Source organism: Homo sapiens, chromosome 1 (assembly GCF_000001405.40).
Source record: "Homo sapiens chromosome 1, GRCh38.p14 Primary Assembly".
In the NCBI taxonomy this organism is placed as follows: Eukaryota; Metazoa; Chordata; class Mammalia; order Primates; family Hominidae; genus Homo; species Homo sapiens.
The window spans coordinates 63,345,785-63,489,963 of NC_000001.11; the positions used below are offsets into that span (position 1 = coordinate 63,345,785).

At 38.2% G+C, this 144,179-nt stretch overlaps 2 protein-coding genes, 1 long non-coding RNA gene and 1 pseudogene across 17 annotated transcripts in view, besides 4 other annotated features; 2 read left to right on the plus strand and 2 right to left on the minus strand.

The window, feature by feature from the left end:
* On the minus strand, nt 13,727-15,397 carry LOC441887 (DnaJ heat shock protein family (Hsp40) member C7 pseudogene; annotated as a pseudogene).
* Nucleotides 21,303-21,442: an enhancer, noted in NCBI's record as "active region_1124". NCBI's record gives its function as "activates an Ori minimal core promoter by ATAC-STARR-seq in GM12878 lymphoblastoid cells {active_cell/tissue: GM12878}" and the evidence as "EXISTENCE:reporter gene assay evidence [ECO:0000049][PMID:35858748]".
* Nucleotides 21,643-22,122: a silencer, noted in NCBI's record as "silent region_950". NCBI's record gives its function as "represses an Ori minimal core promoter by ATAC-STARR-seq in GM12878 lymphoblastoid cells {active_cell/tissue: GM12878}" and the evidence as "EXISTENCE:reporter gene assay evidence [ECO:0000049][PMID:35858748]".
* ALG6 (ALG6 alpha-1,3-glucosyltransferase) lies at nt 21,843-92,769 on the plus strand. Its single transcript, NM_013339.4, has 15 exons — nt 21,843-21,903; nt 24,987-25,275; nt 50,729-50,813; nt 56,470-56,559; nt 58,669-58,757; nt 60,533-60,615; nt 61,278-61,342; nt 65,362-65,547; nt 66,142-66,277; nt 68,277-68,362; nt 70,089-70,173; nt 73,586-73,656; nt 82,949-83,017; nt 83,144-83,342; nt 91,039-92,769. The coding sequence occupies exons 2-15, from the start codon at nt 25,194-25,196 to the stop codon at nt 91,234-91,236; spliced, it is 1,524 nt and encodes a 507-aa protein (NP_037471.2). The 5' UTR covers nt 21,843-21,903; nt 24,987-25,193; the 3' UTR covers nt 91,237-92,769.
* Nucleotides 22,303-22,412: an enhancer, noted in NCBI's record as "active region_1125". NCBI's record gives its function as "activates an Ori minimal core promoter by ATAC-STARR-seq in GM12878 lymphoblastoid cells {active_cell/tissue: GM12878}" and the evidence as "EXISTENCE:reporter gene assay evidence [ECO:0000049][PMID:35858748]".
* The window catches only part of ITGB3BP (integrin subunit beta 3 binding protein), an 88,418-nt gene continuing 39,224 nt past the window's right edge, over nt 94,986-144,179 (minus strand). For 4 of the 15 annotated variants that reach the window (XM_024446042.2, XM_024446041.2, XM_017000853.3 and 1 more), the window contains 5 exons: nt 132,980-133,049; nt 109,106-109,184; nt 108,596-108,689; nt 108,134-108,190; nt 103,674-106,280 (listed from right to left, as the gene is read on the minus strand). In XM_024446042.2, the coding sequence (XP_024301810.1) occupies nt 106,204-106,280; nt 108,134-108,190; nt 108,596-108,689; nt 109,106-109,184; nt 132,980-133,049 (377 nt within the window). In that variant the 3' untranslated portion in view covers nt 103,674-106,203. Of the gene's footprint in view, nt 95,320-101,015; nt 101,073-101,780; nt 101,831-103,673; nt 106,281-108,133; nt 108,191-108,595; nt 108,690-109,105; nt 109,185-112,092; nt 112,590-132,979; nt 133,050-144,179 lie in introns of those variants that run through there. The other 11 variants (NM_001347148.2, NM_014288.5, NM_001206739.2 and 8 more) reach the window with 6 other exon arrangements.
* Nucleotides 128,272-129,189: an enhancer, noted in NCBI's record as "NANOG-H3K27ac-H3K4me1 hESC enhancer chr1:63939727-63940644 (GRCh37/hg19 assembly coordinates)". NCBI's record gives its function as "activates a minimal SCP1, AML or CMV promoter by ChIP-STARR-seq in primed H9 embryonic stem cells {active_cell/tissue: H9 hESC(primed)}" and the evidence as "EXISTENCE:reporter gene assay evidence [ECO:0000049][PMID:30033119]".
* LOC102724319 (uncharacterized) overlaps nt 142,169-144,179 on the plus strand; it is a 29,842-nt gene continuing 27,831 nt past the window's right edge. Inside the window, exon 1 of the long non-coding RNA XR_426701.4 lies at nt 142,169-142,493. This is a non-coding gene — a long non-coding RNA (uncharacterized LOC102724319). The remainder of the gene's footprint in view (nt 142,494-144,179) is intronic.

Here is a 144,179-nt window from a genome sequence, read left to right on the forward strand (position 1 = left end):
GCTGGTCTTGAACTCCTGGGCTCAAGTGATCTCCTGCCTTGGCCTTCCAAAGCACTGGGATTCCAGGTGTGAGCACCAAGCCTGGCCTGCCCAGTATCTATTTGTGCATTTTCTAGTCATAAGGCCTCCATTTTCCTTTGTAAAACTTCTCCTTTCTCCTCCTCAGTTGTTGTGATTCTGGGGGCTGACTCCACAGAGCCACTCTAGGAGGTGATATGCGGCCCACACCTGGCCCAATTGAGGCCAGTGAGAGGCCAAATGTTTTTCTGGATCTAATGTGAAAGGGACATTGTCTTTCCATCAAGGTTGCCAAGTTGGTAAAAGGTAAGCCTGAAGCTCCTGGTGGCCATCTCGTCCATGTGGGAGGAATCTGCCCAGGAGTAAAGCCAAGAGAAAAGAAAAGCAGACTTGAGGGAAGGAAGGAAATGGATTCCTAATGATTTCCTTTAGCATCTGAATTCAGCCAAAAATAAGACAGTCTCTGTCCACAAGGAGCTTACAGTTAGGTAAAGACGATGTGATCAGGAGGGTCAGGCTGCCATGGAAACACTAACACAGGCTACATAGCCAGAACTTTGGTGAGTGTAGGTAGGCTTCTGGGCAGGCAGGGAGAGACATCTACAAAGAGATGGAAATGATTAATACGAGTTAGCCAGAAATGGGGCAGCATGTGAGAAAGGGGAGAAAGGAAAACAATGCAGAGATGAAAAACAACAAAACAATGGCTGAAAAGCAAAATAGTATGGTGCTTTCAGGGAATTCAATATGACAAAAGCATACACAACATTTTCCCAAATATGATCTCATTTAATCCGACAATTTGAAATCTTGCACAATAAAAACAATGACCAGTTAGAATGTGTTCAGGTGCAAGTTAATGAAAACCTGTTTACTAGTGACTTATACAATGAAGACATTTAATTACTTAGAGGTAGGCAATCCAGAGCTGGTACTTTGATTCTGTAATGTCATTAAGAATCTGGGGGCTGGGGTTGGTGACTCACATCTGTAATTCCAGCACTTTGGGAGGCTAAGGCGGGTGGATCACCTGAGGTGAGGAGTTCGAGACAGCCTGGCCAACATAGTGAAACCCTGTCTCTACTAAAAATACAAAAATTAGCTGGGCGTGGTGGTGCAGGCCTGTAATCCCAGCTACTTGGGAGGCTGAGGCAGGAGCATTGTTTGAACTCGGGAGGCGGAGGTTGCAGTGAGCTGAGATCATGCCACTGCACTCCAGCCTGGGTGATAGAGTATGACTCTGTCTTAAAATATATATATATATATATATATATATATATGTACATATCATATATGGGGGCTGGGTGCAGTGGCTCACACCTATAATTCCAGCACTTTGGGAGGCTGAGGAGGGAAGATTGCTCGAGTCCAAGAGTTTAAGACCAGCCTGGGCAACATAGTGAAAACCCATCTCTATCCCCCAAAAAGCCAAACGAAACAAATTAGCTTGGTAGGGTGGTGTGTGCCTGTGGTGCCAACTACTCAGGAGGCTGAGACAAGAGGATCATTTGAGCCTAGGAGGGGAGACCGCAGTTAGCCGTGATTGTGCCACTGCATTCCAGCCTAGGTGGTAGAGTGAGACCCTGTCTCAAAAAAAGAAAAAAGAATCTGAGCTCTTCCTATCTTTTTGTTTCACCATTTTTGGCTTTTGGATGCTTATTATGCATTATACATATTACTCGTGGTATATAGAATAATGGCCCCCAAAAATACCCACATTCTAATACCCAGAATCTATTAATATATTACCTTACATGCCAGAAGGGACTTTGTAGATTTGATTGAGTTAAGGATATTGAGGGCTGGGAGCATGGTAGCTCACGTCTGTAATCCTAGCACTTTGGGGAGGCTGAGACAGGTAGATCGCTTGTGCCCAGGAGTTGGAGACCAGCCTGGGCAATATGGCGAAATCCCATCTCTAATTAAAAATAAATAAATAGGCTAGGTGCAGTGGCTCACACCTGTAATCCCAGCATTTTGGGAGGCCGAGGCGGGTGGATCATAAGGTCAGGAGTTCAAGACCATCCTGACTAACACGGTGAAACCCTGTATCTACTAAAAATACAAAAATTAGCTAGGTGTGGTGGTGCGCACCCATAATACCAGCTACTCAGGAGGCTGAGGCAGGAGAATCACATGAACCCGGGAGGCAGAGGTTGCAGTGAGCCAAGGCACCACTGCACTCCAGCCTGGGCAACAGAGCGAGACACCGTCTCAAAAAAAAAAAAAAAATTAGCTGTGTGTGGTGGTGCATGCCTGTAATCCCAGCTACTTGGGAGGCTGAGGCAGGAGAATTTTCTGAACCTGGGAGGCAGACGTTGCTGTGAGCCAAGATCGTGCCATTGTACTCCAGCCTGGGCAACAAGAGTGAAACTCCATCTCAAAAATAAATAAATAAATTTAATTAATTAATTTTTTTTTTAAAGAAGCAGAGGTTATAGAAAGAGAAAGATTTGAAGATACTGTGGTGCTAGCTTTGAAGATGAAGGAAGGAGCCATGAGCCAAGGAATGCAGACAGCTTTTAGAAGGTGGAAAAGTTCCGACCTCCAGAATTAAAATATAATATATTGGTGTTTTAAGCCATTAAGTTTGTGGTAATTTGGCAATAGGAAATGAATTTCTCACCAATGGTTGCAAGACAACTGTCACAGCTCCAGGTATTATTTTCATAGCCACTACAGGAAGAAGGGTTAGGAGTTTAAAAGGCAGATCCACCCCACATTCATTCCTTTTGTCAAGAAAGCAAAAGCATTCACAGGCATCCTGCCAGCTGACTTTCCCTACAAATCATTGAGAACTTGGACAGAATGGCCACCTCTAGCTGCAAGGGAGGGTAGGAAAGTATCTCACTTTCCAGTCTGATTTGTTTTGTAGATGGGTCAGTCCCTTATTAATGAAAGCATAAGCAGGTTGTGCTGAGGTGCAGAACATCGGAGCATGTGACTGCGGGTGCCCTTCATCTGGGAGGAAGGGCTGTGGGAAAGTCTTGGTCCTATGTGCTAAGTGTCATTTGCCCTCGGCAGGCCAAGGCAGAGTGATTGAGTGCCTCAGAAACCGGGCTTTTCATAAGTGGCGGTTTTGGTATTTTTGGAAAGTAAGAATGAATATCCTTTTCTAAGGAGACCATCTGAGAGAGACTTTGGTTAGGGAGGGCTGATGTGCGCCTCCAACCAGAGTCAAACGGTCTCGTGCTCTCTCTGAGGTGATTCCTCCCTTCAGACACTTGTGGAGAGAGTGAAGCCTGCTCCAAAATGATAAGGAGTGAAAGCTGAGAAATTATAACCAGAGGAAGGCTCTAGAGAACACAAAAGAGGGCCAGAACTGGAGTGGAGAGGGAAGACAGAAGTAAAACCATGTCTACTATTAAGGACACAATGCAGAGAAAGCTAGGCATTATTTTTATCAGCATTAACCTGATTGGTAGCTCTCTTGTTAGGGGGCAAGCTCCCATCAGTGAAAGGCAGTGATAAGTTTGGTGATCATAGTCAGAAAGCTTGGGTAGACTCTTTGGCATAGGATAGACATCCAGGCAAAGGATCTGACAATTGCAGCTTTTGACAAAATATCAGAATCTTGCTGTGGTGAACCAGGAGGAATGCACAGCACTGGGGATAGCAAAGAGTGACTTTGTCAGGGAAACAAAAGCTAAACAAAAAATGTAAGTTGCCTTGTGGATAGGGATCACCCTCATTGATACTGTCCAGACCATAGGACTGCCCTGTTGCCCTGTTAGTTCTGGTTGTTGGAGAGAAGTTTGTTTGTTGGGGCAGTTTCTAGAGATCTTTGTGGAGGAGCACCATCCTTGAACCCCATCCCCACCTCCCATGGATTTACTTACATACATGCATAGATATATATGTGCAAAGATGATCACTGCATCAATGTTTGGAAATTTTAAAAAAGCAGAAACAACCTAAATTCCCATTTGAAAGCCTTGGTTAAATAAATTATGCTATATCCAAATAACAGAATACTCTGAGGCCATTTATGTTTATATGACTGATGTGGAGTAAGTTCCATATTAAGGGACTTTAGCAAGATGCAGAGCAGTGTATAGAACTCAAATGGAACAGCTTCCATTGTGGGGGCTGTTGTCTCTGGAGGTGAGGACCAAGGTTTGGGGGAGGAAGGAAGACATATTTTTGCTTGTTTTGAATTTTGGTTCTTTTTGAGACAGTGAGACAGTCTCCCTCTGTTTCCCATGCTGGAGTGCAATGGTGAGATCTTGGCTTACTGCAACCTCTGCCTCCCAAGCTCAAATGATTCTCGTGCTTCAGCCTCCTGAGTAGCCAGGACTACAGGTGTGTGCCACCACGCTGGCTAACTTTTGTATTTTTAGTAGAGGTGGGGTTTTGCCATGTTGGTCAGGCTAGTCTTGAAATCCTGGCCTCAAGTGATCCACTTGTCCCAGCCTCCCAAAGTACTGGGATTACAGGCTTGAGCCACCATGCCCAGCCTGAAAACAATTTTTAACCAGATATATTGTGCCAGTTATTTATTGCTTTATAACAAATCATCTCAAAACTTACTGGCTAAACTAATATTGTATTTGGTTACAATTCTAAGGGTCAGAAATTAGAGCTGAACTCAGCTGGTCATTTCTCGTGTGCGTGCCTGGAGTCACTAATGTGGCTGTAGTCATCTGGTAACTAGATATGAGCTGAATGGCTTACGATGACCTCACTTAAATGTCTAGCTGTTGATGCTGGCTGTCACCTGAGACATCTGTCTCCTACAGGTTAACCTGGGCTTCTTTGTACGATGCCAGTGTTCAAAGAGAGCAAGAGCAGACGCTGCAAGGTTTCCTGAGGCCTAGACTCCAGAGGAGCTCATACAACACTTCTGCCACATTCTATTAGTCAAAGAAAGTCACAAGGCCAGCCCTGATTCAAGGATTGGCAAAATAAACTGCACTTCTTACTGGAAGGAGCTGCAAAGAATTTGTGGCCACTTTTAATCCACCACTGGCACATGTTGCTTTTTCCAATAAAAGGCTCCACTTAATTAAAAAAAAAAAAAAGCTGGGCATGGTGGCTCATGCCTACATCCCAGCACTTTTGGAGGCTAAGGTAGGTGGATCGCTTGAGCCCAAGAGTTCAAGACCAGCCTGGGCAACATGGTGAAACCCCACCTCTGCAAAAAATACAAAATTAGCTGGGTGTGGTGGTGCGTGCCTGTTGTCCCAGCTACTCCAGAGGCTGAGATAGGAGGATCAACTTAGCCCAGGATGATCAAGGCTGCTACTGTATGTACTCCAGCGTGGGTGACAGAGGGAGATGCACACACACACACACACACACACACACACACACACACACACACACACACAATGAATGCTATTTGTAATACATTCACAGGATCACAGGATTTTAAGAATTGGGTAGAACCTTTGAGATTATTGAGTATGAAACCTCCAAAGTTTATAAGTAAGGAAACTGAGGCCCAGAAAGCTGAAGTGTTTTGGAGAAAGTAACACAGTCAGTAGCAGCATCAGGAAGAAAACCAGGTCTTCTGACTTCTAGTCTCGTACTTTTAATTCCACAGTAGAGTTTTCTTTTTCAAACAAAGCTTGTTAGTGATCTTTGATTAAGAAAACTTGACAGCAGTTTTGTAGTCCTACTGTTCTAGTTAATAACTTAAGATTCTATTAACTTCAAAGATTCTTTTTATTACTATTATACTTTAAGTTCTGGGATACATGTGCAGAACATGCAGGTTTGTCATATAGGTATGCATGTGCCATGGTGGTTTGCTGCACCTGTCAACCTGTCATCTATATTAGGTATTTCTCCTAATGCTATCCCTCCCCTTGCCCCCTACCCCCCAACAGGTGTGTGATGTTCCCCTCCCTGTGTCCATGTGTTCTCATTGTTCAACTCCCACTTATGAGTGAGAACTAACTTCAAAGATTCTATCTCAAACAAAGGAAAGAAACTAAAGAAATAGTCCAAGCAATTCTGAGAAAAGCAAAACAGAAATCTATCTTATCTAGTCTCAGTGCTGGTTTTTCTTTTTTTAGGAAATCTAGTCTTAGTGTATCTGTGGAATGAATAATTTACTGAATCATAAATACATTGATCAAAATTGCTTTACAAAATTGTTTAAATGAGTCTAGGTTATTTTTCCTTTTGGCATATTTTTAAATCCAAAATGTACTGTCAAGTATATTTAAGTAATCCTTATTGCTCCCACTGAGAACTTAGGACTTCTCTAACAGCTCTGCTTAGTCTTTAATTAATATAATCTTGATTATTAACTGTTGAATTAATGAACTTAAAGTAATTCAACAACTGTTTATTGTGAACCCACTGATTCAAAATACTGTGCTGAAAACTGTAAAGAATATAGGAAAGAAAACATGAACGCTCCTCTTAAGAAGCTTAAAGTCTAGTTGCAGGCAAACATGTATAGACCTAATTACAACACAAAGAGGAATGAATTAGATTCCATAAGGGAGGTATTAGCAAAGCGGAATGAGGGTATAAAAGAAAGATTATAGTAATGCCAACTGGGCAGGGTGGGAAAGGCTATACCGTTATTTGTGGCAGAAAGGAGGAATGAAAAGACTTTCTATAGTTAGTGTGGTCTGTAGGATTTCCTCACAGAAAGTTAAAGTTGGGGAACTTATACAGCTTAAATACTTAGGATGCATGTCTGGGCTGTTGGAGCCCTCAGAACAGGTAGTCTCCTGATACCCATCCAAGAGGAGCTATCTTTTTGTTCATAAAATTCTGAATTGAAGAATCTATTTAATTACTACTATGTATGAGTATCTGGATTAGATGGAGCCTACCAAACAATTAAAATCAAAGTTTTGGCATGCCAAGTAGGCAAAAACAGGCAAGGAGTCCTTTGAACAGAATTCTCTTTTAATGAGACTTGCTTCTTTTTGGGTTTGCTGACAAAGTAGGATAGATACGTACTTTCATAAAAGAGAGGAATATACAGGAAAATCATTTCTTAATTTATATACATATATTTATTCATTTTTTTCTCACATTCATTCACTGACACTTTCTTTTGTGTTCAAAAACCACCTTAAAAGAAGGCAAAATGGCTAGGCAGAAGTTCCTCTAAAAAAACAAAACAAAACGAAACAAACAAAAAAAACCCTAAAATTTGCCTGAATGTCAGTAAGAATGAATGGTAAAATACCTGTTCTGTTCAGTTTGGAATATAGGTCCATAAACTACTTCTCTCATAGCCTTGAAACCCTGAGAACAAGTTGAGTCAATGTGAGGATGGAGTTTTAATCAGCTATTCTTGCTTTCTTGATTTAAATAAGACTCTTATTTTATGAGTGCCTGTGTTATTTTTCAACATCCGGTCACTTATGATATGCAGGTGTTAATGGAGCAAAGGATGTATATCATTGGATAAATATGAACACTATATTTTTCTTGCGGGACAATACATATTCTTAGGACTGTTACTGAATTACATTTTACTAGTCCTAAAATATTTAGAGTTATGTATTTAAAAGATACAGAGCATAGGTATTAGATCCACACAAAGTATTTTAGTCAGTGAATGTTCAATGTAGCAGGTAGAGATGAACTTAGCATGTCTCGTAGACTGAACTGGGAACAGACTCTTCAGCCATAAAATGCACTTAACAGTCTATTTAATAGTGGTAAGGTCCTTGAAAATGCAATATCCATGCTAATCTTGCCTTTTTCTAAATCACAGATGAAAAATAGGTCAGTTAGGTAGAGCCTTCTCTTTCTATTTAAAGGGTGACATTTAATCTATTTAAACAACTACCAAAACTTTATTAATTCAATGTAAGAAAAGTATGCTGAGAAAGTAGAGAACTTTATTAAGAACACAAGGTTTTCCAAAATTTGATTTGGATGTCTTAGATCTCAGGACTCAATAAAAATCTCTACGTGGGGGTTTCGATCAAATCAGTAGCAGCAAGTAAGGACCAGAAAAGAGCAATCCAGAATGTAATTAAATCTCACACTGTGAAACAGCTTAAAGGAACTATTTTACAAAAGGTAAGAGGCAAAAATTAGAAGAGGAGCCTCCAGAGAAAGGTTTTCTGCTTCCCTGATGCCTCTGGGGAAAATTCATTTGGGAAGTGAAGTATACACAACCAGAAAGCTTCCAGCAGAGAACAAACCAAGGAGTCAAATTAGTGTTTAATGTAACTAGATACCAGCTTTGATGCATTTCATTTAAACCACAACGTTCTGTAGAATTCTTTGGAGAAGAAAATGCAGAGTATCTGATGAATTGTAATTACGTTTCACTGGGGTCTATTTTGGAGAATGTTCACACTTTTCCAGCCCCTCTCATTTCTTTGAATAGGATTTAATACTTTCTGGCCCCGCCCTTCCAATCAGCCCAAACGTTTACCTAGGGTAATGCAGTAGTTCCATCTTTCCCAAGAATAGTTATAAAGAACAAGCGCTCCAGTATTTGAAAAGTAAACACCACAATATTCCACAACAGCTTTGGATAGGGGCTTTGAAAAAAATTTTTTTTTAATTTTTAAATTTCTTCTCTTAGTATACTTTCTGTTTTTAAATTTTTAAAAATTTTTTTGTTTCTAATTTAATAGAGATGAGATCTCACTATATTGCCCAGGCTGGTCTCCATCTCCTGGGCTCAAGCAATCCTCCCACCTCAGCCTCGCAAAGTGTTGGGATTACAGGTGTGAGCCACTGTGTCCAGCCATCATACACTTTCCTGGGTTGTAGATTTGGATGCTATAGTTGAAGGGAGAAGATGCTTTCCTCCTCTTAGCTGTCTTCTCTGGATCCTAAAGAAATCCTGGACGAGAAAGGGCACTTAGAGGTTATTTCTTTTGCTTAACTGACTACTGTAGATTCAATAACAGTTTAGTTCTGTTCAATTCAGCTATTATTCCAGAAAACTAACTCCATCAATTATAGAAAATAACTTTTTATAGAGTTTTTACAAACCTGTCTTCACTACATATCCAGGAAGGATTATTTTCCTTTACACCATCAAAGCACCCAGGTTCTTTTCTTCATTTTATGAGAATCATTCCGGTGATATGTAGTAGCTACTATTATTGGGCACATGTGGTATCTCATTTAGATTTAAATCCATGTTTCCAGAGGCAGAGTGCTGTCTTGACAATATCTGCCGTCTCCTTTCTCATTAAAACCAAACCCCAAACCTACTATCAAACAAAACGGTGATACAAAAATCACATCCTACATATTTTGTGTCCTGCCCCTCTCCTCAGCATTCATTTTTAGTTTGGCAATCTTTTATAACTTTGGTGAACAAAAGCAAAAACTCAAGAAAGAAGAAAAGACTTTATTTTGTGTTTTACCCTGTTTCACTGGCATAGACTTTGATCCCTTTCTATAAATAAAAATCTATTTCAAAATCAGACTTTAAATCTTGATGTATTTACTGTAAATTTTACAAGTTGGAACCTCCTACTATCTTGATTTATATGATTTTAAAATGGAGTTCTTACCATTTCCCTTGGGAAGAATTTTTGGTTTGAATAGTTCTTACTGGCAGGTTGCTTCCTTTATGTTTAGCCCAAATTTTCATTTTCAAAGACCATTTTAGATAAGCACCATGATAGCTCTAAGCCAATGGATCTGTGTGCCACATAATAGAGTGTGACAATCCACTCAGTTGTGAAAGACACTGAAGATAAAGCAATAAAGCAGCATTTGTGTTATCACATTGGCTTTACAAATCTACTTAAGCACTGACCCAACAGTGTTATTCATTATTGGGAATTATGGATGTTTATAATTGTCCAAAAATACATTGGGCTAAGTTATACCATATATTATAGATTTAAATTTAAATTCAAGATCCCGGGCTGAGAGAGATGCAGATTTGTAACACTCCTTGGAGGTTTGGGGGTCCGTGAACCAATGAATACATTATATTGTCACATTAAAGAACTCTTTTTATCCATAAAGATGTAACTTTTTTTTATGATCCATATAAACAAAATTATTCTTATATGTATGATTATATACATATATATGGTTGAAACATCTGTATGTATGTATATATATGAGAATAATTCCAGCTGGCATCTGAAATTGACAGTAAAAATAACAATGATTATATTCTTCTGAACTGTGTATAAATTACTGGTGTAAGCTCCTTAAGGGCAGGCTATTTAGTCAATAAATATTTGTTGAATGAATGAGTATGTTCACAAGTAATTATAAATTTAACTTGATTTGCATCACTTAAACAATAGAAATCAAAATTACTCTATTCACAGTAGAAAACAATTCATTTTTAGGCATGGTGTGGTGGCTCACGCCCGTAATCCCAGGACTTTAGGAGGCTGAGATGGGTGAATCACTTGAGCTCAGGTGTTTTGAGACAAGCCTGGCCAATAGAGAAATCCCATCTTTAATAAAAATAAAAAAATAAACTGGGTGTGGTGGTGGGCACCTGTAATCCCAGCTACTTGGGAGGCTGAGGCAGGATAATTGCTTGAACCTGGGAGGTGGAGGTTGCAGTGAGCTGAGATCATACCACTACACTCTAGCCAGGGCGACAGAGCCAGAATCTGTCTCAAAAAAGGAACGAAGGAAAGGAAAGAAGGAAGGAAGGAAGGAAAGGAAGGAAGGAAGGAAGGAAAGGAAGGAAGGAAGGAAGGAAGGAAGGAAGGAAGGAAGGAAGGAAGGAAGGAAGGGCATATTTCTTAGCTCTTTCCACAGAAAGGACTAAAACCAAAAAGCAACCCAATAGCAATGAGCATCCTCAGCACATAGAATGTGGTCTTGAAATACCATTTCCTGCTAAAAGGAACCAGGGTTCTTGAAGAAATAGCTAATTACAGGTTTGGAAAATAAACATACAAAAATAAACGTGGAGCATCTTGTTATACCAGATAGCAAGGAAACTATGATCCAAGTAAAGACTGCTATGTCATGTCAGAAGGACTCAGGAGCCAACTTAAAGAGACTCCCACTAGCCATGGGACACACTGAGCACCAGTAAGCACAGTAACGACACTGGATCGAAACACATCGAACGTGAATTGTCTGTCACATTCTCCATGAGTTCATGATACTTTTTAAAAAAATTGTCACCAATGGGGAAGCTAATAAACCAGCTCATTATTTTGAAACCTCTTCCCCTCCCCTTCCCTCTCCCTTTCTTTCACACACACACACACACACACACACACACACACACACACACACACGATCACCCTTGTTTCAAACCACAGAACAGACTTATAGATGAAAGGAATCTCTTTTGGAGCTTCGGAAACCAACCTTATATTTGGAGGAACCAAATTGGAATCAACTTAAAACTGAATTGGTTTTTTTCTTGAGACGAAGTCTCGCTCTGTCTCTGAGGCTGGAGTGCAGTGGTGGGGTGATCTTGGCTCGCTGACATCTCTGCTTCCCAGGTTCAAGCGATTCTCATACCTCAGCCTCCCAAGTAGCTGGGATTATAGGTGCACGCCACCACACCCGGCTATTTTTTTTTATTTTTAATAGAGATGGGGTTTCACCATGTTGGCCAGGCTGATCTCTAACTCCTGGCCTCAAGTGATCCGCCTACCTCGGCCTCCCAAAGGGCTGAGATTCCAGGCGTCAGCTACTGTGCCCGGCCTACTTTTAATTTCCTTTCTTCCTCTCTCCCTCCTTCATTCCCTCCCTCCCTTCTTTCTTTTTTCCTTTCTTCCTTCCAGTAATTCTATAAAATAAACCCTGAATGTATATCAATATTTAACTTCTAGGCTGGGCGCGGTGGCTCAAGCCTGTAATCCCAGCACTTTAGGAGGCCAAGGCGGGCAGATGGCTTGAGGTCAGGAGTTTGAGACCAGCCTGGCCAACGTGGTGAAACCCCATTTTCTACTGAAAATACAAAAAAATTAGCCGGGGGTAGTGGTGTGTGCCTGTAGTCCCAGCTACTCGGGAGGCTGAGGCGGGAGAATCGCTTTGAACCTGGGAGGCAGAGGCTGCAGTGAGCTGAGATATTCCACTGCACTCCAGCCTGGGTGACAGAGCAAGATTCTGTCTCAAAAAAAAGAAAAAAAGAAAAACAAAGAAATATTTAACCTTATCTTTCATGTTTAACTCATTTTTCCCATGCCAAGAATCATGGTCTCTAAACACCAGCCATGATGGAATTTGAATAGCATATATATCTTCATTTTCTTTATCCCACTTTACACATATAGTAGTCTCAGAATAACAATTCCAACCCTAATACCCACAATACGATTACTAACAATTATTTAATTATTTTAACAGATTTTTTTTTCCCTTAAGGTATATCAAACTAGGAATTAACCATCAAATTACTGTGTTTTTTCCTTTTCGTTTCTTTGAGACAGGATCTTACTGTGTCGTCTAGGCTGGAGTGCAGTTGCACAATCATGGCTCACCTCATCCTCAACCTCCTGGGCTTCATGTGATCCTCCCACCTCAGCCTCCCAAGTAGCTGGGACCACAGGTGTGTGCCACCACACCCAGATAATTTTTTAAATTTTTTTGTAGAGATGGGATCTCCCTATGTTGTCCAGGCTGGTCTTGAACTGCTGGGCTCAAGTGATCCTCGTGCCTGTGCCTCCCAAAGTGCTGGGATAGCAGGCATGAGCCACTGCACCTAGGCCCTACTGTGTTTTTTCTGTTTATTCTTCTTCTTTTTTTTTAATGGAGTCTCGTTATGTTGCCCAGGCTGGCCTCAAACTCCTGGGCTGAAGTGATCCTTCTGCCTCACAGCCTCCCAAGTAACTGGGATTACAGCTGGGCCATTATGCTGGCTAAATTATATGTTTTAAAGTCACTTGGAACAGTCTCTTTGTGTAGCAGAGCCATCAGCTGGATATATAGTTAAGTTATTTTATTTCACTTTATTTTTGAATTTTAGGAATTTATTTTTTCCATTTTAATTTTGCTTTATCATTAATTTAATCAGCAAATTTCATATTCTGACTTCCTTTAAATAGCCCTAAAAATGAATAAAAGTTAGCTAAGATCTATGTTCAGATACTTATCTGCTGTATCTCTTAGGGAAATTGTGCAGTGTCTCACACCAGCATTTCCAAAAGTGTGTTTCATGGACCATTCTTCAGGGCGAGAAGTGGGAGGTGGGGTGGGTGTGAAGATAGGAGTCTATAGTCACATGAGTCTAAAAATCCTATATTCTCTTGGAGAATCATGATGTACATAACATATAAAAGGCTTTGAAAGCCAGGTGCAGTGGCATGTGCTTATACTCCTAGCTTCTTGGGAGGCTGAGGCAGGAGGATTACCTTAAGCCAGGATTTTGAGGGTAGCCTGGCAACATAGTGAGACCCTGCCTTAAAAAACAGGCACCAAGAAGATCTGAAGTAAGGAAGCTTTCTTCCTTAGATTTGTGTAACCTAGTGTTTTAAAATTTATTTGTCTGGGCCGGGTGTGATGGCTCACGCCTGTAATCCCAGCACTTTGGGAGGCCAAGGCAAGCGGATCACCTGAGGTCAGGAGTTCGAGACCAGCCTGGCCAACATGGTGAAACCTCATCTCTACTAAAAATAGAAAAATTAGCTAGGTATGGTGGTGGGCGCCTGTAATCCCAGCTACTGAGGAGGCTAAGGCAAGAGTATTGCTTGAACCCAGGAGGCGGAGGTTGCAGTAAGCTGAGATTGCGCCACTACACTGCAGCCTGGATGATAGAGTGAAACTCTGTCTCAAAAAATAAATAAATAAAATTTATTTGTCTGTATGAAGAGACTGTCCTCACACCTTTTTTTCTCTTCTTTTTTTTTTCTGTTTTAATAAAGTTAAAGAGTAAAATAAAAATTCACAAGCTGCTTCCTTGTCCATCTGCCTACCTCCATCCCCTAATTGCAGTCTTTGACACTGGTTCGTTATCCGTCACCCCATTCACACAGACACTGGATGTCCAACTGAGAAAACAGAACTGCAGTAAGTACACGGAGACATGATGTGAATTGCATCCACATTCAAGATTAAACTGAGTGACTCTGCATTTTCTGGGTTCTAGGTGGTTGCCCTTCATTAGGCAAATAGAAAAAAATTCCCTGGACCAGACGCTTCAAAGCTGAAGCCCCAAGACCACTGAAGAATGCCTTGAAGATACTATTTGCATCAAAATCACCCATATTCATGCCCTCCTTGTCCAGGTCCTGTCCACTGTCCTAGCGAGTCTTTTTCTTGGGATCAGAGAAGATGGTAAAGGCCTCTCCAATTTCCTTGAACTTCCCCTCCTCCTTCTGAACCTCAGCACTGCCTCCACTGTGCCAATCTGGATGGTGCATCAAGGCCCATTTGTGATAAGCTTTCTTGGTCTCGTCCTCAGAGGCATTATTGTCCACTCCCAGAATCTTGTAGTAATCTTTCTTCTTACTCTTCTTCAGTTTCAGCTGTGCATTTTTTAGGAGCTGTTTGTGTTCTTTTGTTTTCTCTGTCTGATACACTTTTTCATAATTGTGCACTGCTTCTTCATACTGTTTGGTGTTCATGTAACACTGAGCTCTTCTCAAGCAGGCTTTTAAATAGGTGTCATTGAGCTTCACTGTATTTGTGCAGTCTTGTATTGCATTATCTAGTTTCCTAAGCTTAGAATTAACCATAACCCAATTATAGTAGAGTTTAGCTTAGTTTTTATATTGTTGGGGTTTATCCCCAGGGGTCATGTGTACAGTTCGTATGCTAGCTTGTAATTTCCTTCCTTAAATGCTTTATTTCTGTCTTCTTTCTTTGCTTTGAGTGCTTTGGGATTTCTGCAAGCAACGCAGGCCCTCTCATGGAGCCATCCTAAGAGCCTATACAAAAACTGAAATGACTTGTCAATACAATCTTCATAATAAAGGCAAAGACCTTATACATACAGAGGATCTGCATTGGTGGACTCCATTTGTAAAATGTCACTGGCCACAGATTGTGCTTCTGGATAATGACCCAGCATTACTAAATATTCTGCTTTGAGGATTTTGAAGCAATGGCAGGCAGGGGCAAGTGCTCGGGCACAGTCCATGCAGAGAACAACCTTCCTAATATCATGCTTCTCAAAATCTGTTTTTGCTAACTTCTCATATTCCATTATTGAATTGGCATTCTTGAACTCCTGTTATTCCTGAGCATTTTTATGATCCAGTTCTAGGGCTCTCTGGAAACTAACATGTGGCCATGGCATTCTCTAGAGAGAGGGGGCACTTGCCCCCTCCTAGATGTCCCTGAACAAAACTGTCATCCAATCTCAATGACTGGTGTGCATCTCCAAGAGCTTCCTGGAACCTTCCAAGCATAATCGATGTGGCTGCTTGATTACTGTAGTAGCTAGCATTTTTAGGACATATGCCTATGGCTTTTGTATAATAATTATAAGCTTCATTGTAGTATTTCTTGGCATAATATACATTTCCTTGTTCCTTGAAAGACTCTCCTTCCCATGGTGTACAGTTAGACTTCTAGCTTCCCTAGAAGTGAAGTTCTGATGGGCAGCCACCAAGTCTAACTTGTCTGGTTTCTATTAGCACATGGCTCTGCATCTGGCATAGACAGAGCAGATGCTCAGAAAACATTTGACGAATAAATGATATTGAGTAAAGGAAGTGTTACTTACTATGGTAGCCTTTAGAGAGAGATTTTGTTGGCCTGGCGTGATAGCTCATGCCTATAATCCTAGCACTTTGGGAGGCTGAGGTGGGCAGATCACCTGAGGTCAGGAGTTTGAGACCAACCTGGCCAACATGGTGAAACCCCATCTCTACTAAAAAGACAAAAATTAGCCAAGTGTGGTGGCACATGACTGTAATCCCAGCTACTCGGGAGGCTGAGGCAGGAGAATTGCTTGAACATGGGAGATGGAGGTTGCAGTAAGTCGAGATCGTGCCCCTGCGCTCCAGCCTAGGCAACAGAATGAGATTCTGTCTCAAAAAAAAAAAAAAAAAAAGAAAGAGAGAGAGAACATTTGGGCATCAGAGACACCAGAACAGCAGTCTGCAACTAGGGAGCCTAGAACCTTCCTGTTTTTTGTGTGTGACAATAGTTATTATCTCACTGAATGAGAGTTCTGTAGAACATGCTTTGGGGAAATGTCACTCTCAAGTTTTCTTATATGTCAGAAGGGGATAATAACACCTGTTCTACCATTGTCTCAGAGTTACTGTGAAGATCAAGTGAGCTGGATATGAAAGACTTTGGCTAATGCCTATACTGAAACATGACAATGTAAGTTTAACTCTAACATTCTGCTACTCAGGTGAACTTATGCCCTACATGGGGCAAGAGTATAATGAGACTTAGAGGTTACAGAATAATGGAAAATGAGTCATTTTGACCCATAAAAGGGTCAATTAAGGAACAGGTACTGATAAGAAAATAGATTCTATTTAAAAGAATAGTTATGATCAGGTGAATGGCTTTCAGTTAAAATCAGAGAAGATCTGAAACTTATATAGAAAAGGGCTTGTTTTCTTACTGAGTGGAAGTGATCTAGGAAAGGGACTAGAAACTATTATAAAAGTATGATTTGTGTGAGGAAGTTTGCCTAGCTGATTAAATATTGACAGTACCTTCAATAAAGTATATAATAGTTTGTTAAGGTTGCTGTAACAAAATAGCACAGGCTGCGTGGCTTAAACAACAGAAATTTATTTTCTCAGAGTTCTGGAGGCTTGAAGTCAGAGATCAAAGTGTCTGCAGGGTTGATTTCTTTTGAAGCCTCTCTCCTTGTCTTGCAGATGGCCCTATTCTCCTGTCTTCACATGGTCTTTCTTCTGTGCGCATGCATATCTGTGTTCAAATTTCCATTCTTGCAAGGATCCAGGCATGTTGGGCTAGGGCCCATCCTAATGTCCTCACTTAATATTAATTACCTCTTTAAAATCCCTATTTCCAAATATAGTCACATTCTAAGGCACTGGGGATTAGGACTTCAACATATGAATTTTGAGGGCTACAATTCAGGCCAAAACAAGTTATATGCAATTTGTACCATGAGATTATCTTTACTCTACATACATGAAATGGCCACCAGAGGTTGCTCCTTTTGCAAAAGACATGGCAGAAAGACAAGTAAGTAAGGGGATTTGAACTCTGATTTTTTGGCTGGTGAGAAATAAAATTGTTAGTTGGGCTCTTGCCCATTTCTAGTTTCATCCCAACTTTTCTGTAGTGGATTACAGATGGCCGGAAATTCTTTCCTACCTTCCCACTGAGAGGCAGAATCTATTTCCACTCTCCTTGTATCATGGCTAGGTTGCTGTGTGACTTGTAAGGCTGGGGTGTAAGAGATCTGCAACTTTTGCCTTTGCCGCTTGGAATGCTCTCTCTGGGAAGTGAGCTGCCGTGTAAAAAGTTTGCGAAACTTTCTGAAGAGAGAAGCCCTGTGGAGAGAGGGCTGAAGCTGTTCACGGATGTTTCAGCCTGAGCTGATCTCCCAGCTGAATGCAGCCTCATGAGTGACCTCAGACAATCCCAGTGGAACAGATGAACCACCTACCTGAACCCTGCCTAGATTCTTGATCCATAGAAACATGAGCAAATAAAATCATTGCTATATAAGCCGCTAAATTTTGGAGTAATTTGTTACACAGCAGTAGATAATTGAAGCCATCACCTATTAGTCAAACTGACTTTAGAGATTAATAGTATTCATTTCATATTCTTTCCCATCTGCCTTTAAAATGCACCAACTTTTTTTTTCTTTTTTTTTCCCAATGGAGTCTCGCTCTGTCGCCCAGGCTGGAGTGCAGTGGTGCGATCTCGGCTCACTGCAAGCTCCGCCTCCCGGGTTCACACCATTCTCCTGCCTCAGCCTCTCGAGTAGCTGAGACTACAGGCACCCACCACCACGCCCGGCTAATTTTTTTTGTATTTTTAGAAGCGATGGGGTTTCACCGTATCTCCTGACCTTGTGATGTGCCTGCCTCGGCCTCCCAAAGTGCTGGGATTGCAGCCGTGAGCCAGCGGGCCTGGGCAACAACAACTTTTTTTTTTTTTTTTGAGACGGAGTCTTGCTGTGTTGCCCAGGCTGGAGTGCAGTGGCGCGATCTCGGTTCACTGCAAGCTCCTCCTCCCGGGTTCACGCCATTCTCCTGCCTCAGCCTCCCGAGTAGTTGGGACTACAGGCGCCCACCACCATGCCCGGCTAATTTTTTTTTTGTATTTTTAGTACAGACGGGGTTTCACTGTGTTAACCGGGATGGTCTCGATCTCCTGACCTCGTGATCCACCCGCCTTGGCCTCCCAAAGTGCTGGGATTACAGACGTGAGCCATTGCGCCCAGCCAACAACTTTTAAGATGGATTATACATTAGTGTAATTTGATTTCAGATAATTTTTTTTTATTTTTTTGAGACAGGGTTGTGCTCTGTCACTCAGGCTAGAGTGCATTGGTGCAATCATGGTTCACTGCAGCCTCAACCTCCCTGGGCTCAAGTGATCCTCCCATCTCAACCTCCTGAGTAGCTGGGACTACATAAGCACACCACCACACCTGGCTAATTTTTATATACTTTTTGTAGAGACAGGGTTTCGCCATGTTGCTCAGTCTGGTCTTCAACTCCTGGGCTCAAAGGATCTGCCTGCCTCAGCCTCCCAAAGTGCTGGGATTACAGCTGTGAGATACTGTGTCTGGTCGTGGTTTCAGAGAAAATTTTCAGATAAGAACAGTAGGCTTCTGGTGGGGATGCAAATATATATATGTATGGGCTGCTATATGGTAGGAGGAAGAAGACACTTCAAAGAAAGGCTATGAAAAAGTGAGCACATGTTAAAGACAAATGATAATAGCTATTATTTATTGATTGCATACTATATGCCAGGCAGTATATTCAAGTTTTATATGCATGATTTCATTTTACTCTCATTAAAATTCAAAGAAGATGACATTATTATTAATTCTTTTTTTTTTGTAGGTGAAGTAATTATGCCAGAGACATTAGGAGACTTTACCAAGTTCACACAGCTAGAAAGTAGAAGAACTAAGATTTAAATCCAAACCTGTTTGTTTTCAGAGTCAGAGACTAGTTCTTAATCACCTTTCTACACTGCCTCTAAACTTGATCTGCTTTACAATTTTGCTATGGCTTATCCTTTTTGCTTATAGTAAATGCTATCATTCAAAATGCATTTTCTGAACATCTGTTATGTAAAGGCACTGGATATTCACATGTGAAAGATGATACCTATTGAAGGTAAAGAGCAGGAGAAGGTATATAGATGGCAGTGGTGAGACAATTCAGCTATGAGTTAGTGACTGTGATGTCTCTTCCGCTATTTATTCATGAACATTTTGAGCATTAACTTTTTGTTAAATACTGGGTCAGAAGCTGTTGGGTTGAGAAACAGGAAGGAGAGATTGATACCAACTTCCATCACTTTAAGATGTATACTTTTTACATATTAATATTTCTGAAATTATATGTTTTACAGTAATTACTAGCTTAAATGGTAGCATTGTTTTCTTCCTCAGTGGTACATAAAATAATGGTGCTTTTTACAAGTGGTGGAACTTTAGATTCAATAAAGTATGATTTTTGGTCTGCCAAACATGGTTCTTGTTCACCAGATGCTTAATATTTATGATCCTGCAATGTAATGGATTTCTCCCTACATTTGTAACCATGTAACATCCTTCACCAATGTGCCTTTCTCCTTTTGGCCTGAGATAATGCATTTATTCAAGTATGGTTGTTTATTTTCTCTCTATACTGTCTCCATCATTATTCAGCAAATGAAACACTTTCATCTCTCTATCTTCACCCCAATTTCTTTCCTGGGCTCTGATTCATAACTGACACCTGAGTATTACAACTTTCTTGTCTTTATGTTACCGTGAACTCAATACAATGAACCATCTTTCCCTCCAAGCCAGATTATTCTCCAGGCTTCCCAAGATCTATCAGTTCTTGGGAACTGTAATGCACACTTGAAACCTTGGGAGCCATCCTTGATTCTTCCCTCTCCTTTGTTTCACTTGTACATATCTAGTATGCTATTAAGACCTGTACACGAGGCCAGGTGCAGCAGCTCACGCCTGTAATCCCAGCACTTTGGGAGGCCGAGGCAGGCAGATCACCTGAGGTCAGGAGTTCGAGACTAGCCTGACCAACACAGAGAAACCCTATGTCTACTAAACATACAAAATTAGCCAGGTGTGGTGGTGCATGCCTGTAATCCCAGCTACTCGGGAGGCTGAGGCAGGAGAATTGCTTGAACCCGGGAGGTGGAGGTTGTGGTGAGCCGAGATCGTGCCATTGCTCCCCAGCCTGGGCAACAAGAGAACAAGAGCGAAACTGCGTCTCAGAAAAAAAAAAAAAAGACCTGTACATGTTTCTTCTTGCATTGATCTCTCCCTTTGCAGTTCCACTATTGCCATCTCAGTCCAAGCCCTTGTCTAATCATGCGTGGACTGCTATAGTCTCCCTCTGATTCATCTGATCCATTTTCACCACTTTAAGTTTTCTCTAACACTGTAACTGTACTGTATACTTGACTCCCTGCTAAAAGTCATTTAATAGCCCCTTACTGATCACTGGATACATTCCAGACACCATAGCCTGGTATTCAAGGCTCTCTACAATTACCAGTCCTTTCCAGCTTCATCACCCACCACCTAAACTAGAGGAAATGTTCTACACTTTTCAGCTGCCACAATATTTGGCTTGAACCATTTCCTTTGTCTAGATTCTTACTCTCATTCTCTGGGCTTATCCAGCCAGGCTTTCCTTCAAAGCTCAGCTGACTCCTCCAGGAAAAGCATTTCCTGATGGTTTGCAGTTTACAGTGAACCCTCTTCTCCTAACTCCTACAGTGCTTAGTGCATATGTAAGTAATGTAACATTTAGTATGTGTTTCCTTCTATAGCTTTTTATCCTTTTATGCATAAAAATGTCTTTCCAATGAGAATTAAATGCCTTGAGGGCAGGGACCTGCCATATTTCTCCATATTCCCAGTGCTGATGGTCTTTTAGATATAATCATATTTTAGACCTGGAAGTTCACCTAGCCCTACTGATTTCTTTCACAGTTGAAGAAACTGAGGCCCAGAGAGAAGTTATTCAGACTCAGTAGAAAGCCATAGTCCTAGCCAAATATTTGCTAACACTTACAAATTATAGGGGTTGGCTTACGTAGAATGGCAAGATTCAGAAGTGGGGAATGAGGGCACTCTCTGAACAAAGGAAGGCAAGTAAAAATCATCACAGCCGTCCATGCGTGATTGGACAGAAGCCTAGACTGAGATGGAAATAGTGGAACTGGAAAGGAAGGGATCAATGCAAAAGGAAAAGTGTGCAGGTCTTACTAACTTACTAGATAGGTATTTTTGGCAAGTTTGGGACCAGGTGATTCAAGCTGCCCGCTGGGGCACGTGTAGTGGCTACTCGAGGGCAGGGCTGTCCTTTTGCACAACGCACAGGCTCTCGCAAATGGTTGGATGTTCAATGTTTCTTACTTTAGGGGGCTGCCCAGTCTTCTTCTTCGCAGGCATGTGGCTAGAAGAAAGTGAAGCAGGTTGGCTTTCTGGCTCCTCGAGGGCACAGGCCCAGAGGTGGTGAGGACCGGCCAAGGCTCTCTGCTCAGTGCAGCAAGCCAGGGCCCGCCCCTGACAGGAATCCGTTGGCTAAGCAGCCGCTCCGGCCTTGGCCACGATCCCAGGAAAGAAGAGCAAGGGGCTTTCCACCTGCCCCTAGCCTAACCCGGGGCTGGGGACCTCTCGGGTTCCATCGGCTCTTGCCCCGCCTCCTAAGCCGGCCGCCTCCTGTCCAGGCCAGGTTGCCCGCCCCTCCCCTCACGCTCGACGGGCTCGCTCCCGCACCGGGCGCGCGGGTGGTGCGCGGGCACACGGAGGCGGAAGGCCGGAGGGGCAGTCCGCCGCGGGGGCGAGCGCGCATGCGCCTTCCTGGGACCCACGGCAGGCGCGAATCCCAGCGGCCGGCGGGCGGCGGGGTAAGAGCATGGGATCCCGGAGGTTCCGGACCCCAGGCCAGTGTGGGGAGGTGCCGGGGGCTCGGACGCGCCACGAGCCGGCGCAGAGCTGGCGACCCGTCTCCCAGCTCCGCTCCACTCCCAGGGACGCGACGCGAGGCCTCCCCAGCCCTTCCTGCAGGGTCGCTTGTGGGTCGGGTGAGGGGACGCGGTGATAGTGGTGGCACTTGCAGGCTGGGGCGGTCCTGGCACCCTTGTCCTTGCGGTTCTGAGGGCCTGGCCCTCAAGAGGAGGGGCGGAGAAACGCGAGAAGGGATCCCTTTCGCCCCATATACACGCCCGGGATAGCTGCACTCCCCGGTGTTGTGTCCACTGCGGTGGAAGGACCTTTCAGACTAAAAGGAGCAAAGTCGGTTCTGGGATGGGGACGGCGGGCTTGGCATTTGTCGAGATGCACCGTCAGGGCAAAGGAGGACGAAAAGCGCATCTACTGCCTGCCTAGCAACTTCGTGGCCAGTGGATGGGTTAGAAAATTACTGTTTTCTGATTTACAGGTGGAAAAAGTCGCAAATAACCCTTTTTCTGGTTTAAGCAGAAGAGAGTCGTTAAAAGCCTCGCATAATATCTTTAACCACACAGGGCTCAGTAAAATTAGGGTACCTCCCCGCTTCGTACACACAGACGCACACAGCTCCATTCAGCAAATACTTCTTGGGTACCTGCCTTCTGCTAACACTGTTCTACAAGTGGGGAACAGAGAGCAACGACTAAGACAGGAGGATCCCTGCTCACAGGGAGCCTTTAGTCAACACATCCAAGTAATTTCCTTTTACACTTTTTTTTTTTTTAATTGAGACAGAGTCTTGCTCTGTCGCCCAGGCTGGAGTGCAGTGGCACGATCTTGGCTCACTGCAACCTCTGCCTCCCGGGTTCGAGCGATTTTCCTGCCTCAGCCTCACGAGTAGCTGGGATTACAGGAACGCACCACCACGCCCAGCTAATTTTTGTATTTTTAGTAGAGATGGGGTTTCACCATGTTGACCAGGCTGGTCTCGAACTCCTGACCTCAGGTGATCCACCTGCCTCGGCCTCCCAAAGTGCTGGGATTACAGGGGTGAACCACTGCGCCCAGCCCCTTTTATGCTTTTTAAATTGGAATATACCATATAGAAAAATACTGTACGCAAATTATAAGTTGTAACTTGTTAATTTATCCTAAAGTCAACACATTTCCTAACCACTACTCAAATCAAGAAGGAAGATTCACAGCATTTCAGAACACCTCTCTGGGCACCCCTCCCAACCACCATCCCTTCTTTCCTCCCCAAAGGTAACCTCTTTCCTGATTTTTAACACCATAGATTAGTTTTGCCTATTTATGAACCTTTCATGGAACCATATGATATGTATTCTTTGGTGTCCAGCATTTATACTGAAAATTATGTGTGTGAGATTGCACCATGTCATGTGAAAATACAAATCCTGTTAGTGAAAAGAATTAGGAAGCAAATTGAAGGTAATGATACAAACAGTAAGGGGAGGAAGCTTTAGTAGGATAGTCAGGGATGATCTTTCTGAGGGGATGATTTGAGATTTGGCATCAATGACAAAAGATTAGCCATTCCAATCAGTTCTGGAGTTATCCCGTGATGTTTTTATTTTAAATAAGAAAATAATTAGGGCCGGGTGCAGTGGCTCACGCCTGTAATCCCAGCACTTTGGGAGACCAAGGAGGGTGGATCACCTGAGGTCAGGAGTTCAAGATCAGCCTGGCCAATCTGGTGAAACCCCGTCTCTACTAACAATACAAAAATTAGCCAGGCGTGGTGGTGGGTGCCTGTAATCCCAACTACCTGGGAGGCTGAGGGAAGACAATCGCTTGAACCCAGGAGGCAGAGGTTGCGGTGAGCCGATATTGTGCCATTGTACTCCAGCCTGGGCAACAAGAGCAAAGCTCCATCTCAAAAAAAAAGAAAAAAAAACAAATAAAATAAAATAATTTTAGATCATTAGGTGGAATGTACCAATTTTGCCCTAAATTTTTTAGTTGATTTATTATATTTTCTGAATATATTTAAAGTGTATCCTGTGGTTAAAATGGTCCAACATTTTTCAAAGAGAAGAGGAAAATGTCAATTTTGTCGATTTGCTTTTTATTTTTTTTTGTTTGAGATGGAGTTTCGCTCTTGTTGCCCAGGCTGGAGTGCAATGGTGCGATCTCGGCTCACTGCAACCTTCACCTCCTGGGTTGAAGCGATTCTCCTGCCTCAGCCTTCCAAATAGCTGGGATCACAGGCGAGCGCCACCATACCTGGCTAATTTTGTATTTTTAGTAGAGATGGGGTTTCACCATGTTGGTCAGGCTGGTCTTGAACTCCTGACCTCAGGTGATCTGCCCACCTCGGCTTCCCAAAGTGCTGGGATTACAGGCGTGAGCCACCGCAACCGGCATCAATTTGCTTCTTACTTTAAAACCCCAACCTAAGGAAAACTGTAAAAAAAAAAAAAAAGTAAGTGGTTAATTGAGTTTTACTGCTTTTGTATTTTTTTCTCACGATTTGGGATTATTCTTAATGATTCTTAAAAAGGCTCATTTCTCTAAGATGGAAAGTTGGTGTGGTTAATGCAAGTATATTTTGGAAGAAAAGTAAAAACCAAACTAGATAAATTGTTTATTGGAAGACTTTCCCAAACTAAATACAAAGACAAGATTCCTCTTTCTCGCTGTACCAAAGATAAATCATGCCTTTGTCTACGGTTGTGGTTTTATATTTACCTGTAGGTGAATGTGTTCTAAATAGAATTGACTGTGTCATTATCTACATATGTGTTGTTTTTCTTTTCTCAGAAATATTCCCTTGTGAGAGTAAATCTTTACTATATCTTTAGATGTATTGAGTCCCATTTAATAGGGAGATCCACCTTTTGATGTATATTCCCAACTAAAGGACTAGGGAATAAGGAACTTAAAATACCACGTTTCCTTCACATTCCTTCCCACTACCCCTCCCCTCGAATTCTCTATCCTTCTACTTGGTTTACTGGGTTCATTGTTGTAGGTACTGTACTCAGCTGAATCTTGATATCTTTTTTTTTCCCCTTAGGATACTTCTACATAGACATAATCAAGTTTTGACTATTTGGAAACCAAGCATCATTAAAATTCTCTCAAACTCCTAATTGCGAAGAATCGATAACATTTCAAGAAGTGATAACATTTCTCTGAACAAGAAAAGAAGTGATTGACCACGTTTTAAAAGTACTCTGGCACTGGTGCTGTGTTTTCTTCCCCTCCCTAAATTTGAAGAACTATGGAGAAATGGTACTTGATGACAGTAGTGGTTTTAATAGGACTAACAGTACGATGGACAGTGTCTCTTAATTCTTATTCAGGTAATACATTTTTACTGGTTAAAAAAAAAACGAAATTTTCCTTTGAATAGGTGTTTGTTTGGGGAAAAGTTTACCATTTTCTGACCAGTACAGAGAAGAATTTCAGGCCTTTTTGATATGGTTGAGAAAATACATTTAAATGTCCAGTTCTAATAGAAAGAATATGGATAACAGCTAAATAGAAGCATGCGCTTTGTGATGTGAGAAAGCAAAAATGTGTTCTAACAGGTAAGATGACAAATTGAGAAATGATTCTGTATTAAACATTGAAGAGGAAAATGAGCTAGCACTTCAAGGGAGGGGTGGAGTCTGTTTAGGGTAGAGAAGCATATTACTGGATTAAAGGGAAGCGATCAGTGAACAAGAATAAAATTGGGAATGAGAGAGGGGGAATTGATGGAGTGTGGTCCTGGTGTGTTGGATTGGCTTAAATGTAACTCTGCAGGTACCTATTTAGCACGTCTCATGTTCCCGGCACTGTGCTAGCTTCTAAAAATACAAGATGAATAGCCAATACTCAGAGGGCCCACATTTTATTTTATTTTATTTTATTTTATTTTTTTGATACGGAGCCTCGCTGTGTCGCCCAGGCTGGAGTTCAGTGGCGCAATCTTGGCTCACTGTGACCTCTGCCTCCCGGGTTCAAGCAATTCTTCTACCTCAACCTTCCGAGTAGCTGGGATTACAGATGCACGCGACCATGCCCAGCTAATTTTTGCATTTTTAGTAGAGACGGGGTTTCACCATGCTGGCCAGGCTGGTGTCGAACTCCTGACCTCGTGATCCACTTGCCTCGGCCTCCCAAAGTGCTGGGATTACAGGCGTGAGCCACCGCACCCAGCTAGAGGGCCCACATTTTAATAGTTAAATGGTCACAACAGAGGGTGATAATTATAATGTAGGAGTATGTGTGAGGTACAGAGTTAATAGAGAGGTAAATGATCAAGATGCATTAGAGAAAACTTCAGGAAAGATGTTTGCATTCAAGATTTGAAGGATGAGTCAGAATTTTCTAGGCAAATGAAGTGGAGAAGGTATTATAGAGTGCAGGAACTTGTGCAACAGACATGGTGTCACAGAGCATGGTTATTATAAGTATTGTATTTGAGTTGCATGAAACATAGGAACAAAAAGGATGAGGAGAGAGTGACCAGAGAATAGGTTATACAATTAGCTGGGCAAATTATTTCGTTGTAGAAAAATAACTTATGTTAGTGAAAAAGGGTCATAGGAAAAAGAGATAGGTAAAGAGAAAAATGAGACAATAATATTAATAGTTGTAAGAGCTATGATATATACACAGACACATATATATACACAGACACACATTTACTCTCTACTTACACATTTACTATATACGAAGATACATATATGGAAATTTATATATATGTGTGTCTATATAGTAAATGTGTATATACACAGACACACACATATATAGGTATTTTATGCATACCTATATATGTGTGTGTCTGTATATAGTAAATGTATATATACACAGACATATATATGGATATACACAGACACACATATATATAAATATCTGTATATATGTGTGTATATAGCAAATGTGTATGTAGAGAATAAATGTGTATGTGTCTGTGTATATCGTAGCTTTTTTTTGAGAAAAAAAAGCTCTGTCACCCAGGCTGGAGTGCAGTGGCGCAATCTTGGCTCACTGTAATCTCCGCCTCCCAGTTTCAAGCTATTCTCCTGCCTCAGCCTCCTAAGTAGCTGGGATTACAGGTGCATGCCATCATGCCCAGCTAATTTTTGTATTTTTAGTAGAGACGAGGTTTCACCATGTTGGTCAGGCTGGTCTTGAACTCCTGACCTCGTGATCTGCCTGCCTCGGCCTCCTGAAGTGCTGGGATTACAGGCATGAGCCACCGTGCCTGGCCTGTAGCTCTTACATATAGATGTATACACACACACATACATATATGTTTTGTAAGACTTTTTTTTTTGGAGACAGGGTTTCACTTTCATCGTCCAGGCTAAAGTGCAGTGGCACAATGTTGGCTCATGGCAGCCTCCGCCTCCTTGGTGCAGTGATTCTGCTGCCTCAGCCTACCAAGTAGCTGGAAATACAGGCGTGCACCACGACGCCTGGCTAATTTTTGTATTTTTTGTAGACACAGGGTCTCACCATGTTGCCCAGGCTGGTCTTGAACTCCTGAGCTCAAGTGATCTGCCTGCCCCAGCCTCCCAAAGTGCTGGGATTACAGGTGTGAGCCACTATGTCCAGTCAATATTTTAACCAGACTATAGTTTCTCTTTTCTCTTAAAACATTTTTTTTTGGGGGGAGGCTAAGGTGGGTGGATTGCCTGAGCTCAGGAGTTCAAGACCAGCCTGAGCAACATGGCAAAACCCCGTCTCTATTAAAAATACAAAAATTAGCCGGGCGCACACCTGTAATCCCAGCTGCTGGGGAGGCTGAGGCACGAGAATTGCTTAAGCCCAGGAGATGGAGGTTGCAGTGAGCCAAGATCATCCCATTACACTTTAGCCTGGGCGACAGAGCAAGACTCTGCCTCAAAAAAAAACAAAACAACACACTTTTTTGGGCTATTTTTATTTTTCAATTTAATTTAATTTACATTTTTTTTTTTTTTTTTTTTGAGACAGGGTCTCCCCCTGTTGCCCAGGCTGGAGTGCAGTGGCATGATCTTGGCTCACTGCAGCCTTGACCTCTTGGGACCACAGGCATGTGGCTAATTGTCTGGCTAATTGTTTTGATTTTTAGTAAAGATGAGGTCTCACTGTGTTGCCTAGGCTGGTCTTGAACTCCTGGGCTCGAGCAATACTCCTGCCTCAGCCTCCCAAAGTACTGGGATTATAGGTGTGAGCCACTGCGCCCAATTTTTTCAAATACTCTGGCTTAATATAGTTTCTCTTTATTCAGCATGAATTTAAAGGATTTATAGAAAGAACTTGTAAGAACTACTATATTTTGAGTATGAGTATTTTCTTTAGTATTTACCACAACCACTGAAGACAGGTAATATCTTCGATTTACAAATGGAAAATGAGACAACCAATAAATGACAACTGGGATTCAAATATAGTTGTATTTAATTCCACAATCAGTGCTCTTATGACTGTGCTCTGTGGCTTCTGAATGAGTTCGAGGAATATGGAGGAAGTAAAATCACTTAAATGTAGCAGTTGACTTGGGCTCAAATCTTAGCTCTTTCACCTGTTAGTTGCCTGATCTTGGGGAATTTATTTAATCTCCTTGAGCCTCTTCTATCAAGTGGGGTATTAATACATACTTTAAGAGGGTTCTTGGCCGGGCCGTGGCTCACGCCTGTAATCCCAGCACTTTGGGAGGCCGAAGTGGGCCGATCACATGAGGTCAGGAGTTCGAGACCAGCGTGGCCAACACAGTGAAACCCCGTCTCTACTAAAAATACAAAAATTAGCCGGGTGTGGTGGCGGGTGCCTGTAGTCCCAGCTATTCCGGAGGATGAGGCACGAGAATTGCTTGAACCTGGAAGGCAGAGGTTGCAGTGAGCCGAGATCACGCCACTGCACCCCACCCTGGGTGACAGAGCAAGACTCTGTCTCCAAAAAAAAAAAAGGATTCTTGTGAGGATTGAGATAATATGTATAAATTATGTTTTCTTTTTTAATAGTGCAGGGCTATAACTAGCACATTTATAGTTCATAACTCATCTCATTTGATCCTCACATCAGATCATTTAGCCCTAAAATGTCTGCTATGCAGGAAAAATAGGTCTTGCTGGTGATTAAGTCTTTAGGCCTGGTCTTTAGGGTGACCAAGAATAATAAATGGTATCTTCCTTAGAGAAGTTTACAGTCTAGTGGATAAGGTGGACATGTAAATACATACTACATAAAAATGTAGGCTGAGCACAGTGGCTCATGCTTGTAATTCTAGCGCTTTGGGAGGCTGAGGCAGGGGGATCACTTGAGGTCAGGAGTTCCAGACCAGCCTAGCCAACATGGTGAAACCCCCTTTACAAAAAGAAAAATTAGGCATGATGGCACATGCCTGTAGTCCTAGCTACTCGGGCCTCTGAGGTGGGTGGATTGCTTGAACCCGGGAGGCGGAGGTTGCAGTGAGCCAGAGATGGTGCCACTGCACTTCAGCCTGGGTGACAGAGGGAGACTCCATTAAAAAAAAAATGTAGTGTGATATAGGCAAATACTTTGTTTCTTTTCTTTTTCTTTTTTCTCCCTAGACTGAGTCTTGCTCTGTTGCCCAGGCTGGAGGGCAATGGTGCAATCTCGGCTCACTACAATATCCGTTTCCTGGGTTCAAGCAATTCTCCTGCCTCAGCTTCCCGAGTAGCTGGGATTTACAGGCATGTGCCACCACCCCCGGCATTTTTTTTTTTTTTTTTTTTTTTTTTTCCAGTAGAGACAGGATTTCCCCATGTTTGCCAGCCTGGTCTCAAACTCCTGACCTTAGGTGATCCGCCCTCCTTGGCCTCCCAAAGTGCTGGGATTACAGGCGTGAGCCACCACGCCTGGCCCATTTCTTTTACTTCCTTAAAATGCCTTTGTCAGGTTTGATATCAAGGTTAAGCTAGCCTCATAAAATGAATTAGGGAGTATTCTCTCTTTTTGTAAAATCTGGAATAGTATGTAAGCTTGGAATTGTTTGTTCCTTAGATACTTGGTAGAACTTGATAGTAAAGGTATTTGGGCCTGGAATTTTCTTTGTAAGGAAAATGTTTAGTGATTTAATTTGTTTATTGGTTATAGGACCATTTAGGCTCTCTCTTTTTTCTCGAATTATTTTTGTAATTTATATTTTTCTAGAAATGTTTCCATTTCACCTAAGTTTTAAAATGTATTGACATAAAATTATTCATAATGTTTTCTTACCTTTTACATTTTCTGCTGTATCAATGATTATAGTTCCTTTTTTATTTCTTATATAGTTAGTGGTGTTTCATTTTTTAAAACAATCAGTCTTATTAGGGGTTTATTAATTTTATTAGTACAGTCATGCATTGTTTAATGATGGGGATTCATTCTGAGAAATGCGTCAATTGGCAGTTTAGTCATTGTTCAACCATTGTAGAGTGACTTACACCAACTCAGATTGTACAGCCTACTACACCTAGGCTGTACATTATAGCCTATTGCTCCTAGGCTACAAACCTATACAACATGTTACTGTACTGAATACTGTAGGCAGTTGTAGCACATGGTAAGTATTTGTGTATTTAAACATATCTAAACATAGATAAGGTGCAGTTAAAATACAGTATGATTATCTTATGGGACCATCATTGTTTATACAGTTCGTTGTTGACTGAGATGTCATTATTGTGGTACATAGCCGTATTTTTCAAATAACTAATCTGAGCTTTGCCCATTCTCTCAGTGATATCCTTGGGGTTGTTCTTTTTTAAATTTACTAAATTGGATGCTTTAGCTCTTAAGTTTCAGTCTCTGTAACACTATCATTTAAGCTATACATTTTCTTTAGAGTACCATCCCACAAGTAATATTTTCTAATTTCTAATGTGACATCTACTTTGACCCATGAGTTATTTAGAATTATGTTTAAAATTTTTTAAATATTTAGGCTTTAAAAATTACCTTTTTGATATTTTAAATTTAAGTAGATGGTAGAAAGAGAATCTTTCTGTGTACTACTAATTCTTTGAAAAGCATTGAAACTTGACCTAGTATGTAATCAGCTTTTGTAAATGTTCTGTGTGTGCTTGAAAAGAATGTGTAATCTCTAGTTTAATATTCTGCATATATTCAATAACCCAATATTATTGTTTTGATACAATCGTTTTTTATATTCTTACTGATATTTTACCAATTGATCTACCAGTTATTAAGAGAGCTGTAGTTTCTCTTTGTAGTTTTGTCAACTTGTATGTATATATTTTGTATCTATATTACTAGGTGATTTAGAATTGTTTTTCTTTTTTTTTTGAGATGGAATCTCACTCTGTTGCCCAGGCTGGACGGCACAATCTCAGCTTACTGCAACCTCTGCCTCCCGGGTTCAAGGGATTCTCCTGCCTCAGCCTCCCTAGTGGCTGGGATTACAGGCGTGCGCTGCCACACCCAGCTAATTTTTGCATTTTTAGTAGAGACGGGGTTTCACCATGTTGGCCAGGCTGGTCTTGAACTCCTGATCTCAGGTGATCCACCACCTCGGCCTCCCAAAGTGGTGGTATTAACAGGTAGAATTTTTTTGTGTGTGACCTGAATTTCATATCACTGTTGCTTCCCTGTTTGTTTACAGTAATGCTTTTTTGTTAAAGTTTGTTTCCTCTAAAATTAATATAGCCATAATAGTTTTCTTTAGTTTGATTTTTGCTTGTTATATCTTTTTCTGTCCTTTTATTCTTTACTGTATGTTTAGATATGTCTAAGCAATTTCCTTCCGCAATTGCTGTTTCCCTTCTCTATTGGTTTGAAAGCTATATTTTTATTTTCTTCTTTCAGGACTTATCTGGAAATTTTCAGTTGCATATTTAACTTAACAAAGCCTAAAGTTAATATTTATATCCTCTTGAACAATGCAAAGACTTTAGAATGTTTTAATTCTGGTTACAGATCCTCACTTCCCAAGTTAAAATGTTACTGTCTAGGATTTTGTTTCTTCCATGATTTTTAATCCTATAAATTAGGCATTAATGACTTGTTTTGTACAGTTAATATTGGTTTATTATTTATTATTTATTTATTTTTAGAGATGGGATCTCACTCTATTGCCCAAGCTCAAGTACAGTGGCATGACCATAGTTCATTGCAGCCTTGACTTCCTGGGCTCAGAGGATCCTCCTGCTCCAGCCTCCCCAGTAGCTGGAACTACAGGTGCTTGCCACCACACCCAGCTAAATATATGTTTTTTTATTTTTAGTAGACATAAGGTCCTGCTGTGTTGCCCAAGCTGGGCTCAAACTCCTGGGCTCAAGGGGGATCCTCCCACCTTGGCCTCCCGAAGTGCTGGGATGACAGGTTGTGAGCCACTGTGCCCTGCATATTTATTTAGTTTTACCCTTGTGTTTAGCATTTTCTGTTCACCCTTCTTACATATTGTATCTTTCTTTGAGATCATTTTTTTCTTCCTGAAGTACACCTTTGGGAGTTTTTTTTGGTGAGAGTCTGTTGGTGGCAAACCCAGTTTTTGTCTGAAAATGCCTTTATTTGGCTTTCAGTCTTAAAGTTTTGCTGGGTATGGAATTGTTTTGATGGTTGTTTTCTCTTAGTATTTTGAAAATACCATTGTCTTTTAATTTGTGTTGATGTTTGGACATCAGCTGTCATTTTAACTGTTATTCTTTTGTAGGTAATTTGCCTTTCCTTTCTTGCTGCAGTTTCACTATGATATATCTTAGTGAATATTAAAACATTTGTCATCCTAGGATTTTCTGTGATTTCTGTCTCTAAGGAATGGTATTTTCTGTCTGTTCTAGAAACTTTTCAGCTACTGTGTCTTCTTATTTTTCTTCCTTTTAGAACTCTGATTAGATATATGTTGGATCTTTGGTTAGGAATTCCACAGATAGTATAGGCCATTCACTATGTGCCAAGGGCTGGTGATGCTGCAGAGAATAAAATAGACAATAATCTCTTCCCCTCATTGACTTTATAGTTCTCAGTTATCTCTTCAAATATTGTATCTTCCTCATTTTTATTCTTGTACAACTCTTGTTAGATGTATGTTGGGTCTTTTCATTCTGTCTTCTGTGTTTCATAATCTCTTGTATTTTCCATCTCGGGGTTTCTTCACAGTGCTTCCTTTATAATCATCAAATTTGGTTTCCTGTTCATTAGTTTTTAGCTGTGCTTAATTTGTTTGTTTTTTTTTTTTAACTCCCCATTGAATGTTAAGGTTTCAGTTATTATATTTTTTATTTCCAGAAGTTCTCTTTGGTTCCTTTTTAGATCTTGATCATTTCTGATAGTCTCTTGTTCCTTCAGCATACTTTCAAGGTCTTCTTTTGTATTGTTAAGCAGTTGAACCATGCTTATTTTATGTTTCTTATCTAAAAATTCTCGTATCTGCATTCTGATTTCATAGTTTTTTGTTTCTCCTGACCCTTGCTCATGGTATTTTGTTTCTTCATGAGCTTAGTGATTTTTAATAAAATAGTGAGTTTATGTAATTTGGAACTTTTATCTGTGGGAATTCTTTGAGGCTTGAGTTTCCTGTGCATTTTTCCACATAGGGTTTATGTTGCTTCCTGGTAGGCACCTGGGGCACTATTAACAAAAATCAAACTAAATTAGCAACTTAAAGTTTCTTTGGGTCATGTACTTGGTGTGAATTCAGGCCCCAACCTGGGCAAATGCAGGCATATGGTTAGGAGTTTTCATAGGACTCTTTTTCGTTTTTCCTGTACTACCAGGAGCCAAGGCCGAGATGAGTACTATCTTCACTATCTCCCTAAAGGCATTGTATTTTAAATTGTAGTAGAGGGTTCTCTGACCTTGAATTCCTACCTGTTCAGGTCCCAGGCTTTGCCTCCTTACTGACTGCACAGGGCTCCTGGTAGCCAGGCTATTGACCACCAGAGATCATTGGATACCCTCAAGGCAAATGCTTACTTCTCTGAATCTACACTTTGCTGTTGTTTCTGGGGCCTCTAAGGAATTCTTTCATGTTACTGCTAGTTCAGCCATATATTAAAATTATATATTTATAAAAGTAGGATACGTAATACTATATTATTAATTATATAAAAACAAATATAAATCATACATTATATATAAAACATATATAAAACATTATATTATATACATTATTTATTCAATGTTAACTAGGATTTTTACTGGAGATGTTTTTGGACCCTTTGTCTGGCATATTGCTGGAAACCGAAGTGCCATCTATATTTTTAAAAGCTCCATAAGTTATTCTAGTGTTTACAGAGGGTTAATAGACATGATGGTTGAAGCCAGGGGTTGAGGGGCAAAAGCAACAGGTTTAAGAGTTGCTTTTGCCCCTCAACAAAAGCAACTTTTGTGCAAGAAGAAAACAGATTTAACCACTAATCATCTCCAGAGAGAAGGGAGAATGATTAAAGGAGACTGAGAAGAAACTGTGTAGTAGGCTTAGCATCTGGAGAGTTTGTTTTTCTAGAAGCCAAGAAACCAGACAACTTTACAAAATGAGGACCGGCCAACAGTGTCAAGCTATAGACATGTCAAAAAGGATGAAAATTTAAAATAGACAAGGGATCTATAGGAGACCATGTGAACCTCCTGGTTGCCAGACTGTAATGAACTGAGGACTGAATGGTAGTTATCAAATGGACATAGCAACTTTCAGGACGTTTGTTCGTGAACGGAAGAAAGGAAGTAGTTTGGTGGCTGAAGTGGGGGAAGAAGGGCTGAGGAAAGGTCCAATTAGAAGTTGTTACATAAAATATGTAACTTATAATATTACTTTTAGTCCATAATTGGTCCATTGGAAAGTCATCCCCTTTTCTGAATTTGGTACTAATTCATGGTGATTATTTAGTTTGCAATCTTTTTTCCAGTTTTCCTTTTGTCTCCTAATTGTGACACATATATTATTTTCTCGTTTATTTTAAGGTGAAGTTGAAAAGAACTAAAATCAGAGTATAGGATAAAATACTACAAATTTTTAAATGATACTATTTCAGTATTGCTGGTATATATAATCAAATGCTTAATGGGAATTCAGGAGGGGACAATTCATCCAATACTTCTCTATTCCTGTGACTTACATATATTACTTAACCTGACATTTCTTTCATGAACTGAATTTACTCAATTACTTTTCTCATCTGGAAAAGAAAACAGGACTCCAGCTACTTATTTTAAACCCTGCTCTTAAATTGTCCCTAGGAAAATCAACAGAATCAGATTCCTTTTGGGTTACTATATAAGAAAAATATTGTTATTGCACATTAGTAGATTATTTGAAGGCATCTTGTAGATGGCTATGATATATTTTTGTCATTTTTCAGATAAGGAAAGTAAATATGCTAAACATTAAGAAAAATGGTGGCTGGGCCCAGTGGCTCACACCTGTAATCCCAGCACTTTGAGAGGCCGAGGCAGGTGGATTGCTTGAGCCCAAAAGTTTGAGTCCAGCCTGGGCAATACGGGGAAACCTTGTCTTTATAAAAAATACAAAAATTGGCCAGGCGCGGTGGCTCACGCCTGTAATCCCAGCACTTTGGGAGGCCGAGGCAGGCGGATCATGAGGTCAGGAGATCAAGACCATCCTGGCTAACACGGTGAAACCCCGTCTCTACTAAAAATACAAAAAATTAGCTGTGCGTGGTGGCGGGCGCCTGTAGTCCCAGCTACTAGGGAGGCTGAGGCAGGAGAATGGCATGAACCCAGGAGGCGGAGCTTGCAGTGAGCTGAGATCTCACCACTGCACTCCAGCCTGGGCGACAGAGCGAGACCGTCTCAAAAGACAAAAACAAATACAAAAACAAAAACAAAACCCCAAAATTAGGTGGGCATGGTGGCGCATGCCTGTAGTCCCAGCTACTGATAGTGGGGGCTGAGGGGGGATCCCTTGAGCCCAGAAGGTCAAGGCCGCAGTGAGCCGTGATCACACCACTGGACTCCAGCCTGGGTGACAGAACAAGACCCTGTTTAAAAGAAAAGAAAAGAAGGAAGGGAGGGGAGGGGAGGGGAGGGGAGAGGATTCCATTATAGAACTCAACTCCATCATAAAGAATATAACATTTTTAGCATTCACGTGTGAGGGACTTAATGTGTCATTGGAGGTTGGGAGAATTAATGAATAACATCTGTGATTCTGCTGAGATATTGTTCCTTCTGTTGATTAAAATACTATTTTTGGTATCCTAATTTGTATTGTTTTGTTTTTAAGAAGTGAGTTTTCACTATGTTGCCCAAGCTGCAGTAGAGTGACTATTTACAGGATGTGATCATCAGGCACTGTAACCTTGGGCTCCTGGCCTCAAGTGGTCCTCCCACCTAGCCTCCCAATAGAAATGCATCATTTTTATGTATTGTAAAATATCTCAGCTTGTACCACTGCTCCCAGCTCATAATTTCTTTTTTTGTTGTTTTTTAAAAGTTTTTTTGCTTTTAATTTGTATGGGTACATAGTAGATGTACATATTCATGGGTCACATGAGATTTTTTTTTTAAAAATTTTATTTATATTTTTATTATTTTAAATTTTTATTTTATTATTATTTTTTGAAATGGAGTCTTGCTGTGTCGCCCAGAGTGGAGTGCAGTGGTGCCATCTCGACTTACTGCAACCTCTGCCTCCCCGGTTCAAGCAATTCTTCTGTCTCAGCCTCCCAGGTAGCTGGGACTACAAGCATGAGCCACCACGCCCAGCTAATTTTTTGTATTTTTAGTATAGATGGGGTTTTACCATGTTGACCAGACTGGTCTCGAACTCCTGACTTCAAGTGATCTGCCCGCCTCAGCGCCCAGCTGATTATTTATTATTTATTATTTTTTTGAGACAAGAGCCTCGCTCTGTCACCCAGGCTGGAGTGCAGTGGTACGGCCTTGGCTCATTGCAACTCTGCCTCCCGAGTTCAAGCAGTTCTCCTGCCTCAGCCTCCTGAGTAGCTAGGATTATAGGCACGTGCCACCATGCCTGGCTAAGTTTTTTTTTGTTTGTTTTTTTTTGTTTTTTTTTTTTTGTTTTTTTTTTTTTTGAGACGGAGTCTGGCTCTGTCGCCCAGGCTGGAGTGCAGTAGCGCGATCTCGGCTCACTGCAAGCTCTGCCTCCCGGGTTCATGCCATTCTCCTGCCTCAGCCTCCCGAGTAGCTGGGACTACAGGTGCCTGCCACCACACCCAGCTCATTTTTTTGTATTTTTATTAGAGACAGGGTTTCACCATGTTAGCCAGGATGGTCTCGAGCTCCTGACCTCATGATCCGCCCGTCTCGGCCTCCCAAAGTGCTGGGATTACAGGCGTGAGCCACCGCACCTGGCCTAAGTTTTTGTATTTTTAGCAGAGTCGGGGTTTTACCATGTTGGCCAGGCTGGTCTCAAACTCCTGACCTCAGGAGATCCACCTGCCTTGGCCTCCCAAAGTGCAGGGATTACAGGCGTGAGCCACCATGCCCAGCCTATTTTTATTTTTTTGAGATAGAGTCTCGCTCCATTGCCCTGTGCTCCAGCACAGGCTGGAGTGCAGTTGTGAAATCTTAGCTCACTGTAGCCTCTGTCTCTGGGTTCAAGTGATTCTCCTGCCTCAGCCTCCCAAGTAGCTGGGATTACAGGTGCTCACCACCATGCCTAGCTAATTTTTTTTGTATTTTTAGTAGAGATGGGGTTTCATCATGTTGTCCAGGCTGGTCTTGAACTCCTGGCGATCTGCCCACCTTGGCCTCCCAAAGTGCTAGGATTACAGGCATGAGGTACCGTGCCTGGCCATTATTTTATTTTTTAGATACAGTATCTCACTATGTCACCCAGGCTGGAGTACAGTGGTGCCATCATGGTTCACTGCAGCCTTGATCCCCTGGGCTCAAGTGATCCTCCTACCTCAGCCTTACAGGTAGCCAGGACTATAGGCACATACCACTGCACCTGGCTAACATGAAATGTTTTGATACAAGCATACAATGTGTAATAATCACATTAGGGTAAATGAGGTATTCATTACCTCAAGCATTTATTCTTTGTATTATAAACATTCCATTTATACTTTCAGTTATTTAAAAATGGTAAAATAAATTATTGTTGACTGCAGTCACCCTGTTGAGCTATCAAATACTAGATCTTATTCATTCCGTGTAATTATATTTTTGAATCCATTAATCTTCCCTACCCCACCCACTCTTCTCAGCCTCTGGTAACCATAATTCTGTTCTTCATCTCCAAGAGTTCAATTGTTTCAATTTTTAGCTCCCACTAATGAGTGAGAATATTGAAAGTTTGTCTTTCTGTGCCTGGCTTGTTTCACTTAACATCATGACCTCCAGTTCCAGCTATGTTGTTGCAAGTGACAGGATCTCATTCTTTTTTATGGCTGAATCCATTGCATATACATTTTATTTATTCATTCGTCTGCTGATGGACACTTAGGTTGCTTGCGAATCTTGGCTATTGTGAACGGTGCTGCAATAAACATAAGAGTGGAGCTATCTTTTCAATATATGGATTTCCTTTATTGCCTGTCGTTTGGATAAAAGCCATTTTACCTGGGTGAGATGATGTCTCATTGTAGTTTTGATTTGCATTTCTCTGATCATCAGTGATGTTGAGCACTTTTTCATATTCCTGTTTGCCATTTGTATGTCTTCTTTTGAAAAATGTGTATTCAGATCTTTTGCCCATTTTTTAATTGGGTTATTTAATTTTTTTTCCTATTGAGTTGCTTGAATTCCTTATATATTCTGGTTGTTAATCCCTTGTCAGATGGGTAGTTTGCGCATATTTTCTCCCATTCTGTGGGTTCTGTCTTTGTTGATTGCTTCCTTTGCTGTGCAGAAGCTTTTAAACTTCATGGATCCCATTTGCCCGTTTTTGCTTTGGTTGCTTGTGCTTGTAGAGTATTACTCAAGAAATTTTTGCCCAGACCAATGTCCTAGAGAGTTTCCCCAGTGTTTTCTTGGAGCAGTTTCATAGTGTGAGGTCGTATATTTAAGTCTTTAATCCATTTTGATTTGATTTTTGTATCTGATGAGAGATAGGGGTTTAGTTTCATTTTCTGCATATAGATATCCAATTTTCCCCCAAAGAGACTCTCTTTTCCCCAGTGTATGTTCTTGGCACCTTTGTCAAAAATGAGTTCACTGTAGATGTGTGTATTTGTTTCTGGGTTCTCTATTCTGTTCCATGGTCTAGGTATCTGTTTTTATGCCAGTACCATGCTGTTTTGGTTACTGTAGCTCTGTAGTAAAATTGAAGTCAGTGTAATGTAATTCCTCCAGTTTTGTTCTTTTTGCTTAGGATAGTTTTGACTATTTGGGGTCTTTTGTGGTTCCATATAAATTTTAGGATTATTTTTTCTATTTCTGTGAGGAATATCATTGGTAGTTTGATGGAGATTGCATTGAATCTGTAGATTGCTTTGGGTAGAATGGACATTTAATGATATTGATTCTTCCAATCCATGAACATGGAATATTTTCCCATTTTTTTGAATTTCTTTCATCAGTGTTCTATAGTTTTTTATTAAGATCTTTTACTTCTTCTTTTTTTTTTTTTTTTTTTTTTTTTTTTTTTTTGAGACAGAGTCTCGCTCTGTCACCCAGGCTGGAGTGCAATGGCATGATCTTGGCTCACGGCAACCTCTACCTCCCAGGTTAAAGCAATTCTCCTGCCTCAGTCTCCTGAGTAGCTGGGATTATAGGCGCATGCCACCATGCCCGACAAATTTTTGTATTATTTTTATTTTTTTTTAGTAGAAACGGGGTTTCACCATGTTGGCCAGGCTGGTCTTGAACTCCTGACCTTGTGATCTGCCCATCTCAGCCTCCCAAAGTGCTGGCATTACAGGCGTGAGCCACCACGCCCGGCCTTGAGCCACTGTGCTTGGCCTGATCTTTTATTCTTTAGTTAATTCCTAGGTATTTAATTTTATTTGTGGCTATTGTAAATGAGATTTTTCAAATTTCTTTTTCAAATTGTTCACCATTGGCATACAGAAGTACTAGTGATTTTTGTATGTTGATTTTTTATGCTGTGACTTTACTGAGTTTGTTTTACAGTTCTAATAGTTTTTTTATGGTGTTTTAAGGTTTTTCCAAATATAAAATTATATCATCTGCAAACAAGGATAATTTGACTTCTTCCTTTCCAGTTTGGGTGACCTTTATTTCTTTCTCTTGTCTGATTGCGCTAGCTAAGACTAACAGCACTATGTTGAATAACAGTTGTGAAAGTGGGCATTCTTTTGTTCCAAATCTTAGAGGAAAGGCTTTCAGTTTTTCCCCATTCAGTATGATACTAGCTGTGGGTCTGTCATGTATGGCTTTTATTGTGTTGAGGTATGTTTTTTCTAAACTCAATTTTTTGAGGGTTTGTGTCAGGAAGGGGTGTGGAATTGTATCAGATACTTTTTCAGCATCAACCAAAATGGTCATATGGTTTCTGTCCTTCATTGTGTTGATTTGATGTACCACATTGATTGATTTGCATATGTTGAGCCATTCTTGCATCCGTGGGATTTATCTGTAGGGTTATGGTGAATGATCTTTTTAATGCACTGTTGATTACAGTTTGCTAGTATTTTGTTGTGGATTTTTGCATCAATGTTCATCAGGGATATTGGCTTGTAGTTTTTTTTTCTTTTTTTAATATGTCTTTCTCTGGTGTTGTTATTAGGAGTACTGGGCTCGTAGAATGAGTTTGGAAGTATTCTCTCTATTTTTTGGAATAGTTTGAATAGGACTGATATTAGGATTTTTCTTTAAATGTTTAGTGAAATTCAACAGTGATGCCATCAGGTTCTAGGCTTTTCTTTGCTGGGAGACTTTTAATTACTGCTTTGATGTCATTGCTTGTTATTGATCTGTTCAGGTTTTGGATTTCTTCCTGGTTCAGTCTTGGTAGGTTGTACGTGTCTAGGAATTTATCAGTTTCTTCTAGGCTGTCCAGTTTTTTGGCATATAATTGCTCATAGTAGTCTCTGGTGATCCTTTGAATTTCTGCAGTATTGGTTGTAATGTCTCCTCTTTAATCTCTGATTTTATTTATTTAAGTCTTCTTTCTTTTTTTCCTAGTCTGGCTAAAAGTGTCTCAATTTTGTTTATCTTTTCGAAAACCAACTTTTTGTTTTGTTGATCTTTCAACTTCGTTTATTTCTGCTCTGATCTTTACTATTTCTTCTACTAATTTTCTGTTTATTTTGCTGTAGCTTTTCTAGTTCTTTAAGATGTATCATTAGGTTGTTTATTTGAAGTTTTTCTACTTTTTTGACATAGGCACTTATTGCTATAAACTTTCCTCTTAGTACTACTTTCATGTATCCCATAGGTTTTGGTATGTTGTGTTTCCATTTTCATTTGTTTGAAGAAATTTTTAAATTTTCTTCTTAATTTCTTCGTTGGCACACTGGGCATTCAGGATCATATTGATTAATTTCCATGTGTTTGCACTGTTTCCAAAATTCCTCTTGTTATTGATTTCTAGTTTTATTCCATTGTGGTTAGAAAGGATACCTGATATGATATCAGTGTTTTGAATTTTTTAAGACTTGTTTGTGGTCTATCGTATGGTCTATCTGTGTGCCAAGGAGAAGAATGTGTATATTCTCTAGCCATTGGATGAAATGTTGTATAAATATCTGATAGGTCCACTTAGTTTACACTGCAGATTAAGTCTGATGTTTCTTTGTTGATTTTCTGTCTGGATGATTTGTCCAGTGCTGAAATTGACATCTCTAGCTATTACCCTATTGGAGACACTCTCTTTAGCTCTAATAATATTTGTTTTATATATCTAGGTGCTCCAGTGCTGGATGCATATATATTTACCATTGTTATATCTCTTGCTGAATTGACCCGTTTGTCATTATATAATGACCTTCTTTGTCTTTCTCTTTTTTTTTTTTTTTTTTTTTTTTTTTGAGACAGAGTCTTGCTCTGTTGCCCAGGCTGGAGTGCAGTGGTGTGATCTCGGCTCACTGCAACCTCCTGCCTCCAGAGTTCAAGTGATTCTCCTGCCTCAGCCTCCCAAGTAGTGGGACTACAGGTGTGCACCACCACGCCCAGCTAATTTTTGTATTTTTAGAAAAGACGAGGTTTTGCCGTGTTGGCCAGGCTGGTCTTGAACTCCTGACCTCAGGCAATCCGCCTGCCTCAGCCTGCCAAAGTACTGGGATTAGAGGTGTGAGCCACCGTGCCCAGCTTCTTTGTCTCTTTTTATAGCTTTTGTCTTGAAATCTGTTTTGTCTGATGTAAGTATGGCTACTCCTGCTCTTTTTGGTTTCCATTTGCATGGAATATCTTTTTCCATCCTTTTATTTTCAGTCTATGTGTGTCTTTATAAATGAAGTATGTTTCTTGTAGGCAACAGACTGTTCAAGCGATTCTCTTGCCTCAGCCTGTGGAGTAGCTGTGATTACAGGTGCACGCCACCATGCCCGGCTATTTTTTTTGTATTTTTAGTAGAGACGAGTTTTCACCATGTTGGCCACGCTGGTCTCAAACTTCTGACCTCAAGTGATCTGCCCACCTTGGCCTCCCAAAGTGCTGGGATTACAGGCATGAGCCACCGCGCCTGGCCTAAGTGAGGTGATCTTGGCTCACTGGAACCTCCGCCTTCCAGACTCAGGTTGTCCTTTCACCTCAGCCTCCCAAGTAGCTGAGACTACAGGCACATGCCACCATGCCCAGCTAATTTTTTGTATTTTTGTAGAGATGGGGGTTTGGCCATGTTCCCCAGGCTGGCAAATAACATCTTATAACTCATTATTTTAAGCTAATGATTACTTAATACTGATTGTAAAAACTAACAAATAAGCAAAGAGAAAATTAACAAAAACTCTACACTTTATTCCCCTGCTTTTTAACTTTTTATTGTTTCTATTTATATTTTATTCTGTGTCTTGAAAAGTTATGGTTATTATTTTTGATAGGTTCATCTTTTAGTCTTTCTACTCAAGATATGGGTAGTTTACAAACCTTAATGACAGTGTTAAAATACTTTGTGTACTTACTATTACCAGTGAGTTTTGTACCTTCAGATGATTTCTTATTGCTTATTAATGCCCTTTTCTTTCTGGTTGAAGAACTCCCTTTAGCATTTCTTGCAGGATAGGTCTAGTGTTGATGAAATCCCTCAGCGTTTTTGTCTGGGAAAATCTTTATATCTCCTTCATGTTTGACAGGTATTTTTGCTGGATATACTATTCTAGGATAAAAGCTTTTTTTTTCCTTCAGTACTTTAAATATGTTGTGCCATTCTCTTCTGGCCTGTGTGGCTTTCTACTGAGAAGTCTGCTGCCAGATGTATTGGAACTCCTTTGTATGCTGTTTCTTTCTTCTTGCTGCTTTTAGGATTCTTTCTTTATCCTTAACCTTTGGGAGTTTGACTGTTAAAAAGTCTTGAGGTAGTCTTATTTGCATTAAATCTGCTTGGTGTTCTATAACCTTCTTGTACTTGAATATTGGTATCTTTCTCTAGGTTTGGAATGTTCTCAGTTATTATCCCTTTGAATAAACTTTCTACCCTGATCTCTCTCTCTCTCTCTATTACCTCTTTAAGGCCAGAAGCTCTTAGATTTGTCCATTTGAGGCTATCTTATAGATCTTCTAGGCATGCTTCTTTTGTCATTCTTATTTTTCTTTAGTTTCCACTGACTGTGTATTTTCAAATAGCCTGCCTTTGAGCTTACTAATTCTTTCTTTTGCTTGATCAATTCTGCTGTTGAGAGACTCTGATGCATTCCACAGTATGTCAATTGAATTTTTTAGCACCAGAATTTCTGCTTGATTTTAACAAATTATTTCCATCTCTGTTAAGGATAGAATTCTAAATTCCTTCTCTGTTATATCTTGAATTTTTTGAGTTTCTTCAAAACAGTTATTTTGAATGCTCTGTTTGAAAGGTCACATACCTCTATCACTCTGAGATTGGTTGCTGGTGCCTTATTAAGTTCCTTTGGTGAGGTCCTGTTTTTCTGGATGGTCTTAATGCTTGTGGATATTCATCTGGATATTGATAAGTTAGGTATTTATTGTAGTCTTCACAGTCTGGGCTTATTTATACCCATCCTTCTTGGGAAGGCTTTCCAAGTATTCAAAGGGAGTTGAGTGTTGTCATCCATGGTCGCTGCAGCCATATTTGCATTAGGGGGCAACCCAAGCCCAGTTACACTGTGACTCTTGCAGGCTCATAGAGGTACCACTTTGATGGTCTTGGGTAACAAATCTGAGAGAATTCTTTGGATTACCAGACAAAGACTCTTGTTCTTTTCCCTTACTTTCCCCCAAAGAAATGGAGTCTGTCTCTCCATGTTGAGCTGATGGGAGCTGGAGGAGGGGTGACAAAAGTACCCGTGTGGCCATCACATTGGGACTGTGCTACATCAGACCTGAAGCTAGCACAGCACTGGGTCTTACCCAAGGCCTGCGGCAGTCACTGCCTGATTCCTGCCGATGTTCACTCAAGGCCCAAGGGTTCTTCATCAGCAGGTATTGAATCCAGCCAGGCTTATGCCCTTTCCTTAGGGTGGCAGCTTCCCCAGTCCACAGCCTATGTTGGGTCAGAAATGCTGTCTGGGAGCCAAGGCCTGGAGTTAGGAACCTTAATCAGGAGCCAGGCCTGGAATCCGGGACTCCAGGAGTCTGCCTGGTGCTGTGCTCCACTGTGGCCTGAAGCTAGGGCCTGGAATGTGGGCCTCAGGACTCTGCCTGGTACCTTATTTTGCTGTGGCAGAGCTGGTATTTAAGTTGCAAGACAAAGTCCTCTTTTACTCTCCAGTCTCCTTTCCTTAAGCAGAAGGCATCCTTAAGCCATACTGCCTGGGGTTGAGGGAGGGGTGATGCAAGCACTCCCTTGGCTGCCTTAGCTGGTGTCTTACTAGGTCATGTGCACCCCCAGTCCACTGCGTCTGAGTCCAACACAGCACCAGGACTTGCCTAGGAAGTCCTTGTGGTCTAAACTGCCTTTCAAATTTATTTAAGACCCCAGAGTGCTTTAGCCTACAGTGGTGTGCCTATCTGGAACTCAGGTTCCTACTGCTGGGATGGACCATTCCCTTCTGGCTAGGACTAGCCTAAATGCTCCCTCCATAGGTACCAGCTGAATTCTGCCCTGTGTTGCTTTCTGCTGTGACAAGCAAGACTGAGTTCCAGTGCAGAGTCCCATAGTCACTGCACTCTCCCTCCCCAAACACACAGATTCTCTCTTCATGCCATGCAGCTGCTGCTGGGGAATGGAGAAGTGATGTTGACAATTCAATACTGTCTTTCTTACCCTCTTCAGTGCCTCTTTCCTTGATATGATATTAAAACCAGGTACTGTGATTGCTCAACTGATTTTGATTCTTATGAAGGTACTTTCTTGTGGGGATAGCTGTTGAATTTGGTGTTCCTGCCAGGGGGACAGTTGCTGGAGGGTTCTATTTGGCCATCCTGCTCTGCCTCCTCTGTCATAGTTTGTTTTTTAATATGCTTATTTTAGTTTGCTTTTGGTTTATCTTGTTTTAAGATTGTAATTAAGAAGCACTTACAGGAGAGGAAAAATACATTTTCCTTCTGTCCTTCTAGGTTCTCTAATGTGCCCGTGTAACAAAAGACAGATTAACAAGACAAAAACATAACGCATTTATTGAATATAAGTTTGAAACCTTCAGAAGGAAATGAAGACCCGAAGAAACAGTTAAACCTGAGTGTTTTTATACTAACTTTGATGAAGAGGGGAGAGTTGTAGAAAATGTGATAGGACAATAGAGTATGAGTCAAGAGTAGTAAACGGGAAACTTGGCAAAACCTGTTCATTTTGGTTCCTCTGGGTATCCTTTTACCTTTGGAGATAAAGATGCTTCTTTTCTCTGGGTATAGGGAGGGCACCTCTCACATGAGGATTTTATGATCTGCTTCAGGGGATGGTCAGTTCTTCCTGCACCTGCCCTTCCTCAGATTCCTTTAGCTTAAAATATTCAATATGCCAAGGTGCCAGATTTTGAAGTTGAATGTTCAGAACTCCATCACACTCAAGTGTGGAAACTCAGGTTAGCTTGCTTAGTATTAATGCATTATTCCTCCTTTGGAAATGTATGTATTATTTAGGAAAATGGCTTATGTATATTATTGTAATTTGATTTTTTCTGAAATGTCTATCCCTTACGCTTTTAGAGATGCTTATATACATTAATTTTCAGAGACCTAAAAATATTGAATAAATACTGTTTGTTGCTTTTAAACAATCCATGGGGAGTAGAAAAATTTTGATTTTAGTATTGATTGTTTACCGTTTCTTGTAGAGATTCACAGTTCCTCTATACTTGATCCAAAGTGTTACCAGTGTCTTTAAGGCAAATGGCAACACTTGAGCTGGGGAAAGTTATTTTATTTTAATAACTTTTTTTTTCCCCAAAGCTGCATTGGCTGTTTGATGAGAAAGTTGTAGAGAATCAGTTTTTGTAGCACATCATTACTAAAGTATGACTGTGTTCCATTTAACTGCTTAGTTTCTTTCTACTTACCCATTGCTATGGAAAATATAAAAGGATGATTTTTTTTTTTTTTCTTCAGACAAGTCTTGCTCTGTCACCCAGGCTGGAGTGCAATGGCATGATCTCGGCTCACTGCAACCTCTGCCTCCCAGGTTCAGTTGATTCTTCTGCCTCAGCCTCCCAAGTAGCTGGGATTACAGGCATGTGCCACCACACCCAATTAATTTTTGTATTTTTAGTAGAGACGGGGTTTCACCATGTTGGTCAGGCTGGTCTTGAACTCCTGAACTCAGGTGATCTGCCCACCTTGGCCTCCCAAAGTGCTGTGATTACAGACATAAGCCACCACACCCTGCCAAAAGGAAGATTTTATTATGGAAAATTTTAGCCAAATTCTCTTCTCTAAAATGTTTAAAATTTTAATTTAAAGGCAGTTAGTAGGTATTGTTAACAACAAAACTACTTGTTTTTAAAATTCAAACATAATTATGAATAGTTCAACAATTAATAAAATGAACATTTAAGTAGTGCTTAAGCCCATTTTTCTGAGAATGAGACAGAATTGAAGCTGAGTAAATATACATTAGTGTGTTTTCTTTATGTAATTCTGAATCTTATGTAAATGAATTTGTAGAATTAAGCACTGTGGAAGGAATCGTTTTTTGCCCTTCCCAAGTGAAGCTCCCATAGGTACAGTTGGGTTGTCCTTCTGGGTTGCTTTAAGGGCACTTTAGCTGTTTTAAAAACTTAAGTACTAATTTCATACTCAGTGTCAGCTGAATTTATTGAAGTAGGTCAGACTCTGGATAGGAACTTGTTTCCCAACCCTAAAGAGAGTCATTATCCATTCTTCTATTTGTTAGAGAATGGTAATAAATTCTTCCACATTGACCACAAGTCTAGAGCAATTTCAGAAAATCTAGATAGTTGGATTTCTTCAGGTATAGGAAATTACTTAAGATTCTCTCTGACTTTTATTATCCCAGTGGACCAAAAACAAAAACAAAACAAATAAAAAGGAAAGTCAACTCCTTTCCACCCCCAAAGAAGCCATATTCAATGGTTGTATTCTTTAAAATAGAAACTTATATCCCTCCCTGCCCCCAATCCCGCCACCCAGCCAAAGAATACACATGCAAAAATGCAATTAATTCTTTGGGGAATTCTTTTCTTAAAAAAATTTTTATTATTGTAGGTTATTCTTCCTCTCCAGTTTAATTAAGCAAACTTTTAATGTACTATATGCCTAGCAATGTTTTCTCTGGACACTGGAAAATCAGTTTCTCTGCCTATGGGATATAAAATTCTTATCTGGTTAGCAGTTAAGAAATAGTATAGTCATATGATAAAACATGGGAACTGAAAGTATAAGTATTGTGAGAAGTCAGTAGTTAGTGATCAATATGTTTTTAATTTATGAAGGAAGGCTTCATGGAAGATTTAGGATTTCAGATGATGCTTGAAGGTTGGATATGAGTTGATAGAAATAGATGTATAGAATATGGAATAAGAAGCATGAACAGAAACTTTGAATTTCAAAGTGCCAGATAGTAACTTAAAAATGTTTTTGGGTGAGAACTCATATATGGCACTGTGTTAAAGCAACCTCGGCAAAATTAATTGGTCTGCCATCACAAATTAATGTTGCAGATCAGTAAGTGAAAAATCAGGGACTCACAAACTCAAGTCTTTTGAACTTAAACGTCCTTGCTGTATTAACATTCACTGATAACCTATGAGGGTGGCATTAAGAATCTACTAGGTGCTATTACATTCTGAGAATAGAAAACTTATTAAGTTTCTTTCTGAGAGATAGAGAGACAGAGACCCACACACATGCGTGTATACTATGGTTAATTTCTTGTGCAAATCACTCAATGTATATATGCTATAGAAAAGTTAATCTGGGTTTCCCATGATTGTCTCATAGTGGGAATATCTTCTTAGAGATTATAGCGTTTAAAGAATATTGGTATAATTCAACAATTAAATACAAACACTTCATGTAATGTTGTAAAACTGGAGAAAATCTGGATTAGATTTCAGTGAGCAATAATATGTCATTCTTCAATATGGCACACCTTCCTAATGGGTTAATTAGTATATTTGACTCTATGTGATTTTTACCTTACATGCCAGTTTAAAAAGCTGTGATTATACTGTACCTCTTTGGGCCTTCTCACAATTTTGTAGTCAACTGTTAGTTAAATAGTGAGTGGGTGTTTACTCTTTACTAAATGGAGATAGCTTTACATCTTTTTTTTTTCTTTCTTTCTTTTCTTTTGAGACGGAGTCTCACTCTGTCGCCCAGGCTGGAGTGCAGTGGCGCAATCTCAGCTCACTGTAACCTCTGCCTCTCGGGTTCAAGTGCCTCAGCCTCCCAAGTAGCTGGGACTGCAGATGCCCACCACCACCCTGGCTAATTTTTTGTATTTTTAGTAGAGATGGGGTTTCACCATGTTGGCCAGATGGTCTCGATCTCTTGACCTCGTGATCCACCCACCTCGGCCTCCCAAAGTGCTGGGATTACAGGCGTGAGCCACCACGCCCGGCCACCTTTATGTCATTTTAAATGATTTAAGAATAAAAGCTACTTAACCAACTTATGAGGCATTACAGAATAGGAGCTAAGAGCATGGATTATGGAGCCAGTCTGCCTGGATTCAAATCCAGACTTTGCTGCTTATTACGTGAATGGCCATTGCCTTTGTTTTCCCAGCTATAAAGTGGGTATAATGATAATACCTATTTCTTTTCTTTTTTTTTTTTTTGGATGGAGTCTCACTCTGTCGCCCAGGCTGGAGGGCAGTGGTGTGATCTTGGCTCACTGCAACCTCCGCCTCCTGGGTTCAAGCGATTCTCCTGCCTCAGCCTCCTGAGTAGCTGGGATTACAGGCACGCACCACCATGCCCGGCTAATTTTTGTATTTTTAGTAGAGACAGGGTTTCACCATGTTGGTCAGGCTGGTCTTGAACTCCTGACCTCGTGATCTGCTCACCTCGGCCTCCCAAAGTGCTGGGATTACAGGTGTGAGCCTCCGCGCCTGGCCAGATAATACCTATTTCATAGGTTCATTGTATTTGGTATATAGTAAGCACTATCAAGTGTTAGTTATTACAAATCCATTATCCCTTATTTGCAATTTTGAAATTAAAGTAATCAAACCGTAAAGCAATAGTTTTTATACAACTTATTTGACAGCAAAGCCTGATCTAATTAATGTCTTTTTAACATATAGTCTGTTTTTGACCCTATACTTGACCTTAAGTTATTTATAGTTTGTAAAAGTCCTTTGTAATGGCTGGGCATGGTGGCTGACGCCTATAATCCCAGCACTTTGGGAGGTCGAGGCAGGCAGATCACTTGATGCCAGGAGTGTGAGACCAGCCTGGCCAACATGGTGAAACCGGTCTCTAATAAAAATACAAAAATTAGGCAGTTATGGTGGCACACGCCTATAATCCCAGCTACTCGGGAGGCTGAATCATGAGAACCGCTTGAACCCCAGAGGTGGAGGTTGCAGTAAGCTGAGATTGTGCCACTGCACTCCAGCCTGGGTGACAGAGCATGACTCTGTCTCAAAAAAAAGTCCTTTATAAAATGCAGATACTCGTGTTACTATTTTATGGTACATATTGGGCAGTATAGTTGACAGCCTTATGAAGTAAAAATAAACCTGGATATAATTATTATTGAGTACAGTCAGCCCTCTGTATCCATGGATTCTATATCTGTGGATTCAGCCAACCATGGATTGAAAATATTCGGGAAATAAAAAAGGATGATTGTGCCTGTACTGAACATGTAGATTTTTTTCCCTTGCATTATCCCCTAAACAATACAGTATAACAACTATTTATGTAGCATTTTACATTGTTAGGTATTATAAGTAATCTAAAGATGATTTAAAGTATACAAGAGAATGAGCAGAGGTTATATGCAAATACTATGGCATTTTATATAAGGGATGAGCATCCATGAAGTTTGATTTCTGTGGTAGTGGGGGGTCCTAGAATGAATCCCCCACAGATACTGAGGGATGATTGTAATGTTAATAATAGTGTCTATTTATTGAATGTTTACCATGTGCCAGGCACTATGCTGGGTATTTTATATCCATTATCTTATTTATTCCAGTAGTCTGCAGTAGGGAAGTTGTATTGATCCTGTTTTTAATGTGCTCAAGTTTAGGGAGATTAAGTAATTTGCCCAGCGTCACTCCAGCAGTGTGCCAGCAGTGCTAGATTCAGATTTTATCTCTCTGACTTTCTCGGTAACTCCTGTGTTCTTTCTGTAACCTACACTGCCTCTCTAATTTAGACAATTTTCATAAGGAAATAAAAATCACTGATATGCTAAAGTACATTGTTGTTTTGCTCTTTTTACCTTTGATCTTAGGTGCTGGTAAACCGCCTATGTTTGGTGATTATGAAGCTCAGAGACACTGGCAAGAAATAACTTTTAATTTACCGGTCAAACAATGGTATGATAATTTTAACTTGTTTTTCTTGTTTATCATAGTTAATACAGATTGTTTGAAAATATTAAAGGGACAACACGCTATTTTCTTCATCTTGAACATCCTCATCTCTTGCATGCTGGTGCCACATATGTATTGCCTTGCATTTTGTAGGCCTGTCTTTGAAATTTGATAGTCCTGAAAGTTAATTCATATACTTAGTTAGGTGGGCTATGATGCTGAACTAGAACGTTGATGATAAAACTCTGAATGTCTATATGTCCTCTGTACATAAACTATGGAAGCACCATCATAGGCTAAAAACATTTCTTCCCTGTTCCCTCATCCACTGTTTCTCTCACTAAAGATCACTATGATTGTAACTATAGATAAAAATAAAAGAGAGCTTTGGCAGTAGCTGATGGCTGAATTTGCAGATCTGAAAAGGGGACCAAAGGGAGAAGCCTACAATGATAGGACTTGTTTTCAACTCTGGAAATTTCGCATGTGTCCTTTTGATTCACCTTTGAATACCGTGCATCTAGTATAGGGCATGGCACATTGTAGACCCTCAATAAAAATCTGTGGAAGGAATGAGTATTTAGGTGTTCACTTTTTCTTTTTTTTTTTGAGATGGAGTCTCACTCTGTCGCCCAGGCTGGAGTGCAGTGGCGTGATCTCAGCTCACTGCAACCTCTGCTGCCTGGGTTCAAGCGATTCTCCTGCCTCAGCCTCCCAAGTATCTGGGATTGCAGGTGCCTGTCACCATGCCCGGCTAATTTTTGTAGTTTTTAGTAGAGACAGGGTTTCACCATCTTGGCCAGGCTGGTTTTGAACTCCTAACCTCGTGATCCACCCACCTTGACCTCCCAAAGTGCTGGGATTACAGGCTTGAGCCACCATGTGCGGCCTAGGTGTTCGTTTTCGTATGGTCTCATTTCCATAGCTTTCTCTTTGTATTATGAAGGAGGAGGTCAGCTCTACCCTTCATTGTTATATGATACAGTATATATTGAACCGTCTGTTTCTGAAAACTCAGAGAACTTCATAGACATTTTTGTTAATTATTATTGCTCTCTATCATAATTGAGCAGTGGTGATTAACCTTAATTTTGTATACAAATCTACCTGAAGTATAAAATAGCAGTAGCTTAGTGGTAAAGAGTGTAGGTGCTAGAGTCAGACTGTCTGAGTTCAGATCCCAGCTCTACTATTTATTAGCTGTGTGACCTTTGGCAAATCATTTAACTTTCTCAACCACAGTTTTATTACTTATAGAATGAAAATAGTAGACTACATATTTCACTGGGTTATTGTGAGGACTGAATAAAATGATACATGTAAAGCACTTAGGCCAGTCCCTAGCATGTAACGAACTCTCAATAAATGTTAGCTCTGGTTATAGCATCATAGAAATTCATGCCTGTGTCATTTTTATTGAACATATCCTGATAACTGTTGATGACATTATTTATTGACTTACTAGATGGTTGGTAGGTTATTCTCTTAGAGACTGGCTATATAAACTGTTCATATTATATTGTTGACTGCTTTGGCTACTGCTTTTATATAGCTCTTTATCAGAGAGTTTTATGCAAGAACTTCATATTGAGTTTTCTATTGATAGGTTGCCTGTTCCCTAGTCAGAGTTTGGAGTGTTTCAAATGGAAGAGGAACTCGAAACACTTTAAATGTCTCTTAGTAGGGGAATGATTAAATAAAGTCTATTTCTTATGTGCTCATTTTTTCTAGGTAGATTCCTAGAAGTGGAAGCTCTAAAGTAACACCAGGATATCTCATTCTACGTACCCTGACCAACATTTAGTAATACCGGACTTTTAAAATTGGCACTTCCTTGAGTAATTGTGACCTGAGCATCTTCTAATGTATTTATTGATAATTATATTTCTTTTTTTTGAGACGGAGTCTCGCTCTGTTGTCCAGGCTGGAGTGCAGTGGCTCGATCTCGGCTCACTGCAAGCTCCGCCTCCCAGGTTCACGCCATTCTCCTGCCTTAGCTTCCCGAGTAGCTGGGACTACAGGCGCCCACCACCACGCCTGGCTAATTTTTTTTTGTATTTTTAGTAGAGACAGGGTTTCACCATGTTAGCCAGGATGGTCTTGATCTCCTGACCTCGTGATCCGCCCATCTCGGCCTCCCAAAGTGCTGGGATTACAGGCTTGAGCCACCGTGCCTGGCCGATAATTAGATTTCTTTTCAAAATTGCTTGTTCATTTCTTTCCCCCGTGTTTGTAGTGGATAATCATTTTTGTAATGATTTGTATGATTTTTAAATAGTTATACTAATTTTCTATGCTGTGTAATGAATGACCTCAAATGCTAATTGCTAAAACACACATTTATTATCACAGTTTCTTTAGATCAGGAGTTTGGGCACAGCTTAGCTAGGTATTCTGCTCAGAGTTTCGGGAAGGCTATATTTCAGGTGTCAGCTGGGCTGCAGACTTATCAGAGGCTCAAATGGAGAAGGATCCATTTCCAAGTTCCCTCAGGCTGTTGGCAGAATTAGTTTCCTTGCATCTGCAAGAGTGAGGGCTTCAGTTTCTTGTTGGGAGCCACTCTTGGCTCCTAGAGCTCACATGCCATTTGTTGCTATGTGGCTTCTCCAACATGGCCATGCACTAAAATATGCCAGCTTGCTTCTTTAAAGTCAGTGAGAGGCAGTCTGTCTAGTATATCTGCTAGCAAGACAGAATATTACATGTACGTGAAACAGAAGCACAAGAGTGATATCCTATCACATTTACCATATTGTATTAGTTAGATGCAAATCACAGGACTTGCCTACGCTCAAGGGGAGGGGATTGTATGCACGCAGGAGTCTGAACAGCAGGAGATGGTGTTCTCAGTGGTGACCTTAAAGTCTGTCTACCACGACAGTATAGCAGTACTGTACACTTTAATCATTTTCCTCATGTGTGTGTATGCGTGTATAAAATAAACGTCTTCTTTCTGTTTGTTCTTGTCTTGTTCTGTAATTGGTGTCTGTTGTCTTATAAAACTTTCTACATTTTGATGTATGTAAGTTATTTCAACTATTCTTGCAACTTTTCTGTAACTTTGAAACTGTTTCAGGCTAAAAATTTTTTTCTTTAAACAAAAATACCAAATATGACTCTGTGGGTTGTCTGTTAGAGAAAACTACATCTTAAAGTTAATGGTAACACTCTTGAATGTAATTTTATAATTCGTGTGGCAGCCATTTTTTTTTTACTTACTAAACATCTACTGAGATTACATGGGAATTCAGTGGAAAAATACATTTCAATGTATAAATAGTATTTAGACAACTTTTTGGGTATTGATATATCTAAAGTAAGGCCGGGCGCAGTGGCTTACGCCTGTAATCCCAGCACTTTGGGAGACCAAGGCGGGCAGATCACGAGGTCAGGAGTTCGAGACCAGCCTGACCAACATGGAGAAACCCCATCTCTACTAAAAATATGAAATTAGCTGGGCGTGGTGGTGCATGCCTGTAATCCCAGCTACTCAGGAGGCTGAGGCAGGAGAATCGCTTGAACCTGGGAGGCGGAGGTTGCAGTGAACCAAGATCGCAACATTGCACTCCAGCCTGGGCAACAAGAGCAAAACTCTGTCTCAAAAAAAAAAAAATATATATATATATACGTATATATATATATATATATACGTATATATATGTATATATATATACGTATATATATATACGTATATATATATACGTATATATATGTATATATATATACGTATATATATATATACGTATATATATATGTATATATATATGTATATATATGTATATATATATAAAATATAAAGCAGGAGTATCAACTAATTGCTTTATTCCTACTGATATATTTTGATGCTTTACTTGAAACACTTCTAAGCTATCTTCTCTTATGCCTCTTTGTTCTGCTTTATGAATTTCCATAAGAATGGGGAGCACTGTTATAAATCCTATATTTTTTTCCTCCTAATCCAACCAATGACTTTATTTTTAGTATATATCATTGCATGCTTGCAGCTTACTGTCAATGCCTCTTTTACTCATCTCCAGTGGATCTCAAGGTTAAACTAAATGAAAAAATAGGTTTTGTCTATTTTCAGAAGCTGAAAACCAAATCAAGTTGTATTGGACAAAATGTGATTCTTGAATTACTTGATGGTTTTCCATTGCTGTATCCATCTTAGTTGTTTTGTGGCTAGTAGCCAATTGGAACTACTATTGAGCACTTTGTGTCAGTCACTGACCTCACAGCTTTACTTGTTTAACTCAATGCTTCAACAGCTCTGAGGCTGATAAAATAAAACTTTATGCTATATAGTAACATGAATTTGGAAATGATATAATTGGTGCCTGTCTTCAGGTATCTCTGTCTAGAAAAGTGGGTCCTTTGGTCTCCATTATTTGCCTGGCCCGGTTTCCCAGATTCAAGCTGCCAAAAGGGGCTCCAACTAACCCAGAGATTCTTAGACTCGCTGCTTCTTGGCTTCAAGTCCCAGCCAGACATGGAACCCAAGATTGTTCACATGGATGTTTCTGGAGGGACAATGGCCACCAGCTGGTACCATACTGTAGTACTCTATGCCCAGATGTCTTGGCTGTCTACCATGCCTTGATAATTTTAATCCCCATCTCTTCCATACAAACCTATGTTTTATGTAACTGACACTAAGAATAGACCTTCCGAAGATGATTAATAGGTTATTTGATGGGATCATGTTGAATGCTAATTTAAAGAAATATTTTTAATTCAAAAAGTAAGAGATTGTGATAGTGAGGAATTGTGACCCATTTGAAATAAGTTAGGCCGGGCATGGTGGCTCACCCCTGTAATCGCAGCACTTTGGGAGGCCGAGGAGGGTGGATCACTTGAGGTCAGGAGTTCAAGACCAGCCTGGCCAACATGGTGAAACCCCGTCTCTACTAAAAATACAAAAATTAGCTGGGCCTGGTGGTGGGTGCCTGTAATCCAAGCTACTCAGGAGGCTGAGGCAGGAGAATCGCTTAAAAAAAAAAAAAACCCAGGAGGCGGAAGTTGCAGTGAGCCGAGATTGCGCCACTGCACTCCAGTCTAGGTGACGGAGCAAGATTCCGTCTCAAAAAGAAATAAGCTTATGAACAATGGTTATTTATGGGTTATATAGTTTGGCTTGCACTGTTGTATTCTTATGATTGAGAAAATAAATGGAATAGAAGAAGAAGCTGCCTAGTTGTAAAGGACATGATTAAGAAATTATTTTAACTTAACTTTTAGTTCTCGAGTCATGATAGTTGTATATATTTCCTTCACATTCTGGCTAACCAGAGGAGCCTATCAATTTGTGGACATTAGACCTACTTTTCTTCCTAAAATTCAGAGAGCCTTGCACGTAACGAGGCTCTCGTTACATGTTGGTTGAATTGGTTACAAACAATCCTATTCTTTTTGTTGCATATTTTTTGTTGTATGAGTGTTAGTCATTGATGAAGTCTACTAATAGTAGGATGACAGTAAATCCCAGTTTGCCTAGGAGAGTCCTGGTTTGTGTCTATTGACATGGCTTAATTATTAATAGCTTAATAATTAGTAAATTACATTATTAAGCTTAGATAAGTGAGGTGCAATGTTAAATTATAAGTCTACTTCTTGAATATTGATTAACGGAATGGTGCTTTCTTCTTTTTTTCTTTTTCAGGTATTTTAACAGCAGTGATAACAATTTACAGTATTGGGGATTGGATTACCCACCTCTTACAGCTTATCATAGTCTCCTATGTGCATATGTGTAAGTTTTTCTTTCTTAATGTAACTCTAAATTTTTATGCCCTTGGCAGATTTAGTAAGAAGCAGTGTGATGGGGCTTTCTTGACTAGAGGAGAGATTGCTTGTAGCTGCTATTGTATTTTTTTTTTTTTTTTTTTTTTTTGAGATGAAGTCTCACTCCATCGCCCAGGCTGGAGTGCAGTGGTACAATCTCGGCTTACTGCAACCTCCACCTTCCAGGCTCAAGTGATTCTCTTGCCTCAGCCTCCTGAGTAGCTGGGAGTACAGGTGCCCGCCACCATGCCTGGCTAATGTTTGTATTTTTAGTAGAGACGGGGTTTCACCATGTTGGCCAAGCTGGTCTCAAACTCCTGACCTTAAGTGATCTGCCCACCTCAGCCTCCCAAAGTGCTGGGATTACAGGCATGAGCCACCTCACCCAGCCACTGCTATTGTATTGTGTATTACAAATGGGTTTTAAGAAATAACTATTGGCTGGGAGTGGTGGCTCACGCCTGTAATCCCAGCACTGTGGGAGGCCGAGGCGGGCGGATCACGAGGTCAGGAGATTTAGACCATCCTGGCTAACATGGTGAAACCCCATCTCTACTAAAAATACAAAAATTAGTCAGGCGTGGTGGCACATGCCTGTAGTCCCAGCTACTTGGGAGGCTGAGGCAGGAGAATCGCTTGAACCCAGGAGGTGGAGGTTGCAGTGAGCCGAGATCACGCCACTGCATTCCATCCTGGGCAACAGAGTGAGACTCCATCTCAAAAAAAAAAAAAAAAAAAAAAAAAAGAACTATCAAAGTTTGAACATTTCTATAATTTTTTTGGAGGACATCTAGCAAGAAATGTGAAAAACCTAGTTTTGTTTTGAAGTAGAGATGTTATCCATATGTGTAGACTACTAAGAAATATATCTAATATGTGTTGTGTATAAGAAAGTTTTTTTTCTGGAACAGCTCAAAGTAAATGAAAAATATAGATCCAGATGGTTACCAACTAATCTGTCAAGTTAGAAACTAGAATAATTGTAGTGTTTCATTTGTGATTGAAGATCAAAATGGGAATTCCTCCTCCTTTTAAAGAAATTGAATAGTTATAGAAGATAAGGAACTTCTGTTTTGGTAAAGACCCAGTTCTACTCTGTAGTGGTATTCCATCTTAGATTTGAAGTATGTCAGCAAAAATTTGAGGAACCTCTTCACAATATCTCGTGAACTCATCTTGTTTAATTTCTACTTACAGCCCTGTGTCACTTCACGATGGGGATACATTCTGAGAAATGTGTGGTTAGGTGATTTCATCATTATGCAAACATCATAGAGGGTACTTTAGTAGGCAAAATGGTATAGCCTACTATATCTAGGCGTATAGCATAGCCTATTGTTCCTAGGCTACAAACCTGTACAGCATGTCACTGTACTGAATACTGTAGGCAGTTGTAACACAATGGTATTTGTATATTTAAACATATCAACACATAGCTAGCGTAAAAATATGGTAGTACAATCTTATGGGATCATTGTCCTACATATGGTCCATTGTTGACTGAAATGTCGTTATGCGGTGTCGTTATGAGTGTATTTAATATTTGCAAAAATAAGCTTCATGGATTGAAAATAAACTCCCAAACATCATCATTATAGTATTCAGGGTAATTGTAATATGGTTGAAAATTTCATTTAACAATTGTGTTTAGTTTTATGCAGTGATTTATGATTATTATAGCTGTTTATTGTAGCCAATTGTTATGATAACTAAAATATTATAAATTGTAAAGATGATCCTCTGGTCAACACTAGCATATTGCTTTTTATAAAGTATGTGTTTGGTAAATGAAATGTGACATGCCAGATTGTTTTTACACTGGAAGAACTGTGAAGATAGGGCTTGTAGTTATACCTTACATAGTTTTGTTGGAAGGTAAGCAATGTAGATGCTGTTTTATAGCTTAAGTCAGTTTCACATGATTAAATAAAAAGAGTAAAACTTAAGCATTGACTCTGTTGCTTTATAAGAGAAATGGCCAATTCTCAAAATATTAATACATTCATATATCCTTCAATATCTTTATTGCTAAAAGGGATGAGGAATGAAGTATCTGTATATATGCTTTGATTTGCAGGGCAAAGTTTATAAATCCAGACTGGATTGCTCTCCATACATCACGTGGATATGAGAGTCAGGCACATAAGCTCTTCATGCGTACAACAGGTAAAAGAGCAATGGGTAGTGAATATAAAATTTGATTTTTTAAAAATTTTGGACAAACTGGTAAAGGTACTATTATTGTTCTTACTGACTTTAAAATTGTGCAATTACACAAACACATATATTTACAAATATACATATTTGTATACATGATCCAAGACCAAATGTATATGTAAGCTAAAACTTGAAAGAGTAGAAAGGAATAATTCTGGGTGCTTTACATTTTTTATCTGACTTAATTCTTTGAACACCTAAATGAGATAAATACTATTATTCTTATTTTAAGCTGAGGAAACTGAGGCATAGTTAAATGAAGCAAGATAGCTATAAATTGAATCTTTAGTTTTTTAGGGTGCTGCTTTAATATCCTAATTCTAAATTTCTTTCATTTTTTCTTAAAGCAAACCTTGCAGTTATCATCTTATACATTGTATTGTTGTGCAGTTTCTAAATTAAATAATCCACACAACAAATGTTTATTGAGCATGTGTGTGTGCTGTTGTAGGAGCTTGAAAGTAATAAGCTTAGATTTCTTTAAGAGCTTTACATGACTTATGCTTTAATGCTTTAAAAGCCCAGTCCTTTTCCTTAATTAGTCTAAATGTAGTCAGAGTTTGTTCTCCTTACAATTCATCCAGTCATGGAATCTTAGGCCCAAGAGATAACCTGTTTTTCCTGTCTTTCCCTCTCCCACACCACTGCCCTTCCCTCTCCAATGCTTTAATCCTTTCTGAACCACATACACACCATGTGATTATTTGGCTTCTGAACCAATATCCATACTTGCAGGGAACTCACAACCTTTAGAGACAGTCTATTCTGTTTTCAGAGAGCTCCAGTCATTAAAAATTACTTTCTAAATTGAACTTCCACCAGTCATTACAGATTATGTTTTCTAGGGTTACAGAGAACAAGTCTGATCCCTTGTATCCCTAACATCCTACAGGAATTTGAAGTCACCTCTTCTCTAAGTTAAAGATTCCTATATACTTCAGCTATTCCTTAGATGAGCAATTTGTTGAATGTGATTATGGTTTTGAGGACTCTCGCCACTCTTTTGGGTGTGTTCCAGTTTGTCAGTGTCATCTTTAATGTGGCATCTGGAGCTGAACATATTGATAGATTTCAGTTGATAGATTGATAGTTTACTGTCACCTTTTTCTTGACACTAAGTGAGATATAAGAAAAAAATAAGCTCTTTAGACAGCTATGTTATACATTTGAAGAACTTATGTATTTATTTTTCTTTGTTCTAAAGGACTGCATGTTCAAAATTATGAATTGCTTTTCTTTTTTTAGGATTTTTTTTTCAGTTTTCTCCTCACCTGGGTTTCTCAAGCTCTTTATATGCATTAATTAGCAAAAGTTTATATTTTTTCAATAAAGACCAACATTTAAAAAAGATTTTCTTACACATCACTACATTTCAGTTATTCTTTATACTAGAAAATTCAGAGTATATAGATTGAGGAAAAAAATATTTCCTTGCTTTGAATATTTTTAAGTCCAAGTTAGAGCAAAGAGAGAATGTTAGATACATCTGATTGATTAAATGTGTGAATTTGTTAGAGAAAATTAAGAGACTCCTTTGCAATACAGCAATTGAAATTAGTCACAGGTGAAGGGATTGAAAAGTGCTGACTGTGTAAAGGACTTGTCCATAGTAGGGCAAGAACCTTGTGTTAATGAATTCTCAATGTTGGAGGAAGGGAGGCAGTTAATGGGTAGCTGTAAATCCTGATGGACTCATGTTTAAAGTTATTTACTTGTGTTTTCAGTTTTAATTGCTGATCTGCTGATTTACATACCTGCAGTGGTTTTGTACTGTTGTTGCTTAAAAGAAATCTCAACTAAGAAAAAGGTAGGTTTTCAAGCAGCCTGACAGTTCGTCTCTGAAATGTATTCTTTATTAGTCTAACTATTAAGTATAGACCTTAGAGAAGCCATGCTTTTGGAAAGAGAGTAATTAGGAATATTGTATCTTCTATCAATTTTCACTTCAAAAGCATCAACTTATCTTACAGTAATTAATTATTTTAGTGTACTACTAAGATACACTGAATCTTGGAAGTTATGTACTGTTGAACTACATGCCTTGCTGAATTTGTTACTTTACTGGTAAAGCTGAATTTTGAGCTGGCTTGTGAGATTGACCAAACTGAAAGGCATTTTGAAAAGTTGTTGTATATTCTTAATTCATAGTTATCAAATATTATTTTTGGTCATTTTAGATAGGTTAACATTAGATTGACTTCTCCAGTTTGTGTATCTGAAAGTACTTCCTCTGACAAAACCTTTTAGTGGTTTTGTTTTTCCTTTTTATGGAAGTGTCCAATGTCACCTTCATGAAAACTTCATTGTCTAAAGAGTTGTATTATAAAAATTGAATATTTTATGAAAAGAAAGTGTGACACCTCTGGAAAAGGGGAACATTTGCTAATGTGTTAGATAAAAACCACACTTTTACCCTGCTTGATTTGTGTAACAGATTACTTTCTTATCTCACAATATTTGTCTTTACAGATTGCTAATGCATTATGCATCTTGCTGTATCCAGGCCTTATTCTTATAGACTATGGACATTTTCAGTATCCTTTACTAATGCAGAAATGAAGTCAGTTGCATATTGTGAAATCTAGACTCAATGTGTACATTGCTGTCATCTAGTAATGTCTTATTTGATAGAGTGCTTGCTTATATAAACTATTTCACAATAATATAAAAGAATCTCTTCACTAAGCTTTTATTTGAAAGGTAAAGTACAGATTTATTAAAAGTAGAATTGCTTTTTCATGTTGTTTGATTGGGAACAAAATGTTGGTAAATGATTAGCTCTTTCTGGGGTGTTGGAAAAAGAGTGCCAAGTATGGTTATACTCTAGTAATTCTAAAGTGTAACATGTCTTCTATCCTTTGTAAATGTTATCTGACGTGAAAAAAGGAGAATGATCTTACAGTTTTATGAGTTTAAAAATTTTTTTTCTATCAGATAGTAGTAGCTAGAAGCTTCAGGAAACTAAAACTGATAATCAAAATATGGCTTTTATATGTGTATTTTTTTGATGCCTAAAATAAGGAACATTCAAACAAAGCTTAGATGAGAATAAATTGATAAAAATCTGTATATATCTATCTAATTTGTCTTATAATATATTGAATGTTATTACCTGTCTCCATCTCTCTTAAAGGAAAAAAAGACGACATTACACAGCAACATGATTATTTAATTAATAGCTTTTCCTTTTGATGCCAGTCTTGTTTTAGTTATAATAACACTAATAGGTATATCTGTCAAAGGACTTACAAATAAAAGATATTCAAGTCTGTAGTTGTTTTTATCATATATTTTATATTCTGTCCACTTTACTAATTTAGTTTTTTAAAAATTTTGACATTGTTTATGGGATCATGGCTATCAGATACTCTGATAATATCAAGAACAGTGATAGAAAAGGAAAAAATGTTATCTACCAGAGTTTTAAAACTATATTTACTTTGAAATGTGACACTCATGCAGAAAACTATGCAAAATATAAATGTACAGCTCAGTGAGTTGGCAAACTACCACTCATGTCAAGAAATAGAACATTACTAGTATCCAAAAACTACCCTTGTACACCTCCCCATCCTTCTCCCTCCTCCTTTCCCAATGGTACCCCTGAACTAACTACTAATCCTATAGTTTTCCCCTTTTTTGAATTTTATATGAAAGGGACAGCATAGTAAGTATTCTTTTGTGTTTGATGTTTTGGGCTGAACATTTTGTTTATGAGATGTATTCATGTAGTTGTGTGTAGCTGCAGTTTGTTAAAAAACTATGAAAGTGAATTCAGTGTTCACTTTCATTGCTTTACGATATTCCATTGCATGAATACATGTAATTCTATCACTGAGAGAGTAATTTGGGTTGTTTCCCAGTTTGGGCCATGACGAATAATGCTGCCATGAACATCTTATAAATATCTCCTTGTACATATATAAACATTCTTCTTATAAGTGGAATTGTTGAGTTATAGAGTGTGCACATGTCGATTTTTAGATAATCCCAAGTTGTTTTTAGCAGCATGTACCAATTAAGACTCTCATAACAATGGTGTAAGAGTTCCAGATGCTCTACATCTTGACCAACTGTCAATGGTTTTCGATTTAGCCATTCTGGAAAATTTGTAGTAGTATGTCCCCTGTGATTTGAGTTAAACTCTGAAGGCTTTCAGGCATATGTTATCTTGTAAGGATACATTTTTTTCTTTTGAGACGGAGTTTCGGAGTTTCGCTCTTGTCCGCCATGCTGGAATGCAATGGCGTGATTTTGGCTCGCTGCAACCTCTGCCTCCTGGGTTCAAACGATACTCCTGCCTCAGCCTCCTAAGTAGCTGGGATTATAGGCATGTGCCACCACACCCTGTTAATTTTTGTATTTTTAGTAGAGACAGGGTTTCACTGTGTTGGCCAGACTGGTCTCAAACTCCTGACCTCAAGTGATCCACCCACCTTGGCCTCCCAGAGTGCTGGGATTATAGGTGTGAGCCACTGTGCCTAGCTCTAAGGACACATTTTTTAACCATTATGTACTTTTCTCATTTGCAAAATGTGGATAATAGAAACCCTGACTTTGTAAGCTTAGTTTGATAATTAAATGAATTAATATTTGTAAAGCACTTAAGACAGTTCCTGGGAGACACTAAGCATTATATAGGCATTTGTTGCTATTATTACCATTTTTATAATTTATTTTTGTGGTTCTGAAATTTTACAGTGATTTGTTTAGACATAGGTGTTTTTCACAATTGTTTTGGATATCCAAACCGTATATGGGTCCATACGTTTTGAAGACTCATGTTCTTCTGTTCTGCTAAATTCTGTTATATTATTTCTTTGATGATTTTCTCACTTTTTTCTTTCTTGAGCCTATTAGTCAGATGTTTGATCTTTTGCATCCCTTTCTCTTTTGTTTTATGGGTTGGGTTATCTTGAGTTTATCCCCAACACTTCTATCGAATTTCATTTGTATTGTTAGGTATATTTTTAATTTCTAATTAGAATTTACTACTTTTTGTTTTTTTGGTAAAGTTCACTACTGTTCCCTGAGTGATTTTAATTCTTTCATGGTCATTTAGTTTCCCTTTCATTTCGATTCTTTTTCTGTCATAGGTTTTCTATAAATGTTTATTTTATCCTAGTGTATCTATTTTTATTTAAGAATAAGGCAAGAACACCTGCATATGACTTCTATATATCATTGGTCCACTCTAGGATAAGTGGGGAGCAAGCTGGCCACCACGCATTGAGATGCTTAAATGTCAGAATGTGGAGGGGTTTGCATTATAGTGCTAACCTCTACACTGGATAGTTTAGTTCATTTCTTCAGAAAAATATGCCCTCTTTTGTTGCCTTGGGGTAAATGTTTGGCTGCCAGATAATCTTTGCATGGGAGTGGGGTAAGATTTGACTTCTACCTCTAGGGATTTTCAGTTAATCTCTTGTTTTCTTCTGCACATACTACTCAAAGACTGTAACCTACTTGGTGTTTCCAAAGTTCTCTAGGGTCTTGCAGGGTGGATTGGCTTTTTGCTACCCTGAGTCTCCTCTATGTATATACTCTAAGCTGTGGCTTCCTTCATCCTATTTTATTTGTTATCACTTCTGTCTTCCAGAAATATGTTGAAATCTTTATCTATTATAACAGATCCTCCCATTCTCTTTATGGCTGTGAATTTATACTTTTTGTTTGTTTGTTTTTGTTTTCTTGCTCTCTTGCCCAAGCTGGAGTGCAGTGGCATGATCATAGCTCACTGCAGCCTCAACTTCCTGGGCTCAAGCAGTCCTCCTGCCTCAGCTTCTTGGGTAACTAGGACTCCAGGCTTGCACCACCACACTCGGCTAATTTAAAAATTTTTTTGTAGAGATGGGGTTTTGCCATGTTGCTGAGGCTGGTCTCAAACTCCTGGCTCAAGCAATCTTCCTGCCTTGGCCTTCCAAAGTGTTGGGTTTACAGGTGTGAGCCACGACTTCTGGCCTGAATTTATACTATTAAATTCCTTTTCCTATTATTTTAAGAGTCTCTCGGGAAGGAGAGGAGGTAAACATTAGTGCCTAGCTCACCATTTTGAACTGAAAATCTAATTGTGATATTGTTTTAATTAACAATGTTGTTAGTTTCTAATTAAGTACATATATTACTTTATACTATTAATATATATAATAGAGGAAGTGTAGCGATCTCAGTAAATTTTTTTTTAACTTGCTGTTGGAACATTGTTTTATTCTCTAGATTTTGGTATGTTATAATAATATTGTGAAGTAATCTAACAGAAACAAAGCTATGTTTTAAATCTTTAGAGCTCTTTTAAACCAAAACAAATCAGTTGCTGCTTAGCAGTAGATTTAATGTATTTGATGCTGTTATACATAATTTCATGTTTGTTTATCACTTCAGTACTTTGAATTTCTATTGGGAAATAGCTTTCATTGTATATGTTATTTTAAAATCACATAAGAGATATGCTATGAGCTTGCATTTCCTAGAGCATATCTCTTGTGTGATTTGCTTTTTAAAAGCTCTATCTTTTTAAAAGATTATTGAGATAATTTCCTTGACACAGGAACATATATAATTCTGTGAGTCTTGGCTTTGCTTTGTGGGGTGTTCTTGGAATATCTTGTGACTGCGACCTCCTAGGGTCACTGGCATTTTGCTTAGCTATAAATTATAAACAGATGGAACTTTACCACGCCTTGCCATTTTTTTGCTTTTTACTTGGCAAGTGTTTTAAAAAAGGCCTCAAAGGAAAGGGGTGAGTGACTTTTAAACACTAGAATCCAAAAATTTACTTCAGATAATTTTTTTGGCATACTTACTTGCAGTAAGATGATCTTTCACTTTGCCTTTTGGTGATTTCTTATAAATATTTTGGCTGTAGGGTATGTGGGAAGAGAGAGATTAAGTCATGTTCTGTATTTTATTTTTAATTTTCCTAACTAGAGAAATATTTCAATTCATGTATATTTACTGGTAGTGTGGATTGGGTAGTTAGAACTTTGCTGTAGGATTTTATCACTTTAGAGCTTACTACATTATATACTTATTAGAAATACATCCCCATTTGATATTTTTCTTCATGAATGCACTCTCTTATTCCTATAGGAATGGCATCTAACATAAATGTTAATTACGATGGTGATAACAGTCCTTTTGTTGAAGTGCACGTCTTAGCTGTTGTGAATTTTTTACCTCTGATTTGAGCACACTCCCATCTTAAGCCTATATTGGTAACATAGATTTGGCATTACTATACATGTGCATGTATTATGTTCAGTGAGACTCAGGTTGATTTTGCAGAATTACTGACCTTTCCCTATCTTACTGCCTACCTTTGTTTTTGTTTTAGGTTTGTGTTGCTAGTTAAGCTAGCTTGTATTGTTGTGGCTTCCTTCGTTCTCTGCTGGCTGCCATTCTTTACAGAAAGGGAACAAACCCTGCAGGTTCTAAGAAGACTCTTCCCGGTTGATCGTGGATTATTTGAGGCATGTTTAAACACTTTCCTCTCCTTTCTGTTACTGTACCTTACCTGTGACCTTTAGGGGTTTCATGTAGAAGGTACAAGGAATAGGAACTTCAGCTACTTTCCTCCTGTAATCATTCCTTGCCAGTTATTGCTTGATTGATTAATTGATTGGTTGAGACAGGATCTTGCTGTTGCCCAGGCTGGAGGGCAGTGGCTATTCGCAGGGGTAATCATGGTGCACTACAGCCTTGAACTCCTGGGCTCAAGTGATTCTCCTGCCTTTGCCTCCCAAGTAGCTGGGACAACAGGGTGTGTGCACCTTGCTAGTTATTTAATCCATTATATAACCCCTAGCTCAGGTGGCATTTTTTAGTATGTTCCATCAATAGGTAATATTCATGCCATCATCAGATCCATAATTGAATTATATGTTTTTGTAATGAAATAGGGTTTGTAATGAAAGACAGCATGAGAAGTTTCAGCTACAATTTTAACAGCTGTGTAATTTTTTGGTGTATATTCTGTTTTTAGTCTTAGGAAATTATTTGTAAAACTAATAATCATGTTGCTTCAGGAAGATCTCATAATTTCTTATGAGATATATAACCTTCATCCATAGTAATTTTTAATGAGAATCTTTCATTTCATTTCATTTAATGCTAGTTTAATCACTCTTGTTAAACTTTTATTATGTGAATAATTTGATCATTTAGATTTGGTAATTAAATTAAACCATTTTTCTGAAACAAAAAGGCCTTTTAATAAAGTTAGACAGAAACAACATATTTATAGATAATTTGCTAGCATTTCTTTTAAAAATAATTTTAAAAGCATATTTTCCTAAGTTTTGAATATATAAATTTCTATAGAATATCTTTCAGTAGACTTATAGGAAGATGGAACCAGCATTTTGAAAGCGACTAAGATGGGAGTTTGGTGTTGTGAAGGAACAGAAATGTGTGACTGTATGTCAACAGGATGATGGTAGTGATGATCTAAATAATCACTATTGTTATAACCACCACTTAGCAGGTGCCAGACACTTCCATGTAATTTTATTTGATCTTTACAGTAGCTTTGTGGTAGCTATTGTCTCCACTTTACAGATTAGAAAACTGAGGTCAAAGATTCCTATAACTAGTATGTAGCAGAACTGTGACTTGAACTTGGAAAATTGTTTTCCTAACCTCTTCTTTATATAAACTCTAACACTTACATAAAGAAAAGTTTAACTCTCTATGTAAGCTGCCTAATTATTTGCCTTACCTTCCATTTCAGAAATGGCATTTATCATGATAATTATAAAAATGAGTATCAGACATGTTTGATGGTGTTGCCAGTCTCTTCCATTCACTTCTTGCCTTCAAAATCTGAAAAGCATTTTCTTTGATCCAGCAGAGGAAAGTGGGATGATATAGTTGTCAGTGATAGTTACTTTTTTGATGTTAAGTCTGCACAGCTGTAAGTCAAGCAGCTGTGTAGAGAACGGATTTCACCACCAGGAGAGCTGTAGTTACAAACTTAATTTTGAAAGTGATCCTAGCACAACTGCTAATGTCTTTAGACTTTGATTTATTAGCAATTAGCTCTTGTCATTGCTAGTAGCTAGCAGGTTACTCTGTTACTCTAAGTAAATTCAGTTGTGTGATAAAAATGGGTCAAATGTAATATGTATTCTATAAATTGTAGAAAAAACATTTCTTAGAAAAATTTCCAAAGATGAAGGACTTTAGTATTCAGGGATAGTGCACTGCTCTTTGAAAACTATTAAGTATTTGGGAATGTCTGGATTATGGTGGGCCAATGCTTTTGATCAACTGCCCTGCACAAAAATGAAAAATGCTTGAGACAGTGTATGCGTATATGTTTATTCCTGGAGGATTTAATCTATTTAGTTATAATTGTGACTAAAAGTTTCACATCTCAAAAAGTTTATTAGAGATTATGGGCTGTACTTCATGGGTTTTAATATTTCTTTCAATTATACCAGAATGTAAAGCTAACAAATCTCTTTTAAGGATAAAGTAGCCAATATTTGGTGCAGCTTCAATGTCTTTCTGAAGATTAAGGATATTTTGCCACGTCACATCCAATTAATAATGAGGTAAGAGAAACAAAGTTTGTATGTAGTATTTTATAAGTTACTCTTTAAAAGCATTATGGTATTATTTCATTTATTTGGCATCATTAGGGAATGAGGTGTTTTTCTTTTCTTTTTTTTTTTTTTGAGACAGAGTCTGGCTCTGTCACCCAGGTTGGAGTGCAGTGGCTTGAGCTCGGCTCACTGCAGTCTCTGTCTCCTGGGTTCAAGTGATTCTCCTGCCTCAGCCTCTGGAGTAGCTGGGATTACAGGCGCCCGCCACATGGCCAGCTAATTTTTGTATTTTAGTAAAGATGAGGTTTCACCATTTTGGCCAGGCTGGTCTCGAACTCCTGACCTCAGGTGATCCACCCACCTCGGCCTCCCAAAGTGCTGGGATTACAGGCATGAGCCACTGCACCCAGCCGAGGTGTTTTTCTTTAGAGGATTTTCCACATAAAAGACCTATTGCTCTGTACAATAAAACTCTTCAACTTGAATTATTTTATGTGAAAATTTCTGAATTGTTACCTTGTTCTCTCCTTGAACAGAGAGTACATTAAATACGATTAATATTATGTTGAAGAGTCATGATATTCAGTGTGTATCAGTCAGGATCAATCCAAGAAGTAGGAGTAGGAGATCACTGTGTACTGTGTGTGTGTGAATTCGTGACAAGGAATTGGCTTATACAGTTGTAGGGCCTAGCTAAGCAAAACAGAAGTCACAAGGCAGGCAGTCAGGAGGGAATATCTAGGGGGGAAGGAAGAGCAATTCAGACCCAGATGCTGTTAGGGAAGGCCTCAGCCGTCTTTTAAAGGGCTTTTATTTGATTAAGTTAGGCGCCTCAGGACAAGATCCCTTTTGATTAATTTAAAATCAGCTGAGTAGGGGTTTCACATCTGCAAAATTCTTTCACAGCAGATTAGTGTTCAAATAACTGGGAGATGAGATGGGTGTGGCCTCTCTGTCTTCCAAATCTTATGAGAATTTCCCTTGTAGCCCACCCTAACAAAGGCATACAGGAAGGGAATTCTAGGGACATTAGTTCAGCCTAGCCAAGTTGATGAGTCAAAATCTACAACTGGGAAAAATCAGTTATTGTATTAGGTTATATACTTGTTTTCAGGGCTTTCAGGGGCTATTTCCCATAGTACTAAATGGTTCCAGGCCACTTTGCTTGTTGAGTCTGTCTGCTTTTTCTAGTTCTTTTTCCTCCCACCCATTAGCCATCATTAGGAGAAGCTCTAGTAGCTTCCTGCTCCCTTTCCACCTTGTTCTTTATGATTTACCATGGGCTTGAAAATCAGATAATCAATGTTTGTGAAATGAGGGCTAGAGAGACTCTTTTGTGAGTAAAGTTTATGAATGTTTGTGTTACAGATATAGCATTATCTCTTATACTTCATTATGTTTTCTTATTTTGAGTGTTTGATAATTGACCTTCAACTATGTATCTTTGTATATTTTCTATACATGATATTAAATACTAAAATAACAGAAGCAATATTTAGTTTTATCATGTTTGGTCTATATTATGTAATCGTGTATAAAAGTATATATATATATCAATGTGTAGATTTTGTTTAAATGTTATTTCATCTTTAAATTTAATAAATAAAAATATAGTTTGAAATAAACTTAAGTTGATAAATAATATGATCCTTATATTTAAAAAATATTTCCTTATTTAAGCTAGATTTATACCTCTACAAAGAAGACAAATATTTGATTTGTATTAATTTTTTAGCTTTTGTTCTACGTTTTTGAGCCTGCTTCCTGCATGCATAAAATTAATACTTCAGCCCTCTTCCAAAGGATTCAAATTTACACTGGTAAGTTTTTCATTACTTTAGATACTTAATTCTTGCCACAACTGATCTTTTAAAAATTATTTTCATGGTCTGCACAGGATTTATTGGGTTGGGAAACAAGACATTCATTTATTTGGCAGACATTTATTGGATGTTTCCCATACTTAGCTTCTGTGTTAGACACTAAGCTAAGCAATCAATACTCTTTCAGTTAATTCAACTATTTAATTTGTTTCGTATTAGTTAATGAGGGACTACAAAGTAGAAAACAGTGGCAATGAACTTAAGTAGCTTAAATAGTTATGCTATAAAACAGATGGTATTAAGTTCTATCAGGTACAAATGAAGTCCTATGATGGTGTGGGAAAGGGAGATATTATCTCGGGGGGAGATTTTAGAATGCTGTTTAGGGCAAGTGGGATTTGAGCCCAAATTTGAAAGTGGGGCAAGGTTAGAACAGCAGGTTATATAGCAGAAGAGAAGTTCAAAACAGAAGGAAGAAGTTGAAGGTCCAGAGGTGGGAAAGGACACAGGATATTCTGGGAATAGCTATTAAACAATATAACTTGTGTGAGTTTTGTGTGTATGTGTTGAGAGTAGGAGAGGATATAGTGAAAGATAAGGGTAAAAATTGACCAAATTATTGAAGACCTTGAAAATCTTGGTTGAAAAGGTTTGGAGTTTGATTTGTGTGCAAGAGAAACTAAAAAATATTTTTGAGAAGGAGAGGGGGCAGATCTCTGTTTTAGGAGGATGACTTGTGTCAGTTTGAAGATGGACTAGGTGCATTTTCTACAGTTTAGGGTTTTTCTGAGTAGCTTTACAAAGTCTTCTTGGTTGTGTTTCTATGGCATTTAAAATTTTGTTCCTGTGTGCCATGGTCTATAAAATGACATTTAAAAAATAACCTTTTAAACTATCAAGAACATTTAGTTTCTGAAAACAGTAAGTCCTACTGGACTTATGTGAGGCAACATTTAGAAATTAGGGTTCCAAGTCTGGGACTGCCATGTAAGTACGTTGGATAAAAACAAGCCAGAAAAGAACATAACAGCGAAATACTTCAAAAGTGCATCTCATTACCACAATGCAAAAAGGATAGCTTTATGTTCCTCTTTTCTTTTTCATTATCTTTTTATTGATGATTTGTGTTGTTTGATTCTGTGAATGAACTCTGAGCATACCAAGTCATCTGTTGTTAATATTCTATTGGATAGTTAGAACAGAATGGATATGGTGTAATGCTCTGATGTCTTCACTAGGCTTAACCTGAAATATCTTCCAAGCTTGTGATAGATTGTTGTTTTTCTAGGAAGTAGAATGCTAAATAAATGTACAGTTCAAAGATAATAGAATAGAATTTCAGAGTTTGGGTAACTTTAGCAGTGTTAGAGATGATTACTTTTAGGATTATAAGCCAGAAAAAACATTTTCTTTTTCTTAGTTTTGTAATTTTTTTCAGTTTGGTATGTTTTAAAAGAAGCCATTGTGTTAAAACTTTTTAAATGTAAGATTTTTGTTATTTTGTTTTTGTTAATCATGCTTTGAATTCTTATTGTATACTTCTGAGAGTTTTAAGAACATTTCCCATTATAATTGTTTTAAAAGTATTTTCCTTTCAATCATGTTTGCCTGAATTATATCTCAATATAAATCTATAATTGAGGTAACTGATAGCATGAATACTGGTGCATGTATAGCAGCAAAAGGATTTATATTTAATTTTTCAGGTATTGAGTGCCTTCTCATATGCCAGGTCCTCCTCTAGGTACTGGCATGTAAAGGAATGACAGATGACATCCCTGCTCTCTTACTTGGGGCCTTCCATGCTAGTGGCAGGAGAGGGACAATAAACAAGATAAATCCATTAACAAGAAAGCATCTGGGAGTAATGAGTGCTATGAAGAAAGTAGTGTTGGCCGGGCACGGTGGCTCACACCTGTAATCCCAGCACTTTGGGAGGCCGAGGCAGGTGGATCACCTGAGGTTGGGAGTTCAAGACCAGCCTGACCAACATGGAGAAACCCTGTCTCTACTAAAAATACAAAATTTGCCAGGCGTCGTGGTTCATGCCTGTAATCCTAGCTACTGGGAGGCTGAGGCAGGAGAATCGCTTGAACCTGGGAGGCGGAGGTTGCGGCGAGTGGAGATTGCGCCACTGCACTCCAGCCTGGGCAACAAGAGTGAAACTCCATCTCAAAAAAAAAAAAAAGTAGTGTTATGTGAAAAGAGAGCTGATGGAATGAGGTTAGGGGACACTTAGATTGAGTAAAGGAAACCTTTCTAGAGAAGGTTTCTATAGTTTAGGGTTTTTCTGAGTAGCTTTATTATTAAATATTAAATTTAATAATTTAATATTTAATAAATTATTAAATTATTAAATAATAATATTTATAAATATTAAATATTAAAATAGTATTTGAGCCAAGAAGTGAATGACCAACCAGAAGGAGCCAATCACAAGAAGATCTGGGCCCTGACTTGATAGAATCATATTTTTCCTTAAGGCAGGAACACATTTGGCAAAAGGAGATGAATGAAGTGGCTGCTGTAAAATGAGTGAGGGAGATACAAGAGATGAGTTGGAAGGGAAGGCAGGAACCAGATCTTGTAGGCATTGGGATTTTTTTCTAAGTATAATAGGAAGCTATTGGAGGATTTTAAACAGGAAAATTACATGATCTGATATGGTAGCTGTTTGGAGAATGGACTATCAGGAGGCAGGAGTGTTACCAATTAGGAGATTATTGCACTACTACAAAGATGGAGGGTGGCTTAGACCACTCCTCTGCCACCCTTAGCAGAGGGGAATGGAGAGAAGTGGATGGATATTGTATTTAGGAGGTGCTGTAGATAGCATTTGCTGATGGGTTAGATGTGTAGCATGGATAAGATTCAAGGTTTTTGCTTGAGCAACTGGATAGTTATCCATATCTAATTTGCAGAATATAAACTTCTCAAAATAGATAATTTTTTTTAAACTCTAAATAGCACATTATTAATTTATAAAACATTAATATATTTTATTGAAGTGCATGTTTTAAAACACCAAAATAGATTTGTTTTGCCGGTTTTAGATTCTGACCTTCTTGTCTTTCATGGTTTTAAATTTAAGTTGTCTGAGATTCCAGGGGAGGATGAATGTATGATTGTTGTGTCTGAGGTATTTACTAGTTCTGTTTATTAATAACTGAGTTATGATGAACTTAGATGGTTAAATAAAGCTTTATAATCATTGTTTTTTGAAAAAATATGTCAATTTTTTAATTTGATTAAAATATGCATACTAGTGTTGTTTGTATTTTACTTCTAAATAGAGCTTTAATAAACTTTCAACTTTCATTTGAAATGATTTTTATTTAGATTCTATAATTAACTTGATATGCTATTTCACAAGTTGTTATATCTCATTTCCCCCCCTTTTTTCTTAAAGGTTAGCTGTGCGCTATCATTCTTTTTATTTTCTTTCCAAGTACATGAAAAATCCATTCTCTTGGTGTCACTGTAAGTAGAAACATTTGAAATATGTGTTTATTTGTTTATAATATAACTTTATAATTTACATACAAATATACATTTGAATGCAAAACAAAACTACACAAATGTTATATCTTTGCATAAAATGATTTCATAGTCAGGTTTTTTTCCAGAATTTTTGATTTTCTTTATAAAGTGTATTTTAAACTGAAAAATTTTGGTAGAATGTTATTGACATAATAGTAATTTCTTCCTGTTCCTTCACTTATATTTTCTACATGCTAATAAAAAATATATCCTTCAAAGAGGTTTTCATCAGATTGGAGCCTGTTTGTCATCTTTGCTTTTTCATTTCATTCATTTCCACATCTATTCGGTAGCCTTCTTCTTTCCATTTACTTCCATGGGGTCTTTTGTATGTTGCCTTCTTTCTCTTTTTTTGCCACAAGCTTAGTTTAGGCCCTATTGGCAATCTGTAACCAGACTACTTTGTTTTAGAAGCATTAAATTTTTTTCCTGATGTTCATAGAAAGCAGTGGATGACAGCTGGGAGTATGATATCCTAATATTAAAATAGTATTCACATAGAACCCTTTGGAATACTGAAATCCTCCTCTAGGTCAATCCCAACCCACTACTGCTCTACCCCTCACCCTATGTTCACTAGGATCCTGTGGAAGATACATGTACAGAATGACCAATGACAAATGGCAGGCAGTATTGCTTTTATTAGGTGGAGCTTTGGACTAAAACCTTCGTGCAGAGCTGGGCTGGCCTGTGTGGAAGGCTTCTTGGCTCTAAATAAAACAGTCTCATATCATTGTAGACTGGGAAGACTGCTTAATGCCATCCTCTGAGGCCCAAACCTGAGTTAGAGCTTACCACTATTGTATGAGGCTAGGCTGACCCTACACAAATCACTGGTACCAGGGGATGAAACTGTGGAGAGGCATTACTTTCAAACATGTATTAATATATTTCCCCAGAATTTATACTCATAGAAAGGCAGCTCATTCAGGACCTATAATCTGACCAGATTAGTTCTCAGACACTGAACTTCTAGGGGTTCATTTTTTACAAATGCACCTAGATTATTTGTAACAGTGCATGGCTTTAATCTATTTTTGGTAAATGGTTTTACAGTTTGCATTAAAAGTTCCTTTTGGGCTGGACCTGGTGGCTCAAGCCTGTAATCCCAGCACTTTGGGAGGCTGAGGCAGGCAGATCATGAGGTCAGGAGATCGACACCATCCTGACTAACACGGTGAAACCCTGTCTCTACTAAAAATACAAAAAAATTAGCCGGGCATGGTGGCGGGCACCTGTAATCCCAGCTACTTGGGAGGCTGAGGCAGGAGAATTGCTTGAACCCAGGAGGTGGAGGTTGCAGTGAGCTGAGACTGCACCACTGCACTCCAGCCTGGGCGACAGACTGAGACTCTGTCTCAAAAAAAAAAAAAAAATTAAATAAAAGTTCCTTTTGACCTGGTCCCAGCTAATCATATCATTAAACAAATATTTCATTCAGTAAATATTTATTGAGTGCCTTCTATTTATCAGGCACTGTTTTGTGCACATGGGATATATTCCAGACAAAAATCCCTGCCTTCTTAGCTATCATTCTTAAAGATAGACACTTATTAAAAAAAAAAAAGAAGTGAGTGTGTTAGAAGGTAATAAATACCATGATGGAGAAATAAAACAGAGCAAGAGTAATTAGGAGTACTGGAGGATGGGATGCAGGTAGCGGTTGCAATTTTATTTTATTTTATTATTATTTTTGAGATGGAGTTTTGCTCTTGTTGCCCAAGCTGGAGTGCAATAGCGTGATCTTGGCTCACCACAACCTCCGCCTCCCTAGTTCAAGCGATTCTCCTGCCTCAGTGATCATTAAAAAGTCAGGAAACAACAGATACTGGAGAGTTTGTGGAGAAATAGGAATGCTTTTATACTGTTGGTGGGAGTGTATATTAGTTCAACCATTGTGGAAGATAGTGTGGTGATGCCTCAAGGATCTAGAACCAGAAATACCATTTGACCCAGCAATCCCATTACTGAGTATATACCCAAAGGATTAGAAATCATTTGACCTAGCAATCCCATTACTGGGTATATACTCAAAGGATTATAAATCATTCTACTATAAAGACACATGCACATGTATGTTTATTGCAGCACTATTCATGATAGCAAAGACTTGGAACAAACCCAGATGCCCATCAATGATAGATTGGATTAAGAAAATGTGGCACATACACACCATGGAATATTATGCGGCCAAAAAGAAGGATGAGTTCATGTCCTTTGCAGGGACACAGATGCAGCTGGAAACCATCATTCTCAGCAAACTAACACAGCAACAGAAAACCAAACACCACGTGTTCTCACTCATAAGTGGGAGTTGAACAATCAGAACACATGGAAACGGAAGGGAACATCACACACTGGCCTGTTGGGGGGTGGGGGCTAGGGGAGGGATAGCATTAGGGAGAAATACGTAATGTAGATGACAGGTTGATGGGTGCAGCAAACCACCATGGCACGTGTATACCTATGTAACAAACCTGCATGTTCTGCACATGTATCCCAGAACTTAAAGTATATATATATACATATATGTATATATATAATTTATATATAAATATCTATTTATATAAATATCTATATAAATAAATATATAAATATATAAATATAAATATATATAAATATATAAATAAATATATAAATATATATAAATATAAATATATATATAACTATGAATTTATATTTATATAAATATATATCTATATGAATATAAATATATATTTATATAAATATAAATATATATATAAATATATATATTTATATAGATATAAATATATATATAAATATATATATTTATATAGATATAAATATATATCTATATATGAATATATATCTATAGGAATATAAATATATATCTATATAAATATAAATATATATAAGTATAAATATATATAAATATATATCTATATAAATATAAATATATATATAAATATAAATATATATATAAATATATATATAAATATAAATATATATATAAATATATATATATAAAAGAAGGTGTATTAAGGAAATGAGGTGGTAAGTTGCATCAGATGCTGCTTATAGGTCAAATAAGATGAGGGCTGGGAATATATTATTTGCCTTAGCAATATGGAAGTCACTGGTGACTTTGGTGGGGCCAGTGTTGGTGGAGCAATGCACGGAGAAGCCTGATTAGGTAGGGTTAAGAAAAAATGGGCCGGGCACAGTGGCTCATGCCTGTAATCCCAGCACTTTGGGAGGCCCAGGCGGGTGGATCATCTGAGGTTGGGAGTTCAAGACCAGCCTGACCAATATGGAGAAACCCTGTCTCTACTAAAATTACAAAATTAGCTGGGTGTGGTGATGCATGCCTGTAATCCCAGCTACTCGGGAGGGTGAGGCAGGAGAATTGCTTGAACCCAGGAGGTGGAGGTTGCGGTGAGCCAAGATTGCACCATTGCATTCCAGCATGGGCAACGAGAGCAAAACTCCGTCTCAAAAAACAAAGGAAACAAAAATAGAAAAAATGAGAGGAGAAGAACTAAAGACAAGTAGGGATAATGCAATTTTTTTTTTTTTTTTTGAGGCAGGGTCTTACTCTGTCACCCATGCTAGAGTGCAGTGGCGTGATCTTTGCTCACTGCAGCCTCTGCCTCCCGGGTTCAAGCGATTCTCCCACATCAGCCTCCCCAGTAGCTGGGACTACAGACGCACACCACCACGCCCAGCTAATTTTTGTATTTTTGGAAGAGAAAGGGTTTCACCATGTTGGCCAGGCTGGTCTCGAATTCCTGACCTCAACTGATTCCCCTGCCTTGGCCTCCCAAAGTGCTGGGATTACAGGCATGAGCCACTGCGCCTGGCTGATAATTCATTTTTTAAAAGAAATATTTAAAATTATATTTTTAAAATTGTGTTAAAGTACACATAGCATAAATGTTACATTGTCAATTAGTACATTCACACTGTTGTGCAAGCATCACCACTATCTACCTCCAGAACATCTTCATCACCGCAAAAGGAAATCCCATACCCAAAGCAGTCCCTCTCCATTTTCCCTTCCCCGAGTCCCTCTAACCACTAATCTGCTTTCTGCAAATCTCTGTGGATTTGTCTATTCTGGATATTTTATATAAATGGAATCATATTATATGTGGTCTTTTGTGTCTAGCTTCTTAATATTTTCAAGGTTCATCCATGTTGTATCAGAACTGTATTCTTTTTTATGCCTGAATAGTATTGCATTGTATCGATACACTACATTTTGTTCATCATTCCTCAGTTGATGGACATTGGGTTGTTACCATGTTTTGGCTGTTGTGAATAGTGCCACTGTGAATATTCATGTACAAGTTTTTGTTTGAGTCTATACTCAGGAGTAGAATTGCTGAGTCACATGGCAATTCTGTATTTAACTTATTGAGGAACCACCAGACTTTTCCATAGTGGCTGCACCACTTAACATTCCCACTAATAATATATGAAGGCTTCAATTTCTCCATATCCTTGATAGCACTTGTTATTTTCCATCATTTTGATTATAGCCATGCTAGTGGATATGAGTGGTATCTCATCGTGATTCTGATTTGCATATCCCTAATTACTAATGATATTGAACATCTCTTTATGTGCTTGTTGGCACAATATGTCTATCTTCTTCAGAGACAAGCCTATTTAAATCCTTTGCCTATTTTTTTTTTGAGACGGAGTCTCGCTCTGTCACCCAGGCTGGAATGCAATGGCACGGTCTCAGCTCACTGCAACCTCCGCCTCCCGGGTTCAAGTGATTCTCCTGCCTCAGCCTCCCGAGTAGCTGGGACTACAGGCGCGTGCCACCACACCTGGCTAATTTTTGCATTTTTAGTAGAGATGGGGTTTCACTATGTTGGCCAGGCTGGTCTTGAACTCCTGACCTCGTGATCCACCCGCCTCGGCCTCCCAAAGTGCTGGGATTACAGGCGTGAACCACTGCGCTTGGCCGTTTTGCCCAATTTTTAATTGGGTTGTCATTTTTTGAGTTTTAGGAGTTCTTTATGTATCCTGGGTACTAGCCTTTATCAGATATATGATTTGCAAATATTTTCTCCCATTCTTTGGGTTGTCTTTTTTACCCTCTTGATAGTGTTCTTTTGATGCACAAAAGTTTTTAATTTTGATGAAGTCTAATTTACCTATCTTGTCTTTTGATTGTACTTTTGATATATATCTAAGAAACCAGTGCCAAACTCAAGGAAATAAAGATTTACCCTCATTTTCCTTCTAAGAGTTTTATGGATTTAGCTCTTATATTTATGTCTTTGATCCATTTTGAGTTAATTTTTTTTTTTTTTTTTTTTTTGAGACAGAGCCTCGGTCTGTCACCGAGGTTAGAGTACAGTGGTGCAATCTTAGCTCACTACAACCTCCACCTACTAGGTTCAAGAGATTCTCCTGCCTCAGCCTCCCAAGTAGCTGGGACTATAGTTGCCCGCCACAACAGCTGGCTAATTTTTGTATTTTTAGTAGAGACAGGGATTTAATTATGTTGGTCAGGCTGGTCTCGAACTCCTGACCTCAAGTGATCTGCCTGCCTTGGCCTCCCAAAGTGCTGGGATTACAGGCGTGAGCCACTGTGCCCAGTTGAGTTTTTATATATGGTGTGAGGAAGGTAGACTGTTCTTCAGAGGAGTTTTGTTGAAAAAGGAAGCAGAAAAATAGGGCAATAACTGGTAGAGAAAATGGGGTCAAGATAGGTTTGTTTGTTTAAGAGAGGAGCAATAAAGGCAGGGGAATGATCAGCAGAGAAGGAAAGCTGATGGTACAGGATCTCAAGAGGAGGAGCTGCTGGAGCACTGTCATTGGGAAAGGGAGATGGGGTAGGATCTAGAGCACAAATGGAAGAATTGGCATTGGACAGATGTGTGAAGAGTTCCTCTTTAGTAAAAGGGGTGAACAGGCTATATTGGTAGAGATGCTGGGAAGGGAGTAAATGTGATGGTGGGCATCTGTGAAAGTTCTGTTTTAACTGCTTCAGTTTTCTTATTGAAGTGAGAGGGAAAGTCATTAGCCAAGAGTGGGTTGAAGCTGTTGGAAGTAGGAGGGAGAAGTGTGAAACATTTTCTAAGGAGAGACAGAGTGTAAACAGATCAGGGAAATATATAGTAATTGCAGGGCACTTGAATATCATGATCATGTATTTAAAGTGAGACCAGTTAGTATGGGTAGCTGTTTTTCTCTTGAGCAGTTGTTCAGTATGGTTGGAGTAAGCACTGGTGGAGAGTTGAGTATTTCCAGGTTTATGGTTTTGTCTGGTGAGGATAACTCCCTTGCTTGAGGGCTTAAGAGTGAATGTATGGGAGTGATTATAATGATTGACCTTAGAATTTAAGGTAGGTAAAAAGGGAAAAGGCCATCGAAGCGATGAGGGAAAGTGAAAACGTGGTAGGAACAATGGATTGAAGATCTCGGTAGGATCAAAAGATTGTCGGAGTTGGAATATCCAAAAGGCAGGAGATAGTGGTGAGAGTCATGGAGGAGGTGCAGTCTAAAGTATGACCGTAAGGGACAGGATTAAAGATGAGATCACTAGAAGAGAGGCGTTATAGCAAATGAGAGGGAAGATCTATGTATATGTTAAAATTGCCAAGAATTAAGTCAGTTTGTAGAGAGTGATAGTGAGAAAGGAGTTGAAATCTTTGGGTAATGGAGGAAGCGGCCCTGTGGTTGGTCAGTATTTACAAGATGGGGAATAATCGGGGATAAAGTGTGATGAGAAGAGTTTCAAAGCTGGAGATTATTAGGGTGGAGAGAGGGAGAACTGGTAGGAAAGTAGTGAGGAAGATCAAGGAGGTTACTTCCCACCATCAGGCCAAGTCACTTGAAGACTGTGGAAACAACAAAAACAGGCACAGTTGAGAGGGCAGAGGGCAGTACTGTCCTCAGAGGAGAGAGCCAGGCATTGTTTCAAACAAGGTGGTAAAGGGAGGGGTTCAGAGAAGAGGTTGAGGATGTAGGGCATTTCACTGTTTGGTGATGAATTGTAAGTACTTTGAGGTTAGGAGCTGAGTTATAATCATCTTTGTATTCCTTTCAGAGCAGTGCTTATATGTAGTAAGTTTTTTTAAGAGACAAGGTCTCACTTAGTCACCCAGGCTGGAGCAAAGTGACATGGTCATAGCTCACTGCAGCCTCGGACTCCTGGGCTCAAGTGAGCCTCCCACTTCAGCCTCCCAAGTAACAAGTACCCCAGGCGTGCGTCACCATGCCAGGCTAATTTGTAAATTTTTTGTGGAGGTGGTGTCTTGCTATATTCTCTAGGCTGGTCTTGAATTCCTGGGCTCAAGTGATCCTCCCACCTTGGCCTCCAAAAGTGCCAGGATTACAGTTGTGAGCCCCTGCGCCGGCTGTAATACATTTTTTGTCAATGCTTGTGTTTGGTAAATAAATATTGAATGCATAAATGGGAAAGAATTAAACCAGAAAGAGAAAACAGTATTTATTGAGCACCTTCAATGAGCTTGCTATTAATATGCGTCCATTCTCAAGCAGTGAAATGGAAAGTCCTCTAGTAATTTCTTTCTTTGAGATGGAGTCTTGCTCTGTCACCAGGCTGGAGTGCAGTGGCACGATCTCGGCTCACTGCAACCTCCGACTCCCTGGTTCAAGCAATTCTCCTGCCTCAGCCTCCTGAGTAGCTGGGATTACAGGCACGCACCACCGTGTCCAGCTAATTTTTTTTTTTTTTTTTTTGTATTTTTAGTAGAGACGGGGTTTCACCATGTTGGCCAGGATGGTCTTGAACTCCTGACCTCGTGATCCGCCTGTCTCAGCCTCCCAAAGTGCTGCGATTACAGGTGTGAGCCACTGCGCCCGGCCTAGTAATTTCTTTTAGTAGTTTTCAGTTTATAATCCCAGGGTTTAAATCTCATATATTAGTTGACATAGGAAAAAGTCATCCTTCTGGGAAAGGGGGAGAATGCCCAAATCTTTATAGAGCACTTTTTAAAATAAAGAGATTCAAAATAATGATAACAATTATTCAACAACCACCATCATTAGGAAAGTTTATTGTATTTTAAAAAAGTAAACACTAGATGATACCTGCAAAGAGTTCTTTCAACTATTTAAGAATACAGGGTATTATTATTATTTCCATTTCCACTTAAGAAAATAGATTAATCATTTGCTCAAGGTCACACAGTAAATAAAGGGCAAACATGGGGACCAGGACTCAGGGCTTCACACTAGCAATGCTCCTTCTTTGAGCATTGCCACAATTGAATCCCAAAGGTACTGGAGCAGGAGTTGTGGTAAGGAGGTTACAGGGCTTAGAGCTATGACCCTAAACAACTTTTTTTTTTTTTTTTTTTTTTTGGAGATGGAGTCTCGCCCTGTCATCTCACTCTGTTGCCCAGGCTGGAGTGCAGTGGTGTGATCTCAGCTCACTGCAACCTCCTCCTCCCGGGTTCAAGCAGTTCTCCTGCTTCAGCCTCCCAAGTAGCTGGGATTACAGGCACGCACCACCAAGCCCAGCTAATTTTTTTTGTATTTTTAGTAGCGATGGGGTTTCACCATGTTGGCCAGGCTGGTCTCGAACTCCTGACCTCAAGTGATCTACCAGCCTTGGCCTACCAAAGTACTGGGATTACAGGCCTGAGCCACTGTGCCTGGCCCCTAAACAATTCTTTGATAAAGCCAGTGGTTCTGTTTATTGGCATTGTGCTTCCTGTTCCTATACTATTTCCCTTTTTATGTAGCTCTTCCTACTAATTTCTTCCTCCTTTTAATTTTATTATTATCAATTTGTTTTCCTTTATCCTCTTGTCTCTCTTGTCCTCTCCAGTGGCATGATGATGTTGTCTGCCATATCTTTAGTTTTAACTTAGCGGAGTAATATGTAACATGAAAGAACATAAAAGAGATGTTTGAAAACAATACTGGGAATTCATATTTACCAAGTACTACGAAATATGTGACAAAGCCTTCTCAGATTTGTTTATCTGATCCTTTTCTTAAGCTACTTGTTTGTATGATAGAGAAAAAAAGTTCCATTAACGGCATACTGGAAGCAGCAGTTTTCCAATTATTATGAGGAGTTGACACCTCTGTGCCTGTGTCTAGGCTAATTTAGTCTGGACTGTTAACAAAATGAATCAGTAGTCCATATGAAGACCTTCCTGGCTGTTTTTAAGCTACCGCTGAAAATCAGACAGATAAAATGTATTTATATTTTTTACAATTAGGAGTTGAAGTTATATTCTGTAATATTAAAATATTTTTTTCTTTACGATTTTAGACCAGTCTGCTTAGTTTTAAGTGAAATTCCTTTTATGTCTACTTGGTTTTTACTTGTGTCAACATTTAGGTAAGTCATATCAATTTCCATATATTTTCAGTATAATTCTTGTAAACTAATTTAAAACTTTTTTATGAAGTGGTTATGGTTTGAATTGATAATTCTCTTGTGATTTTTAAAAATTTTCCTTTACAGTATGCTACCTCTTCTATTGAAGGATGAACTCCTAATGCCCTCTGTTGTGACAACAATGGCATTTTTTATAGCTTGTGTAACTTCCTTTTCAATATTTGAAAAGACTTCTGAAGAAGAACTGCAGTTGAAATCCTTTTCCATTTCTGTGAGGAAATATCTTCCATGTTTTACATTTCTTTCCAGAATTATACAATATTTGGTAAGTTCAATTTTTAAGAAATGACACATTTTTCAGCATGTCACTATTTTAAAAAATTATTGAAGTAGTGATTTTCTTTTATACCTTTTTGAGATATAATTCACATAAATCCACTCATTTAAAGTATACAACTTAGTGGTTTTAAGTATGTAAACAGATTTGCACAACTATCACCATCATCTAATTTTACATTATTTTGTCACTCCCAGAAGAAATTCTGTACCCATTAGCATTCATTCCCAATTCTATTCTCACTCCTAACTCCCTTCCTTGGACAGCCAGTTTCTGCCTCTTTAGATTTGCCTACTTTGGACATTGCATATAAATGGAATGTATTAGTCTGTGATAGCTGCCATAACAAAATACAACAGAAATTTATTTTCTTACAGTTCTAGAGACTAAAAGTTCAAGATCAAGATCAAGGTTCTACCATCAGGGTTGGTTTCTGGTGAGGCCTCTCTTCCTGGCTTGTAGAAGGTCTCTGCTTTATGTGTCACACATGGAGAGAGACCTCTGTTGTCTCTTCCTTTTCTTGTAAGGACACCAGTACTACTGGATTAGGGCCCCATTCTTATCATCTAATTTAACCTTATTTACCTCCTAAAAGGCTATATCTCCAAATAACAGTCACATTGGGGGTTAGGGCTTCAACATATGAATTTTAATTCAGTCCATAACATGGGATAATAAAATTGTGGTCTTTATGACTCGGTTCTTTCACTTAGTGTGTGTGTGTGTGTGTGTGTGTGTGTGTGTGTATTTATTTATTTTTTTGAGACAGAGTCTTGCTCTGTCACTCAGGCTAGAGTGCAGTGGCATGATCTTGTCTCACTGCAACCTCTGCCTCCTGGATTCAAGCAATTCTCCTGCCTCAGCCTCCCTAGTAGCTGGAACTACAGGCATGCGCCACCATGCCCAGCTAAATTTTGTATTTTTAGTAGAGATGGGATTTCAGTATGTCGGCCAAGCTGTTCTTGAACTCCTGACCTCATGATCTGCCGGCCTTGGCCTCCCAAAGTGCTGGGATTACAGGCATGAGCCACTGCGCCCAGTCACTTAGCATATTTTTGAGGTTCATTTGTTATAGCATATATCAGTACTTTATTCCTTTTTATTACCAAATTATATTCCATTATATGGATATACCACATTTTGTTTATCCATTCATGAATTAATGGACATGAAGTTGTTTCTACTTTTTTAGTGTTATGAATATAATAATGCTGTTGTGAACATTTGTTTACAAGGTATTGAGTGCACATATGTTTTCATTTCCCTTATGTGTATACCTGGGAGTAGAATTGCTAGATCATATGGTAATTCTATGTTTAACATCTTCAGAAACTGCCAAACTGTTTTCCAAAGTGCAGCACAATTCTTCATTCTCACCAACAATGTGTGAGGGTTCTAATTTCTTCACATCTTTCACAGCATTTGTTGTCTTTTTAATTATAACCATCCTAGTGGGTGTGAGGTGGTATTTCATTGGAGTGCTGACTTGCATTTCCCTAATGACTAATGATGTTGAACATCTTTTCATGTGCTTATCGGCCATTTGTATATCTTCTTTGGAGAAATGCCTATTCAAATCCTTTGCCCATTTTAAACTGGGTTGTCTTTTTGAGTTGTAAGAGTTTTTTTAATATATATTCTTGATATGAGTTCCTTACCAGATATTTAACTTGCAAATATCCTCTCCCATTCTGTGTGTTGCCTTTTCACTTTCTTGATGGTATCATTTGCAGCAGAAAAGTTTTGATTTTGATAACATCCAGTATATCTATTTTTTTCTTTTGTTGTGCTTTTGGTGTCATATCTAAGAAACCATTGTATAACCAGTGGTCACAAATATTTACCCCTGTATTTTCTTCTAAGAGTTTTATAGTTTTTAAATCTATGCCTTTGAGTTGCTTTGAGTTAATATTGTATATGGTGTGAGGTAGGAGTCTGACTTTATTCAATTATTTCAGTTCCATTGAATTGTCTTGGCACTCTTGTTGAAAATCAGTTGTTCTTAAATGTAAGGGTTTATTTCTGGAATCTCAGTTCTGTTCCATTGATCTATATGTCTATCCTTATGCCACTGCCATACTGTCTTGTTTACTGTAGCTTTGTAGTTAGTTTTGAAATTGAAAATGCAAGTCCACTGATTTTGTTCTTTTACAAGATTGTTTTATCTATTTTACATCCCTTTATTTTCATATTATTTTTAGAAGTTCATCAGTTTTCTCCCAAAACTCAGCTGAGATTTTGATAGGGACTGAGTCGATTCTGCATATCAATTTGTGGAATATTGCTTTATTTTTTTGAGACAAGGTCTCACTTTGTTGCCCAGATTGGAGTGCAATGGTGTGATCTTGGCTCACTGCAACCTCTGCCTCCCAGGCTCAAGCAGTCTTCCCACCTCAGCCCCCTTAATAGCTGGGACTATGGGCCTGTGCCACCACACCCGGCTAATTTTTTTAGAGACGGAGTTTCACCATGAATATTGCCGTCTTAATATTTAGTCTTCCAATGAACAAACACAGGATGTGTTTCCATTTATTTAGATATTTAATTTCTTTCAACAATGTTTTGTAGTTTTCAGTGTATAAGTTTTGGACTTCTTTTGTTAAATTTATTCTTAAGTATAACGAATGATCCTAAAGCATAATTCTTTATGATGCTATTGTAAAGGAATTGTTTTCTTAATTTCATTTTCATAATGTTCATTGCTACTATATACAAATATATTTTTGTATATTCAACTTGTATTCTTCGGCATAGGTTTTTAATGGATTTCCTACAGTTTTCAATATACAAGATAATGTAATCTGCAAACCATGAGTTTTACTTCTTCCTTTCTAATGTGGATGACTTTTATCTTTTATTTCTCTTACTTGCCTAATTGCCCTAGGACCTATAAGACAGTGTTGAATACAGGTAACAAGAGTGGACATCTTCTCTTTTACTTGATATTAGAGGGAAAGCATCTGGTCTGTCACCATTAACTATGATGTTAACTGTGGGCTTTTTAAAATAGATGTCTTTTATCTGGTTGAGGAAGTTCTCTTCAATTCCTAGTTTACATGTTTTTCTCATGAAAAAATGCTGGATTCTGTCTAATTCTTTTTCTGCATCTTTGGTCATGTGTGTTTTTTTTCTTTTATTCTATTATATGACATATTTCATTGATTGATTTTTGTATGTTACACTAACCTTGAATTCCTAGGATAAATCCTACTGGATCATGGTGTATAATTCTTTTTATCTGCCACTGGCTTCAGTTTGACAGTATTCTGTTGATGATTTTTGCATTTATATTCATAAGAGACACTAACATGTAGTTTTCATGTGACGTCTTTGTCTACTCATAAAGTTCATATATTTAAGGCATATCACATTACATTCAAGGCTAAAATGCTAGATTGCAATGTATTTGAGGTCAAGAACTCTGCATTTTATACATGCCATTTTATCTGTAGCATCTATCAGTGCCTCACAAAGAATAGGTGCTCTGATTTTTGTTTGTTGAATGAATGAATATTCATCTAATTATTATAATGAAAAATTAGAGGCAGCTCAATTATCCAGTAGTTGAAAAATGATACATGAATAAGTATATAAGCTCCACGGAATATTTGACAACTACTACAAATGTTATGAAGTTGTTGTTGTTGAGACAGGATCTCACTCTGTTGCCTAGGCGGGAGTGCGGTGGTGCATTTTTAACTCACTGCAACCTGGAACTCCTGGGCCCAAGTGATCCTCCTTCCTCAGCCTCCTGAGTAGCTAGGATTATAGGCATGCACCATCATGCTTGCCTAATTTTTATTTTTTATTTTATTCTTTTTGAGATGGAGTTTCACTCTTGTTGCCCAGGCTGGAGTGCAATGGCACGAACTTGGCTCACTGCAACCTCAACCTCCTGGGTTTATGCAATTCTTCTGCCTCAGCCTCCTGAGTAGCTGGGACTACAGGCACGTGCCACCACACCCTGCCAATTTTTGTATTTTTAATAGAGACGGGGTTTCACCATATTGGCCAGGCTGGTCTCGAACTCCTGACCTCGTGATCCACCCGCCTCAGCCTCCCAAAGTGCTGGGATTACAGGCGTGAGCTACCGCGCCCAGCCCAACAGGCTATACTTATTTATATTTTTGAGTACTACATAGAGGATTGCCCAAAGTACCCAGATAACAAAGAGAAAAGAATGACTAACTCTATTAGGGGAGTGTAGGGGAAGGTTTCAAAGGAGATATTTTATATTTAGATCTTGTAGGAAGACAAGGCAGGTATTCTCAGGGCAGAGTTGAATGGGTGTCCTGAGGGTTTTGCACTTTAGGTAATGACCATGGAGGATAGTGGTGTGGGAGGTAGGAAGTTAAGAGGTGAACAGGAAAGACAAGGAGAGGATTAACTTTACTCAGGGGTTCAAATGGAAAGTAGATATAAAGTTCATTTTTTGTTAGTATAGGCCCAGATTCCTGAGTGTATGTCAAAATCTAGCCCTATTGTGATATTCACAATCTGGTCCAGTAATCTTAAGGTGAGGACCGCTATGGGCTCCCAGATTTATTTGTTCTTTAATAGTTTTTGAGCACTTACTATATGCAAGCATTGTTCTGGAGGCTGAGGATACGGTAGTGACCAAAACTAACAGAAATCCCTGCTCCCATGGAGGTTGCATTCTAGTGGAGAAATCCAGCACCAGCATATGTAAAATATATGGCATGTCAGAGGGTGATAAGTGCTATGGAGAACAACAAAGCAAGGGAGAAATCGATATGATATGCAGGAGGGATGAATGCAATTTTAAAGTGGCAGGGCTTTCTTGAGCAAAGAACCAAAGGAAGTAAACTGCAGATAATTGAGGGTAGAACATCCTAGAAGAGAAAAACTGCAAATGCAGTGAACATCATGGAGGTCATAGTGATTGGAGCTGGGTGAGGGAAAGAAATAATAGGACCTAAGATTAGAGAGGTAACAGTGTAGTTTCTTATAATGGGACTAGAATCTGACTTACATTTTTAAAAGGTCCCTATGGTAGCTATGTGGAGAACAGATTGTGGATAATGGAATCCATGAGATGATGGTGCTGTGGACCAGGGTAGCAGTGGAAGTGGTTAGAAATGGTCAGATTTTTTATATATTTTGAAGGTAGAGCCAACAGGAATTGCTGGGGTTGTGAAAGAGAGGTGTTCAAGATGACTCCAAGGTTTTTGGCATACATAACTGAATGGGTGGGGTTGCCATTTACCGAATTGGAGGAAGCATGTTGAAGGAACTTTGTGTGTGGTGGGGGCAGTCGGGAGTATGAGGAGACCAAGAGTTTTTTACATGTTTAGTTTTAGATACCTATTAGATATCCAAGTAGAGATATTAAGAAGTACCTGGATATATGAGTCCAGAGTTTAGCGCAAGCTTGTCCAATCTGCAACTGAAGCTGGCTTTGAATGCAGTGCAATACAAATTCATAAACTTCTTAAAACCTGGAGTTTTTTTGCGATATTTTTAAAAACTCATCAGCTATCGTTAGTGTTGGTGTATTTTATGTGTGGCCCAAGATAATTCTTCTTTTTCCAGTGTGGCCCAGGGAAGCCAAAAGATTGGACAACCCTGGTTTAGGGGAAAGGGCCAGGCTGGAGACGAAGTTGAGTCTTTACATATAGTTGGTAATTAAAGTCATATTACTGGATGACTCACTAAGGGTATGAGTATAGATTAATAAGAGGAATAGGTACGAAGCCCCAGAATGCAGACGTAGGGGACATGAGGAACCAGCAAAGATGTCTAAGAATTAACTGGGTGAGATAGGAGAACCAGAAGAGTATGATGTCATGGAAGCCAAGTGAACGAAGTGTTTCAGTGAGAGGAGAGTGATTTCAAATGCTAATGAGAGAATCAAGTAAGGCAGTAAGAACTGACCATGGGATTTACTACACTGGAGGTCATTATGGATGTTTGACTATAGCAGTTTCATCGTGATTAGGGTGAAAGCCCAATTGGTATGGGTTCACTAGTGAATGGGATGAAGACTGGACACAGCATGTTTATAGGCAACTGTTTTGGGAAACAAGTGTAAATAGGAGCAGACAAATGGGGTAATAGTTGGAGCAAGAGAGGGTTTTTGTTCTGTTTAACACTGACTCAAGATCGTGGTATTATGACATTTCAACCAGTCCCATATTTCTTAAGTTTGAAACTTTTATTTTAAAGATTTCATTCCAGATGTTTGCACTTCCCACTAAGGTTGCCTCAGGAATTTTTCCTTTAACGACACTGGCAGCCTTTGTTTGTATCTGCTTGTAAGCTTTCTTGGCGCCTATCCTCGCTTTTCCATTTGGAATGATCACTGCATTACTCTCTATTTAGATCTTACCAATACTGTCATAATGTAGCCAGCAGTTAAGGCATCCTTTAGGGTTCTGTGTCCCACCCACTTCATGGAAGTCACTACTGTTTCTCACTGCTTTCTACATTTATTTATACTGCTTTTGTATACCTGTGTACTGTGCTAGGGATAAAATGAGTAAGATCTTGCTGGTCTTTGTCTTAAAGGAGCTCACAGTCTAGAGTCACAGTCTGTCCAGTACGGTAGCCACTAGACATATATATAAATTTAAACTTATTAAATTTAAATAAAAATTCTGTTCCTCAGTCACAGTAAGTACATTTCAAATGCCCAATAGCCACATGTGGTTAGCAGCTACTATACTGGAGTGCAGACAAAACATTTTCATTACTGCAGGAAGTTCTATTGTATAGCACATTGGCCTAGAGAAGACCACACTAACTGATGACCACACAACTACAATAAATGTGCTAATTATTTTTACTACTCAGCTTGGTATTTAAGCCAGTGTGACTTTGTGATTTTATTTAACATTCCCCTCAGTAGATGGAAAACTCTTTGAGGCCAGAGGACCTCATTTTCTTTCATGTGCCTTCGTGTGCTTTACTCATTGAAAGCATTTAGCGAATATGAAATGTAATTTTCCATTTGCCATGGAAAACTTTTTCACAGATGGGTTCTCAAGGTTAGCTTAGAATTTTAAAAATTGATACAGAATAGATGTATATATTTTGGGGGTATATGTGATAATTTGATTCATTTATTCATTCATGTAATGCATGAAGATCAAATCGGGGTAACTGGGCTATTTATTACCTTAAAAATATGTCTTTATGCTAGGAACATTCAACTTATTATTTTCTAGCTATTTTAAAATGTACATTAATGTTAACTATATTCAGCCTACTGACCTGCCAAACACTAGGTTTTATTTCTTCTAGCTACCTATACATTTGTACCCATTAGCTTAGAATTTTATATCCTGTTGGACCCCAGGGGATGTTATAAATTTAACCCTGACTAGCATTAATATTTGTCCCAGATACCTTTGTTCAGTGCCTTGGTGGTAGGAAGTATAAGAAGACAGGGGTCCTCAGGTTTTGGCTACACATGGGAATCACTTGGAGAGCTTTAAAAAGTACTGAGGCCTGATTTAATTGGTCTGGGGTGTGATGTGGGCATTGAGATTTTAAAAACTCCTCATATGATTCTAATAGGAAGTCAAAGTTGAGATACACCAGAATAAATTAGACCCTCAACCCTCACCTTTAATTCTGCTCATTTAATAGCTACAAGTCAATGTTTCCAGCACATTTAAATTTCACCTTTTATACTACTCAGTAATCCTTTTTTTCCTTGCAGTTTCTTATCTCAGTCATCACTATGGTGCTTCTGACGTTGATGACTGTCACACTGGATCCTCCTCAGAAACTACCGGACTTGTTTTCTGTATTGGTGTGTTTTGTATCTTGCTTGAACTTCCTGTTCTTCTTGGTATACTTTAACATTATTATTATGTGGGATTCCAAAAGTGGAAGAAATCAGAAGAAAATCAGCTAGCTGTATTCCTAAACAAATTGTTTCCTAAACAAATGTGAAAATGTGAACAGTGCTGAAAGGTTTTGTGAACTTTTTGCTATGTATAAATGAAATTACCATTTTGAGAACCATGGAACCACAGGAAAGGAAATGGTGAAAAGTCATTGTTGTCTACACAAAATAAATGTATATGGAGACCAAAGACCAATGGAGGCTTGTCTAAGTACTGCTTGGCCAAAACATGTGGTTTTATTATTCACAGCTATTCAAGTGGGGAAAAAAGAGAAACATGTCCTTAATCCCATTGTTTACTCAGGAAATGCACTTTTTAAATGTCTTTAAAAAACTGAGAAATATTTCTTGATATTTGCTTTGTCTAAACCTACTTCCTTCATCAGACCATATAGTGAGCTTCATGGGAGAATTGAGCCCCTTCTTTTTAATGGAAATCACTAATTTTGGTATTCAAACTTACATTTTAGAATGCAAGTAGTGTGTATTTCACTGTTTAGAAGTCATATCTTAGGGAATTAAATTTGTGATAATCTTTTTAATTACTGAGAAGGCAATTTAAACTGCTTGAAGTTTGAATATGCCTTATTACACATGCAAATTTGATTGTTTTAACAAGGCAAATAAACCATAATCTTATTTATTTCCAAGAATGCATATTTTAATACAATTAAAAATGAATTTTCCTGAATTTAAATGTAAGCTTTAACTTAACTTTAAGTGGTTTGAGTGAAGTCTTCTAAATTACACATAATCACTGGTTCTAAACTTCCAGAACCATTCTGTTTAATTAAACATTATATTATATATATATTATTATTGACATGGTTCAGGGTTACCACTGCCAGAGCATTGATTCATGTTAACTTCATCCTATTAATACTGTATCACCCTGTATTAGCAGAAGCCAATATTTATTATAGTATTCAACTGGTAAAAATAATACATGATATCCATGTTGCAGTTTCTCATATAAAGATATGTTTTCTTTAGCCTCTGTAATAAAGATAATCATTTTCCCATCAACATTTTTTAAGGAATATATTTCTTCTTTCATAAGATAGCCATTAAACTATATTAAGTGGTGGTATATTTTAATATAGTGCAAATCAAACCACATACAAAAAAAAACTGGTTCTAGACACGGACAGTCACAGGCTGATATAAGAAGGTATGTGTTTCTAAGTCTGGTAAAGGAAGTGGGTTTAGACAAAGCAAAAATCTAGAAAGGTTTCTTTCTCAAAGCAAATGTGCATAAAGACTCAAAGGGCAGGTCAACGCAGAATAGCAGCCTTGAATCACTGCCGAATCAGCAAGAACATTGCTGTCCATGGTCACCATCTGTAATCACTGTGCCCAAATGTCAGCATCTTGGCTGGCTGGTGTAGCTTTATTTTTAAAAATATTTTTTGTAATAGTACACTTGTGTTTAACATAGAATGTTGACTTAGATAAATGATGAGGAAGTTATAAATAATTGGAGTAGCATAACTTTATTATTTGGAAATAAAAGTATTATGTACATATATTAGTAAAATGAAATGCACCTGATTCAAGGTATCATCTAGGTAAATTCTGTAAGGTACCATATAGGTAAATTCTTAAATCATTTTTCAGATGATTTAATCTAATCATACTGAGTTGCACTATAGTTTTTATAGAGACTTGTAGCAGTTATCTTATAAGTATCCCTCGTATCTATTAAAAACCGGTTTAAGAGTTTATATTGAACTTAGAGGGATTAGGTTCCAAAATACCAAAACAAAATACCAGAAACAGAGGCCAGGCACAGCGGTCTGTATTTGAGAGGCTGACACAGGATGATCGCTTGAGACCAGTGAGACACCATCTCAAAAAAAAGCAAAATATCAAAAATATCCAGTGATGAATTATCACAGAAGTAGGCAAGGTCCAAAGCATTTCTCTTAGCTAAACTCAGGGCTATAGGGATGTTTTCATATAAATACATATAGGTTATGCAAAAATATTAAAGATAGATTCCTCACTTTCTTCATTAATATACCTGTCAAAAAATAAGCCCTTCAAAGTTATGTTCAAGTACGTTTTAGATGGAGGAGGTATTTCTGAGAAATGCAGTTTTCTCAGCTGCCAAAAAACTTAGGTTTGCTTCTTAAAATGAAGAGAATAGGGTGTATGTTCATGTATCATATATGAGGCATACAGAAGTCATTTTCCCTTGAGGACTTAGTGGGGGCGAAAAATCCCCAATGTAGCATTCTGTCCAAATGATAAACCACAACAAATTGAGTGAAACATTTACAAAAGTCAGGGCAGCCAAAGGAACCTCTCTGTTCAACAGAGAGAAAGAGATGGATAGGATATAACTAAATAATGGTTAAAGTAACGCAATGGTTTCAAGTCTCAATTGGTCTCTCTTCTGTTATGTTCATTGGAAGATCAGGGCAAGTATATCCCCTGCAACTCCCCCTCCCCTCATATAAACATTAGTTGTGTGTGTGGATCTTTCTGCTTTGTCCTTCATGTGGCCTCCAAGGGTGATAAAGTGAGAGTCATCTGATCTACAATGAAAAGAACTGGGAAATGATTCTCAGCAGACCCAGCTGTTCTAAAAGGCAAAAGCTTAGTATATCAAGAGGTCAAACATACAGTAACTGGTTTAATAGCATTAAGCACATACCTATATAACTTGAATTATATATGAAACCAATCTACTTCTTAACTCTGTATTACCTGACTAACATAGATTACTTTATAAAATGTTTTGGCTTATAACCTAAGGTTAGTTTTCAATGCTATAATAATCCTTTTTTAGTATATTTTTGGTAACATCCTATTATAAGCACTGTATCAGAATAAATTTCTTAAACAGTATGAAGAACATAATTAATGAAGGTAATTTATATAATTTATAGTAACAGTTTTTAAAAACCTTTCATTTTAAAAAGGTGAATCTAAAATTTCTCTAAGTGGAAAGTGAATTATTTTCTTTTTTTCTGAGATAGGTGTCTTGCTGTGTTGCCCAGTCTGGTCTTAAACTCCTGGGCTCAAGCAATCCTCCTGTTTCAGCCTCCAGAGTAGTAGCTGGGATTAAAGGCTTGTGCCATTGCACGCAGTGGAAAATTTTCAACCTTAACTTGTTATATTTTGTTTCAGATTTTCATGTAGTTTTCATTTTTCATGATATATTCAAATGACATGGTAATATTTTCTACTAATTTTGTTAAAACTTAGGGCAAGTACCAAAGGAGTAGCAGTTTTCCTTACAGAAATGGTCAAGAAAAGCAGAGGTTTCACTATCAAGATAACATACTCTGTGATTCCCTCCTCCCCTTTATTTTGGGAGTGACAACAAAAACATGATGATGACAGAAAACACCACAGAATAACTGAAATTTAATATTTCAAAATAATTTGGAATGGATCACATATTGCCCCTTAATAAAGGTCTTTTCTTTAAATTCAGTACTCTTTGTAGTTTAGTTCAAAAAAAACTTCATATTTTAAACATTTGTACTGAAAAAATACACTCTAATATTTTATAAATGGTGTAAAATTTTAAAACCTTGAAAATGTTTTTTTCTCTATAAGCATAGGAAAATAAAAACTCACTCCTGAGATAGAGGCTACACAATAGACTAGATAAATCTTTAAAAAAATTTCTACAGAATCTATAAATTAATAAGCAGCTGGGGCTTTAAATGGGAAAACTGGTACTTAATTCCACTCATCATTACATTTAATCTGAATTTCAGAAAAACACAGAGTTCTACCAAAGGTGCCACTTTTATACATGCTTTATTAAGTCTACCCACAAATGCTAAAAGTCCACAGAAGTGTATGTGGTACAGAATATAAGTCAAGATCTTCCTCTCCATGTTGGCTTACATTAAAGAGCCAAGAAGAAATGTATTATTTACATTGAGATTATCTACTGGTGCGTGTAGAAAGTTTAAATTAGCTGCAAGAAATTTTATCTAGACATGCACCTGCCAACTGCTACGAGCTGGTATTTACTGGGCAGATTAATTACAAATATTTCTCTGTTCCTTTAAATATGATCAGGCAGATGCAGAAGTTGGTGCTCATGGTGAGTGCATTTCTTCTTAATGCCTGTGAGATATAAAAGATAATTATATTATCAAGAATTAGTTAACATGCACGTCATACATGACTTAAGAAGTGATTTTAACACCTAATAACAATCTAGTTTGGTACCTAGTTTAGTTAGATGCTGCTGGCAACCTCTCATTTGCTTTTTTCTTTTGAGACGGAGTCTCACTCTCCCCCAGGCTGGAGTGGAGTGGCATGGTCTCGGCTGACTGCAACCTCTGCCTCCCGTGTTCAAGTGATTCTCCTGCCTCAGTCTCCTGAGTAGCTGGGACTACAGGTGTGTGCCACCACACCCAGCTAATTTTTGTATTTTTAGTAGAGACGGGGTTTCACTATGTTGGCCAGGCTGGTCTTGAACTCCTGACCTCGTGATCTGCCCACCTCGGCCTCCCAGAGTGCTGCGATTACAGGCATGAGCCACTGTGCCCGGCCTTATTTGCTTTTTGATTATCTTCACTAGTAACTGTCAATATGACTACTCTGACATAGCACTCAGTATTCTTTACCTTATGTGACCATACTTACATGAGATACTTCTCAGAGAATTTTAAAACTCCAACAGGGCCTACAGAAAACTTATTTACATGCCTTTGTCTATAAGCCTTAGGGGCCTTTCAGCAGGTGTTTCCTCCAACAGCTGCCCCCCGCCCAAAAGACAGTATTTACTATGACAGATTCCTATTCAGAATATGTCCCTCTGGGGACTCCTAGTGGTGGTAGAGGCTCATGTCTCTTCAGCCTTAGAATCCTTCTGTGAGAGAAAGCCCTTGAAGGAAGCAGCCTTTGGCAACTAATGGCATACATTACCACAGGGCATGTGGGAAGAGATCTTTAAAAATGACCTAATAAGGCTGGGGGTGGTGGCTCATGCCTGTACTCCTAGGCCAAGGCAGAGGGACTGCTTGAGCCCAGGAGGTCAAGGATGCAGTGAGCTATGATTGCACCATTGCAGTCCAGCCAGGGCGACAGAACGAGACCCTGTCTTTAAAAAACAAAAACAAACAAACAGATAATCCCATCCTGAGGTGATCTGTCTGCTGTGAATTCCCATAACACTGCTTATTCTTCATTTGGTACTTACAGTAGAGAATAATACTTCTCAGTCTGAAGGGGAAGAAACTTCTGTCAACTCTTCCTCTGTACTCCATGGAAGTGTGACAAATTTGATTGGCCAAAGTCCAGAACATTCATTGGTCTACATTTTACTAGTAACATTACACAAATTCTTCCCTCCTTGTAGTTTCCCTATCACTGTCTACTCTCAATCCCAGTGGACCTTTTTTATTATAATACTTCCTAATTTCATGTAGTAGGGAGACCAACCCATTCTATTGTGCTGACCTGCAGTCAAGCATGTAAAAGGCAGGCTTGTGGTCTTCACAGCATTAACAGTCACACGGACTTGGGGGTCTATTTAAAAGATCCAGCTTTTAGGTTCAGTAAAGTGCACAGAATTCAAGATTTAAACTTAGTGTGAGAAAGAAGAGGTTGCATTTCTGCTTTAAGGCAATCTACCTTAGTTACCCCAAGCTTCTACTAGAGAGCCTGCCATGTTGGGGGTTATCAATTCCACCACCAATCAAGTTGATACTTTGATCCTCATTGGATGCACAATCCTTGTTTGTACTTGTTATTGGCCAGAACTTAGAAGAGTCTGAACTTGTATCATTTATCATAACTTGCCTTATATTTTGTGTCCTTATTAGGTTTCAAACTGTCATAATACACAGCGCTTTGTTCATACTAAGCCTCATCCTTGTGTTACCCAAGTGATTCATCCACATTGTTACTAAAGTATCCCAATATCCCGTTATCATTAGCCAAAATGTTTTTCTCTTCCCATCTTTTGATGGTCTTAGCACTCTGGCTGTGGCCTCTGGGTTGCTGTCACCCTTACTTTCTCTCTTATTCTAGCATTGTTTCACAAAGGCTTCACTTTTTAAAGGCTCTGGGAGTGAATCTGTATGGGACAGTCCTCCCCACTGAACAATTACAGGTCAAGAGGAATAATCACTGAAGTGTGACAGAGGGCTGGAGCAGTTGTGCAGGTAGGGAAGTTGGCCACGGTGATATCAGGAGTACTGTCAGGTTTCTAGGGCATAAGGACAAAATCAGGAGTTTCATTCACATCCTCCCTTACGCATACCAGTCAGGCAGCTATGACAAATATACAAAAGAGCAATGAGAGAATATGGGGGAGAGGGATTTGGGGAAGCTTATGCAGAAGATGAGTTCTAAGCAGGTTTTGAAAGACGGGTAAAATTTTGACAATAATGAGGGAAAAGGCATGCTAGGTTGAGCAGACAAGACCCAAGGTAAGGACATGAGAAAGGCACTTTCTGGGGAAGGTGTCTGAGAAATGGCAAGTAATCTGGAATGAATAAGGCACAATGAAGAAACTGGAAAGGTAAGCTGTGGGCAGATCAGGGAGACTCCTGAATGTCAGTTTAAATTTGGATTTTATCATACATATGGTAGAGTGATACCTTCTAAAGCATACATTTGTCCAGTAGCAGGATAGGCTGTAGGGGAAAGGGACCAAAGTGCAGACAGGTAGGTTACAATAGGGACAATGATAATCTGGAAGAGAGGTAATGGAGAAATAAACTGGTACAGTGGGTGTGGAAAGGAGAATTAAGCATTCTCAGAAGTAATATAATCTGGCAGCGTTTGGATGTGGGGACAAAGAGAGAGAGAATTTGACCAATGGAATGATATAATCCCTAGAAAGGTAGAAGAAAAACATCTTTGGAGGGGAAATGATGAAATCAGTATACTTGGGGGACATTGTATGGCAGCTGAGATTGTGGGTTTATAGCCCAGGAGACTATAATAATTTGGAAACCATATACACTAAAGTGAAAAGTCAGGGAACGAAGGAGATAATGAAGGAAATGCTCAAAGTGAGATGAAAACATGGTGAAAGGCAGAACTGAGGGAAATGCCTCAAAGGTGAAGTCACTTAATTTCACTGTCATTGCTCTTTTGCTTCTCACTGAAAGGGAAGTTGACTGGTAGCTCAACCTTAATTCTTTCCAGTTTCTTGAAAGTATTACTCAAAGACTCAAAAGAACACCCCAAAATGTGGTTATCTTTACTAAAATCCATTAACACAAAGCTATTCTCAGTACTCTGAATTCCCTGTAAGTTTATTACAGAGATTATCAAACACTAAATGTTGCACGTTCATTTACTAAATGTGTAACTGTGACGATGTATCTATGATCACCACCTAATATGTTCTCTGTTGGATTTTCATGGGTCAGAAATTTTGTAAAATGGTAACCTTATAATGAATGAATATAAGTGTATGTGGATGGATATATATAAGATATATATATCCTATATATATATTACATATAGGATATATATATTACATATAGGATATATATATTACATATAGGATATATATGTATATATGTACATATATGTAGGATATTACATATAGGACATATATAATCTATTACATAATAGGATATATATATATCTCCTATTACAATATATATATATCTCCTATTACATATAGGAGATATATATATATCTCCTATTACAATATATATATATCTCCTATTACATATAGGATTTATAAGGATAATATTTATATATTATCCTTACTTAACAGGATATAAAAACCTTGGCCAGTAGTGAAACCTGACATTCACAGATTACTACTGGGTGGTGGCAAGAGCACAGGCACTGGCACCAGACTACTCAGTTTAGTATCCTGGCCCTGTTTTAGGTGATTCTGGGACAAGGTACTTAACCTCGTTTGTGCCTCAATTGCCTTACCTATAAAATAAAAGTAATAACTGTATTTGCCTCATACGTTGTTGTGAAGATTAAATGGGATACGTATAAAGTGTTTATAACACTGCTGGCACATAGAAATTACTCAATAGGGCTGGGCACGGTGGCTCATTCCTGTAATTGCAGCACTTTGGGAGGCCGAGGCAGGCAGATCACTTGAGGTTAGGAGTTCAAGACCAGCCTGGCCAACATGGTGAAACCCCATGTCTAATAAAAATACAAACAATCAGCCGGGCATGGTGGTGCTCAACTGTAATCCCAGCTACTCGGGAGGCTGGGGCAGGAGAATCACTTGAATACAGGAGGTGGAGGTTTCAGTGAGCCGAGATCGTGCCACTGCACTCCAGCCTGAGTGACAGAGCAAGACTCCATTTCAAAAAACAAACAAAACAACAGAAAGTACTCAATAAATATTAGCTATTATTATAAGCTATTACTCACTGCAAACAACAGAATATAAGCTATTGTTACTACATACAACAGAATAAACGTTTTCATAAAAAACGGACACAATTTTCTATATAAGATGCTTTGCAAATATTAAGACTAGCTTGTCAGGAAGCTAATATTAATCACTTGAGATACCATTTCCAAAGAAAAGTATCTTGGAGGTAGAATATAATTCTTTAATTGTGCTTTGATTTTTTTTCCCCTAAGAGATAGCAGGCAAAACACCTGGTAAGCTAAGAATTCTTTTTTTTTTTTTTGGAGACAGGGTCTCGCTCTGTCACCCAGGCTGAGTGCAGTGATCATGGCTGACTACAGCCTCTACCACGTGGGCTCAAGTGATCCTCCCAACTCAGCCTCCTAAGTAGCTGGGACTACAGACATGCGCCACCATACCCAGCTTATTTTTCTATTTTTTTGTAGAGACATGGTCTGTCACTGTGTTGCCTAGGCTGGTCCTGGGCTCAAGCGATCCTCTCACCTTGGCCTCTCACAGTGCTGGGATTACAGGCATGAATCACCATGCCTAGCCCCTAATGCCAGTTTTTGTTGTTGTTTTTTCCTGAGACAGAGTTTCACTCAGTCGCCCAGGCTGGAGTGCAGTGGCGTGATCTCAGCTCACTGCAACCTCTGCCTCCTGGGTTCAAGCGATTCTCCTGCCTCAGCCTCCTGAGTAGCTGGGATTCAGGCGCAAGCTAGCCGGCTAATTTTTTGTATTTTTAGTAGAGACGGGGTTTCACCATGTTGGCCAGGCTGGTCTCGAACTCCTGACCTCGAGTGGTCCACCTGCCTCAGCCTCCCAAAGTGCTGGGATTACAGGCGTGAGCCACCATGCCCAGCCAATGTCAGTTCTTAATGTGAACCTTCAGTTATAGGTATACTAAACACTAATATATCATGACTCATATTGCTTTTGGCTTATTTGTTATAATAAGCTATTTATAAACACATCATTTTTACTTGTATTGCTGAATCAATAGGAATTGTTCTGAAGGCAAGGTATAACTAATAAATATAGATTTATTTACTTAATTTAGCACATTTCCAAATTTAACAGACTAGTTATATCTTGTTCAGTCAGATGTGTCCTACAGAAACTATAGTCCACTTGTCAGCATCTATTTAGCTAGTCTATTTAGCTATTTATATGAAAGATGCTTGATTAAGGACCCTTTTACACTCAGTTAAAAATGTGTCCTCTCTGACTTTTAAAGTTAGCGTCGTCAGCTCAACAGTTCTTTCCAATCAGCCTCTAACTGATGTCAGATGCCCTCCTGTTGTTGATAAGACTAGATTAATATAAGTTCAACTAAAGCTCCAAAGCTATATCCCTATTTTCTTACAGGAAGACAATACCAAATCTGATAATGTAAATAAAATGTTTCCACCTGAACAAAACACAGTGAAATTTCACAAGGTTAAACTAAATTAGAAAGGTGAAACAGTACCTCAGTTTAAAATGGCTTTAAGGAATTCATAGCTGTCAAGATGACGTGATGCTATATGAAAGAAGAAAGGTTTTTTTTTTCAGAAAACAATTCAAAGCAACTTGCCACAGTATATGATGCAGAATAAATGTTGAAGCAAAATGAAATTAAAACAACCTGAAGTCTTGTTTTATACTAATAGCAGCTCTAAGGCTATAAATTCTCATTTCAACATGCTATAGTTAGCCTGATTCTATTTCAGAATATACATTTTCAAATTTATTACGAAAACTTCCAAGACATTTATTACAATACATGCTTATTACCATTGTTAGTACACTCTTTATGGTTACTAAAATGACTGTCATTTGTGCTAGATTCTATATCCCTGAGGGCAGGACTATGTCTGCCTTGTTTGTCAGTGTGTTCCCAATGCTAGAATAATGCCTGGAGCATGGTAGGCACTCAATAAACATTAATGAGGTAAGAAAATAGCAATTTATAAGTATTTGAAAATACTTAGATAATTCTTTAAAAAAAGTTCTTTTCATTCATCACACATTGGCTGTACTGCATGTGGAACTTCTTTCCAGGCTCTATCCAGGCACTGTGCTAGGCTCTGGAACTATCATACATAGATAAGACTTTTTGTTTGTCTGCCAAAGAGGAGCCCAGAAAGAGTCCTGTAACCAGGCAATTACAATGCACTACAACATGATACATTTAAAATATTCAGACAAGTGTTGTGGGAGCCTCAAAGATGAAGCAATTTAGCTTTACCTAGGAGAGCTGGGGAGAGCTTCACAGAGGTTGTGACATCTGAGGCTGACCTTAAAGGATGAGCAGGAGTTTGTAAGACAGAGAAAAAAGCAATCATTAAAAAGTCAGGAAACAACAGGTGCTGGAGAGGATGTGGAGAAATAGGAACACTTTTACACTGTTGGTGGGACTGTAAACTAGTTCAACCATTGTGGAAGTCAGTGTGGCGATTCCTCAGGGATCTAGAACTAGAAATACCATTTGACCCAGCCATCCCATTACTGGGTATATACCCAAAGGACTATAAATCATGCTGCTATAAAGACACATGCACACGTATGTTTATTGCGGCACTATTCACAATAGCAAAGACTTGGAACCAACCCAAAAGTCCAACAATGATAGACTGGATTAAGAAAATGTGGCACATATACACCATGGAATACTATGAAGCCATAAAAAATGGTGAGTTCATGTCCTTTGTAGGGACATGGACGAAATTGGAAATCATCATTCTCAGTAAACTATTGCAAGGACAAAAAACCAAACACCGCATGTTCTCACTCATAGGTGGGAATTGAACAATGAGAACACATGGACACAGGAAGGGGAACATCACACTCTGGGGACTGTTGTGGGGTGGGGGGAGGGGGGAGGGATAGCATTAGGAGATATACCTAATGCTAAATGACGAGTTAATGGGTGCAGCACACCAGCATGGCACATGTATACATATGTAACTAACCTGCACATTGTGCACATGTACCCTAAAACTTAAAGTATAATAAAAAATAAAAAAAAAAAAGCAATCTAGGCAGAGGGAAAGGTAGCAAAGTGTTCTGGGGTCCTGAAAGAGAGGTTCCAGAGGGCTGAAGCACTTGGTGTGAATAGTATGAATAAAAATGACTACCCTCCTCTTATCTGAGGTCTGAACTGGAGGAAAAATCACCTAATATTTAATAATTACCAAGTCCTGCTTTTAACTATATAACTAGTTATATAATACTATAAACATTTGCTTTATTGTGTTTAAAATATGTAAACCACTTAGATAATTTATCTAACTCTTTTTTTGTGGGGCTTTTTTGACTACTCTGAGAGTAAAAAATGGGAAAAAAAAGTTCACCTGTCAGGTGACACAAAACCAATTTCTACTAAATGTGCCAGAATAATTTTTCTCCACCTCAAGAATAGTCTTCAGTCTATTCATTACTGTCTTTTTACAGTATTTTTATTTAATAAAACCTATTAAGACTACCATACAAATCTCTTTACTTATGCTTTTATCTTTTAACTGATCAATTTTTATATTGCTGACATCCCTTCTTCACCGTTTGCTCATTTAAAAATTCATAGTATGTGAGATATGTCTCTGGGGAAAATGTCTATAAAATTTGTTACAGCTGGCAAATGTGTATGAGTCAGTGATAGCACATGACTAAATGCTTCACAGAAAATAAAATTTGTTTCTGTAGTAAGCAGAACTGTTTAAATGTTATTTATTTTTATGTTTCAAAGAAAATATATTGTGAAGTGCTGCACTGATTTAATACGCAACAATGTCTGTGTACACGCTGTAGAAGGAAAATTTATGAAACCTTTGCACAACTCCTTTAATTGAATTTTCCAAATCTCTCACCACACACAAATAATCAATATCTTCTGCAGAGAAAACCAGTCAGAATTATTACAGTCTTTCTTTTCAATTTTGTTGTCATCAGCACATACTGAGCACCTGGATATTTGTAATGTCTGATAGCAAGTTATTTACACCTCTTAAACACCTAATTGCTATTAAGTGAGTCCAAATCTATAGTTTAAAATTTTTTCTACTGATTTTATTTGAAAGAAAAATTATCATACTTCTGTTAAAGTATAAAAAATTTAAATCATGAAAGAAATTATTTAAAAGGCTTTGAAAAGTAATAAATCAGTTTATTTTTACTTAAATCCTAGACAAATCTCAAGTAAGCATTTTTAGCAGCTGAAATGCATACCCCAAAACAATGACGAATCGTGTAAAACAAGAGCATTAACATTATTAATAGGAAAGGTTATGATTCACATATGGCATACATGATAGCTGAATCATTATAAAGAGCTGAGGACTATAGTTGTACATTAATGTATATTTGTGCTATCAAAATTAATGGCTTCATTTTTTATCTCCAGATAAACCCAGAATGTTAAAGCATAGGGGGAATTTCTGTTGTTTCTCCTAAAAGTCGTCACGTCTAAACTTCAAACCTCAGTGCTTTTAAAATTGAAGTATCTGTTTGAAAAAAATATATTGTTTAATGTTAAGATAAAATAGAAAACTAAAAGGGTAGTAGTCTTCTGGGAGTGAAATTATTCAGCTGATATGATGAATACTTTTTCAAGCCTGAGTTGGGGAAAGAACAACATATTTTTATGTTTAAAAAATACTTCAGTGGGTGGTTAGAATGAAGAGGCAATATCAAACTATTTTATAGTGTTAGAACAGAAAGAGTTTTAAATTTGTCCTGTTGTCTAAGAATCTGATAACTTTAAAATCTATAACCAAGACGAATTTTACTATGTAAGAATACAGAAAGTTAACTAAAGAATACAGGAACATTGTAGTTTATGCTTTTTAAAACAGACCAAAGTTGGAAATTCTGAAATATTTTCTATTACAAACAGCTGAAACACTGAACAATGTAAAGTTCAGATGGTTCCATTTCATTTAAAATATGCATACTGCAACCTACACAATTATTCTCAAAACAGATAAAATATGTTTTGGACTGAAGCTAAGTGTCTAGATTTCATATCTTGGCAACTGCTCTACAATTTGCTTACATTCTTTTCAAAAACATTTTGTTTATTGGAAGTACTAGTCATAGACTAACGATGGTATTTTTAATTATCTTCAGAAAAAACTGAAAATATTAACTACTATATAATGCCATCTATTGACTAAGGAATATCTGTAACAAGTTGTTTTAAGTAGAGGTTGATTATGTAAAGTAAATAAATTTCATGCCTCACCATGTGATGATAATGTGACATTTCATCTGTATCAGCCCACTGAATGGTCATATGTCTTAAGTCTTCAGCATAACAAATTTAAAATAATTATGAAAATTCACATCCAAATCTTACAGAAAAAGAACCTTTCATTTCATTATTTTCCTAATAGTCATAAAGCCAGTGTTATTGAAGAAAGCAAAATTAGGCTTATTTCCTAAGTAACTGAAGAAAGAAAGAAGCCTTCCTTTGTTTAAGAAATCTGTGTTTAGCAGAGGAGATCCTCTTTTATTCATATACTCTCATCAAGGCATCCCCTGATTTACCAGGTCCAGTTCTTATGACACTATGAAAATCTCAGTGTGCCTTTTAATTTTATTGTGTATGTTTTAAATTTCTCTTGAATAAGTTATATAAAGCCTTAAGAATGTGTGTCAGATGTCTATTTATTTAAAACACTAGAGTGTTATTTTTATAATTCTACTCTTCCTGTAATAAAGACTGTAACTGACATTAACTGAAATTCCCACTGAAATGAAAAAATAAATATTACTAGAACTAAAAGACCAATTAGAAGAGGCAATGATAGCATAAATATTGAAATTCTCATGGTATTGTCTATTTTAACTATTCCAGGAAAATTTTTTAAGAATCTGAAAGACCAAAAAACAAACAAACAAAAAAACCCACCAAAAACCCAGAAGAATCTGAAGGACATTCTTTTGATAGTGAAACAAGTAATTGGCTTATTCTAATTTTCATAATTACCTTAACAAATCCTATACATATTATAGGGATGATTTTTATTTTACTTATTTTCTAATATTATGACAAACTCCCAAAACATTTTAAAATTTAAACAATTCTGTGTAATAGCATAATAAAAATAAATAAATAAAAGAAAGTGGAAATTTCAAGGCCAGATTGCAAAATGAGGGACATATAAAGCAAACTAGTTTGAGATGTCAAAAGAATTAGCAAAATCCTCTTAAAATGAATATGAGCAGAAAAGGGTAAAAGTTGTTAGCTTAGTACAAAAAATTTGCATGTGTGTGCACATTTGTGTGTACATAATCATTAACCAAAAAACAAAACAAACAAAAAACCCCCAAAACTAATATGTATGTTAGGAACCAGAGAAAGAGGTAGGAAAAGCACTCAGGAAAACTATATAGCTCAAAATCAAATTACAACAAAAATAAGCTTTAATCTATTTTTTAGGCAATATGAATTTCCCAAAATTAGTTAAAAAGCTAATGAAGTTTTTAATACCTCAGGAAATATAAAGAGCTAATGTAGCTCCTGCCAAGAAACAGAATTGGACAATGACTACGTAGAATAGAATATAACACACAGTAGTATATAACATACTTATATAGATACTATGTATTATATATTTTTTAAACTGAGTTTTCATTTAAATCAATGATTATTAGAAATTTACAAACATGGTTTAGTGATAACAGTCTCCTCTATGCAGGAACTCGGTCCTTTGGGAAAATCTGGTAATGGGCAAGTCAGCCTTAATGCCTAAAATAATAGAAAACAGTTTTAAGGCTGATCATGCATAAACACACAATGAAGTTATGTATTTTAGATGTCCATAAGGAAATGAAAAAAGTTTCCCCTGGAAGGAAAAATATTTTAATGAAATATAAATTAAAAAAATTTTTCTTTATATTATTAGCATTGACAGTTCACTTATTTATTCCAGAGTTTTCCTCTTCCTTATTTCTCAAAGCTGTTTGCAAAGGCCAACTATATTAAGCCTAATTCTAGTTAGTTCTAGGAAGTTACAGATTTTTAAGGAAATCACACTATTGGTGTAGAATATATAGAAGCAAGATTTCTTCCAGTTGGGAAATAATAAACACTTTGCTTTCCTATTGTGATCCTCTAAAACTTGTCAACTTAGGAGAGATTGAAACCACTGAAACCCAGTTACACATTCTAATCAAATTACACAACTAAAGTAACAGACAAGAGGCCAGGCGTGTTGGCTTATGCCTGTAATCCCACTTCACTAATCATCACTTCAGTCTGGGTGACAGGGTACAATCCTGCCTCTAAATTTTTCTTTTTTCTTTTTCTTTTCTTTCTTTTTTTTTTTTTTAAAAGATCCCAAGCCACATCCAAGAAAAAGCCACCTTTCATGTTCTTAAATTCTTGGCATCACAGTAGACGTTAGTTGTTCAACTGAAAAGCTCAGGAAGCCTATTCAGCTCCCTTCCCACATGAGCTTTGGAGGAGTCTTGCCATGGCTGCAGCCCTGCCATGACCCAGCTGGCCTTTAGATCTGACTGGCTGGCAATCCCAGCACTTTCCATTGCCAACCGATCACTGGCTTATTAAAGGTTCTAAACCCAGGCTAACATACCAGATTGGGTGAAGCAGTTTCAATTATGTGCCATGTTTGAATCTAAAAGCTAAGATGATTGGATGATTTCATTTGTTTTAGGAAGAGATAACACAGAATAATGAAAAGACCAGAGTTTTTGAGGCCAGACTGGTCTTTGGTTGGAATCCTTGCTCTGTTACCTAAGTAGAAGTCTTGGGCAAGTTACTTAATATTTTTTGTGTCTTCGTTCCTTGTCTATAATGACAATGATAATACAGTGTAGCTATCTTTCCACATTGCTGTAAAGATTTGCTGATCCTAGTATTCAGAATATTTGTAATTATAGTTACTCAATAAATGGCAGTCATCGGTATTTAAAAGTGGTAGGCTGAAAACACGGCCACCCATTTTAAGGCCTAATTCCACTTGCAGAAATTGCTAAATGGCATTCATGTAGGTACTATTAATCACTCCTGTATTAGTCTAAAGGTTTTGCTATTTTACAGTTCATGATTACTTTGCTTATTGAGGTGTGAAGGTGTGAATGTGTACTTCCTATGGAAACCTAAAAACTGTTTATTTAGTTTTCCATACTGTGAAATGCTCAGACATAAGAGTTCATAGTAGAACAAAGCATATTAATGATCTGAAAGTTTCCAGAATACTAGTTAGAAAGTAACTTTCAATGCTTCTAGTGCAACACTAAAAACTGCAGTATATTAATGCATTGTTGCTCCTATTTGTATTCTCAAAAAGAAATTTTAATAAAAAGACAAAATTCAAATCTTATGTTGAAGATTGCATTTCAAAAGACATTTAAAAAGTTCAATCATCAGAGAAGTTGATCTCATCAGATATCATCTTCTGCTAAATGCAATATAAAGCTTTTCAAATGAGATTTGTGATCTTCTAAAAGAACATACTTCAGAACAGGGATCTCTGAGGAAAAAAGAAAACCACTAAAAAGGATTCATGATGATTAGTTTTAATTGGCAAAATGGGATGAAAGCATCTTTATGTAATAAACTAAAACACAACTACTTACCTTTGTGAGGAAGTCCTGTACTCTTTTCAAACAGTTTTTGTTTATTCACTTTTGTCACTAAAAGAAGTAAAAATCCCATGTCAAGAATTAACATAGAATATGGATAATTTCTCAATACTTGCAACAAACAACTTCATGAGAAAAAAATAATTCAAAATAATACATATTTATAAGTACCAAATATAAAATATAATACCTTATTATATATTATAAAAATGGGCATTACATTTGAAATGCCTACTACCAGTTTCCAAGGTGCATTCTTTTCATTCACATTCAAGAAGAATCCCCAAAATAACACATCCTGATAAAAGACATGTGGCTTCTTATTTAAAGAAGGTAATAGTATTTTTATCACATGTCCAGTAATGGTATATATAAAGAAGTCTATCAAATGTAAATGAGACAAATTAATAGGTTTATCTTTAAAATTACTGTCATTGAAAACTCAAAAATTCTTACTTAGTTCTTTGGTTTTCTGCATTTCTCTTTTTAAGAAATGTGATGCACAGGAGATTCCAATGAGATTTTCAAGCTCTCTACTGCCCTCCAAAGCCTACAAGAAAGTCATCTTGAATGAGTTAAGTTCTCTACACACATGAGATTACTGACATGTCTAGTGAAAATACAGTATATTGTTTCCTTCATTTGAAAAACTTAAACTTTATGTTAGGATATTTAACTGTTTCTGGCAGGCCAACTATTTCAAGCCCAAAAATGCCTGAAAAAAAACAATTTATAATTAACTAAAAAGACTAAATGTAATCTATAAATTTATGTTTAAATGTGAAAAGCAAGATATTACTAAAATATTATGGTTAAATAGTGTTCTCCTATTAAAAAAAAAATTCCCATGAAAAGTAAATTAAACATACTCTATGCAAACTCTTTCCTGGATTGGATTCTCCAATCTGGGACACTTCTTTCATTTTATCCTTTTCAAACAGGGTAGAAGTATGAAAAAATGCAAACCTGTATACTACTTAAATTTTGCATTATCTCCATGATTTCTTCTGACAATTTCTCAACTTTTGATAGCAACATCATGAATCTAGTAATAAAGAAAAAGACAATACTTAGCAAGGGGAAGCATTTAAACATGGCAAATCATTTTCAGAGCTTTAACTCTTTTTAAAGGACCTTAGACTTAGGTTCTTTCATTCTTTACAAACACAATATATATTATCAACTGTCCCCTCTTTTGGAGTTTTACTTTCCGATTCCCACTGAGCAGTGGGATGGAAGACATAGTTGGCTGTTCCTTTCTCCACAATGCCACATTGAGAACACTAATACACCACCATTCCTTCATTTACCTTGATCTGAGTCTATGAATCAGTATCACCTAGTAACTTCTTTTTAAAATAAAAAAAGTTTTATGACTTTATTTTAAATATGAAAATAAAGAAAAGGAAAAGAGGAAAACATCACTTGGAATTCAATCTTCTGAACATATCTCCAGTTAGCTTTTTGGAAAAATGCTTCTAGTTTAAAAAAAAAAATTGTGTAACTTTGTTATCATACTTTTTTTTTCCTTTTTATAAAGAAATGGGGTTTACCTCTGTTACCCAGGCTGAAGTGCAGTGGTGTGATCATGGCTCACTGCAGCCTCAACCTCCTGGGTTCAATCGATCCTCTTACCTTGGCCTCCCAAAGCACTGTGATTACAGGTGTGAGCCATGGTGTCTGGCTGTGCTTTCTTTACTTAATACAATATTATATACATTTTGGGGGGCCACATATTGAAGGCTGCACAATATTCTATTTAGTAAACATACTAAAAATGATTTAAACATTCCCTTATTGTTAAAATTTTAGTTGCTTTTCCAATTTTAAGACCCCACAGCTGTTTGTGATAATCTATATCAACACAGTCTGATAGAAAAATAATGTAAACCATATATGTAATTTAAAATTTTTAGTAGCCACACTAAAAGGAATAAAAAGGTAAATTTTCTTTAATAATTTTCATGTTTAAGTATTTTAAATCAATATATTCAAAATATTTCAACATATAATGAATATAAAAATTATTGAGATATTTTATACTTTTTTCAAATCCAGGTATACTTTACATATTAACAGCACATCTCATTTCATACTAGCCACATTTCAAGTGCTCATTAGCCATGTATGGCTAGTGCGTACTGTTTCAAACAGCATAAATCCATATAGATTTTATGAGAGAAACCAGAAATTCTATTTAAATGCTTTTTCAAGATTACATCAGTGTTAGTCATTGACATTTTTGTTATTAAAAATAAGACAAATATGTTAAAATTTTGATATACAATGTATATGTACAGTAAGTTTCAACTAAGTAAAATTTTATCTAAGTATGCGAACAAGAAACAAGAGACTTTTGATAGCATTATGAAAAAGCTAAAAATTATGAGGACAGTGGAATTTTGGGTGTTTTTTTTCTTTAAAAGTTTTCCTTTATTACGTATTTTCAATCAGAAGTCATCTGTCTGAGGCCCTGATTGCTTAACAGGAGAACCTCAGTTTGAGAGATGGTATCATAAAGGAATTCCTGCTTCTTCAAATTGGATCCAAAGACCTGAAGAAACAAGGACTTAAGGGACTCCCACCAAGGCTGGATCCTCTAGCTTCTCATATATGATGCCAAAGCCTACTGAGTGCCCTAGGAGTACAAAGTGGAGGCAAATAAGTTACTTTGCTACGAGAAATAATCTGAGGGGCTTGTTGCCTTATACCTTGCATCCCTTTCCTGGGAGAACTGGAATAGTAGAGCCTTTTCAAACTGTCTTACCCTATCTTAATGAGCTGATGGTACTCCCTGTTAACCCATAGGGAATTGTGTGGGAAGGATTAGGTCCCGCAGGACTGCCATCTTGAATGTCTCCAAGGGGCTCTGTTCACATAGAGTTAGATGTAAATGGTGCCCCCCAAAGTTGTATAATGTAGCATCCCCAAAGGACCTACTAGCAGCTCTCCTAAATTAAGATAGTAATTGAGGGGCTAAGCTAAAACAAACTGTTTTAACAATCTTGGAGACTTGTATGGATTAAATATCAATTATCTGGGGAAGTTGTTTTCAAAACATCTTTGATATGCTGAAGGTGCTTTCTCAAGGACACTTGTATCCATTGCAGGATCAAGTAGTAGGACTAGTAGACATGCCATTGCTCTTCTTATTACTATTTTGATTCCCTTTCCTCTCCTCCTCCTTTTCTTCTCCCTAGACGAAATCACCTTTTTCCCACCTTGAAGGCAACCAAATTCCCATGAATGGTTTTTTAAGTGTTATACAACTGTTAAATCCTGAAAAATTCTTTTTTTTCAAGGCATTCTTTTCCACACTTTCTGAATCACTGAAGAAGCCTTCATAATCTTTGGAGATAAACTATTTGCTGAGCAGATTTTGGGAGAAATAATTCTACCACTTTCTTCATCCTAGACAAAATGGAATTCTCATAAACATCCTACTTGTGCTGAAAAGTAGATATGCATTGCTACTGAGAGCCCTTTTCTGTATTTTCAATGCATGGTTCAAATTTCACTTTGTTGCCCTAACATAGCATTATGGTTTGCATACAGACCCTTGGTTTTTAATATCATCTTGATGTTCCTTTACTAATTTGTTTATTCCTGAAAACCAACGATCTTTCATTTCTTTCAAGCTGCCTGAAGAATATATTTCTCAAGTTCATTATGGTACAAAATTTCAAAGTTATTGTGGCTCTTTCAAGTTGGTGAGTAAAAGTATCATCATTGGGTGCCATTCATATTTTGCAGAATAGTATTTCTTTCTCAAATAGATTTGCCTCTCGCTAGACTAAATTGGACCAAATCCTTTATCTTATAATGACCCTTTGAGCCATCCAGATGTCAATGGGCCACTACATCCAGGTATCCAGTGACTGTTGCCAGTTTTACGGCATCCTTACAAGATTTAATCAAATCTGCATTGTGGTCAAAGACTACTGTAGCACAACCTAAGAAATCTGAAGTCTTGGTCCTCCTTGAATTAACCTTCTTTTTCATCGTAGAGTAAAAACCCAGCAGCATTTTTTTAAAGCATCTCGTAGTTTTTCTCTTGAGGGAGCTACATGTCAAAATTCAGGATTTTCAGTGCAGTTTTCCAATTTGCTTAGAAGAGTTGCATTGTGAAATTCAGAGTTCTCTCACATTCCTCAAAGAAAAAGTCTTTATTCTGAAAAACAACTGAAATTAGGTGCATCAGCCAAATAAAATCCATGAGAAGCATTGGATGTATCCATTAATTCTGCTTTTCCTTCCTTCTACATTAACTTCTTCAGTCTCAAGTCAGGTGTAACTTGACTTTCAAAACTATCATTCTGTACCAGTTCTGGGTTCTTCCTATCTTGGCCACTTTCAATTCTTTCAATTATTTTCCATTCTTAGCTTCAAATGTAGTTTCATCATTTACTTTTTCTCTATTAAGTTCCTCAGATGTATTCTGAGGAGAGAACTAAAAGAACAAAGAGAAATTGTATTAAATTGGTGCTTCTAATTCAGATTTATTGAAGCAGGTGTTAGCAAGCATTAACTCAGCTCCTGCTGTGCCATCCTAGATGTGAAAGAATGAGAAGCAAAGGAGTAGAGCAGATGAAAAAGGAACCCAGTGATTTATAGATTCCCTCGGATGCAAGCCATGGTATCTACTGTACTGTGTAGGCATTGTGGATATAGTGGAAGAAGAGTGAAACCCTGTAAAAGCCATGATAATGGCCTGAAAAAATTTTTGATTTCCCTCCTTTTTTGTAACTTCCAATTGTTTGACATAGGTCTCCCTTACCATATTGTAAGTTCCGTGAAGGCAAGGGCGGTATCTACCTTATTTACTGTTACAACCTGTGTTAACTAATAAAGTGCCTGCAGTTATGGGAGGGACCCAGTAACTATTTGATGGATCAATGAACAGAATAAAAAAGACCTGGTCCAGTGACCATCCATCCCTAGATTCAAGTGAAGTATGCCCATCCTGCAGTTTTCTCATTTTTTTACTTCCTTCTCATATTGTCTTATATATTTTCCATGATTCATCAGTTATATTGCTGACAAAGTTAATTAATTCAGTTCCCTAACTTTCCACCACATATGTCTTTCTCACATGTAACCCTGGATGTCCCTATTTGTTTTCATTGCTCCTAGTCTAAGCTGTCAGTACTATGGAAAAAAAAAAAAGTCTCACAGTAGAATTGACAGTCAATATTAGAAGTATGATTTTGCTGAGCACCCAATGCTGCTTAACTCTCCATGTACCTAATTTAATGAATCTTCTTTCACAAATTTCTGCTCAACATGACAGCCTAACCCAATCTCCACTTCCTCCATATTAAAATTAAACTCTTGTATTTAGATTTCTGCCTTAGTATTCTAATACAGCATTCTCAAAGGCCACAAATACACTACTAATTAATTCTATTACTAAAAGCTATTATCTGAAAGTTATTACCTCTAAGAAATTGTACTTTTATAAATCTCAAGACTTGTGCATTAAAATGTACATAACAGGGATGAATTCCTTAGGTTTTCTTTATCTTTACAATACTATGATTCACGCAGAAAAAGGTAAATAGGTCACTGAATCTCCATCTCCCTTGACCTAAACTGATAATTTTGGATGACAGTTGAATTATGAAAACAATGAAATATATTGTTAACATTTTTTTAATGCTTTCTTAGTTTAAGGCACTATACTTACTACTTTACAAACTATATCTTACTTAATTTTCAAAACAACTGTCTGTGGGAAATACTGTCTCCATTTTACAGCTATGAAAACTGAAGTACCAATAAATTATTTAATTATCCGGGTTTTATAACAAGGGGCACAGTCAGGACTTGAACCCAGGTGTGTTTGACCTATGTTCTCAACCATTATATAATATTTCCAAAAGTGTAATTCAGTTACAACTGGCATCAGAATTCCTTGGTAAATGGTTAAAAATACAAATTTCTGGGCTGCATCCAAGAACTACTAACAGAGAAGGTCAGAAATATGCATTTCCAGGCAATTCTTATGCACATAAAAATTAATTAAAAACATTTTTCCTGAAGACTGATCACAAAAAAATCTGGTCAATATAAATAAAATTGACATTCTTTGTCAAAAAAAAAAATTCCCCCCCGTGTTTAGCTCTATTTATTTCATTACATTTTTACAGGCTGTCTCAAGGAGCTTTTCTGCATTCCGTTCAGCTTAAAATTTTTTCTAAAAAAATTTCTTATTGTGATAAACTATATACAAGATTTGTCATTTTAAACATTTTTAAATGTACAATTCAGTGACATTAATTACATTCACAATGTTGTGCAACCATCACCACTATCTATTTCCAAAAGTTTTCTATTACTACAAACAGAAACTGTATAACCATTAAGCAGTAACTCTTCATGCTTCCCACCTCCAGCCTCTAGTAACCTTTAATCTCCTTTCTATCTCTTTGAATTAGTCTATTCTAGACATTGCATACAACTGGAATCTTACAGTATTTGTCCTTATGTGTCTGGCTTATTTCACTTAGCATAATGCTTTCAAGATTCTTCAATGTTGTAGCATGTATCAGAACTTCATTCCTTTTCATAAATAAATAATATTCCACTGCATGTACATACCACACTTTATCCATTCATTTGCTGATGAACATTTGGGTTGTTTCCTGTCTTTTGGTTATTGTGAATAATGATGGAATAAACATTGGTATATAAATATCTGAGTCACTGTTTTCATTTATTTTGGGCATATACCTAGGAGTGAAATTGCTTGGTCTTATGGTAATTATATGTTTAACTTTTTGAGAAAAGTGCCAGACTGTTTTCCACAGGAGCTACAATGTACAAGGGTTTTAATTTCTCTATATCCTTGCCAATATTTGTTATTTTCCATTTTTATTGTTTGTTTAAATAGACATCCTCGTAGATGTAAGGTTTAAGATGTAAGGTCTCACTGTGGTTTTGATTTGCATTCCTTTAATGACTAATGATATTTAATATATTTTCATGTGTTTATTGGCAATTTATATAAGTTCTTTCAAGAAATATCTACTCAAGGCCTGGCGCCGTGGCTCATGCCTGTAATCCCAGCACTTTGGGAGGCTGAGGTGGGCAGATCACGAGGTTAGGAGATCGAGACCACTCTGGCTAACATGGTGAAACCCCGTCTCTACTAAAACTACAAAAAAAAAAAAAAAAAAAAGTTAGCCAGGCATGGTGGCGGGTGCCTGTAGTCCCAGCTATTCAGCAGGCTGAGGCCGGAGAATGGCGTGAACCCGGGAGGCGGAGCTTGCAGTAAGCCAAGATTGCGCCACTGCACTCCAGCCTGGGCGACAGAGTGAGACTCCATCTCAAAAAAAAAAAAAAAAAAAAAAAAAATCTACTCAAGTCTTTGCCTATATTTAAAATTGGATTGTCTTTTTTCTTGTTGAGTTTTGGAAGCTCTTGATCTACTCTGGACCTTAAACCCTTATTAGATATATAATTTGAAAATATTTTCTCCCATTCTGTGCTTTGCCTTTTCACTTTCTTGATGGTGTACTTTGAAACACAAAAGCTTTTACTTTTGATAAAGTCAAATTTATTTTTTCTTTTGTTCATTGTGCTTTTGGTGTTGTTATATAAGAATCTATCAACAAATTCAAGGTCATGAAGATTTATCATTATGTTTTCCTCTAAGATAGTTATAAATGGTTTTAGCCCTTATATTTAGGTCACTGATCCATTTTGATTTAATTTTTACATATGCTGTGAGGTAGGAATCCAACTTCATTCTTTTTTGTAAGGAAATCCTGTTTCCCAGCAACATTTATTGAAGAGACTATTCTTTCTCCATTAAATAAACTTGGCCTCCTTGTCAAAAACCAACTGGCCATAGATGTATGCATTTGTTTTGGACCCCCAATTCTATTCCATTGGTCTCTATGGCTACTGTTAACGCCAGTGCCATACTGTTTTGATGACTGTAGCTTTGTAGTATGTTTTGAAATCAGGAAATATGAGTCTTCCAACTTTGTCCTTTTTCAAGATTGTTTGGCTATTTAGGGTCTCCTGTAGCTTCATATGAATTTAAGGACAGGTTTTTCCATTTCTGCAAAAAGTGCTGTTTAATCATTCTGCAAAAGAAATATAGGAATTACAGTGAATCTGTAGATTGCTTTGGGTAGTAGCATTAACATCTTAACAATATTAAATCTTCTTGCCCATGAATACAGAATATCTTTCCTTTTATTTAGATCTTCTTTAATTTCTTTCAAAAATGAATTGTAGTTTCTAGTGTACAAGTTTTTTACCTCTTTAGTTAAATTTATTCCTGTGTATTTTATCCTTTCAGATGCTACTGCAATGGACTGCTTCCTTAATTTCCTATTCAAATTCATTACAGGTATATGGAAACTGATTTTTGTGTGTTGATCTTATACCCTGAAACTTTTTTTGACTCTGTTTATTAGCTCTAGTAGCTTCTTGTGCACTCTTGGGATTTTCTCTATAGAGAATCATCTTGTCTTCAAATAAAGATTGTTTTACTTTTTCCCTTCCAATTTAAATGACTTTTATTTCTTTTTCTTATCTAATTGCTCTGGCTAGAATTTCCAATACAATGTTGAACACCAGTGGTGAAAGCAGGTGTCCTTGTTTTGCTCCTGATCTTTAGGGGAAAGCTTTCAGTCTTCCATATCTAAAATTTTAAACAGTTGAAAATAATTCTCTTTTTAAGATTGGCTTTCCTCTTAGCCTTTGCTCACCTACAGAATAGGCCTAATATGGAATATAGGCTTATATCTTCATCCTAAGATTCTGATAAACATTTTCAACTAACTTATCCCTAGAGACCATCATTTGAGCAGTTAAGAGGAATTTAGAATACTGACCAGTGGTTGTCACAATTAAATTGCATACATAATGCAAAACAAAACAACAAAAATTTTTAAAAAACCAGTTCTGGCATAACTCACTACTATTAAAAAGATTTTATTTGGGTTAGTGCAGAAATAACAAAAAATACACATCTAAAAAAGTTACTCTTCTGCCTGTAAGAGAGAATGAGCTAGTGACTAAAAATAAGTCCTAGGCTGGGCACAGTGGCTCATGCCTATAATCCCAGCACTTTGGAAGGCTGAGGTGGGTGGATCACCTGAGGTCAGGAGTTCAAGACCACCCTGGCCAACATGGTGAAACCCCGTCTCTACTAAAAACTAGCCAGGCATGGTGGTGGCGTGCACCTATAATCCCAGCTATCTGGGAGGCTGAGGCAGGAGAATCACTTGAACCCAGGTGGTGGAGGTTGCAGTGAGCCAAGATCATGCCATTGCACTCCAGCATGGGCAACAAGAGCGAAACTCTGTCTCAAAAAAAAAAAAAAAAAAAAAAGTCCTATACAACAGGTGGGATCCTCGCGGTGATGGAACTGTTCTGTAACATAACTACAGTGGTAGATACAAGAATCTACACGTGATAAAATTGCACAGAACTAAATACACACACACAAATGAGTTCATTGCAAAACAGGAAATATGAATAAGATCAGTGGATTGAGTCAATGTCAATTTCCTGGTTGTGATATTGTACTACAGTTTTGTAAGATGTTATGTTGGGAAACTAGGAAAACAATACACATGATGTCTCTGTTTTACTTCTCACAATGGCAAGTAAATCTACAATTATCTGAAAATAAAACTTACAGGACAGTCACCATTACTGCATTTTCATAGCAATGCCAGCTACAGCAGCAGCAAATTGCCAAGAGGAAGAAAAGCCAATCGCAGTAAATTATATATATTCCTTGCAAAACATAAAGGATATGGAAGTTCACATAAAATATTAACGTGTAGCTGTTTTTTTACAAATGGGCTTTATTGACATGCCATTAACTACTTGTTTTGTGAAGAAAAAAACATTTTTAAACCTAGAACATGGAACTGTATTTTCCTGTTGAGAGGATTCTTACATTTAAAATTCTCCAAATTGATCAATAGGAATTGATTTCAGGACGTATTCATCAGTAAAAAAGGCAAAGTGAAAAGAGTACATATGGTGTGCCACCTTATCTGTATAAAAAAATAAGAAAAAATAAATGAAACTGCTTAATTTTATGGAAATAAACATAGGAAAGGTAAATAAGAAACTAATGAATTTGGTTACCCACAAGAAATAGGTAGAAGGAATGAGGGAGGGATTAACACTACTCTGAGTATCCTTTTTTGGCAACAGTTTTGACTTTTAGAACCATAATGATGGCTTATCTCATTTTAAAAAGTCAAAAAGGATGAGAAAAAAGTAAAATTCACGAACAAGAAAACCTATTTCAAATGAATACTTCTTCAAATGAAGAACTAATCCAAATAATTTTTGAAAACAGTAATTTGACTATATATCTTTAGAGACAAAAAACTGCAAACAAATCTTGAATGCTTTGCAGGTTTGTTTTTAGCAGTGCTGTGAGCATGGGAATTCTGCAAGTATTTTGTGTATGATGTAGGATTAAGCAAATGTGCAAATTTATTGCTGCTCTTAGGAGACAGAGATTTAGATTTGAGATGGGATAGAAATATGGAAAAGGGGAAGTCAAGGAAAAACCTTGTATCACTATGAACAGATGAATTTTTAAATGGCCAACCAGCAGAAGGTCAACTAATAAATATAGATATGATGGAGTTAGAAAATTATGACTATGGCAATCATTACAGTAATAACTGACTCAGGCAAGAATCATCAATGTATGTTAAAACTACTGGGTGAAACATGACAAAGTACCTCCCCACAAAGTATTTATTAATTACAAAGGGAAAATGATTACTTTTAATATAGATAAACCTGGTGAACATCACTGTAATCAAATGATTAAAATTCATCAATAATAGGACAAAATATCTCTTGATGTAATTCAACATTCTTCTATATTTTTGCCCCAAAATACATAACATGAATAATGACAAAATATCAGGCAAACACAACTGAGGAATGACGTACAAAAAACAGTCTACACTATTTAAAAATATCACTGTCAGAGAAGACAATAAAAGGTTAAAAAAATTGTTCTAGATTGAAGGAAACTTTAAGAACTATTTATGTAATCTTGGATTGAATCCTGCATCAAGAGAAAAATTGCAATAAAGAACATTACTAGGAAAATTTGAATTTGGACTATACACTAGATAACAGTAATTATATCAATGTTAAATTTCCTGATTTTAATATTTTTACTATGGTTAAATAATATTATTCTTAGGAAATACACACTGAAGGATTTAGCAGTAAAAAAGGATGTCTGCAACTTCTCAAATATTCAGAAAAGTTTGAGTACCTATGTATGTGTGTGCACATGTGTGAAAGAGAGAATGAAAGTACATGTGACAAAATGTTAACAATTTGCGACTCTGGGGGAGTGTTCAGGAATTCTTTTTAATATTCTTGCAAATTTTCTGTAAATTTAAAATTATTTAAGAATCTAAAGTTTAAAAAATGTCTCTAAACTGTTAAAAGCTTACAAAAGGTATTTATAGATATTTTACCCGTGGGATTTTTTTCTTTTTTTTTTTCTTGATAGGGTATTTTTCTGTCTCCCAGGCTAGAGTGCAATCTGCTGCGCTGGAGTGATCCTCCCATCTCAGCTTCCTCAGTAGTGGGACTACAAGCATGTACCACCCAGGCTTGCTAATTAAAAAAAAAAATTTTGTAGAGATGGGATCTCCCTATGTTGCTCAGGCTTGAACTCCTGAACTCAGGTGATCTGCTTGACTTGACCTCCCAAAGTGCTGGGATTATAGGTGTGAGCCACCACATCCAGCCCCAGTGGGAAATTTTGTTTGCAGTTCTTAAGCATCTTTTCTCCATGAACTCTACTTCATAAATTTTGTGTTTTTAAGGGTCTCAAGATTTTTGTTTGAATAAACAAAACTATGTATTTGTAAAAATGATTTGAGTCATGTTTCTATTCAAATTCGTAGTTTTACTGCATTTAACATTTATTTTTTATTTATTTTAATTAAATTTTTTTTTTAAGATTGGAAACCATCAACTTGTATTGACACCAATTATGACTTTTCTCTGTAGCCTATAAGAGTGGACAGAGTGGGCTGACCCAAGATGTTTTTATCTGTAAGAATGACTAACAATGATGTACACACTTCTAAATAGCCAACTACTTTTTCCTCAAATGCAGCTGAAAGGATTCATAATGGTAACAAATTAGTGTTACAGATAGATATTTTAATATGTATCTACTATCCATCGCCTTCCATGGAGCCATGGCATTGATCCAGGAGCTTTCACCTTTTATGTGAACTTTGGTACTGTCAAGACAGAGACAATTTTGTTTACATTTACCCAGATACGTTTCATTCCTAAGAAAAGCCTCTTGGCAATACGTTTATTCAGTTCTGAGAAATGGTGACATTTTGGAAACTTCTCTCAGAAACAGCAGTCACACATGTGGAACACTGGATGAAACTACATATGACGACAACATACGGTTAGGACATCCTCCCCCGACCCTACACATTTCTAAAGGAAAACCCAATTTTAGAATTTTGTACTTGCCAAACTTAAAAAACCCAGTCACTTGAAAGTTAGCCAGCAGGGCATTGCCACCAACCCCAATAAAGCTGTACGTTTCATCACGTGCACCAGACATATCTACAAGGCTAGTTTCAGTATTCTTCTTTTAAAGAATTTATTTTAAACCTATTATACCACACAGCATGTTTCAAACACTGACATATAATTCCCTAATAAGATAAAACAAAGGCAAAAAGTTTTATCTTATTAGAAACAAGATACACCATCACTTATAGTCTTCAAATATCATTGCACTTTAACTTCCATAATTTGACAAAGCATTCATGAAACAAGCTACAGACTAGTTTTAACAGACAAAAAATACCTTACTTGTAAGCAGACATGCCTGTCCTAAATGTTTTATTAGGTAAGAATTTTACAAACATTATTTATATTAGTGGTAATGGAGTATTGCGCCTTCTCCAAGCTGCAGGGTGAGAGCCACCAAGAGTGTGGTGGAATTTATGGCCCTTCCAAGGCCATGGCTCTTTCGGCCTGCAGATGTCAGCCTCCACCTCCTGGGCTCAAATGATTCTCCAAACAGCCTCCTATGTAGCTGGGTCCACAGGTGCACACTACCATGCTCGGCTCATTTTTTTAGTTTTTGTAGAGATGGGGTCTCATTTTGTTGCCCAGGCTGGTCTCTAACTCCTTGCCTCAAGTGATCCTCCCTCCTTGGCCTCCTAAAGTCCTGGGATTACAGGCCAGTGATGGATATTGACTATTCACTAGCTTTTGCAAATAAGAAAATTTATTTAGAAACTTGTTTTGTAGTAGTTTATAATCATTAACATTTAGTGTTCTCATATCAGAAAATAGATTATTTGTTCTAACTGGCTAAGAATGTATTTTAAAAGCATCTTGCTTTCTAAATTATAGTTATTTTCTAGGGTTTTTTTTTTCTTTTTTTGAGACAGGGTCTCGCTCTGTCACCCAGGCTAGAGTGCATTGGCATGATCACCACTCACTGCAGCCTCCACCTCCTGGGCCCTAGTGATCCTCCCACCTCAGCCTCTCGAGTAGTGGGACTACAGGCACACCACCACATCCAGCTTGCTTGCTTGCTGATTGATTGATTGATTGATTGATTGAATGTAGAGATGGAGTCTCGCTATGTTGCTCAGGCTGGCCTTGAACTTCTGGGCTCAAGCGATCCTCCTACCTTGGCTTCCCAAAATGCTGAGATTACAGAAATGAGCCACTGTATCTTCTAGTTTTATAGACTCTATTAGACATATCTATAGGTCATACTGGCCATCATAATACCACACTGTGTTCTAACAACTTATCTAATGGGTAGGGGCCAAGGATGTTGTTAAGCAATCTATAATGTATAGGACAGCCTCTACCAAAAAGAATTACCCAACCCAAATGTCAACAGTGCTGAGATTGAGAAACCCTGAAGTAATCTTACATACTGTATCTTCTTTTATTGGTAAATGACTGAAGGTAAACATATTTATCTTTTAAGACAAAAAGGGGGCACTTATTGGAGGGATACTAGAGTATCTCCCATAATCAAAGGGAAGCTGAGGTTGAGCAAGGCTTAAGGAGCAACAGAAAGAAGCCAGAAGACAAACAGGACCCTGCCTAATGCCTCTCTTCTCTCTGGCTATGGGCTTCTTTCTCTCTCACTGCAAACCAGTTCATCTATTAATACATAGTAAAAAACATGGCTGCCAGTATCATCTTTGCTTGAAGATCTCCATCTGAGAAGTAGTCTCTTTTCCTACTTCCAATTTTATAAATTCTGTGAAATAACTGACTGACTGTGTTTAGGTCAGGTGCCTACCCCTGGACCAATCAACTGTCCAGGGTAGGGTCATGTAAGACTTTGGTAGTCTTTAAATAAAGAGCCACATTATTGGAATGGGGTAACGAGTGATTTAAAGAATGTTAATCCCAGCAGGAAGAGATGCTGGGCAGACAAAATAAGATAGTAAACCATAGTGTCAGTTACTCTAGTACAATGATTAAAAGAAGTCTGCAGCTGGGCACGGTGGCTCACGCCTGTAATCCCAGCACTTTGGGAGGCCGAGGCAGGCAGGTCACAAGGTCAAGATATCAAGACTATCCTGGCCCACATGGTGAAAGCCCGTCTCTACTAAAAATACAAAAAATTGGCCAGGCGTGGTGGCTTACGCCTGTAATCCCAGCACTTTGGGAGGCCGAGGCGGGCGGACCACCTGAGGTAGGGAGTTCAAGACCAGCCTGACCAACATGGAGAAACCCCATCTCTACTAAAAATACAAAATTAGCCAGGCGTGGTTGCGCATGCCTGTAATCCCAGCTACTCAGGAGGCTGAGGCAGAAGAATTACTTGAACCCAGGAGGTGGTGGTTGCAGTGAGCAGAGATCGTGCCATTGCATTTCAGCCTGGGCAATAAGAGCAAAACTCTGTCTCAAAATAAATAAATAAATAAATAAATAAATAAATAAATAAATAAGGTGGGCGTGGTGGTGTGTGCTTGTAGTCCCAGCTACTCGGGAGCCTGAGGCAGGAGGATTGCTTGAACCAGGGAGGTGGAGGTTGCAGTGAACCAAGATTGTGCCAGTGCAATCCAGCCTGGCAACAGAGTGAGACTGTTTCAAAAAAAAAAAAAAGTCTGCCCAACATAAAGCTTTGTGAGCTTAAGCTGTTATTTTACCTCTCTAAATGTCAGTTTCTTCACCGTTGTTAGGGCAATAACATTATCTACCTCACTGGGTTGTTAAGAGGATTAAATGTGATAATATATGCCTAAGACATGGCAAATATTCAATAATTACTAGCTATTATTACCCATGTTTACTTACTATGCTTTGTAAATCCTTAAGATGAAGATATCTCCTTTACTTATACCTACTTGACCATAAATTATTATTATTATTATTTTTTTTTTTTTTGAGACAGAGTCTTGCTCTTATTGCCCAGGCTGGAGTGCAATGGCACGATCTCGGCTCACCACAACCTCTGCCTCCCGGGTTCAAGCAATTCTCCTGCCTCAGCCTCCCGAGTAGCTGGGATTACAGACATGGGCACCATGCCCAGCTAATTTTTGCATTTTTACTAGAGACGGGGTTTCTCCATGTTGGTCAGGCTGGTCTCGAACTCCCGACCTCAGGTGATCTGCCCGCCTTGGCCTCCCAAAGTGTTGGGATTACAGGCGTGACCCACCATGCCTGACCCAAAATTATGTTTTAACCCCATGAACACTTATGGGCATATCTAAAGATACAAATGTCCTATAGAACACAGTTTGGAAAATGTCCCAGGCAAGGCCATGCAGTCCAAAAGTTAAAAATCTACTTAATCATATAACATGTCTGAAAAAATTGCTGGTGTTGTTCAAGACTGTTGGGAACAAGCCCCCCAAAATCTGGCCGTAAACTGGCCCTAAACTGGCCATAAACAAAATCTCTGCAGCACTGTGACATGTTCATGATGGCCGTAACGCCCACGCTGTAAGGTTGTGGGTTTACCGGAATGAGGGCAAGGAACACCTGGCCCGCCCAGGGCAGAAAACCACTTAAAGGCATTCTTAAGCCACAAACAATAGCATGAGCGATCTATGCCTTAAGGACATGCTCCTGCTGCAGTTAACTAGCCCAACCTATTCCTTTAATTCCTTTAATTCAGCCCATCCCATAAGGGATACTTTTAGTTAATTTAATATCTATAGAAACAATGCTAATGACTGGATTGCTGTTAATAAATACGTGGGTAAATCTCTGTTCAGGGCTCTCAGCTCTAAAGGCTGTGAGACCCCTGATTTCCCACTTCACACCTCTATATTTCTGTGTGTGTGTCTTTAATTCCTCTAGCGCCACTGGGTTAGGGTCTCCCCGACCGAGCTGGTCTCGGCACAAGACTTCATTTACATGAGAGTTTGGGAGTCTATTAGTATAGAAATAAAAGAAGAGACAAGGGTACACATAAGTGTACAGCTCATTCAATTGCAGTTAGTACCCAGATCACGAAAGAGAACACTGACAACATCCCAGAAACTAAGAATAACTACTAACTTTTAGCAGTATTGATTAGTTTTGGTTATTTTTATACTTCATACAAATGGAATTATACACTATGAAACCTTTTGTGTCTAGTTTTTTCCACATCCAACATTATGTTTGTGATATTCAGCCATTGTTGTTAGCTATAGATAATTTTCACTGTAGTCCATTAGATAAATACCATAATTTGTTTATCCATTTGACTGTTGATGGACATCTGGATATTTTCAAATTTGAGGTGACTAGGAATTAGACTGCAATGATCATTATGGTATTTGTCTTTGGGTAAATATATGTATACACTTCTGTTGGGTATATACCCTGAAGTGGAATTTCTGTGCCATAAGGTATGCATATATCCTGGTTTAGATGTTGCCAAACAGTTTCCCAAAGTGGTTTTCATCTACTTATACTCCCACCAGCAGTTTATTTGAGTTCCAGTTGTTCCACATTCTCACTCCAGAAGATCTACCCAGTATTTTCCTTCTTTTCTATTTTCAGCATTCTAGTGAGGATGTAGTGGTGCTTCATGGAGGTTTTAATTTGCATTTTCCCAGATGACACTTTCCAGCTGAGTACCTTTTCATATGTTTGCTGGTTTACATGAAAATCTGCTCTTGTGAAGTACCAATTAAAGTCTTTTGCCCATTTTTCTATTGGATTGTCTTGCAAATCTTTTCACGCTGGGCTGTACTTTCACACTCTAAAAAGTTTCTTTTTATAAAAAGGACTTTTAAAGCTGTTTAATTTATCCATTTTTTCCCCTTTTATTGTTGGCATTTTGCCTAATCCAAGGTCCAGTCCTCTAAAAGTTTTTTTTTTTTTTTTTTGAGACAGAGTCTCGCTCTGTCACCCAGGCTGGAGTGCAGTGGTGGCACGATCTCGGCTCACTGCAAGTTCACGCCATTCTTCTGCCTCAGCCTCCCAAGTAGCTGGGACTACAGGCGCCCGCCACCATGCCTGGCTATTTTTTTATATTTTTAATAGATACAGAGTTTCATTGTGTTAGCCAGGATGGTCTCTATCTCCTGACCTCATGATCTGCCCACCTCAGCCTCCCAAAGTGCTGGGATTACAGGCATAAGCCGTCGTGCCCAGCCCCTAAAAGTTTTATTCTTTTACCTTTCATATTCAGACTTCCAATCCACCTGGAATTGATTTTTGTGCATGGTGTGAGGGTAAGGGTCCAGATAAAATTTTTCCCATGCTGATAACAAATAACAGTGCTATCTTTTGTAGAGAAAAGGATATATACAACTAATTCAGCTAAATGAAGGTATCTGTTAAAACTTCTTACTCCCTTAATTCTACTTCTTAGATTGTGGAATATCTTTAAATAACTCTTTTTTTTTGAGATGGAGTCTCACTCTGTCACCCAGGCTGGAGTGCAGTGGCACCATCTCGGCTCACTGCAAGCTCCGCCTCCTGGGTTCAAGGGATTCTTCTGCCTCAGCCTCCTGAGTAGCTGGGACTACAGGTGCAAGCCACCACGCCTGGCTAATTTTTGTATTTTTAGTAGGGATGGGGTGTCACCATATTGGCCAGGCTGGTCTCAAGCTCCTAGACCTCGTCATCCGCCCGCCTCAGCCTCCCAAAGTGAATAACCTTTTTTTTTTTTTTTAAATCTGAACAGACTGACTTTCAGAAGAGGCTGTCCTGAGAAAACTACTGATATCAATAAAGTTCTCATAATAAATTGGCATTTCCATTATTTTTCGGTTTGTCCTAAGGCTGATTAGTATTCATTAATTCCTTATGCTTCAACATCTCATGGTGAGTTTCTAAATTTGTATAGTGTAGGACCAAACACTGAATCTACAGTGACTCCATCAAGGTACTGAAGCTACAGGAATTATTCTAGAAGCAGATGCCTTGCTTCGTCTCTGGTATCTCTCCTAGCTATGATATTTTTGCAAAAAAAAAAAAAAAGAATATTGCCAAAACAAAACATAAAATGTTATGATCATTTAAAACTGATCCACCCTCTCCCTCTCCCTCTCCCCTCTCCCCTCTCCCCTCTCCCCTCTCTCCTCTCCACGGTCTCCTTCCATGGTCTCCCTCTGATGCCGAGCCAAAGGTGGACGGTACTGCTGCCATCTCGGCTCACTGCAACCTCCCTGCCTGATTCTCCTGCCTCAGCCTGCCGAGTGCCTGCGATTGCAGGCGCGCGCCGCCACGCCTGATTGGTTTTCGTTTTTTTTTTTTTGGTGGAGACGGGGTTTTGCTGTGTTGGCCGGGCTGGTCTCCAGCTCCTAACCGCGAGTGATCCGCCAGCCTCGGCCTCCCGAGGCGCCGGGATTGCAGACAGAGTCTCGTTCACTCAGTGCTCAATGGTGCCCAGGCTGGAGTGCAGTGGCGTGATCTCGGCTCGCTACAACCTCCACCTCCCAGCCGCCTGCCTTGGCCTCCCAAAGTGCCGAGATTGCAGCCTCTGCCCAGCCGCCACCCCGTCTGGGAAGTGAGGAGCGTCTCTGCCTGGCCGCCCATCATCTGGGATATGAGGAGCCCCTCTGCCTGGCTGCCCAGTCTGGAAAGTGAGGAGCGTCTCTGCCCAGCCGCCATCCCATCTAGGAAGCGAGGAGCGCCTCTTCCCCACCGCCATCCCATCTAGGAAGTGAGGAGCGTCTCTGCCCGGCCGCCCATCGTCTGAGATGTGGGGAGCACCTCTGCCCTGCCGCCCTGTCTGGGATGTGAGGACCGCCTCTGCTGGGCCGCAACCCTGTCTGGGAGGTGAGGAGCGTCTCTGCCCGGCCGCCCCGTCTGAGAAGTGAGGAAACCCTCTGCCTGGCAACCGCCCCGTCTGAGAAGTGAGGAGCCCCTCTGTCCGGCAGCCACCCCGTCTGGGAAGTGAGGAGCGTCTCCGCCCGGCAGCCACCCCGTCCGGGAGGGAGGTGGCGGGGGGTCAGCCCCCCGCCCGGCCAGCCGCCCCGTCCGGGAGGTGAGGGGCTCCTCTGCCCGGCCGCCCCTACTGGGAAGTGAGGAGCCCCTCTGCCCGGCCAGTCGCCCCGTCCAGGAGGGAGGTGGGGGGGTCAGCCCCCCGCCCGGCCAGCCGCCCAGTCCGGGAGGGAGGTGGGGGGTCAGCCCCCCGCCCGGCCAGCTGCCCCATCTGGGAGGGGGGAGGGGGGGTCAGCCCCCTGCCCGGCCAGCCGCCCCGTCCGGGAGGGAGGTGGGGGGGTCAGCCCCCCGCCCGGCCAGCCGCCCCGTCCGGGAGGGAGGTGGGGGGATCAGCCCCCTGCCTGGCCAGCCGCCCCGTCCGGGAGGTGAGGGGCGCCTCTGCCCGGCCGCCCCTACTGGGAAGTGAGGAGACCCTCTGCCCGGCCAGCCGCCCCGTCCGGGAGGGAGGTGGGGGGGTCAGCCCCCCGCCCGGCCGGCCGCCCCGTCCGGGAGGTGAGGGGCGCCTCTGCCCGGCCGCCCCTACTGGGAAGTGAGGACCCCTCTGCCCGGCCAGCCACCCCGTCCGGGAGGGAGGTGGGGGGGTCAGCCCCCCGCCCGGCCAGCCGCCCCGTCCGGGAGGGAGGTGGGGGGATCAGCCCCCCACCTGGCCAGCCGCCCCGTCCGGGAGGGAGGTGGGGGGATCAGCCACCCGCCCGGCCGGCCGCCCCGTCCGGGAGGTGAGGGGCGCCTCTGCCCGGCCGCCCCTACTGGGAAGTGAGGACCCCTCTGCCCGGCCAGCCGCCCCGTCCGGGAGGGAGGTGGGGGGGTCAGCCCCCCGCCCGGCCAGCCGCCCTATCCAGGAGGTGAGGGGCGCCTCTGCCCGGCCGCCCCTACTGGGAAGTGAGGAGCCCCTCTGCCTGGCCAGCCGCCCCGTCCGGGAGGGTGGTGGGGGGGTCAGCCCCCCGCCCGGCCAGCCGCCCCATCCGGGAGGTGAGGGGCGCTTCTGCCCGGCCGCCCCTACTGGGAAGTGGGGAGCCCCTCTGCCCGGCCACGACCCCGTCTGGGAGGTGTGCCCAGCGGCTCATTGGGGATGGGCCATGATGACAATGGCGGTTTTGTGGAATAGAAAGGCGGGAAGGGTGGGGAAGAAATTGAGAAATCGGATGGTTGCCGGGTCTGTGTGGATGGAAGTAGACATGGGAGACTTTTCATTTTGTTCTGTACTAAGAAAAATTCTTCTGCCTTGGGATCCTGTTGATCTGTGACCTTATCCCCAACCCTGTGCTCTCTGAAACATGTGCTGTGTCCACTCAGGGTTAAATGGATTAAGGGTGCGAGATGTGCTTTGTTAAACAGATGCTTGAAGGCAGCATGCTCGTTAAGAGTCATCACCACTCCCTAATCTTAAGTACCCAGGGACACAAACACTGCGGAAGGCCGCAGGGTCCTCTGCCTAGGAAAACCAGAGACCTTTGTTCACTTGTTTATCTGCTGACCTTCCCTCCACTATTGTCCTATGACCCTGCCAAATCCCCCTCTGGGAGAAACACCCAAGAATGATCAATAAAAAAAAAAAATAAATAAATAAAATAAAAACAAAACAAAACAAAAACAAAAACTGATCCACAAATGTGAAATGTTGTTTATTGATTGATTCACTGATTGATTGAGATGAGGTCTCACCCGGTCGCTTAGGCTGGAGAGTAGTGACATTATCACAGCTCACTGCACCCTCAACCTCCTAGGCTCAAGTGATCCTCCCACCTCAGCCTCCCAAGTAGCTGGGATCACAGGTGTGCACAACCACACCCACCTAATTTAAAAAAAAATTTTGTAGAGACAGGGTCTGGCCATGTTGCCCAGGCCGGTCTCAAACTCCTGGGCTCAAGCAAATTGCTTGCCTCAGCTTCCCAAAGAGCTAGGATTACAGGCATGAACCACCATGCCTGGCAATATTCCATTTAATTTGAGATTTACAAAATCCAAGTCTTCAGGCTGAGGCAAGAGGATCGCTTTAGCCCAGGAGTGCAAGTTCAGCCTGGGCAACATGGCAAGAAAACATCTCTACAAAAAAATAAAAGAATTAGCCAGGGGTAGTAACATACCTGTACTTCTAGCTACTCAGGAGGCTGAGGTGGGAGGATAACTCGAGCCCAACAGGTTAAGGTTATAGTGGGCTATGATTGTGCCACTGCACTTCAGCATGGGTGACAGAGCATGACTCTGTTTCTTAAGAAAAACAAAAAATCCAAGTCTTTATGCAGTGGTTTTAAAAAATAAAAGAAATCTAAACAAATGGAATAAAGAACCTATTACTAAAGATAAAAATGGCTTTATTAGCTAGAACTGAGTTATTTTAATGAATGAAAAAAACAATCAGAAATGCATCCTGGCCAGGTGCGGTGGCTCATGCCTGTAATCCCAGCACTTTAGGAGGCTGAGGCGGGCAGATCACCTGAGGTCAGGAGTTCGAGACTAGTCTGGCCAAGAAGGCAGAACCCGGTCTCTACTAAAAATACAAAAATTAGCCGTGCATGGTAGCGGGTGCCTGTAATCCCAGCTACTAGGGAGGCTGAGGCAGGAGAACAGCTTGAGCCCAGGAGGCGGAGGTTGCAGTGAGATGAGATTGTGTCATTGCATTCCAGACTGGGTGACACAGCAAGACACTGTCTCAAAAAAAAAAAAAAAAAGAAACGTATCATTTTCTTTTTTTTTTTAAGAGATGGTCTCACTGTGTTACCTAGGCTGGTGTGCAGCAGCTATTTACAGGAGGGATCACAGTGTACTACAGCCCTGAACTCTTGGTCTCAAGCAATCTTCTTTCCTCAGTCTCCTGATAGAAATACTTTTTTTTTTTGAGACAGAGTCTTGCTCTGTCACCCAGGCTGTAGTACAGTGGCACGATATCAACTCACTGCAACCTCCCCATCCCAGGTTCAAGTGATTCTCCTGCCTCAGCCTCCTGTGTAGCTGGGACCACAGGCGCCTGCCACCATGCCCAGCTAATTTTTGTATTTTTAGTAGATAATAATGGGCACCCGGCCTATTATTTTTATATGTTGTAAAATGTCTCAGCTCTTACTTAAACTCACTAATTATAACACCAATTCATGGAGTGATATACTTAAATAACAGAGATCTTTAGAAACAAATATGGAGAGAAATTAATAAATTAAGTAAACATAGGCAAATTCCTATGTGACTCATAACAATGATTCTTGCTCTTCCCTTGCTCCTTGAAGCCCACTGCCATGGGAGCTATTGTTTTAAAAGTCTAAGCTCTAAATAAATTGATGGGTTTACAAGAAGAAAGAAGGAAAGACACTATTAAGTTTAAGTGGACCTGATTCAGGGAGAAAAACAACAGGCTTGATTATCTGGTATCACTTTTGTCCAACAACATTTCCTCCTTTGCTGCCTATTTACATTTTATATAACTGCACCAGAAATTAATTTGGTTTAGCAGGCACCTGCTGTCAAATACAAGATTATCTGTAATTTTTAAATTTTTACTTGCTACTTGCTTTCACTGTATATCCTTTTGTATAATTTGAACTTTTTCCTGTGTACATATATTTCCTATGTTAAAAAACATTAAATAAGTTAAACAAAAAAGAATGCTTTCCTGTTAATATCTAGTTGAGATCAGTTCACTGAGGAAACAAAAGCTTTGATTAGGAGTAGGAAGAAATAATTTACAACAAAAATATTTGTGGGGCAGAAAAGACTGAAACACGCAAATATTTGGAGCTGGAGGAGCAGCATGTCGAGGGAAAACAGCTACTAAAAGCAAACAGAGGACAGATGGAGGAGATGCCAAACAATGAGGCTTCTTTGAAAAACTCTTCTCTTTGTCCCTAAAGTATTTTAAATGGCACTCAGTTTCCACATCTTTTAATCTGGACTACTACCAAAACTATATAGTTCAGCTATATTATGAAATAAATAGATCTGTGCCCTGACTTGGGGCTGTAGCCACAGATTATAACACTATTTGCATGGAAAATGCATTCTGAGTTCCATGTAAATGACTCCAAAAACATTTGTAAACATAACCCATTTCTAAATTGAGGAAGGTATATTAACTTACAGCATAAGATCATAAGCTCCCAGGCTGCATGCAGTATCTCACACCTGTAATCCCAGCACTTTGGGAGGCCTGGGCGAGTGGGTCGCTTGAGCCCAGGGGTTCAATACTAGCCTGGGTAACATGGCGAAACTCCGTCTCCGAAAAAATACACAAAAATTAGTAGGGCGTGGTGGCGTGGACCTGTAGTCTCAGCTACACAGGAGGCTGAGGTGGGAGGATTGCTTGAACCCAGGAGGTTAAGGCTGCACTGAATGGCGATCACACCATTGTGCTCCAGGCTGGGCAACAGAGTGAGACAATCAGGGAAAAAAAAAAAAAAGATCATAAGCTCCCAATGGGGAAAACTTCATTTTCCTTCTCTTTACTCTTTAGTGTCCATTGGTGTGGTACATAGAAGATACACTGAAATGGTAAATGAGCTAAACATATGCACTACTTTGAAAATTTAACCCCTGTTCTGCTTAATTCAATCCTTCCAGGAAGAAGATACAAATACAGCTGTCCCTCAATATCTGTGGAGAATTGGTTCCAGGACTCCTGCAGATACCAAAATCCATGGAGGCTCAAGTCTCCTATATAAAATGGTGTATCTGCATATAACCTATGCATATCCTCCCATATACTTTAATCATCTCTAGATTACTTATAATACCTAACACAATGTAAATGCTATATAAATAGTTGTTATACTATATTGGTTTAGGAAATAATGGCAAGAAAAAAAAGTTTGTATATGTTCAGGACAGAGGCAACCATTCATTTTTTTCTCGAAATATTTTCAATTTGTCATTGGTTGAATCCACAAATGTGTAATACACAGACATGGAGAGCCATCTGTATTCTTCCCAGATTTTTCCTACGTAGACTTTCTGCAGATAATGTCTTCATTCAAAGGAACCACCAGCAGGACAATTTGAAAATGATTGGTTGCTCGCATGTAGGCCTTCCAGGTTCCTCTAGATCTCTCACTCTGCTGGCTTCACTGTTTCTAGCTCCATCCTGAACCAGCTATTTGTTAAGACACTTTGTTCCTAAACCACGCATTACTTCTCCATCCATGTAAATCTGAAATAAGTGTCTTCCTCAGTTTTACCCTGCGCTGGTCTATTACGCATAGGCTCGGAGAACAGGGCTCAATGAGTATTAAAATTAAGGCATCATATATAACCATTATAGAACATCACAAACCACATCACAACTAAGGTATTCTACTTACTTAAGAAAGAATATTTCAGGTCAGGTATAAACTATTAATTTCTACAAATAAATGCTTTTAAACGGTCACTTTAACAAATATGAACGTCTTTCTGCAAGATACACATATATAATTTCAAAAATAACAAACTTACTCATCATTGTCTTTTGTTGTAGATTCTTTGCTTTCAGTTAAACTGGGGTGATTCAATTTTTTTCTCTTTTCTATATATGTGTAATAAAGAAAAGGACATAAAGTTAAAGGAGAAATCATCAAATTTTAAATAGAATTTAGTTTGTCAAATTTTAAATAGAAAGTAAAAAGGACAAATGGAAGGGAGGTGGGCAAAGAAAAAGTATCCTATTTTGTTTTTTTTCATTTCCCATTTTCCTAATTTCTTACTCACAATACCATATAAGAAAAAATAATCTTTTGAATAAAATTTCCACTGAAGGTTGGTATATTAAAGAGAAATCAAATATGATTCTATAATTAGGTTAAAATGCATTAGTAAACTTTATTAGATAAAGGATACTTTCATCAAATATTTTAATCAATGATATCATATAAAGGCTTCCAGTTTGCATTATTCCACCTTTATTTTTTTTCTCAAGTTAACAACAAGGGATTGGTGATACCGATACTCAGAAAATAGTTAAGTTCCTCGTAATATCATTGTAAAATAAATTTGATTTTAGGGGTAAAAGTACCTTTTAATTTTATTTTTAAACTGACACAATATTTACAGTGTATAACATGTTCTGAAATATGTATATATTGTGAAATGGCTAAATCAAACTAGTTAACATATCTATTACCTTACATGCTTATCATTTTTTATGGTATGAACACTGAAAGTCTACTCTCTCAGCAATTTTCAAGTATATAATATGTTGTTATTAATTACAGTCAATTATACAATAATTGAACTTGTTCCTCCTGTTTAGCTGAAATTTTTTATCATTTGGTCAACATGTTCCCAATCACTCGGCCCTCCCGACCAGCAGAACTTGGTAGTCACCATTCTATTTTCTGTTCTATGATTTTGACTTTTTTAGATCCCACTTATAAGTGAGATCATGTGGTATGTGTCTTTCTGTGCCTGGCTTACTTCCCTTAACATAATATTCTCCAGGTTCATTCATGTTGTCCCAAGTGGCAGGATTTCCCTCTTTTTAAAGGTTAAGAGCATTCCACTGAGTATATATACCATATTTTCTTTATCCATTCATGTGTTCATGGGCACTTAGGTTGATTCAGTATCTAAGCTATTGTGAATAATGGTGCAATGAACATGGGAGTCCAGATATTTCTTTGACATACTGATTTAATATCCTTTGAATATATACTCAGTAGTGGGATTGCTGGGTCATATGGTAGTTTTATTTAAATTTTTTGAGGACCTGAATCTTTAAATGCATATTTATTTAGTAAATCCTTGGAAAGATCTAAGTATATCACTCATTATTTATTTAAGATAACAATAAAATAAATAAATGGTTACCTTCCATTTAAAATGCCATGTAGTTATCCAAGGTCATGGCTTATCTAAACTTTTACAAGTTTCACAAATTGACAGATGCACACGTGAAGACATAGGATGTAACTAAGTCATAATCCTTCATATGCCCACTGGGTTGAAATGTAAGTTTGTTTGATTTTATAGCTCTAGTAGAACATAATGTTTGTACTTATCAATGGTCAAGTAGATAACTGTTTTATGAGCTATTTAGTTGTTTGTTCTAGAGTACTTTATACTACCATATACACTATGTACTTTAAACACATTTGATATATAATTAGCAAGTATTTGAGGACACATATTAGTAGAGTTAAGATTTTCAGTGTCTTAAATATACTGGCTTTTGATGTTTATGAATGAACAAGCAAATGAATGAATAACCCAAACTGTTCACCACTAATGAAAAACAGTCAAACGAAACTCAATTTCATTGAGTCCACTGGTTCAGAAACTGATTAATAATAATTCCTCTCATTGTTACTTTGGACCTATGTCTTCCTCAAAAAAAACAAAACAAAAAAAACCCTATCACAATTAAATTGTTACCCCAAAATAGTCTCTAATGCAAAAGGAGAAAAAACTTACAGAAATTTTGTTAAAGCACTAGTTATTTCTCTTGTTTATGAACTATGCCTTATTTGACAAGTCTTTATCCTTAAGTTCCAAACAGAATAAATTAATATGGTTAAAAATTTAGTAAAGAATGTAAGGGGAAAAGAATAACAATATATTATGATTTTAGAGAGTTTTGGAGTAATAAATTAAAATCTGTCTCTAAAAAAAAGCTGAAAATGAATGTTTTGTGGAAAACCACAAATGAAAACCCAAATTGTACCTTAAACCTTTATTTCAGAAAATCTTTGCCTAAAGGTCAATACTAGTTTCCTGAATTTTGTACTATGCTGTTTGCATTCAGTAAGGCTCCAAAATTAAGTATTAAAATTACTTTGCTCCTTTAACTTGTAATTCATTTTCACATTTCAGCACTAATAGCAAAAAATGTTAGGTAATAAATAGTAAAGAATGTTATTTGAATTTTCACTAGGTATTCAATGCCTTTCTAAATATTTTTATTATAAGAGAACTAGTCAAATATCTCACCCTGTAAAAATGTGGATCAATAGTATTAACCTCAGTCTTCTCATGGAAGGACTTATGATTTTAAATAATTTTCAGCTGTTAAATATGAAGAGTTTTAATATTTCTAAGAGTAATACTTAGATCAGTTACTAGACTGTTGAGTAATACAACATATTGAGTAGTAAATGTAGTAAATGAGGTTTCCAGTTACTTAATAATTACTTTCCTTTATTTCATTCCATTCTATTAAAAAAAGTAAGCACAATGAAAATATACAAAAGCACTATAGAGTCTATATGGTATTTTTCTTGTGAGATTATATGTAAAAGTGACCAAACACTTGTGTATTTGACTCTCTTCAAGTGCAGTTTCACAAAACATTGGTGATAAATGTACCATCACTGAATCTGAACTACATTCATAATTGTATTTGAGCTTTCTGGTAAGGCTCCAGGGAGCTCTTTCCCTAACAAATGAAGATAGCTTTCAACAAATTGTTAATACTTGGAAACACAATCAATAGTGATGACAACGGCTAACACATGGTATTAATTAGGGCCAGGCATTGCTTTAAATATGTTACATATGATATCTAATTAACTTGCACAACTCTGATATAGTCACTCTTGTTCCCATTTTACAGATGAGAAAATAGAAGTACAGAATGGTTACAAACTTATCCCAGCCCATAAAGTTAGTGAGTGAGGATTGAAACCCAGACATTTAGCTGAAGACTGTGCTCTTAACCATGATGCAATGCTTATTAATAGATTAATGTAGGCTGGGTGCGGTGGCTCATGCCTGTAATCCTAGCACTTTGGGAGGCTGAGGCAGGTGGATTGCCTGAGCTCAGGAGTTTCAGACCAGCCTGGTCAACACCGTGAAACCCTGTCTCTACTAAAATACAAAAAATTACCCGCGCCTGGTGGTGTGTGCCTATAATCTCAGCTACTTGGGAGGCTGAGACAGGAGAATCACTTGAACCTGGGAGGCAGAGGTTGCAGTGAGCCGAGATCACGCCACTGCACTCCAGCCTGGGTGACAGAGTGACTCCATCTCAAAAAAAAAAAAAAAAAAAAAAAGATTAATGTAAAGCCCAAACAGGTTTAGGCTGGTATCATGCTGCTTCTAGGTACCCATACTTTATAGTTGATAAATACTATAGGCAATCATTTTGGTCTCAAACCAAAAGTTAAGAGTTGGAAAAACCTTGATCCACAGAGGTTCAAGTGATTTGTTCAAGGTGGTCAAACAAAAGTTAGTAACTTCTTTCTAAAAAGGTTACTTGCATGTAGATCAAGTTGAGGCCTGTAGGCAAAGAGGTGAATGAGATACTGATACAGTCCTGCTATTCTTTTAATAAACCAAATTAATATTAATAGAGTGGAGGGTAAATAACCTCTTTGGAGGATCAACTCACAAAAAATAACAATGTTAATTTTTTTTTTTTTTTTTTTTTGAGACAGAGTCTCACTTTGCCAGCCCAGCCCGGAAAGCAGTGGTGCGATCTCTGCTCACTGCAACCTCCGCCTCCCGGGTTCAAGTGATTCTCTTGCCTCAGCCTTCCGAGTAGCTGGGACTGCAAGCGTGCACCACCACGCCTGGCTAATTTTTGTATTTTTAGTAGAGACTGGGTTTTGCCATGTTGGCCAGGCTAATCTCAAACTCCTGACCTCAGGTGATCTGCCCGCCTCAGCCCCCCAAAGTGCTGGGATTTACAGGCATGAGCCACTGCGCCCAGCTCAATGGTTCTTTTTCACTCAAAATGAAAATACCTTTATTAAGTCCCATAGATAGAAATATAATAATATTCTTAAAATATTACTTACATTATTGAATAGAAGGTTATCGCTGAGAAAATTGAAATCACTTTTTAATCTACTAAAACAGTAATATTTGGGAAGCAGTAACAAAAATACAGGTTTTTACATCTTTCATTCAGATTACTTTGTGTTGACTGGGTACTTGACAGTCTGATAACTGATTTAAGTGTTATTCTTAGAAATATTAAACCTTGTCATATTTAAAAGCTGAAAAGTATTTAAAAGCATAAGCCCTTCCATGAAAAGACTGAGATTAATATTATTGATCTACATTTTACAGGTAAGATATTTGACTAGTTCTTTCACAATAATAAAAATGTTTAGCATTTGGCCCACACCTCAGATTGCTCATCACAGGTTTAAGGAGATAGTATATTAGTTTATCAGCTCTTTTACATATTGTTTGCTCCTTCTGCTACTTGAAAAAAAATCAGTCTTGCCAGAGGGCTAACATTTCATTAGACTTTTCTGAGAACCAGCTTTTGATTTGTTGCTTTTCTTTATTATTGCCCTGTTTTCAATTTGTAATTTATCTTCATATCATTATTTCCTTTCTACTTTGGGGGGTTCATTATGTTGTTCCTTTTCAGTCATTCTGAGTTGAATGCTTGACTCAATAGTTTTCAATCATTCTTCCTTTTTAAATACAGTCATGAGCAGTATAACAACATTTTGGTCAGTGACAAACCACATATATGACAGTGGTCTCATAAGATTATAAACACCATATTTCTACTGTACCTTTTCTACTCAGATATGTTTAAATACACCAATACCATTATGTTTTGATTGCCTATGGTATTCAGTAGTCCACTGTATAGGTTTGCAGCCTAGGAACAAAAGGCTATACCATATAGCATAAATGTGTAGTAGGCTATGACATCTAGGTTTGTGTAAGTACAATCTATGATGTTCATACAATGACAAAATCACCAAACAATGCTTTCCTCAGAAGGTATCCCCATTGTTAAGTGACACAGGACTGTATATGCATTTGTAAGTACAGTTGGCCCTCTGTATTAGTGGATTCCACATCTGTGGATTCAACCAACCATGGATCAAAAATACTTTGTTTAAAAAAAGGATGGTTGCATCTGTACTGAACATATACAGACTTTTCCTTGTCATAATTCCCTAAACAATACAGTATAACAACTATTTCCATAGCACTTACATTGTATTAGGTATATAAGTAATCCTGAGATAATTTAAAGTATATAGGAGGGTGTATTGGTTATATGCAAATACTATACTATTTTCTACAAGGGACTTGAGAGTCTGTGGATCTTGGAAACTGAGTGGGATCCAGTAACCAATCCCCCAGATAGGAAGGGACGACTGTATAAAGCTTCCACCAAGAACTGCTTTAGTATAATGTAGGTATAAATTTTTCCTCTAAGTGCTGACATGTTTTCATTATCATTCAATTTTAAATATTTTATACTTTCCATTATAATTTTTCTGATCAATGAATTATTTAGAAGTTTCTTGGTTTCCAAACATACAGGTTAAAATTTTTGGAGGGCTGCCTTTTCATTATTGATTCCTAATTGTATGAAATTTTAGAGTGTGAGCTGTATGACTGTAATTTTTAGTACAGTGAGACTTCCTCTGTAACTCCAAGCTGGTTACATTTTTGTGAACATTCTACATGTGCTTTATTATATGGGTATTATATCTTTTTGACCACAGCTCATTAGATAAACTTGCTAATTGTGTACAACTTGTCTATGTCCTTCCTTTTTAACCGCTTCATCAGTTTCTGAAAGAGGTAGTTTAAAATCTCCTACAATGATTGTGGATTTATCAGTTTCTCCCTTGTTATCCTGTCATATTTCATTATGTTTTGAGTTTTTTAGATGCACATATGGCTCAGGATCCTTTTATTTTTGTAGTGGTGAATCTTTCTCTATCTCTTATGTAAAGAGCCTCATTATTTTCAATAAATCCTTTTAGGCATAAAGTCTATTTCAGCCTTTCTATTTTTGTATCAACTACTAGCTTTTTTTAAAAAGCTAGTATTTGCTTTGTTTTCTTTTTCTATTCCTTCAGATTTAATTGTCTTATGTCTTTTCTTAAAGTCTAATTAATAATGCTATTAATGAAAATGGCTAGAACATGTATGGAACATATACTATTAATATACGTCAAGTACCATTCTAAGTGCTTTCTGTGTATTAATTCATTTAATCCTCACAATTCTGAGGTAGGAATTACTATCTTCCCCATTTTACAGGCAAGAAAACAAAAAATACAATGAAGAAGTCAACTGATAGATATCTTGTCTGCCTGAAAATACGAGGACCTTAAAATATTGTCTAAAACATCGTAACTCTTATCTGTTGCCTCCTCACCTTCCATGATAGTTTTTCACCCGCCCTCCAATTGTTTGACTTTTTTTTTTCACCCGCCCTCCAATTGTTTGTTTTTAACCTGCCCTCCAATTTTTTTTTCACCCGCCCTCCAATTGTTTGACTTTTGCTTTATAGTCAGCAAAACTTGTAATTAGATTAACATGTTTGCTAATTCACTTTTTCATCATTGCTTTTTGCAATTCCACTCCTTTATCTGAGGTTCACTTTACCTCTTAGAGAAGTAACTTATTTTGTAGTTATTTTAAGAGAATCTGTGAGTGGCAAACTCTCTGAGACTTTGTCTGAAAAATTGTATTTCATCCTCACTTCCTGGATAAAAACTCAACTGTGATTCTTAATTGATACTATTATTGCATTTTCTGCTGGAGTCTACTGATATAGATAAGTTTATCAGTCTGTTACTCTCTTGTAGGTACTATCTTTTCTCTGGTTGCCCTTAAAATTTTGTCTTTGATGTTCTACATACAGTTTTATCATGATATAACTAGATGTGGATCTGTTTTACTTTACCCTGCCCAGACTTAGCATGCTACTCTAATTTGCAAATTCTTATCTTTCCTTAATTATGAAAAACTGATAGTCCTTATATCTTAGAATACTGCCTATGGACCATTCTCTGTATTTCCTCCTTGTAGAACTCCAATTTGGCAGATGTTGGAGAGTCTTATTCTGCCTATCATTTCACTTTATTGTTTTATCACATTCTCCTTTTATCTCTCTGTACTATTATATTGTTATAGTCTGAGTGATTTTTACAGATCTATTGTCCAGTTAACAAGTACTCTCTTCGACTATGCAAATTTGTTGTTTATTCTTCTACTTTCATTATTAAATAACAAGTCCGAAGTGTTCATGGGAGGAAAGGGGAAAAATTTTCTCTTTCTTCTTTTCTAAAATGCATACAACTGACCCTTGAGGAACTCGAGGGTTAGGAGTGCCAAATCCCCCATGTAGTCAAAAATCCAAGTATAACTCTTGACTCCCCAAAAACTTAACTACCAATAGCCTACTGTTGACCAGATGCCACAAAGTCAATTAATACATATTTCGTGTGTTATATGTATTATATTGTGTATTCTTACAATAAAGCTAGAGAAAAAAGTTATTAAGAAAATCATAAGGAAGATAAAATATTTACAGTATTGTAAAGTATTAATACCATAAGCTTGTCATCTGTTTACAAGATGAACTGTCAGAAATGGTGAGGAACTACAGCTGCAGACCTTAATCTACAGTACATATCAAGTAATTCATCTTTTTCTTGTAATGTCATGATTTTTCTCTGCTCATTGGGAGCACTTCCAGCATCACTAGTGGCACTTTATGTGGGTTTCATGGTGTTAGTCAAGGTTTCCAGCATAGCCCTAAACATGATGAAAAACATACGAGAACCATGAGATCATTTTTTACTGCAATACACAATTTACTTGAGAGACACATTACTTGTGCAGAGATTATCAGCATCACATGGTCAAGCAGATACTTGCAACACTTGAGCTCACTACAATAGCAACAGGAGGTAGCTATGAAATTATTACAGTAGCACAGTATGTACTAGAGTTAATTTTATGCAGTTATGATTTAGTACTGCATCTTTATATTCATTTACATTTCTCTCAGCTGCAAATGGGACTGTGTAGGGTCTAAGTGTTTGTATGCATTAGTTTTGATAAATTTTATTTTTTATAATAAATTTGTGTATGTTTTATGGTAAATGATAGACTAGTAGCTACATATATTTTATGCATCCATGGCATAGCCAACTTTTTTTTTTATATTTACAGTCTATAAAGTTTGTCTGCAGGGTTTTACAAATTGTCACAAAACTCCAAAAAATTTTCCAGTATGTTTATTTGAAAATAATCTTCATGTAAGTGGACCTGTGCAGTTCAAACCCATGTTGTTCAAGGGTCAACTGTAATAGTCTGGAGAAACTTGCTATGGGTTGGAGGAGGGCAGCAAAATAATGTACATACAAATTAAAAAATACATAAATGATACATAACATACACACATACATATAGAGTTATGTGTCACTTAACTATGGACATACATTCTGAGAAATGCATCATGAGGTGATCTCATTGTTGTGCAAACATCGTAGGTGTGCTTATACAAACCTCCATTGTATAACCTACCACACACCTAGTGTATAGCCTATTGCTCCTAGTCTACAAACCTGTACAGCATATTACTGTACTGAACACTGTAGGCAATTGTAACATATTGTAAGTATTTGTTTATCTAAACATATCTAAACATAAAAAAGCACAGTAAAATACGGTATTATAATCTTACAGGACCATCATTGTATGTGGTCATTTGTTGAACAAAACATCATTATGTAGTACACGACTATATCATGTACTACATATAATTGTACATGCTACACTTTTATATGACTAGCAGCGAGCTAGGTTTGTTTACACTGGCATCACCACAAAAATGTGAGTAACGTGTTGTGCTACAATGTTATGACGGCTACCGGGCAACTAAGCAATAGGAATTTTTCAGCTCCATTATAATCTTGGGGGACCCCTGATGTGTATACAGTCTGTCACTGACTGAAATGTTATTATGTGCTGCATGAACGCATCTGTTAAATGTATAAACTAAAGAGTTGAAACAAATCCCATGTTTGGCCAATGTAGAATCTAAGTAGAAGGAAGACATAGAACTAAATTTTTCATCCTTTTATAACTACAAATGGATTTAAATATAATATTAAGTCTTCTGTTCACATAGTACATGGTTCAAATGTACATAGAAAGTACATATAAATATCTGGAGGAAGATTATTCCAGGTGGAGAGAACTGCAAGACCTTGTGGCAAGAAGGGGCTCAGCATGACTGACAAATAGCAAGAAGGTAAGAGTGGCTAAAGTAGTGTAAAAAAGGGGTAGAAAATGAGGCAGATGAGGTGTTTGGGTGTTAGATGGATATATGGCCTTCCATGTCATGATAAGGGTTTTGGATCTTATCATAAGTGTGATGGGAAGTGAGTAACACCAAAAATGTCCTTGAAAATGTAATTTAAATTTTATATTATGTTTTGTATAATATTTTAAAAGTGGGAGTTGTTAAGAGATTATGACCTCATTTAGAATTTAAATGACTTCATACGTCATATTTTCTCATTTATTTTGAACTTAAGTTACTTCCTAAAAATCAAGCTTTTTTATTTTTAAAACATGTACAAGATGACATATTAGGATAAGCAATGTAATGATTACAAATGACATAATCTCATACAGAATTCTGGACAAAATTCTGTTTCGAGACTTCTATATGTGAGATATATATATTACAGCACATATGAAACATGTATGTGCAGTCTGATGAATAACTAGAGTGAATCAGTGTAACCACTATGTAGGTCAAAAAACAGAACATTGCCAGCACCTCTGAAACCCTTGCTATCTGACTTTTTAAAAAAGAGCTTACTTAGGACTATAATCTGTGATAATTATCTACTTAAATGCCAACTGAAATCATGTGACCAATCTTTTTATGGGCAAAAGGAATGTCCCCTTAAGTCCATACTTAATTTCAATATGGAAATTGAGTACATATCAACTTAAAATCTATTCACATTTCAGTATAGGGATGTACAATCTCTAAGGCATTTATTTTTAATTAAAAAGATATATCATGCATATAAAAATAGAACTATGAAACTTAAAGTGTATACATTTTCATACATTTTAGGGAAAGAGAACCTAATAGTAACAGCTTTAGGATAAAAAGCATTTGATTAAAGTAAAATTAAAGACATTCAAAACTTTAAGATCTCATTATGTGTTACATTATAACAAATCAGGTAAAATGAGACTTCTTTTTTCTGGGTAGCTTCTAGTATATGCTTAGCACTCATTAAATGTTAAACAATAAAATGTGAATTAGGCTAATCACAGTATATCTAAAGGATACACTATTAAATTTGAGCCTATTTAAAATTTTAATTATAAAACTACATGTCACTGATTCATAACCTTTCTCAAAAAAAAAAAACCCCACGGAATCGAGATTTGTGTTTTTAAATCAATATTTTAGCAATGAACTACCAGAGGACAACAAATATGTATGGTCAAAATTAAAATTAAACTAATAATATTTTAAAATAAAGAATTTCATATTAAAATTAGATTTTTCTCTATGGAAAAATTCTACAAACCTTTTGTAAATACATTTGAAATAGTCAAGAAAAAGAAGGGAATGAAATATAATAAATAAAGATAAGCTATATAAAGATATACTAAATGTGGGTAAAACTCAATGGAAACCATGGATAAAAATAACATTTAGAAGTATCACTCTTAAGTTGTAGTGCAGCAGCACCTGAATTATGCTCCCTTTAATTTATGCACATGATGGATAGCTTGTTAAGGGGCATATCTGTAACCATTATAATTGATAGTAGCTGAAGGCAAGTCAGGCCATAATTTCTATTTAATGGATGGGATAGTAAGGGAACAAAGCCTGCAGTTGCATTTTAAAATAAGTGCCAAAAGTTTACATTTATGTCCAAAGTAATACCTATATTAAGGTATTAAA

What these genes read in the sequence shown, in the direction of transcription:
- ALG6 (NM_013339.4), top strand. Translation starts at nt 25,194, where the DNA reads ATGGAGAAATGGTACTTGATGACAGTAGTGGTTTTAATAGGACTAACA. An exon ending in GTCTCTTAATTCTTATTCAG is followed by an intron (nt 25,276 to 50,728) that starts GTAATACATTTT and finishes CTTTGATCTTAG; the next exon opens with GTGCTGGTAAACCGCCTATG. An exon ending in AGTCTCCTATGTGCATATGT is followed by an intron (nt 56,560 to 58,668) that starts GTAAGTTTTTCT and finishes TTTGATTTGCAG; the next exon opens with GGCAAAGTTTATAAATCCAG.